This window comes from Micromys minutus, assembly GCF_963924665.1.
Source record: "Micromys minutus genome assembly, chromosome: 14".
Taxonomy (NCBI): domain Eukaryota; kingdom Metazoa; phylum Chordata; class Mammalia; order Rodentia; family Muridae; genus Micromys; species Micromys minutus.
The window spans coordinates 26625102-26769280 of record NC_137983.1 but is presented as its reverse complement, the minus strand read 5'-3'; positions in this window follow the sequence as shown (position 1 = coordinate 26769280).

Genomic DNA, 144179 nt, shown 5'->3' with positions numbered 1-144179 from the left:
CATGACGTTCATATTCTGTCTGAAAAAAGTACCAATTTTATGTCATTTGGTAGCTAAATTAAAAGTACACTAATTTTAGTAAAACAAACTCCAGTTGTTACCTGAACGTTTGGAGAAATGAAGTCTACAATATATACATAAACAATAATTTGTTCTCTATATATAGAAAAGTGTATCAGTCACTCTTATCTTTCTGTCTTTCTCAGGATCTCAGTGTATAGCCCAGGATGACTTTTGAGATCTTGATCCTCCTGCCTCAGCCTCTGGAGTGCTGACTTACAGTTATTTATCACTGCATTCAGTTCATTGAAAGATTTCTTTGGATAGAATTCTAAATATCGCTGTCTCCTGAGAGGCTCTGCCAGAGCCTGACAAATACAGAGGTTGATGCTTGCAGTCAATCATTAGGCTGAGCACAGAGTCCCCAATGGAGGAATTAAGAGAAAGGCCTGAAAAAGCTGAAGGGGTTTGCAACCCCATAAGAAGAACAATATCAACCAACGGGAGCTCTCAGAGCTCACAGGGACTAAACGACCAACCAAAGAGTACACATAGAGAGACCCATGACTCCAGCAGCATACAAAGCAGAGGACGACCGTATTAGGCATAAACGGGAGGACAGGCCTTTGGTCCGCTGAAGCCTCCATCCCCCAGTGTAGGGGAATGCCAGGGCAGGAGAGGCAGAAGTGGGTGGGTGGATGTGGGAGCAGCCTTATAGGAACAAGGGGTAGGAATGATGAGATAGGCTGTTTCCAAAGGGAAAACCTGGGAAGGGGATTTAAAATGTAAATAAATAAAATATTCAAAAAAATTCTAAAGATGTATGGCAGGATCTGAGGTTTTTAGTATCTGACTGTCAATTGTGACCAACATCGTGATTTTGTCAATCAGCACAGTGTGTGCCCTGTGGGAGGTAAGAACAAAATCTCTAGTCTAAAGCAAAAGGATCTGTTCTTGGGAGTCTTCTTCCTTCCCCCTCTATTCATTCACAGGGATGTTTTTACCTTATTGATGGATTTCTTAATGCTTGTATGAGCATTTCAACTGGATTTTCTATTTTTAAACGTTTTTGTGCAGATGCCAACAACTTTAGCACCTGATTCAATGTTTTGTGAAGTTTAAAAAGATGTCTCAAATCTCCCTCTCTAATTTATAATCACCCTTTTCAACTACATTTCACTTAAGTTTTTCTATTTGGTGTTTTATTATATAAAGGTGAGCAGCCAGAATACTCTCTGAGTCACACACACACACACACACACACACACACACACACACACACACACCCTAAAAACCCTAGGAAGAAACTTACTCCCCACAACAAACAAAAACTCTATAGTTTTTAAAATTTTTTTGGAATTTTTTTTACTTTCCAAATGTTATCCCCTTTTCAGGTTTGCCCTCCAGAATCCCCCTATCTCATCCCCCTCCCTCTGTCTCTATGAGAGTGTTCCCCCACCCACTCACTTCCTCCCATCTCTCTGCCCCTCTATTTCCCTACACTGGAGTATTGATCTTTCACAGGAATAAGGACATTCTCTGCTACATACGCACCAGAGCTATGGGTCCCTCCACGTGTACTCATTGGTTGGTGGTTTAGTCTCTGGGAGCTCTAGAGGGTCTGGTTGGTTGATATTGTTGTTCTTCCTATGCTGGTTGTTTAGGTACAGGCTGGTGGGATTTGCTGAAGGAGGCAGAGGCAGGAGGATTATGAGTTCATTGCTACACATTTTTTTTTAAAACTCTATTTTTATAGTTAGAGAATGTTAGAAACTGAAATTGTTGCTGAACTGATCTGCTGATTGATCTTTGGTTAGATTTAGTATTTATTTTTGATACTTCTTTCTCCCTACACATGTTTGCGAATTTGTTTATCCCAGAAACACTATGCTGTCTTGAAGTGACATCAAAGTTCAGACAGAGGACCAAAGATAAGTGCATCTAATGAGTTCCAGTCAAGATGTCCCAACCACCACTGCTAAATACAATACTTACCACTATATGGGCATTAGTATCATTCTGCAATTTGACCTAACAAGTTTTAATAATGTGTGCAATCTCTTTCAGGGAGACAAGTTCTCTCTCTGGTTGGTATCTTTTCTTCCTGGAAGTCAGGTCTGGAGGTTTGGATCTCTCTAGAAGGTGGACAAGGGGAGGAGCATCTGTGCAGTCCACACTTGGTCTTGAAAGAGATTAGTTGGGTTTTTGTGTGTGTGTGTGTGTGTGTGTGTGTGTGTTTTTATAACAGCAGATGATTAAGTAAAGAGGTCATTTTGTTCTTTTCTCAGCAGGAATTCCACAGGTGGGAGGCCCTAAGGCTGAGAGTTTCCCTCCTTGCCCACTAGATAGTAGCTCACAGGAAGAGGAAAAAGGGAGACACTTTAAAAAGGATGTAATCTTTATTTCTTAGAGAAAGTAGAAGGGGTAAAACACTGCCAGACTGTATCCCCTCTATGTGCTCTCTTCATTCCTAAGTAACTCTACTCGGCTGCCTTCTCCCTCTGAATGTTGCTCTCCCTCTGCTCTAATGTGATCATTCCTGGCTTTTTGTACCTTTTGTAGAATAGGTCACATGGCTTTTCCAAGCATCTTCCTCCACCCCCCCCCTTTTTAAACAAAAGTTCACTAAAAGTTCAAACATAAATTCAAATTATAAACTGAATGAGAAGTTGACAACAAAGATGCTTACACATGTTTCCATTAGGACCAGTGATCTAGCTAGACATTCATTATCTATCAGTAGCTCCATAGGTTCATTAAGAGTAAAACTATAATTTTTGTGACTAAGTTAGCATAGAAGTTTTATATAGATAAATCCAGTCAATATCTTTTTTCTATCCTTGCACATACTATGAATCATTAGTTCCCTTTTATGACCTTTGGTTAATTGTATTATAGCCTAAGAAATGTGTCTCCACTTTGTAATTGCCGTCTTTCTATCTTAGAAGCAATTAATTCATGACACATTAAGACTAGCAAAGTTCTAATTGAAGTTTTCATATCAGAGAGGGCTTCAATAGCAGTCTTATTATAAAGGGCTTATTAAGGACTAGTATAATTTTAGGAATTCTTATAGGGTCATCATTAGGAATTAAGAAATCATTTGTTTCTATAGCATCAGTACAAGACAATATATCTTCTTTGCTCTGCAGCAATATGCCCAATAGGGTGGGCAGTGCCCAGGGATTATATGATATTAATGTTATACGAAGAGGAAAGGCAAAGCAGCTTCAGGAATCATTTTCTCAGATTTTGCCCTTTGAGCCTTGGTGCTCAAAGGCTGTTTTATCATTGTCTGGAAAATCATCTGCTAGCTTTTGGCCTTTCCTACATGGCTTCTGGCACTTTTTCTTTCTCCAGAATGAGGTTCCTGCAGAAATTCCCATTTCTTTGGGATTTGTTTTTTCAGATGTCAGATAGTCAGGTTGAGCAACATAAAAGTTTCTGCAGACTATGTTCTTTTCCAGCAGGCCAGTTATACCACCATGAGCTTCCTATTCTTCCCAGTCCACGAGGGAATAAAACACTCTGCAACTGGGAGGTTAAATACACATTCCTTCCTGTAAAGACTTGCTATGTGGTGTTTCGGTCATCGCAATGGTAAACTCACTAAAACATTTTTCCTGATGGTAAGGTCATCAGGAGCTTGCTTTTAAAATTCTGGATTTTGCAAGATGTTAGAAAAATCACAAATTTTGTATAAATTAGCATCCCATTGCAAAACTGTGAATGTGCCTGACCTCATCATACTCCTTCTCCTCTTGCCTTTACCTTCTATATGATGGGCTTGGAGATTTGTCCCAACATGCACAGCTTTAACAATATTTAAAAGTTTATAGAAAGAGCAAATATTTTCAAATTATATTGCACTCAGGTGAAGCCACTCCATGGACCTTGCTATTAGTTCTCTGGCAAAGTTTAGCAATGCTACCAAGTCATGCATTTCTGTGGAGCTACCACTGGATTCAATTTACCCAGAAAAAATATTGCAACACCAAATCAAACCAAACCAAAACAAAACTCAGTGTTTCTCAATATTAATAGTAATAGGCATTATGAAAATTTGTCATATAACTCCACAAAATGCCTTCTTGAAGATTGGCACCTTCTACTTTGTCATCTTCTCATTTCACCAGAGGCCTTGGAGAAGGGTGGTCCTGATTGGTGTCTGGGAAACAATCTCAACTGCAGGTTTATTCAAAAAATAACTTGAGGGAAAAACAGACAATCAACAACTGTCTATAGCCAACCATGCACTCTTAAATGATTTGTGAATTTATCATTTAAAAACTATACTACGCTACCTCTTTTACTGTGATAATGAAATGCCTCACTTAACATCACCACAGACCTTTTAGTTGCAGGCTACAAACCACTGAATACTGAGGGTAGGCCTAGAGATTCTGGCTATCTGGGCTCAACTAATAATTAGACCCTGGAATTCCCATTCGGGATACACCAGGTCTGCATTATGGTAGAACCTTTTATCATCATTTTACAGAGAAACATAATCAGTAGTCAGAAAACCAGGCTGCATTCCACCAGCTGTCCTTCTGAACATTGAAACAAGTTGATTTTTGTTATTGTTTTTTTATTTGCACAAGATTTTAAACTAGTCATTCCACTTTAAACAGCCATCCTGATAACTGTCCTTTAATTTGCTGGGGTTTGATATTTTATTGGCACTTAATAACTGCTTCCATATATTACGTTTATCACCAACTTCCAGAGCTGTGATTACATTTCAATTAGATTTGTGCAAAATGCTGAATTGCAAATTCTTTTCAAACCAAATGAAATAGCCTATCATCCTAGCTCTGCCCACTCAGACAGTTTGATTCATTTGACTTAATATACATGTAAAACAAATTGGTCTAGTAAATTTGCATATAAAACAGCACCAGCCCTAAAAGGCTCTAATGTAAACAATTAATTCCCTGTTTTTATCTTGAAGAAACACTGGTTTCCTACAGAACAAAACCCAGCTCTGCAGTGTTTATATTTTGTCATCATGGCAGGGAGGAAAATATACAGGACGCAAATAGCCTTCTCATGCTGCCTTAACATCTCTTCTGTAAGCCATTGCAAACATTTTCCCAGTGTCTACTTGTGTTAAATATCAAGGGCACAGAGAGGGGGTTTTGTTGTTGTTGTTTGTTTGTTTGTTTGTTTGCTCCCTAAGTTTAACTCATTGTTTGGTTTTCCTAGATTTAACTCATTGATGCACGGGAAGAATGACTGAGTGGGTGACAAGATGCCAAGCCTAATGACCTGAGTTCAGTCCCCTGGACCCACACAATGGAAGGTGAGAACAAACCCACATGTTGTCTTCTGACCTCAACATGGGCACTGTAGCTTACTTAATAAATACAATTAAACAACTAAAAACAAAACATTGTCCAGAAATGTGGTTTGATCAGAAAAGGATGTGCATCATATGCTGGCTGACATAAGTTTAATTTTCAAACCACATAGATCAGAAACTCCTTTCAAAGCAAATAATAAAATTTAATCTTGATGTGCCTAGAAATTCTTAATTCCCAAACATGGCAAATTTCTCAGGCATTAATATGCTTGTTTTTATGTTACTAAATTGTACAGAATACCAAATAAACAAAGGTATTTTATTTGTAATATCAAATAAACAAAAGTATCATACTAATTTTTCACTATGTCAATAACCACAGATACTTATGATTGATCGTAAAATCTGACAAAGAATTTTGTCATACCTATCCTGAATGTAGCTTGCCTTTTAATTTTTGGTCATTATTTTCTTTATTACAGACAGCTTTGGTAAGCTTTAGAGATTCATGCTTGGAAGGAAGCTTCTTTTTTTTTATTAATAATTTTGGACAATGTCACGTGATATAATACATTCTGGTCACAATTGTTTCTCCACTCATCAGCCTCATCTCTCCCCTGACCAAGCCCACATCCCATATTCATGCTTTCTTGTTATTGTTCTTTTTTTGTTGCTTTGTGACCTACTAGATGGAGAACTGTCCACTCCATTATGTGCAACTCACAAACGGCTATGTCACTAAAGACAAATGACTTCCTTTCTCCCAATAGTCCTAGACTGTCCATAGGTCCCCTGCTTGGGCAGCGACACACGAATCCTGTTTCAATCTCTGACTGAATGCTTATGGTCATAGCCACATATAGCCATTGTGCAGACAACCACAATCCATGAATTAATGCTATCATATGATAGCATTTTGTGGACTTCCTGCTAGGTACTTGGATCTTACATTCTTTGCAATTATTCCTTTACAGGTTGATCTGGGTGTCTTTTCCAGGGCTGAAGACTCAACAGTTTTGGTCTCAGAACCTATACAGTTAATAGTCTCTTTTTTAACCTCCAGCAAATAGATCTCTATTCTTCTCCCTGCCTCTATTACCAATTAGTGTAAGTCCCCTAGAGTACTCTTTTACTCTTCTCAGCCTGGATGATGACTAATAAATATTTACTGCACATTTACAAAAATTCTGTTAGACATTAATATTATATAGTATCAACAAACCAAAAGGAAAAACAACCAAAGGCTGTGGTGGGTTAGCCTAATGCTATCTGTATTCTAATATTACTACTGGTTCCTCAAGAGGGGCTGCCCTAGAAGACCAGAACATAAAGCATTTTCCTTATTTTAACTGGTTAATAAAGGCTAGGGCCTCTTACTAGGCAGTAGACGGGAAGGGTGTGACTGGGCGTTTGAGAGTGGTGGCACATAGAAGAAAAAGAAGAGAGAAAGAGGAAGAAGAAACTGGGATGGATCAGAACCACATGGCTGGGTCTTATAGCTGGGGAATAAGTTAGTATAGTACTAACTCGATCTACCAAAGCTAGGCATATTTATTATAATCAAAATATCTGGATTGTGTGTCTTTTATATTAGCTTATTAGAGTTGGAAATCCCAGCAACAAATTGAGTTAAGTTAGGATAAATAATAAAATACTTTCCCTAAATTACCAGATATATTGTACTCACATTGTATGTATATATCATAACTTATAACTTGCATAATTGTTATAATTGTATTTGGTTCATATCTGAGAACAAAAGAGCCTGTTATTGGACTTAAAATCAGAATTCCTGACATTTGTTCTTTTGTTATCTATTGTCATGCTAAGTGCAGGTCCACAAGATCAGGCTGTTCCAGAGACAAGAGAGTCCTCTCTAGTTTATCAAATAAAACAGTGATCACTAAAATAACGTATATTGTCTTCTGCTACAAGTGTAATAGCCAAGAACTCTCATTAGATAGATACTTCATATGTCTTCAGAAATGCTACTGACTTTCAAAACAAAAAGTATTACTGTATATATGTTGTCAGAAAGAACACTGTCAATAGGGCAAAACAGAAGTCTACAGATTGGGAAAAGATCCTCACTACCTTTCATCCTACAGAGGGCTAATATCCAAAATATATTAAGAACTTAAGAAGATAGTCTACCAAAAAAATAAAATAATCCTATCAAAAATGGTGTATAGAGCTAAACAGATGATTGTCAACTAAGGAATCTCAAATGGCTCAGAAGCACTTAAAGAAATGCTCAATATCTTTATGATGTTCAAAGAGAAGGAAGGCCAGAATGTGGATGCATCAGTCTTTCCTAGAAGGAAGAACAAAACATTCATGGGAGGAAAGGGGGACAAAGAAAGGATCAGGGATTAGAGAAAAGATCATTCAAAAACAGGATGTACCTAATCCTATAGAGAATTTATGTGCCCTCTCAGAGGCAAAGTAGAAGGCAAATAGGAAAAGGAATTCTTCAGAAACAGACCTAGAGGGGGCAGCATTTGAGATGTAATTAATTAATTAAAAAAAAACATGGAAAGGACATGTTGGCATTTTGATCAAGCTTCTCAATGGTGAGACATTTAACTATGTGATATAATATTACTGGATAACATATTTAAAGATTTAATTAGTTTAATTTAAAATATAAAGAAATATTCCTTTTAAATTATAGCTGAAGTTAAGCTTAGCATGCATAATGCCCTCCATTCAATTACTAGCATTGTATATAAAAATTTACATTTTTAGATATTGAGCCTTAAAAGCTACTGTTCTCTCTAACATAATTTGAAAACTATAAACATAAAAATTGTATTGTTTCAATTTGATTCTAAACATTTTAATGAAAGTATAAAAATAAAAAAGCCATCATTATATTAATGATGGTTGTCATTGTCATTTTCATAATCATCATCATCATGGTCATCACTGTTATCATCATCATTATGAGCTGTTTTCTGGGACTTTGTTCTGTCCTCGGTGTAAATTTGATCTTGGTTGAGTCAAGCTTTTCATAGAGCATTTTGAAGCACAGCAGGTATTGTTACTTTCCCTGTTGGGTACAGCTTGAGAAGGAGTAGAATTTCTGGTGCTGGTGACCACTAAGTTTCTGAAAATGTACTAGAGGCATGGGTCAGGACAGGCCAACCTTTTGTCTTCTTGTTTGCTCTAATCAAGGCTGGTGGAATGGAAGACTCCCCATTTTACAAACAGAGTTGTTATGAAATTTCAACTCTCAAATTTGCTTCACAGGGCATGAATATCTAAACACCTTCTGTGCAAGAGATGAAATCAAGATTTTCTGTGATGAGGCTGCTTTGAGACAGGAAGCACTGCCACCGAAGAATGTCTATGTGGCTTAATTTATTACTTAATAGTAAACTAAAGTCAAGTATGCACCCGTGTTTTTTTTTTTTTAAAACAAGTTTATGGAATGAATGTCTTTTATGATCTGAAATAAGCCACTTCAAATTCTTCTTATGTAAGCATAGAGAAACTTCTTTAGCATTTATTCACCTCCTAGGTGGCAGGATTTACACATTTTTTTTCTTTTTTCTTTTTTTTGTTTTTACAAAGAGGTGCTTGGGACTATGTGCAATCAGCACATGCATTGCAGTGATGATTCCTAGTAGCACTGTGTGACATCAGATGAAAACCAATTAAGCTCTTCCCAAAGCAGATGTTTTTCCTTGCTAAATTAAACTAAAATTAAGCTAAAAACCCATGATACTCCCCATTGATGCATCCCTTGCTAGATCAGTGTAAACGTTTGAGACACAACATTGCGAACTTAAATATTACTCAAAGATAACAACTGGCAATGAATTCTACATAGTTTAATCCACTTGACTGCCCTTCCTTCAAGGTAAACCATTAAGAATATTTAATGCCAAAATGTGAGATTAAAAAATAATTTCTTTTTTTTTTTTTTACAGACTCATTGACTTACTTGGATTTTTATTAGGATGTATTAAATGTACATTACGTGATTTCTATTCATGTACATAATGGATTTTTATTTTATTTACTCTCTATTACCATTAGTCATCTTCTTTATACACGGGTTGATTATTTTCTCTTCCTAACTAGTTCCTCTTCTACCTTCATGTGTGTGTGTGTGTGTTTTAGGTACGTGCGTGCTTGTTGACTTGAGTTTCATTATGGTTGCTTTCAGGGGGATGGGGCAGGGGTAATTTAGAGTCACATAGAGGCTTTGCTACTAGCTACATAGCAAGAAAATCTTTCCCCCTCTCTTTAGTTACTTTCCTTATTGCTGTGATAAAATATCTGATGGAGAAAATACCCGACAAACACAACTTTATGGACAAATGGTTTATTTTGACTAACAGTTTCAGAGCATAGTCCATCATGGTGAGGAATTTTGCCAGGAGCCATGCAGGATGGACAACTAATGGATTTAAAACTCATGGATTGTGGCCCACTGGTTAACACAGCCTTGATGCGAATGCATGACCTCAAGGACCATGTGTCCTGAGGAATTCAAGCTGTTAATGGTGCTCTGCTCTGCTTGCTGCCCTCACTTCCTCTTAATCTAAGAATTGTATGAAAATGCTAAAGAGCTTTAAGCTCCTCACTGAGCAGTATCTCTGCCATTCATAATAATAGTGTTTGATCTCCATCAGGCATTACTGCTAGAGCAGATTAATTACTCAATCACCACCCTAGAAAAGAACTTAGACATGTAGATTGTCTGCAAGGACTACCATCTATAGAAAGCAGTTGCAAAAATAAAATTGTTAGTGAAGCTGGGTTAAGATGTTTTTGCTACTGGCTCTGACGTTGAAAATCTTAGAGAATAATTTGAAGTTCAGAAAGACCCACTCTTACTACTTAGGCTAGCGACCTTTTATGGTCAGGAAACAGGAACAATGGCAGCACTGGCTGGTGTGACTCTCAGTGAGGCTGGACTGGTGATGATTGATGTCTTACATCCACTTTTGCTCTCAGCTTCCTGGTATGATTTAATAAGAATTGCTGATGGATAGATATACATTCTGAGCATTAAATTTAGATATGACTGAATTTATATAAAAGTTCAGATTTGTGATGCTTTTAAGATTCTTATTAGATTACTTTTAAAGATAAATAATAAAATAATCCTTTCATTGTAACCACAAAATGCAGCCTACCATTAAGCCGCAGCTAACTGAGAAAACTGTCTTGCTTACACTTTGTTAATCTACACTAAGTTGCTTTGTCCCCTGAGAGTCTCTCCTGGAGCCTTACCAATACAGATGCAGATGTATTCACAGCCAAACATCCAAACATCAGACTCAGCACAAGAACTGCAATGGAGAAGCTAGAGCAAGGACTGTAGGAGCTAAAGGGGTTTGCAACCCCACAGGAACAACAATATCAACCAACCAGAGCCCCAGAGCTCCCAGGGACTAAAACACCAACCAAAGAGTACACATAGGGGTACCCATGGCTCCAACTGGATATGTAGCAGAAGACTGCCTTATCTGGCATCACTGGGAGGGGAGCCCCTTGATCTTGTGGAGGCTTGATGACCCAGGATAGCAAAAGGCTAGGGAGCTGAGGCAGGAGTAGGTAGGCAGGTGGGGAAGCACCATCATAGAGGCAGGGAGAGGGAGGAGGGGACAGAGGGCCTGTGGAGGGGAAACTAGGAAGGAGGATAATGTTTGAAATGTACATAAATAAAATAACCAAAAGAAAGAAAGAAAGAAAAAATCCCAAATGTTGGTTCTTGGAAATAATTTGTTTTCTTTACTTGTACTACAAGTTGTTATTTCTTGTACAGATAGATATTGGGGAACATACTGTCTCTTCATAGTCATTCACTAGAAGAAAACTAGAAGGTAATCACATGTAATTTTACACTGCTAAAAAGATTTTTGCTGAGATATATAAACCATGGGAAATAGGATAAAGTTGTTGGAACAGTGTTCCTTTCATCCATCAACTATGAGAATGTGTGTGTATATTGTATATATATATATAACATTTGTGTGAGTGTGTTGAAACTTTGCTCCATTCTTCCACCAGGTATGTGTGTACTTGTGCATATGTGTATATGTACAAATGTATGTGTGTGAAATGCTTGAAGTCTGCTTGCTGAAACTTTTCTCTAGCCATTTTATGTGTGAATATGTATATGTGTATATGTCTGTATGCATGTATGTATGTATTTGGATGTATGAATTATTGGAGTCTGCCTTTTTCTTTATTTATTCAGTGTGTGTGTGTATGTATGTATTTTCTCTCTTTCCTTTTCTTTCTTTCTGGCCCAAGGAGTTAAGAGAGTTCAGAGTTTTTCACTGGCCGTAGGGAATGACAGCCCAGTGAATTAAGCTTTTTTTCCCCTCAGAGACAAGTCTGTTGAGGAATTTCTGTAATCTCTGTCTGTTATAGACAGCAGCTCTGATCAGTATCTGGACCACCCCCCTCAGTAACTCTAAGCACTGATCTCCATCAGCTGCCTACCTCTGTTTATCCACTCAGTGGAGTTCAAAGCTGAATATAGTCAGAATTTAATGGAGTTGAAGCTTAAAACAGGTGGTGATATTACATAAGTCATCAGGAAATAGAAAGATATAAATGTTTGGACTCAGATAATTTTCCCCCATTTTCTAAAGTCAAGGATTTTATAGAGTGGAATGGTGCCTAACAATTGGTAAGTTTCCTACCTCAATTAGACTAATCAACACAACCTTTCAGGAGAATTCCCAGAGACTTATCTCTTAGAAGACAATTTTAGAACTTATCAAGTTGAATATTAACCATCATACCTTTCCAGCAATCATAAACTACCTGCATATCTTACGAGAAGGTGGGGCCTCTGAATTCACTTTCTTTATATTGTTTGGTCCAATCTTGTCCATGTTTTGGTAGGTAATCACATCTGGCTTAAGGTCAAGAATGCAGTGACTGCATCATTCTCCAGAGACATTACTTATATTGCGTTATCTACACCTCTTCTTCTGCCCTGTTTCTATGAGCCTTAGAGGGTGTGAAATTGCTGTGCCACTTGTGGTTGGACATTCAAAAGTCACTTATTCACAAAACTTTGGCTATTTATGAATTTACAAAATTTTCATTGCTCACTGCAGATAGAATCTGCTCTGAAGGAAAAAAAAATCAAACAAAAAGAAAAAATAAGACTAATCTCTAGGCATAGACATAATTATAGAGAAGGCATTTGACAGGCAAACTGTGTCCATTCAGCACAAACAAACAAACAAGCAAAAAACAGAATAGACTTTCCATGAAAGTCTATAATGACCTTCGCAGCCGGGCATTTTTGATTACTTTTTAGTACCAAATGTCAATTTCTTTCTGTGAAGCTTCCTTCACATTAAAGAAGGTGGTTGGTTCTCATATCACAATATAGCCATTATTGCATCAGTGGGCAAATCTCTCACATACAGTCAGTTCTGTCCTATTGCATATAGACAGGGTTCACTTTTACGACCTTTAATGGCAGTTCTTAATCCTAGCAGCTTGAAGATCACTTCAGCTTATATAGTCTGTTAGGAAACTGACTTCTGACATAATAAGGACTATTTCCAGATAGAACCATGTAAGTCTTTGGGGTTAGTTTACCCAACTACTACATTTTTCCACAGGATGCTTTAACAAGTAACTACACATATTTTGTTAAAAAGTATAATCTCCCTCCATGATATTTAAAATTTTTTCTAATTTTTGCCACAGACATCATTTTTGATGAAATTTCTTAGATGGCTACTTTACAGTAATGTGTGTCTAATTTTTATTCATTAACTTGCTAGTTTATAAAAATACTTTTTCCCCTACTTGAATAATTTATATATATAAATCATAAAATATATTATATACGATATATTACATATTATATGAATAATAAGTGATATATAATATATTATAATTATATAATTATTATACATGTGATAATTAGTATATAATATATAATATTATATACAATATAATAGTATGTATAATGTATCAGATAGTACAGCCTCATAGAGCAATTGCTCCTAGTAACTTCTTTTTCCAATAAGCTCCACAAAAGAAAGACATTCCTCAGGGAAAAAATTTTCATAAGAAATATTGGTGTGTGCTTAACCTAGCCATGATATATCACATGATTTAGTTACTCAATTACAATACCTAAAATGTATATTGCCTTTTAATAATTTTCTAGCAGAGTTGCATGCAAAATTTTGTTTCTGTGGAAAAAAATGGCTAGACGACAATGCAGGGATCAGAGGACATCAATTTTGCTCACTTCTAATCATAGCTGACCATTCAAGGTGTTCTGGGTGCTTAGGGTCAAAAAAATGAGGATTCGTGTATCTTCAGTCACAATCATACTGACAGTCAACATTAAAAAAAATATTCTACCAGTGCCTTTGATGCTGCAGGAAATTGATAAAGTAGATAAAAAGAAAACATTTTTTTGCTCATTATATTTGAAGAATGGTTGTGTGGATGGGATCTAAAAATCCATAAGAACTATATCTTCAGCAATTGTCAAAAAAAAAATTCAGGCATGAAGATTTTGGGTATTCTTTTTCCACTGCCTATGTTTTTAAACAGATTTGATTGTAGACTCTAGATGGTATGGAACATGAACATCTGTAGTGTTGACATCCTCAAGCATCAGGTAACTCATCACTGTTACCGGGTTACGATCTCAGTTCTGCTCAGAGCTCATTGCACTCACTAGTATCTATTGACTTCTTCAAGAGAAATATCAGGACGCTTCTTAAAATGCTGTTTAAAGTTCTATCTTCCTCTAAGCCATGCTACATTTGAGACATCAGTCTTTTCTTCCCCATAGTCCCCAGTATACATGAAGTACCAGCATCATAACACATATAGAACTTGGCCTATTTCCTGTATGCTTTGTTCTGATGTCACCTGATTACCAAGATTTGGGCACCCACTCTGAACGTAACAAACTCACAATCTTCTCTCCACAGTAGCTAGTGTTGGGCTTGAGCTAGAGGTCCACCTACCTGCAGTAGGCTCTTTTCCTCTCTACCCTCAGCGCTTACTCTATAATTGTCACTGCTACCAGGGAAAGACAGGCACCCAGTTTGAGAAAGTGTACCTGCAAATCTCTAACTCAAACTTCTGTGAAGGAAATTTGCCTAGGAATTGGGAAGCTACGGGTTGTACATCTTTTAGAAACCCCAACATTCTGTGCTTCTGCAGCATTACTGGTTTTATCAGTAAATCCCTTTCACAAAACACAAACTACATTCGTGTCCCTATCGGATTCCAATTGTGGGATCTAATTGCTAGAACTTACCCAAGGTTTCCAGGGATGAAATAATAATTAGATAAAAGTCAGAATCCTATTAACAACAGAACTTCTTTTCATTTTTATATCTTGATCCAACAAAAAGAGAATAGTAGATGTAGAAAGAATTCAAGTCAATTACTGCTATTCTGGGAACACTTAAATTTGATCAGTTCCTTATGAGAGTTCAGCTGAGAAACTTCTGAAAAGAAACAACATGACCATCCCTGTCAAAAAGGTAAGAAAGACTCTGTAAACTTAGCCAACCAAAATTTGGATATAAGGCATGAGGTTTTTTTTTTTTTTTTACCGTGGTAGACTATTGAAAAGATAGCAAATGCTATGCAGTATGCTTATAATGATTTTTCAAGAGTCTACAGACCACCTTCTGTGACTGTTATCTTTTCTGGAGTAGAAGTCTTTTGTTCTAAGGTAGCTTCCTGGTCGCTTTGAAGCATTCTCTTTGTTTTGAAGACGCATAACTGTTTAAGTGTGGGTCTGCAAGCCCCCACATTTTTCTTACTAAGAAAAAAACAAACCCATCATTAACTTTCTTAAACACAGTTCCATAACTGTTGTGTTTATAATAAAGTGGATAAGGATGTGGAATTTTCTGAAGAATGCCTTCTATGTGATGTCCATTTGAGGCTGTCTTTAATCTTAAGCTAAACAGGGCTGACAAATTGTAGCAGACACTTTTGCTCTTTTCAGCTCGTGAAGAGAGTTAGCTTCAGCAATGGGGCAGAAAGTTCTTTCTTTACCTTTGTAATTTTTAATAAAAGAAAACTAGATTGTCTTGGCATGTGTATTATGAGGTTTTTCTATGTTGCCTAAGAACAAAACAAAACCCTTCATTTACATCTACATTTTAAGGACTGCCTTCCAGTGTTTGCAAATGTTGCTCTGCAAGAATCTGTACAGGGAAAATGTACTGATGTTTATACTTGTGTAACTCCCAAATAATACTTATTGTCATAGTTAGCACAATCATTTTAGTATTTTAATGAAAAACTGAAATATCCAGGCTTTTAGCACAGTGACTTTTGTTTAACTAGTAATTAGCCATTACAATACTCACTGAGTGTAATTTGCAGTCTATCCAGATAGCATCACTCAGGCTTCCAAAGACATGTGAAAATGAAGAGCATTTTTCAAGTACTAACGAAGAACCTAATTTTTTTAATTTCGAAATTCTTAACTAATCTAATAGCAACAATGCCCTGTCCACCATTCAAAGGAATATAGTCACAGGTTCTTGAAACTCAGATATGGGCATTTCGCATGTTCATTAACTAGTCTATCATATATGTTTTCTATAAAACATCTGATAATGGAAGAATCCACCCAGGATGCAGTGTGGGAAGTAATCGAAAGGAAATCATTATATTAGCATCACATGAAGAGCTGAAGAATGGAGGGTCAATTGTTGCCAATTGAGAAAATTATAATAAAATATAGTGCAGATTACTCACAGAGACAGACAGACAGACAGACAGACAGACACACACACACACACACACACACACACACACAAAGATCAATGAAGAGAGAGTTACCTGTATTATAACAGTGATAACATTAGTAACAAAGAGAAGGATTAAAAAAATTACCCAGAATTCTTTGCACAGGAGAAATATTCTAGTAAGCAAATAAATAATCAAGTATAAAAACCAGAGGTCATAATAATAAATAGAAAAAAATTAAAATAATAATCATGAAAAGGAGTACGGAAATAACACAGAGGCTATTTATTTTAGGTTATGTAATATGCAAGGGCTCCCAAAAGGTCCCAGTATATTAAAAATGAAAACAAAGGAATGAGTCATGAATAATGATGTAGGAAGTTGGTTCTAGACAAAGTCACTACTCAAGGACCCTGGTAAGGAAAGAGTTATGGCAGTTTTTGAGGGTAAGGCACCTAAGCTCTCAACGTGAGAGTTGAAAGGAGGGGACGATGACGTGAAGTTGGAAAAAAAAAATAGTCTTGGTGCATACTAAGACCTATAGGCAGTAGTCAGGGTTTTGGATCTATTGTAAGAGAAATAGAAAATAAAAAATGTTTTACTTGCCTGTGATAGACTCCTTTTAGAGATTTTTGCATAATTTTGTTAATCTCACAAGGTTTACACACACACAAAAAAAAGGTTCACATTACGGAGAATGGACAGCAGAAGACAGGCAGTAGAGGACAGAGACATGAAATAAGGCTTAAGAGTAGAAGCATGAACGATGGGCAGATTTGGGGTGCACTGGTCAAGTGCAGTGTACAGGCATTATAAACAAATTCAAGTCACTTCACAGTTTTATTAGTGGATGTGAAGAGTGTTTCCGAGTTTTAACTACTATAAGAAAATTTTGTAAAATGAATAAAATGCAGGTTAAGTTATAACAGTGACCCAATATAATGTTAAGAGCTTGTATAAGAGGCAAGACAAAAGAAAGAGCTGGGAGAAGAGAGAAAGACTTGGAATATAGGTAGCACTTTGAAGGTGGAAGGACTAGCTATGAGCTCTCTGAATCTCTAATTATTACTACATGCATAATATATGTAATCTTAGGTTAAGTTTATTTAGTGTTGCACATATTTATTTAGGAAAAATTACTTAAGATTAGATTATCTACCAGGAGGCTTATCCCTGAGGAAGACTGGTTCTTTTGCTGTAGCCATTGATTTCTTATAGCTTGTTATAGTCTTGGGGATCAAGCCATCTACATTGGCATGTCACATGATGCTTTCTTGTACAGGTCTTGGTTTAGGGACCATATTGTTGAAATTCCATGGGTGCATATTCTCTGTCTTTATGAAAGACATTGTGTTTCAACCGTCTTCCTAGTTTTCTGGCTTTACAATCTTTCTACCCAGTCTTCCCTAGCATTCCCTGATCCTTAGATGTAGAGCTTGTATTGTGTTATAGATAAATTAATTGGAGTTGAGCTCATGCAATTTGTTTTGTGTTGCCCAGCTGGTAAAGGACGTGGGATCTTCCCTGGCATGTGGTTGATATACCCAGTGATATTCCATTGGAGAAAACTGAGTTTTCTTTTCCCTGAACAATTGCAAATAGCTTCTTGGTTAAAGATGGGATTTTTATATCCATCTCTTTCTGTCAATGCTTGGGATTTTCTGGGTTTGAACTTGTGTTAGGTTTGGCTGTGCTGTAACACTTTCTGTGAATTCACATATGTATCATTTTTGTTGTGTCTGGATTACATTGTTCCTGTGGAGTCATCCAGCACCCAGGGCTCTTATAATCTTTCTATACCCTCTTCCACATAAAGTCTTGAGAATAGGAGCTTAAAGACATTTTATTTAGGACTGGATGCTCCAAAGTTTTTCACTGTATGCATATTTTCCAGTTAGAAACATTTACCTGTGTTTATTACCATTTATTGCAAGAAGAAGCTTTCTTGGTAGTGATTAAGTAAGGCAGTGATCAGTGTCCCAGCTTAGTAGGGCTTTTATGAGACTTTGGTTTTAAACATGCACTGGATCTTGCCACACATGTGCCTGTCATGTCCTCTAAAATACAAGACCCATTGGATTGGTGCTACTCACCTTCACCAGGAAATTACAACTTAGGTTTATGAGCAAATGGCACTTAGAAATCAATATCTTATCGTGAGCCCTTTATTTAAAAGATGGATGAATGTGCATAGATGACTACATATGACATAAAGATTTGTTTACTGCTCATAATTAATTTTCCATTTATATTTTCAGAAAAGACTGAGAAAGCCATGGTGACAAAACCTTTATAGAGAACAGTGATATAACTAGGGAAGGGACTGGGATAAAGTAGAACTTCTAGACCTTGTTCCTAACAATGTACTCTTTCAGCTAAGCTCCAATATCTCACCCTTGCAGAATCTCCATAGAACGCTTGCCAGAGGTTAAGTGTTCACTCCATATTCTTGTGAAAGTGTTTCACATTAAGCCCATAACAAAGGCTCAGCATACTCTTGAGGAAGAAGCAAAAGTCCACAGAATATCCATTAATAAGCACATGATGTTGATCCCATACTATGAAACACACATGCTATTTTTCTAATTTTTATCTTGACTACATGCTTATCTAGGTTATTTTATATATATATATATATGGCTGTACACTTTGCCACAGTAATTAATATTTTTTTTTTTTAAATTTAGGTTGACTTCCGTTGTTTACTTATTGAAAGAGCAGCTTGAAACTTTTCTGCTCTAAAATTAGTCTAATAGTGATGTTCTCTGAAAGTTTGTATTCATTAGGAAAATATAGGGACTTCCTTGTGTGTTGAACTGTTAGAACAGCTTTCTCTTTTCTCACTGGATATAGCCATAATACTTTAAGAACTGGAGTTTTTACTCTTTACAAACTCTTGATATTTATACTCTTTAACAGCCCAACATTGCTGACACTCAAAATATGTCGTTTATTGTTATTTTCAAAAGTCATAATAACCTAGATTTTAACAAGACAATACTACTTTTGAGGTATTCTGTTGTGATTTTTCATTCTAAGAATCTAAGGAGTTTTGTGTGTGTGTGTGTGTGTGTGTGTGTGTGTGTGTGTGTGTGTGTGTGTGTGTGTGCATTCTTAAAGAATTAATGATGATGACTGCCACAGTTATTTCTTGGATTCCTGTTCGGAAGGATGCTGAGATAGTAGTATATACACTGGAAGCCATTTTATATACTAAGCAGAAACTTTGGATTCATTTTATGTTGTGCAAATCAAGTATTTAGCTCTTGCAAATCTATTAAAAAAAAAAAACCCAGGACATCAGTGTAGTTTAAGTGTGAAAAGTGTTTGAATACCTGGTTCCCAGCTGGTAGTGCTAAGGGAAGAACCCCTCAGGTAACTCAAACTTTAGACTTTAGGAAAAAACACTATTATTGACAAAATTCACACTCAAGAATCACAAACCGGAGATATATTTTAATGTTTTGCAAAGCAGACTGATACCTCACAGTGATTTGGGAAGTTTATGACTCTATGTTGAACAGGTATCCACAGACACCCAGCTCATGGGCGGCAGGTTGGACATGCCTTCCAACAGGCAGAGCCTAACTGGAAGACATGTGTCACTGCTTGTGGGCCTACCAGTGTTATATAGTTGAAGCCAACTTCCTGTCCATGTTCAGCTTGTGCATGTCATGTCTTGGCTGCCATCAACAGGCATACATGTCTATGTTACTCTGCTTTCCTCACCAGGATAGACTATATTCCTTCTTAAATTAATTTTCCTTTTTTAAGTTCTTTGTCTACTATTTGATCATTGCAGTTAGTAATCATCTAAATTTTAGGAAGTAACAAGGAAAAAATAATATAGTCAAATATGCTGTTTTGAAGGTGCTGAAGGTGCTGTGTATCTCACTGAGAAATACATACAGATATGAGTCCTTATTTAGCATATAAGAATTAAGTACCAATTAAGGGCCAATATTGCTGACATTTACAATTATATTTGATGAAAGAAAATTAACTTTTGAGTAGGATGGATCTGCAAAATGTAGCAACATAAATAGTAGCTGAGTTAGATCTTAGAACATATAGGAAACTATATCATTAAGAGGAGGGATCAAAGAGCAGTCTATGGACAGAACTTTAGGCATTTATATAGGTTAGTAGATGGATAGAAATTACAACATGAAACCGAAAGCATGTGGAGCATAAAGTCAAGCACTACTTTTAGCACTTAAGTTGTTTATCTCATTTAATCATCTTTATGACCTTATTGAAAAGGTACAGTCATTATCCCCTATTTACTGAGTCAAACAGGGCTAAGTAGTTCAATTAACTTCCTTTAGGGTAGTAACCCCAGCATTTTCTGGGCCACAGTTTAACACAGATTTAATAGGCTTTAGTTCCCAAAGCTATTAACCTCTACATTTGTTTTGCTTTAAATGCTCATTGTTTACATTATGTTACTTAAGGTCCTTATAACTAACTGAAGTCAGTGTGACTATGGTTTAACTATGGAAAACATTCAGTGCCCTGTCAGAAGACTCTCATACATTATTGTATAAGGTAGGGACTGCTTGCTGCTTGGAGCAGTAGACTGATGTGTTTCAAAAATGGCATTTTTTATCCCTAATCCCAGTTTTCTTATTTGGGTATAAGAAATTCATGCTTACAAATTAATAAATCTTCCCAAAACACTCCATGCTTCATTTTTTATTAGTTTATATAAAGAAAAGTAACCATTATTATAACAGTGAGGGTAAGACTGTATTAGACAAATCTATCTTTCCTTTTCATTTGTACAAAAAAATCTACATAATAAGGAACCCCAAACCCTAATCCTGAAGTGTATTTGAAAACATTGAACATGATTCCGTGAAACATGCCTGTACTTAGGTTTTTTTTTTTGTCCCACAGATGTGACCCACATACATTGTACATTGAGGAATTAACTAAAAATTGTAAATCATTAGTTTAGCAACATCAATCAAACAACTATACATCCAGGACTTTGTCCTTTTGTTAATTGTTTACAAAGCACCCAAGTGCACCAAAATCCCTTAATTAAAAAATATAAAATTTTAGTCAATAAACCGATCTCTGATAAGCACCCAGCTGTTCTCTTTCCATCTGATACTTACTGTGATCTCCATAATATATCCATCTCAGGGTATACTTACACATCTCTAGAGTCATGACTGCCCTCGAAATGGAGTGAACCAGTGAACAAGCAAAGGGATAAAACTGAGAATGAGCAATGAGTATCACACAAAATGAAGGAGAAATATATCCTCAATCCAACAAATTTCTGATTGATGGTCGGTAATAGCCATCGAACCCCTTGTCACTCACTTGTGAACTTAAATCCTATGTATTTACATTTAGAGCTCTCTGCATTATGTTGTTTTCAGTTTTTGAGATATTCTAAGTATTTGAATTATTCTATAAATGTCACAGAAACAAAAGTTTTCAAAATATAACCCAATTGTCAAACTGCGATTCTAGCTATAGAGGATTGATTCAGTTCAAAGATCTATGTTGACGATTTGGTTTACTTTTAATTGTGTGTGTGTGTGTGTGTGTGTGTGTGTGTGTGTGTGTGTGTGCATTTATGTGTGTCTCGTATGTGTGCTTCGTTTTGAAGCTTGGCATAAAATACTATTTCTGAGTTTTAATTTCCTCATTTGAGAAACCCCTCATAAAATACTATGTGAATCAATAAGCATATATCATTAATATATATTTCTAGAATACTTATATTGTACCTGGAAAAACAGTGTTTCATTAATAAAACTGAACACTCATATAAAATAGACTCTTAACCAATCTTGAGGTTATATATTATCTCTGATTTCTTCGATTAATTCTCTGAATCCTTTGCTTTTCACATAAAGCATTTATCCTCCTGTTCTGTTGTTTTTTCTTCATCTCTCTCTTTTATCCTGGAGACATATTTTCTTGTAGTCCAAGCACCCCCCACTCTCTATGCATTTGAAAATGACTTGAATTTCAGATCCTCCTGCATCGACTGCTAAGTGTCTTGATTATAAGCATGTGCTTTCAGACCCAGCCTGGGAGTTGCATCTTATACTCATCCAGCATCTTATGTAAGGCATTGCTCAAAGGCAAAGCCCCGTCTCAGGGTATGGCTGTTTCTCAGAGCACCGTGAAACAGAATCTTCACAGGAAGCTTAGCCACGTGCCACCTCTGTGATGCTGGAGACTGAAACTTCCTCTCACTTTGTCCAGATCCATCAAATCTGACTTCATGCATACTTTAAGAAAATGATTCTTAAACTGAGAACTTTGAGATATGTAGTAGGAGTTAAGACACCATGCTGCAGATTCCTTCTATTTCCAAGAAATAGTTTAGGCAACTGAAGCATCTAGCTTTTTAAATTACATTCTTATGTTTTGTCTGGATTTGTTAAATAATAAATTCAAATAAATTCAAAGTAATAACTTTGAACAAAATATTTAAGTCTCTTACTTCTCTGATACCTTTAGCACTGGGCAAGAAGAAAAAAATCAAACACTGTTCTCCTGGTGGTTTTAAAATGCTCACAAAGGGCCTTTCAGCACTGCTGTGGATGAGAATGCATGAGGACTAAGTGCCAGGCAAAGGTGGAAGGAAAGGAACGGACCATGGCCACAGACAGAAAATCTCCCTAAGCTTTATTTTCACTGGTGCCCGAGTTTGTATGTGATGGTGAACTGCAGTATCTATTCTTTGACAGGAACAAATCCTCCTTGTGCTCATGCTCTACTCTTTTTCAATCAATAGCAGGAACAAAAGCTACCTCTTGGCCAGAACCCCGCATCCATTGCCCACACCGAATCGTTTCTTCTCGATGTTTGCTAAAAAAAAAAAAAAAAAAAAAAAAAAAAAAACACCATGTAAAATTCAGGAACGTCTGCTCGTTAACAACACCAGACACTTAGAAACCACCTTTCTCTGTTCTCCATGTCCTTCTGAAATTCAGGTTCCCACCACCAGATTTTCTGCCTTATACCTGAAACCTAAAATGTCAGGGCAAAAGAGGAGGGGAGTGTCACAACCTTTCATGTTGTTTTGTTTTGTTTTTTTCCATTTGACTTAACACTGCTGCATCTACTGGATGCTCAGAGAGATGGCCGTAGTTTTGCAGATAATCCAATCACAAAACGAGGGCAAATTATTAACGATGCTGTCACCAAGATTCTTTGTACAAACTTACCAGGCCTGATGTTTCTGTGCAGTGCTCGTTTTCCCTTTGTCTTCTGATTATCTGCCTTTCAGCCCAGGATCTAGTGAATGCTGCCCTTTCAGGTGGTCTCATTTTCCTCACAGTTAACCTTTAAAAAACTGACATTCTTACTTTTTTTTTTTTAAACCTCTCTACAGTTTTGTGACTTTTGAGTCCATAGAAAGCAGGAAATAAAATGGCATTTCCGTTCTCCAAATTAGAAATAAAAGAAGTCCGAAAAGAATGCAAAATGAATTGTTGGGCTGTCAAGATCGCTAACATCGAGACACTGGGTTATGTAGTCAAAACAGATCATCAGCTATAGGTCAACTCCAATTTGCATTGAGGCATTTCTTTGACAAAATGTGCCGTGGAAGGATTTTCTGCAGCCCTCAAATGCCTCTTTTAAAATAATTTTCTACAGCATACTGTCTCTTTTTGGTTGTTTAATAGATAGTGACTGTGCAATTATGAAGGGTCACAAAAATAATAGTGCTTATGACTTTATGTCAAATTTTAAATTTGCTTAGAAATATTAAAAGGGCTTTTTATTTAATTTATTAATCATCTGAGAATATGAGGTTTAGGCATACAACAACGGATCCCTCCCACTAGGACATGTATAAATAACATAGTTGGATATACAGTATGTTGTAGTCTAGAAATGTAAAATGTACTTGAAGTTAGAACTGCCATGGAGAATTGTAGATTCCTAAAACAACCAGTTTTCCATGAATTAGAAAATGCTATGTGTATGCATGCTATTTCAAATGAAGTCATTCACTCTAAAGCCATTCACAGGTTCTCATCCTGGGTGGTGACCCCTTGAGAGGGTCATATATCAGATACCCTGCATATCAGATATTTACATTATGATTCATAACAGCAGCAATCTTACACTTATGAAATAGCAACAAAATGACATTATGTTTGGGTGTCACCACAACCTGAGGAACTGTATTAAAAGGACAGAGCATTAGGGAGATTGAGAAGCAGTGTTACAGGCAGAAGTCCTGTCCCAGCATATGGAAAGGGAGTTAAGGACAAAACCTTTGCTTCAGAGACAGTGTTTGCGAAGATCCTTCCTGCTAACTCTAGTCAATGATAGTGAAGAATTACAATTTGCCTTATTATTTATGATGCTTTTAAGAACTGTCATAAAAAGCTCAAAAATAGATGACATTTAGGACTATCATTCTTGTGAATATTGAAATAATGAAACAGTTCAAAGTTTTTTCCACAGAAAAAGGTATCCATAGGCAGCAACCATGCTCTTGAAGACACTGCTATGTAATGGTAACGGCTATAAGCTCATCTTATCCAGCCACACTTAAGCTACATGGCTCTGCTCTTGTTGATTCAGTTTCAAAAACCAACACGTTAAGTGTTTTGTGTTGACAAAGTGTATTGAGGTAGGGGAAAGGTACTTTCTTTAAGTGCTCTGAATACATGCATTTGCGTGCATAGTTCGCAGTTAACTCAGTCACAGTACAATTCTCATTAGAGTTCAAAATCACTCATTCATGACTGATACTTGCTTGTCAGTGATAAATTATTCCTAGCAAGGTAATGTTGTCTGGTCTTGCTGAATAGACAGGGTGGCTTATCTAAAGAACCTGTATTCACCATATATTTCTTAAAAGTATTTTTTTAAGATAATACAATTATATGACTTTTCACTTCTATTTCCTCCCCTTAAATTCTCCCAAATACACTTGGTTACTCTATTTCAAATTCATAACTAGTTTTTTCATGAACTGTTGTTATATACATATCTACTTGTATATACATAGCAAACCCTAAATGTACACATATAATATGCTCTACAATTATCCCTGCACACATATTTTTCTACTTTTTGTCATGACAAACCACATAGAATTGTAGAACATTCTCATCTGAAGGATATCTGGGGACTAGAGTGAAAATTACATATATATATATATATATAAATTTACATATAAAAATATTTCTCTAGTTGCTTTACCTTCTCATGAGTGAGCCTTTTGGTTCATGGAAAGGTAATTAATGATCTGTCATGGATTTACCACAATGCTACATTCACTTCGATTCAGCATTTGTCTGAGGAAAATGAAGCACAGAGGCCCTGGAGTCTACAAATAGAGAAAGAGTCACATTACTAGTAGAAAATAATTTGTTAGGATAGTATCTTAAGGAAGCATCTGAGATCAATATAACCTCAGGATACACATATTTCTACTGATTTTGCCACTAGAATAACACTCTACTATATAGCAAGAGAGAAATTAAAACCTTTAATCATTCATAAAATGTTTCCTTGGCATCGTTATGAATTTTGTTAATGTCTATTACGATTGGTATTTTGCTAATGGTTTTAATGGAACACTAGATATCAATGCTATTATAATTAGAAATTCAAATTTTCAATGTTCCAAAGAGTTAAAGAAACTTAACATTCATTTTTGGCCAGGCTATTAAAATGACTTATCATGACCTTTTGTCAGTCTATGGGGATATTGAGTTGGGCACATTTAAACACTATTTTTTTAGTCAGGCTTAGCTGAATTTGGAAACAAGTTATGTTTTACAATAGAAATTCTGGCTTGGCAGAGAAATTGCTATTAAAAATAAATTGGTTTCCAAGTGTTTATTATGTTTCATGTTTGTCTCTCAATATAATCCTTTATAACACCTTTAAAACAAATGGTTGCCAAGTTATCTAATCTTCTGAGGCTTGGAAAGAGACCCTGGATAGACTTGAATTGCTGTTCAAATGAGAGGGAGATGAGCATTCTGTTGCTTTTAATTAATTATATCACTTCTATGTTTTTTTCCTGCTCACAATTTAATATAAACAATCAAATGTACTTAGGCATATTAAGCTGCTGCTTTTTATGTACTATGCAGGCAAAAGTTGAGAAGAGAGTTTCAGAAAATGAACTTTGAGCATTTTCTTGGGTATTGGGAAGGAAGTTAGTAGTGATTTTGCAATGTGTTTGTTTCCTAGTCTTCTGTAAAGGGTTTTGACTTATTTCATAGTCATAGTCTTACACCATCTGCCTTCCTCTTATTCATTTTATCTGAAATTCAACTAAGAAAAAATTCTGTTCTACAAGCAAACCCCTGATTTTTACTAATAGAAATAAAACTTTTATTGAGAACTCAGTCTGCCCAGTTGGAATTCACATAATCACCTTTATTAGGTATAACTAATTATCCTCATTTCAAATGAGGAGAATTAACGTTACATATTTAAGGGTTTCTCAGGGTCACAGAGGCAATGTTACAACCTATGCAACCTGACTCAAGAGCAATGACCTTCAACTTCCTAAGGCTGTGACAGTTTAATATAGTTCGTCTTGTTGTGATGACCTCCAACTATAAAAATCATTTCACTGATACTTCATAATTATAATTTTTCTACTGTTATGAATAATGATTTAAATATCTGATATACAGGATATATGATATGCAACCCCAAAAGAGGTTACAACCCACAAGTTTAAAACTACTGCTCTAGCCCTTCTGGTTTCAATCTGTGCCCAGAGCTAGGGCTGCTTCACTGTCATCTGGTCACAAAACTTGCCTGCAAAGAGCAGCACTTTCGGGAATGCTCTCACCCCTAAGCCCACAGGTAAGACCCCACTTTCTCTCCACTGACTGTCCAAAGAGAGACCTGTCAGGAGCTCACAGGGCGAAGGATCACTGAGGCTGCTTGGGCTTGAACACTTTTGATCTACATCTGCACCCAGATCTATGCCCATCCTAATAACATCAGGACCCAAAATTTGCAAGCAGAGAGCTGATCACCCAGGAGCACTCTCACCCCAAGTGCACAGGCTCACAAACCCACAGGAGCTACAAGCTGCATAGAAACAGCAAGACCTATGAACAATACAGATAACAAGATGGGAAGAGGAAATACAAAAATCTAAGCATTGGAAACCAAGAAAACCTGGTAACATTAGAATCCAGTTCTCCCACCACAGCAAATTGGAGATATCCCAAGAGCAAGATTTGGATTTAGAATTTTATCTCATAATGATGGTACAGAACTTTAAGAAGGACATGAATAACCCTATTAAAATACAGGAGAACACAAGTAAACAAGTAAAAGCCCTTAAAGAGAAAACACAAAAATCATTTAAGAAGCTGCAGGAAAACACAACCAAACAGGTGACTGAGTGGAACAAAACCATTTAGGATCTAAAAATGGAAGTAGAAACAATAAAGAAATCATAAAAAGATACAACTGAGGAAATAGGAAACCTAAGAAAGAGAACAGGAGTCATAGATGCAAGCATCATCAACAAAATACAAGAGATAGAAGAGTGAACATCAGATGCAGAAGATACCATTGAAAACATTGACACAATAGCCAAAGAAAATGCAAAAAGCAAGAAATACCTAACCTAAAACATCAAGGAAATCCAGGAATCAATGAGAAGACCAATCCTAAAGGTAATATGTATAGAAAAGAGCGAAGATTTCCTGCTTAAAGGCTCAGTAAATATCTTCAACAAAATTATAGAAGAAAACTTCCCTAACCTTAAGAAAAAAAATGACCATGAACATACAGGAAACCTACAGTACTCCAAATAGATTGGACCAGAAAAGAAATTCCTCCTGAAACATAGTAATCAAAACACCAAATTCACAAAACAAAGACAAAATATTAAGAGCAGTAAGGGAAAAAGGTCTAGTAACATATGAAGGTGGACTTATCAGAATTACACCAGAATTCTCAACAAAGAATACAAAAGCTAGAACATCATGGACAGATGTAATACAGACCCTAAGAGAACACAAATGTCAACCCAGGCTACTATATCCAGTAAAACTCTCAATTTCCATAAATTCAGTAATAAAGATATTCCATGAGAAAAACAAATTTACACAATATCATTCCACAACTCCTGTACTAGAAAGCACAATAGAAGGAAAACTCCAACACAAGGAGTGAAACTACACCTTAGGAAAAGCAAGAAAATAATCATCTTGCAACAAAACCAAAAGTAGATAGCCACACAAACATAATTCTACCTCTAAAAACAAAAAATAACAAAAAACAACAATCACTATTCCTTAATATCTTTTAATATCAATGGGCTCAATTCCCCAATAAAAAGAAAGATTGACAGAGTAGATATGTAAACAGGACTGAAAATTTTGCTGGATACAGGTAACTGATGTCAGCAAAAAAGGAAACACCAACTCTGAGTAAAAGGCTGGAAAAAATTTTTTCAAAAAAAGAATGGTCCCAAGAAAGATGGAGTAGCCATTTTAATATTGAATAAAATTTACTTTCAACCAAAAGCTATCAAATGAGATATGGAAGATACTCCCGTGTATCCTATCAGATCACCATGAACTAAGGCTGGTCTTTAACAACAACAAAGACAACAAAAAGCCCACATACACATGGAAGGTGAACAATGCCCTACTCAATGATAGCTTGGTCAAAGAAGAAATAAAGAAAGAAATTAAGGATTTTCTAGAATTTAATGAAAATGAAAGTACAACATACACAAACCTATGGAATGCAATGAAAGCAGTACTAAGATGAAAACACATAGCTCTGAGTGCCTTCAAAAAGAAACTGCAGAGAGCATACACTAGCAACTTGAAAACACAGCTGACAGCTCTAGAACAAAAAGAAGCAGTTACACCCAAGCTGAGTAGATGGCAGGAAATAATGAAACTCAACCAAGAAGAAACAAAAGAACAATACAAAGAATCAAAAAAACCGGGATCTGGTTCTTTGAGAAAATTAACAAGATAGATAAACCCTTAGCCAAACTAACTAGAGGGTATAGAGAGATTATTCAAATTAACTAAAAAATTCTATCATATTTTCAAAAAAGACCTAATACCAAAACACAGAAATTGTAGTATATTTACATAGTGGAGTACTACTCAGCTATTAGAAACAATGACTTTATGAAATTCCTTGGAAAATGGATGTATCTAGAAAATATCGTCCTGAGTGAGGTAACCCAGTCATAAAAGAACAGACATAATATGCAGCCACTGATAATTGGATACTAGTCTCAGAGAGCTCAGAATACCCAAGAAACAACTCACAGACCATATATACCTCAAAACTGCCCCCCAAAAGTTGGAAGCCTCATTCCTTTGTAGAAAATAATAATAAGTGTATGGCACCCTCTCAGAGTGGGTTACACCTAGACCTTAAATCATTAGTAACTCAAGAACTAAGAAGATAGCCTTCTGGCAATTTTTGAAGTTAAAAATCATGTTTAATCTTTACACACCAAAAAACTTTGACTATTTCCATATTATGTTTTGTTTTACATATACTTTATGATCTTTGTAAATAGTAAGATTTCAATGCATACTATCAAATCTTTAAAAAACCAAGTACTGACAAAAACATATTCATATATATTTATACTAAAATCCTTTTAATAATCTGTACATGTATCTCTGTTTTTTTAAAAATAAAGTTGTTAGAAAAAATAAGATATGGAAGGACACTTTGTACTCATCAAGTGGAAAATCTATCAAGATGAACTCTCCCTTTTGAAGATCTATGCTCTAAATGCAAGGGTACCCATATTCATAAAAGAAACTTTACTACAGCCCAAAGTATACACTACACCACACACAACAATAGGGGGAGACTTCAATATCCCACTCTCATCAGTGGACAGATCATTAAAGCAGAAACTGAACAGAGACATGGTGATACTAACAAAAGTCATGATCCAAATGGATTTAACAGACATCATAGAATATTTCATTCTAAAACAACAACAAAAAAAAACAAAACAAAACAAAACAAAAAAAAAAAAAAACAAAAAAACTCTACAAAGAATCAACAAATCCAGAAGCTGGTTCTTTGAGAAATTTGAGAAAATAAATGAACACTTAGCCAGACTAACCAGAAGTCACAGAGACATTATTAAAATTAACAGAACCAGAATTTAAAAGTAAAACATAACAAGAGAAACTGAGGACATTTAAGAAACGTTATCAAAAAAAAACCCCACTATTAGATCCTACTACAAAAGCCTATACTTGACAGAACTGGAAAATCTGGATGAAACGGACCATTTTCTAGACAGATACTAGATGCCAAACATAAATCAAGATCAGATAAACCATGTAAACTATCCCATAACCCATGAAGAAGCAGTCATTAAAATTCACCCAACTATAGAACGCCCAGGAACAGATGGGTTCATTGCAGAATTCTAACAAACTTTCAACGAAGTCCTTATAACATTCACTACAAACTATATCCCAAATTAGAAAGGAAGGTACACAACCCAATTTGTTTTTTTTTTTTTTTTTTTTTTTACATCATCAATACAAACAGGTTTTTAATTTTGCCGAAGCCAAATTAAGTATATACCTAAACCACACAAAGACCCTACAAAAAAGAGAACTTCATAATAATTTCCTTCTTAAACATCAATGCAAAAATACTAGATAAACTTCCTGCAAACTGAATCCAAGAACACATTGAAATGAACATTGACCATGATCATGATCACCATGATGCAGGGATGTTTAAATATATGGAAATTCATCAAAATAATACACTATATAAATAAATTCAAAGGTAAAGAAACACATGATCATGTCATTAGATGCTGAGAAATCATTTGACTAAATTCAATATCCCTTCATAATAAAAGTCTTGGAAAGATTAGAAATTCAATGCCCACACCTCAACAGATCAAGAGCAATGTACAGCAAACCAGTAGCCAACATCAAACTAAATGGTGAGAACCTTGAAACAATAACAAATAATATAAAATACATTAGTATGACACTAATCAAGCAAGTTAAAGATCTATATGACAAGAACTTCAAGTCTCTGAAGAAAAAAATTGAAGATCTCAGAAGATGGAAAGAGCTCTCATGCTCATAGATTGGAAAGATTAATAATATAGAAAAAACTGACCATCTTACCAAAAGCAATCTACAGATTCAATGCAATTCCCATCAAAATTTCAATTCAATTCTTCATAGAGTTAGAAAGAACAATTTGCAAATTTATTTGCAATATCAAAACCGCAGGATAGTGAAAACTATCCTTAATAATTAAAAAAACTTCCGTGGATCAATGGAATAGAATAGAAGATCCAGAAATGACCCCTCACGTATATGGTCAACTGATTTTTGACAAAGGATCTGTAAACATGCAATGGAAAAAGTACAGCCTATTCAATGAATGGCATTGGTCCAACTGGCACTCAGCATATACTCCAGAGACACCTTAGTACACAGCAAAGATATATGCACCACAATGTTCACAGCAGCTCTATTTATAATAGCCAGAAGTTGGAAAGCACCCAGATGTCCTTCAGAAGATTACACAATGGAGTACTACTCAGCTATCAGAAACAATGACTTAACGAAATTCTTAAGAAAATGGATACATCTAGAGAATATTATCCTGAGTGAGATAACCCAGTCACAAATGAACAGACGTAATATGCAGTCACTGATAATGAAATACTAACCCCAGAAAGCTCTGAACACCCCAGAAACAACTCACAGACTGTGTGAAGCACAACAGAAAAAAAAAGAATATATTTTAATTAAAATAGAACTGTATCACATCCCCCTTTCCTCCCTACAGCCCTTGCTAGTTTCTCTCCTATCCTCTCAAATTAATAGCCTCTTTTCCTATATTATTGTGTATTCCTATATTATATATGTATGTATACGTACCCACAAATACTTAATTACAATCTTAAAAAATGTATCTGAGTGCTCACTTCGGCAGCACATATACTAAAATTGGAACAATACAGAGAAGATTAGCATGGCCCTTGCGCAAAAATGACACGGAAATTCGTGAAGCGTTCCATATTTTTAAGGATAATAGGAATAGAAGAGGGAGAAGAGTATCAACAAAGAGGCACAGTAAATATCTTCAACAAAATCATAGAAGAAAACTTCCCTACCCCCAAGAATGAGATGACCACGAGCATAAAAGAAGCCTTCAGAACTCCAAATAGGTTGGACCAGAAAAGAAATACCTCCCGACAAATAATAGTCAAAACACCAAGTGCCCAAAGTAAAGAAAGAATACTAAAAGCAGTAAGGGAAAAAGGTCAGGTAACATATACAGGCAGGCCAATCAGAATCACACCCGATTTCTCAACAGAGACTGTGAAAGCTAGAAGAGCTTAGACAGACATCATGCACACCCTAAGAGAGCACAAGTGCCAGCCCAAGCTGCTATACCCAGCAAAACTATCAATCACCATAGATGGAGAGATGATGATATTTCAAGACAAATCAAAATTGACACAATATCTGACAACAAACCCAGCACTACAAAGTATTATAGGTGGAAAACCCAATACAATGAGAAAAAAAAAACAGCCTAGTGAAAACAAGAAAACTCCTAAACAAGAAAACTAAAAGAAGAAAAAAACACAGACACAAATCAAACCACAAAGGCAATAATGGCAGGAAAGAGAAACAACTATTCCTTGATATCTATTAACATAAATGGATTCAATTCCCAATAAAGACACATAGGCTATCAGACTGGATACATAAACAAAATCCAGCCTTTTGCTGCATACAGGAAACTCATCTCAGAGACAGAGACAGACACTATCTCAGAGTAAAAGGGTGGGAAAAAAACTTCCAAGCAAACAGCCCCAAGAAGCAAGCTGGAGTGGCTATTCTAATATCGAATAAAGTAAATTTCCAACCAAAAGTTATCAAAAAAGATAAGGAAGGACACTTTTTACTCATTACCGGGAAAATCTGTCAGGAGAAACTCTCAATCCTTAACATATAAGCTCTAAATAAAAAAGCACCCACATTCATAAAAGAAACCCTACTAAAGCTCAAAATATACATTTCACCCCACACAATAATAGTGGGAGACTTTAATACCCCACTCTCACCAATGGACTGATCATGGAAACAGAAACTGAACAAGGACACTGCAAAACTAGCAGAGACTTTGAACCAACTAGAATTAATAGATATATACAGAACATATTATCCTAAAGTAAAAGAATACAGCTTCTTCTCTCTACCCCATGGCACCTTCTCGAAAATTGACCACATAATTGGACACAGAGCGAGCCTCAATCGATATAAGAAGATTGACATACTCCCATGCATCCTCTCAGATCACCATGGTCTACGGCTGGTCTTAAACAACAACAAAGACAACAAAAAGCCCACATACACATGGAAACTAAACAACGCTCTGTTAAACAATAGCAGGGTCAAAGAAGAAATAAAAAAAGGAATTAAGGATTTTCTAGAATTCAACAAAAACGAAATCACAACATACCCAAACTTATGGGATGCAATGAAAGCAGTACTGAGAGGAAAAATCATAGCCCTAAGTGCTTCTAAAAAGAAACTGGAGAGAGCTTGTATCAGCAACCTGACAGCACAGCAATAAGCCCTAGAACAAAAGTAAGCAGATATACCCAAAAAGAGTAGATGGCAAGAAATAATCAAAATTAGGGCAGAAATAGACTAAATAGAAACAAAAATAACCATTGAAAAAAATCAACAAAACCAAGAGTTGGTTCTTTGAGAAAATCAACAAGATTGATAAACCCCTAGCCAGACTAACTAGAGGGCAAGAAGAGAGTATACAAATTAACAAAATCAGAAAGGAAAGTGGGGACATAATAACTGAAACTGAGGAAATTCAAGAAATCATCAGATCTTACTACAAAAACTTATACTCCATAAAATTGGAAAATCTGGAGAAAATGGACAAATTCCTAGACAGATACAAGATGCTAAAGTTAAACCAGGACCAAGTAAACCATCTAAATAACCCTATAACATCTAAAGAAATAGAAGAAGGCATCAAAAGCCTCCCAACCAAAAAAAGCCCAGGTCCATACGGGTTCAGTGCAGAATTTTATCAGACATTTATTGCGGATATAAAACCAATACTCTCCAAACTATTCCAAAAAATAGAATCAGATGGAATACTACCTAACTCATTTTTTGAGGCTACAATAACCCTCGTACCTAAACCACACAAAGATCCTACAAGGAAAGAGAACTTCAGACCATTCTCACTTATGAACATTGATGCAAAAATACTCAACAAAATCCTTGCAAACCGAATCCAAGAACACAACAAAACGATCATTCATCATGACCAAGTAGGCTTCAACCCTGGGATGCAGGGATGGTTTTATATAAGGAAATCCATCAACATAATCCAGCATATAACCAAACTCAAAGATCAAAATCACATGGTCATCTCACTAGATGCTGAGAAAGCATTTGACAAAATCCAAAACCCCTTCATGTTTAAAGTCCTGGAAAGAACAGGAATTCATGGTCCATACCTAAACATAATAAAAGCAATATACAGCAAACCAACAGCCAACATCAAACTTAATGGCGAGAAACTTGAAGCAATCCCACTAAAATCAGGGACTCGACAAGGCTGCCCACTCTCCTCCTACCTATTCAACATAGTACTGGAAGTCCTGGCTGGAGCAACTAGAGAGGAAAAGGAGATCAAGGGGATACAAATTGGAAAGGAAGAGATAAAAACATCACTCTTTGCCGATGACATGATAGTGTACTTGAGTGACCCCAAAAATTCCACCAGAGAACTCCTACAACTGATAAACAAGTTCAGCACAGTGGCTGGATACAAAATTAACTCAAACAAATCAGTAGCCTTCCTATACTCAAAGGACAAACATGTGGGGATAGAATTTAGGGAAAAGGTACCCTTCACAATCATCACAAAAACTATGAAATACCTTGGTGTGACTCTAACTAAGCAAGTGAAGGACCTGTATGACAAGAACTTCAAACCTCCAAAGAAAGAAATAGAGGAGGATCTCAGAAAATGGAAAGATCTCCCATGCTCATGGATTGGAAAGATCAACATCTTAAAAATTGCCATCCTACCAAAAGCAATCTACAGATTCAATGCAATCCCCATCAAAATTCCAACCCAGTTCTTCAAGGAATTGGAAAGAGCAATGTGCAATTTCATATGGAATAACAAAAGACCTAGAATAGCGAAATCCATCCTCAACAACGAAAAAACATCTGCGGGAATCACTAATCCTGACCTCAGGCTATATTACAAGGCAATTGTGTTGAAAACTGCATGGTACTGGTACAGAAATAGGCATGTGTATCAATGGAATAGATTAGAAGATCCAGAAATGAGCCCTCATGTATATGGTCACCTGATTTTTGACAAAGGAGCCATAAATGGAAAAAGGACAGCCTATTCAACAAATGGTGCTGGTCCAACTGGCACTCAGCTTGCAAAAGAATGAAAATAGACCCTTTCTTATCTCCTTGTACAAAGCTCAAGTGTAAGTGGATCAAAGATCTCCACATTAAACCAGATACACTGAAACTATTAGATGAGAAATTAGGGAAAACCTTAGAACACATAGGCACAGGAGAAAATTTCCTGAACAAAACACCAATGGCTCAAGCTCTAAGGTCAAAGATTAACAAATGGGACTTAATGAGATTGCAAAGTTTCTGTAAGACTAAGGACATTGTCAAGAAAACAAAACGGCAACCAACAGAATGGGAAAAGATCTTTACCAACACCACATCAGATAGAGGCCTAATATCCAAGGTATACAAGGAACTCAAAAAGCTAGACACCAGAGAATCAAACAACCCTATTAAAAATGGGGTACAGAGCTAAACATAACATTTTCAGTTAAGGAACACCGAATGGCCGAGAAACATCTGAGGAAGTGCTTGACATCCTTAGCCATCAGGGAAGTGCAAATCAAAACAACCCTGAGATTCCACCTCACACCAGTCAGATTGGCAAAGATTCAAAATTCAGATGGCAGCAGATGCTGGTGAGGCTGCGGAGAAAGAGGAACACTTCTCCACTTTTTTTTGGGGTTGCAAACTAATACAACCACTCTGGAAATCAGTCTGGCGATACCTCAGAAAACTGGACATAATACCACCTGAAGACCCAGCTATTCCACTTCTGGGCATATACCCCAGAGATACTTTAATACACAGCAAAGATACATGCACCACAATGTTCATAGCAGCTATTTATAATAGCCAGAAGCTGGAAGGAACCCAGATGTCTTTCAGAAGATCAATGGATACAAAAATTGTGGTACATTTACACAATGGAATACTACTCAGCCACCAGAAACAATGACTTAACCAAATTCTTAAGAAAATGGCTTCATCTAGAGAATATCATCCTGAGTGAGATAACCCAGTCACAAATGAACAGACATAATATGCAGTCACTGATATTGGGATGCTAACCCCAGAGGCTTGCACTCCCCCAGAAACAACTCACAGACTGTATGAAGTCCAAGAAATAAAGAAAACAAAACAAAAAAAATATTTACAAAACAAGAAGATTGACTATTTCCATGTTGCATTTTGTTTTGCATGTACTTTATGCTCATTCTAACTATTAGGTTTTCGGTGAATGCTGTCAAACCTTTAAAGATATCAAGTACAGACTAAAATGCAGTTTTATGTAAAAATTATTTTAAAATTTGGAAAAAAGTACTGACAGAAATGTATTGTATAATTTTATGCAAAAATGCTTAAAATCTGTACATTTATCTTTGTTTTGTAAAATAAAGTTGTTAAAAAAATGTATCTGAAATAAGTAAAGAAAAAAAAGAAAAAAATTCTGTGGTAATCATTATCCCTGGCCTCAACCTGCATCACAGAGCAATCATGTTAAAAACTGCATTGTCCTGGTACAGAGACAGACAGGTAGAGCATTGAAATTAAATCAAAGACCCAGTAATGAACTCACACATCTATGGTTAAGTAATTTTGGTAAAGAAGCTAAATCCATCTTGTTAAAAAGGACAGAATTTCCAACAAATGTTTCTGGTTCAACTGACAGCATGTAGAAGACTGCAAATTGACCCATTCCTATCTGTTGTAGAAAGTTCAATCCCAGTCGATCAAAGGCCTCCACATAATACCAGATACACTCAAACTAATGAAAAAGAAACTGAAGAAGAGCCTCAAACACATGGGTACTGGAGAAAATTTTCTAAACAAAACACCAATGGCTTATGCTCTAAGATGAAAAATCAACAAATGGGACCTCATGAAATTTTAAATCTTCTGTAAGGCAAAGGATACTGTTTATAGGACAAAATGGCAACAAACAGATCAAGAAAATTTCTTTATCAAACCCACATCTAATAGAGGGCTAATATCCAGTGCATACAAAGAACTGAAGAAGTTATACTCTAGACAGTCAAATAATCCCATTAATATTGGGTACAGAGATAAACAAAGAATTCTCAACTGAGTAATACCAAATGGCTGAGTAGCACCTAAGGAAATGTTTAGCATCCTTAGTCATCAGGAAAATGCAAATCAAAACAACCCCAAGATTCCACCTCACACCAGTCAGAATGGCTAAGATCAAAATCAGGTGACAGCAGATGCTGGGGAGGATGTGGATAAAGAGAAACACTCCTCCACTGTTGGTTGGATTGCAAGCTGGTCCAACTACTATGGAAATCAGATTGGTGGTTCCTCAGAAAGGTATATATAGCATTACCTGAGGACACAGCTGTACCACTCTTAGTCATATACCACAACCACTCCAACATATAACAAGACCACTATGTTCATAGCAGCCTTATTTATAATAGCCAGAATCTGGACAGAGCCCAGATGTCCTTCAATGAAGCAATGGACCCAAAAATGCGATACATTCATAAACAATGGAATATTACTCAGCTATTAAAAACAATGTCTTCATGAAATTCTTAGGCGAATGAATGGAACTAGAAGCTATCATCCTGAGCGTGGTAACTCAATCACAAAAGAACACACATGGTATGCATTCACTGATAAGCAGATACTAGTCCAAAAGCTCAGATCATCAAAGAAAGGATTTACTATTTATGAAGCTCATAAAGAAGAAAGTCCAAAATATGAATGCTTCAGTCCTTCTTAGAAGGGAGAACAAATTACTCACAGGAAGATATTCAGGGACATATAGTGGAATAGGGAATGAATAAAAAATTCCAGAGATTTCCTTACCTGGGGATTCATCCCACATGCAGCCACCAAACCCAACCACTATTGGTGATACCAAAAAAAGGCTTAGTGGCAGGAGCCTGATATGGATGCCTCCTCAAAGGCTCTGCTAAAGTCATAATGATTCAGATGAGAATGCTTGCAGCTAACCATCTGACTGACAGGACCCCAATGGAGGAGCTAGAGAAAAAACTGAAGGAGCTGAAAAGTTTTGCAACCCCATGGGAACAACATCAATATCAACTAATCAAACCATCCAGTGTTCCCAGGGACTAAATACCAGCCAATGTGTACACATGGAGAAACCCATACTTCCAGCTGCATATATAGCAGAGAATGGCATTGTCTGTCATCAGTGGGAGGAGAGGCCTTTTGTCCAGTGAAGGCTTATTTTCCCAGTGTGGGTTCATGCCAAGGTGATGAGATGGTAGTGGGTTGTTGGGAGTGGGAACATCTTCATAGATGCAAGGGGAAGGTGGGTGGGTATGAGGGGTAGGGTATAACATCTGAAATGTAAATACATAGAACATAAAATTAAAAATGATAAAAAGTAACAACTGCTCACTAGACGACTCATTCATCTGCCTACCTGTCTACCTATGTATCATTTTTATTATTTACCTCTATCTATGTATCTAGGTAGTTATGCATCTCTCCATGTATCTGCATACTTATGTATGTATGTATGTATGTATGTATGCATGTATCTATCTATCTATCTATCATATGTATCTATATACCTATATATGTATTTATATATGCATGTATCTATCTAAATATTTATCACCTATGTATAACATATTTGTCATCTATCTGTTACTTTTTGAATCAGTTCATGTCTACACATCTGTTTTTTTTATATGTGATTGTTCAGCTTGTAGGGTATGAAGAACTTGTTTTTTATTTTATGTGTAAAAGGCTCTGTTTAAACCCTTAGAGTGATTTTTAATTCTTTGAGTCACTATTTAAACTTCAAGAGTTATATACTATAAAATTGGATATATTCTTTGTATTCAGGGTCTGCTATTCCTCACTATACAGTAGTTAGGAGAGTAAGATCTTTTATTAATGTAAATTCATTAATATAAATGTTCAATCCAATACTCATAATTCATTCATTCTGGACCATACCCTTTCTTAGGCCGTCCCACAAGAATATCTCATATTGGACATTATTACACAATATTGTCATCTGCAAAATATATGACTGAAATCCATGCAATAAAATTATAGAAAGGATATGAGTAAATGTGTGTGTATATATATATTGGGAGGGTGGATGTGTGTGGGTGTATGTGAGCTGGTGTCCAAGGAGATCAAAAAAGAGTATTATATCACATGGATCTTAAGTAAGTTACTCATCTCAGTGAATGTGCTGATATAACTATCAGGAAGTATTTTAGCTAGGGTATACACTAACAATCATAAGCAGACACCATGACCAAAGCTACCCTTATAAAGGTCAACACTTAAATTGGGGCTGGCTTATAGGTTCAGCGGTTCAGTCCATTATTATCAAGGCAGAAACATGGCAGCATCTGGGCAGGCATGATACAGGGGGAGCTCAGAGTTCCCCAATTTGTTCCAAAGGCAAATAGGAAAATACTAGCTTATAGGCAGCTAAGAGAGGGGTCTGAAAGCCCACTTCCACAGTGATACACTTTCTCCAACAAGACCACACCTACTTTCAGTGAAGCCACACCTCCTAATAGTTCTACTTACAGGGTTAAGCATATTCAAACCACCACAGGAACAAGACTTGGATCCTCTGGAAGACCAGCGAATATCTATCCATAGTTTTGCTTCATAACTACTTAAAAGTAAAGAATAAGCAAAATATGTCTGTGACACTTTTAAGTGTATACAGTATACAATGCATATATCAAAGATAATTTTGCAGTCACCTTGCCAGTGACAGACTGACATATCTGATTTGCTCCAATTGAGGCTAAAACTTGAAGACATGAATGATTTCTTCAATGACTATGCTTTGTATTTTACATAACATAAATGCTTTGTGCTACATACACCATAGAAGACACAAAGACTTTGACTGATAGTTTATTTTCATTTTCCCCCAGCAATCCCATGTAATTCTTTAGTATCCTTTGGTGAGTAGTGAAATATTAGGAGTTATAAGGAATAGTTAAGTATCTACACAAAATTTCAAGGCCTTACTGAAACCAAATTATTTTCTTTTAATTTATTATTTGCCATTTTAAATCTCATTATTCTTTGAGTGTTCGTTAGAGTTTTAGAAAAATTATATAACAAATAACATTATTATCAGAAAATTTGTGATGTGTGCTTGAATAGGCTTGTGTTTTACAACTATATGCAAGATTTACAAATGCCCAAGAAATAGTGCTTGGCTCCAGAAATTTAATCATCTACCAAGGAATTAGTGAAGCTATGGATTATAAAAAATAATCTACTACTACCACTATATTAGAACAGCACAATTCCTAAGTTCATAAAAAATGCCCCCAGATTATTGTCGCTATCAGCCCTCTTCAAAGAAACATACATCTATACAGCAAATTGAGACCACCACTGAAAACCATAACTGAGCAAAGTGCAAAGTCAGTGGGTTTGAAGATGCCCAGCACCAGTAGCTACATCTGCAGCACAGTTCTTGCTTCTATCTGTGGTTCAGCAATCATTGTGGGAGAGGAGCAGAAATACTGTAAGAGCTGGAATATCAGGAAGTCTGCTGGTGAATGTCTCTTTTAGAAATGGCTGTAAAAACAAGACTTGAATAATGACAATATCAATCAAAATCATACATCTTAGGCAATGAGCTACAGGCAATTAATGACTGCTGAGAGGTTCAGAATTAGCCTTTAACCTTTGGCATGGATGATTTAAGTAATAGTAAGCAGTCAGCTATGAAACCATACACATGCAAACAATGGCTGTATTTACATTTTTGTCCACAGGATTCTCTCTTTCTCTCTCTCTCTCTCTCTCTCTCTCTCTCTCTCTCTCTCTCTCTCTCTTTCTCTCTCTCTCTGTGTGTGTGTGTGTGTTTGTGTGTTTATATGTGCAACAATAATAATCAACAAATATAAAGTAAGAGTTTTAGTTTGAGAATTGGTAGGGGAGATGGGGGATTGAAAGGAAGGGACATGAGAGTGTAGAATAAGTAATAGTAATGGGAAAGGTAATGTAAAGGTATTTATTATAAATATAAAATTAGATAAATAAAAATATTAAGACAACAAAGTATACAAATTTTTATTTTCAGCAAGGTGTATATTGAGACATCTCACGTACACAAAGTCTCTTTGGACCCCTCAATAATAGTGTGAAAGTGTCCTGAAATAGAACTATTTGAGGAGCAGTCTTATTGTGCAGGATGATATTGCTGGATGATATTGACTGAGCACTGTTTGAGTAGCATTCTTCTGCTGGGTGATATCGATTGAGCATGTTTTGAGGAACACTCTTGTGATGGTTGATATTGATTCAGCACTGTTTAAAGAGTACTCCTGTTATTTTTGATATTGACTGAGCACTGTTTGAGGAGCACTCATGTTCTGGTTGGTATTGAGCAGGCACTGTTGGAGGAGCACTCTTGTGATGTTGATGTTGACTGTCCACTGTTAGAGGAACATTCTTGTGCTGCTTGACATTAGTTGCCAGCCTGACAGCATCGAGGAGATCAAGAAGATCTAGAAACCCAACTGGAAGACAAGGGTGCAAGAACATCTGGAAGATTTCTCTTGATCATGTAGCTCAGAAGACTTGGCACCACCATCCCATTGTCTGGGTTCTTTGAAAAAAGCAAGCTGAGGAAAAGAGTTCACCATGTTCTTACTCCTGATTGTGAACACAGTATGACATGTATCTCAAGCTTCTTGTGTTGTGATTTCCTCACCATGACAGACTGAACTAGTACTATGAGCCAGAAAATAACCTTTCTCTTTTCACAGTTGCTTTTGTCATGGTATTTATCACAAAACAGGTAAAACAACTATTAAAACTGTTTAAAATAAACCTACTCCTCAGCTCTACAAAGATGACAATTCAGTCATAGAAATTAACTTGTCAATTGCGATATCGCTTCATCTCCTTGCACACTGTGCGTCTGCTATACAGCCTATCTCTAAATAACATGAATCTTTACAATTTCACAGTGACCCAACACTCATGAAAGATAGCACATATGTTACATTCAAATTATTTTTATTTATCTGAATTTACAAGTTCTTTTTCTTTCTCAACGATTTATAGATTTTTTTTCCACAAGGAGACATAGTTGTACTATCACAGCAACACACCTGGAATCCAATTTTGTTTGGTAGTATTTGATTTTGTTAAATCTTCACAGTGTAGTCAGAAAGGATGTCTGTGCAACACACCTTGCTTTGAGGTCTCCTGTTTGTAGTTTAATTTTTCTGAACAAAGCAGCTTCTCTGAAAGTTAATCTCTTTGATTTTTGCGACACAGAAACAAATCAAAATTTCTTAGCAGATAGTCTTTGAAAAAGCAAGATGTAAGGATACTGAGTCTTTCTCTGTGGCGCCTGACTCTGGTTCCTGGACAACAATCTAGAAAATGTGCCAAACTTGACACATTTGTGTATGATTTGTGAGAGGTAATATTTTACAGATTTCTTTTTCCCTACAGAATGTAAACTTTGATCTACAATTCTGTGAACTAGACTATGCACTCCCTGGTATTTAGGCTTGATTTTCTCAAATCATATGATATAGTTATTACTTCCAGGTTTAAACATTGTCTTATACAAGAAGACTCATAATAAATTCTTTGTGATGTTTTCAAACAATGATCACTGAGACATTTTAAAGAAAATGACTGTAATGCTAAATTATGTTCTCGTTACTTTTAACTTCAAATGTTGGAAAAAATTAAATAAAAGTCAATAATGTTTCATAGTATCTTAAATCAAACATCTGACTAGTGAAACAGTCCAAAATCTAAGCCATTTTGTTTACACCAAATTTTCAAAACTTCACAAATAACTGTGGTTGCTGTGGTTAAACTGGCTGTAGAAGAGTCCACATTGATCTGTAAGATAGTTGGAACAAGGAAGTCAGTCACAGGACTGTAGTACATTTATTTCATGTGTTTAGGCAGGCCTTGAATACCTTACATAGAACTCTCAGAGTAATATTCCTAAATACAAATACACACACACACACACACACACACACACACACACACACACACACACACACACAGACAGACACACAATTACTATGCAGTAAATGGTCACTTTCACCCTTGCTGTAGGGAGCAAGGGCTTGGGGACACGGTGTTAGCATACCGACACTGCAATTCATCTTTATACTTTATTCTCTACCCTGAGAGGCAGAAAGTAGACTTTGATGAATCTACTTGGGAAAATGATCTGCAGGTGTTTTACAGTGAGGTGTGAGTCAACCGTAGTTACTCAAGTGGGAAGACATTGCCCCTGAGTGTCACAATTTTAATGTTCCTGAGATTCTTGCAATCTAATCATTTTAAGGCTGTTTCCAAGCAAGATATGGATTGTACAAAAGAATGACAGTTCTCAACAAAATATCTCAACAAGTCTCACAGACTCCTGGATGAGTGAGAAGTCTGGATGTTCGTAGCAGCTCTAACTAGGTGCTGGCAGCTAAATTTGAGTCTGCAGGAAGAGTAGCAAGCGCTCCTGACCACCAAGGTGTTGTCCACACCAACAGAAAGCAATTTTTTTTTTTTGAGAAAAGCAATAGGATTCAATAACACAAAAGATTTTAGACATGAACAATGGGGTTTCTAGAAATAAAATTTAAGTTTGATTGTTAAGTGCAGGTAATTTGAACCAAAATAATACTTTTTTATTGTAGATATGCTACACTATATAGAAATCCAAAAGGCTAGATAATCATTGTCTTTTTTTCTCTAAACTAACTAGAAATGAGACACACACACACACACACACACACACACACACACACACACACACACAGAGAGAGAGAGAGAGAGAGAGAGAGAGAGAGAGAGAGAGAGAGAGAGAGAGAGAGAGAGATCATGCTTTGATTGTTCTTTCTAAGATAGTATTTGTTTATACTGTCTCCAGTCCAGAAAGGATCCCTATTACTTTTCCCATTGACTGTTATAGTCTATGTCTTTCTTTTATTTTAGCAAGAAGGAAAACACTGGGATTAATAATACCAGTAACTGATGAATACTCACTTTTTACTGTTGATTTCCAGATGCACCATCAAATCCCACAAGAAAACAGTCTCTTTCTAGAAATTTATGCTCAAATACTTATTATATTCTCAGATATGCCAAGAGTTCTTTAAAGTGTCTTGGATATGATTCACCATCTGTATAAAGATTACACCATGAACTCAGGACACTGTATTAGGACATCCTTGCTTTTATGTGATTGTAGATTGTGTGAGTCTATCTGAGCAAAACCAAAATAATAAATAAATAGATATTCAAAAAATGGAGTTTTATTGTTTGTTTTTGTTTTAGTTTTAGCTTTTGTTCTTTTGAGAGATACATGTGATTTTGTCTTCTGGCTGTCTGATCTTTGTTTAAATTTTTACTTTTGCAAACTGGTAGTTAATACCTGTAATTAACTCTTAAGTTGGTTCTGATATAATAAATATTATGATGTGTGAAATTATTTTAAGCTATGCCTTGTGACTGTCTACAGTAAATACACTAATAGAAACATATTCCTCTGGTGTTTATTTGAATTGGACTCCACTACAATGCACTTTGATTGGCCCATTCTTACAGCAAACTTATCCCTGGAAATCTGCAGTTTCTTTGTTTGTAATCTCCAAGGCTGAAAACTGGGCTGAGTCTTGAAATCCCAAGCAGTAAATTTCTGTAAATATAGGTTAAAAACTGAGTGATGCCACTGAGTTAGCAAAATACAGAAGGCTCAAGGTAAAGATGGCATGGCTACCTTGGCAAAGGTCAAACTAACATAAGGCATATCAAGGGAAAAAAGCAGACAGCAAGCAAAATAGATAAATAAAACACCTTGAACATGAAGCTAGAAGGGTTTAAGGGAAAGACATGTTGAAATATGCTTTAAACATTCCAGGCAGGGAAGCAGACAGGACTCCTGCAATGAGGCAAAAGCATCTTGGGCTTTAGAACTGCCCAGAAGACAAGAGACAGCTTTGTTTACAAACCTCTTGCAGAAAGACATTAAAATTAATGCTGTAAAATAATAAATACGTTTTCTTATCTGGCTGAAGTACAAAAGTGAGAAGAAATTTTATGCCAGGAGGTATTATTATTGTTGTTATCATTATTAATTATCATTAATATTTCATATTCTGTTTTGAATACCTTGGCATAGCATGCATATGAGTGAATTGTTAGGTTGAGTATGAAACTATAAACCATGTCACTCTCCCTAAAATGTTTGACCCTCTTGACCAATTGTGCTTCAAAACAATAGCTTTATGACTTGGAAACTAAATCAGAGAACTCAGTTTCACATATTCACTCTTTTAAATTAGATTAGTGCATCCAGTCCCAGGAACAACTGTTCAGGCAGTATCTCTGCAGGTGGTTTCTATTTTATGATCAAAGACTGTGGCTCTAATGTTGGATTATAGGAAATCCCAGAAAGCTCCTAGTCTGCCCTGGATGCCAGATGAACTTGGGTCCTAATCTGCTCTCTGCTTTCTACGATCCTGGCAAGTTATTTAAATTCTACAAACTTTATATCACTTTTACATAGGAATAATGTATTGACTCACATGAGAATTCTCAGACTGGGCAAACATACAAAGTTCACTATCTAACATTGTATATTATTCTGCACACACATTTATGTGGTATTCATGTGTGAGTGTATGTGTGTGGGAACACAAGTGTGCAGTTAGAGGTTAGAAGTCAATGTTGGTTGTCTTTCTGGTGCCGGGCCTCCTGCTGAACAGAGAGTCTAACTATCCAGCTTTTCTAAAAGAGTCCTCTGTCTCAGCTTCCTTATTGCTAGAATTATAAAAAAGATTATGTTATGCCCATTTGACATACATTTTTCTCTGGAGATCCCAACTCTGATCGTCATGTTCCTTCTTTAGTCAGGAAGCCATTTCCCCAACCTTAATTATATTAAAAACAACAGACTAATCACTGATGTTTAACTACTGTTTCACATGGCCAATGGAATGCTAGACCTCTGTCGGTAGAATCTTCCTACCCACAATGCTTTGGGAGCCTGGCTAGGTTTAAGGTGATAACGTTGTCAAGAAAGTGGAGTAGTGAGGCAGGAAGCTGTTCTTGGATCAACAGCATGTAGTGCATGTCTGGAACTTCATCCAGCATGTCACTCAGGAAACACAGGTTTGGCTTAGTCTCTGCCTCTTTGGGATGAAGAGATACTTTGTAAACTGCTGTAGCTTTGTTTTAGCTTCTGCTTGAGCCTGCCTACCCTATTGACTCATATCCTCTAGGAAACAGTGCCAGAAACACCAGCCTTTATTAACCCTCTTACCTGATTACAAACTGTATGTATTTATTATTTTCCCCATAATCCATTATAGCATTTTGAATCTTTCATAAAAATAGGCATTTTATCCTATTGGTTGCTGCAAAATCTGTCTCTAATATATACATATATATTCTAATATATATTAATATACATTAATTATTATATTAATCATTAAGTATTTTTGCTTATGTGTTTTCATCCATTATTTGTAAAGGCTTGAAAAACCCCGAAAGACAAGCATTCTTCACAAGTAAGGAAACCAAACATTACAGCTAATTTCACTGTGAAATCTACTTAAAGCTTGGGCACTTCCCATTGAGAGAACCTAGAGAGTCACAGCTTTAGCACTAATTTACCTAAAGGCCATGGGCACATATTTTCTTCTGTAATGTTTAGTTTCCTTACCTGTCAAGAATGCCTTTCTTTTGGGGGTTTTCAGGCATTGACAAATAATGAAAGCACATAAGTGTTCAACAAGTTTGGGGTACAGTTATACTCAAAAATACATTCCCACAGTAAACAGAGGAACATTATTCAGTACATTTTTCTAAATCGTATTTCTTTACCACAACAATGAAATATTTAACATGTTTTCTCTGGAGCCCTAGAATAATTAGTTTATGGAGACTGATAATTGAATAGAATGACCCTAGTGTTGGGCAGATGCCTGGAAGCCAAATGTTATAATTAACATAAGAGGAATTCAAATTAAGGAATTAGAATTCCAGAGATGCTTCATAGTTCTCCCTTCCAAGAAGTGGTTCCAATCCCAAGCATGCTTAACCCCAAGGGAACAAGGAAGTTACAATACAATTAAATTACTTTGCCTAAAATAGCTTGAGTTGTTATAACAGTATAATAGATGGAGCAGTGTAAGCTTCAGACATTTATTTTCATATAGTTCTAGAGGCTGAAAGCTACAGTCTTGTACACCAGTGTAATGAGTGCTTCTTGGACTGCAGGCAGCGACTGTCTTTGCTCTTTTTGCTTTGACTCTATTTGTTTTGATTTTTCCTAGGAATCTTAATGCATCCTTCCCCCTTTTCTCTTCTCCCTTTTTTATATATCAGTTCCATCATGAGTACCATATTCTTATGCTTTACCATCAAAATTGCATCTTATAAACCCTACCTCTAACTGTCATTAAACTGAAGGCCAGATCTCTTTGTTGTTATAATGGTGTCAGTGCTTAGCTCAAGCTAGCCTTGAACTTGAACTCTTTCTACTACAGCTCCCCAGATGCAGGTTTTACGGGCATGTTCCTAGCCTGAAAGTCAAATCTCTACCATATGATTTTGTGACTATTCCACTCATGGCAAAGTTTCCATGAACAGTGAACCACAGGATAGTGAAATGTGATTCATAACTTTATCTTCTTATAAAAATAGCAAAATTCTTTTCTTCGGGCTCTGATGTGATCAACTATGTCATAACAGGCATTTTGCTTCATATTGATTTTGAGTTTTGATGGATGTATGATTTATAGAAATGAAAATATTGGTAAAATGGACTTTAATAAACAAAATTTTCAGATATAGTGTCTTGGTGGTAGAGTAAAATAAGAGACTAATTTTAGGTTGATAAGAAAAAAGTATTGCTAAGCTCAGCCTAGAGCACATATCCTGCAGCACAGCCTTCCAGTACTTGATAACCAAGTTTTCCCAATGAAGAATTCTCAGAGGAGTCAAGGTTATGTAACTATCAGGTTTATGGTAAAAGAGCCTAAGTGCTGTGATAGGGCATTTGTATAGAGTTAGGTGAGAAATCAATTAATAGGTCCCAGAGTACCCAGCTTTTTCTACAGAAGTGAGCAATAGAAAGAAGAAATAAACCTAGTGTTGTTAAGTAGAGCAGGGCAGGAGTGAGTGAGGGGCCATTTCGAGCACAGCCATTTAGGAAACACTACATAAGGTATGCTTTATGTAACACTAACCATAATACAGTAATGTTCCCTAGCATGGTGCAGTGTAAGATGAAGGTAAGGCTTAAACCCAGAACAGATGGCTGAGATGCTTATTAGTATATCTAAGCGGATACTGGTCAACAGGTACTCCCAGCATTCCTCAGTTCCTACCTGTTACAGGGTCCTTCTGGCCATACTCTGGTCCCTCCCCTGATCTCTCTAGTTCAGTGACTGGTTGCCTTTTCCCTAATTCTTCTTCCCTATATAATCTAGCCATTTTTGGCTGAGTGGTCATTTTTACCCATTTGGCCTCTGGCTCTCCCCTCTCCCTTCTTCCTCTTCTAATGGCCTGCTTCAATATGGTGGGCATGTTTGCTTTGGACTCTCCCAGATGTCTCTCTGCCCCTGCATGTACTATCACTTATATCTATAAGAAAAATTTCGACCCCTTAGAAGCAGTCGTGTCTTCCTTGTATTTATTGATATTTTCATAGCCACATCCTAATAATATTCGTAGAGCTGGTATTTGAATGCTAGCAATGTCAAGTCAATGCAAAACGAGCATCTGAGCTGCCATCTAAATATACAAATGAAACAATGGACCCTCCAAGTAAGGTAGTTCTAGAGGTATAGCAATTGTTACTCCTACACTTAGACAAGATTCAACATGACTTCTTGCTCCAGCAAGAGGGACTTCTGACCTATGTCTTGGGATTTAGAAACAAAAAATTGCCACTAATTCCCACACTCGAGAACAGCTTCATTTGTTTATTCCTTAGAGTTTACAAGGGTTTTTATTCAATCCTTTTAAGCTTTACTTTTATAGATACTGGGTGTGGAGCAAGATGCACACACACACACACACACACACACACACACACACACACACACTCCAGTAACATAGAAGCAACAGTAGGCTCTGTGAAATATGGTCAAGCAGCAGAGATTAAGGACTCAACCAGGGACTTCTTATTCCTAAGTCTTTATGCTACATTGTGCCATTTCTAGAAAAGTAGTCAAAAAACAGTCTATTCTAATCTAAATATTTCATAATATAGAAAATTAATGTTTTAGCTATAAGAAAATTAGGATGAATATATTGCAGACTGTCATCTAAGATAGTTATTAAATCACCTCATTTTTTTCTTTTAGAAAAACATACAATTATCCAATATAATTGTGTTAGCCCTTTGCTTTGGTTATATTTTCTAACTTGTAGCAATACCTAGTTAAAAACTTAAATTGTTACCAGCAGCAGTAGTGTTCCTTGCTATAGCTACCAATCCCAACGTTCTGGGTTTCTGAATGAAACACACACACACACACACACACACACACACACACACACACACACACACAGCCTTTATATTTCAATATGCCTAAAACAGCTCAATGGTTGGGTCACTTCCTAACCTCCATGTGGGTTTTCCACCTCCCTCCAATACTGCCAAGTATTACTCAGTAAAATCTATAATTAACCTTTTCTGTCCAGGGTCCAGTTGGCAGTCCTCTTAGCGCAGCTCTACCCAGGGTTCCTACACGGTGACTCAGCTCTTTGTCCTGCACCTTCTTTGGCATAGTGGATCTCTGTTTCCCTCTCTCCCTCCATCCCTCACCTGGAAATCCTAAAGTTCCCATCTCTGTCTACTCTGCCCAGCCGTTGCCTGCCAGCAACTTTATTTAACAATTAAAGCCAACTCAGGACAGTGTTCTTGGGTGTCTTATGTATAGAAGGCAGATTCTTGTGCAAACAATTTTGGGGACCCAAATTAACATAATACAAGCAGCATTACACCAAACCTACTACACTAATTTGCTAATCATTTGGGGCCAATCTAATTTCCTGTCTAACTAGTGAAATCTGTGATAAGCTCTGAGATAGAAGTAGTTTATTGTTTCTCAAAAAACAATACTTTGTCTTTTACAATATGATAGGTATGTCTAGAAAATGAATAGTTGAAGGCATAACAGTATATCACCTCACAAATGAATGACCTAAACACTTCTGTCAAAAACATCATCAAAACTGTGGCAAGGATTTAGGTTACCACGAAAATTGTGCTAAAATATAAACTGGCCATTAATGGTCTTAAGAGGTGTTATTCTTTTAATAGCCAAATGGTTTAAAATTATATTTCTTAGTTACAAATGTCAATATTGGAAATTTTGTAGACCATGAACATATATTTAAACTGTCATTCCCATTAAATCATTTTCATGGTGAAACAATGAAAATAGAAACAATGCACATAGAATAGCAATTGCACAATTGAGACATGGTATGTCCTTCCATAGGCATGTAATTGGTATTTGTTTGCTTGTCTTACAACATAGGTGTTGTTACCTATAATGGGCAGTAAAATATATGAGGTTTGCTTAACATTGAGTAGACACCTGCAAATGCTGTCGTCACATAAAAGACCCCATCTTGTCATTTTATATTTTGAACTTGTTCCATTGATTCCCATTTACTTCACATGGTCCATGCAGCAGTTTCTTCCCATCCACTTAAGCTAAAAATGGAGCTGACATTCAATTTTAAAAGTTTTAGTCCCTTTTGTCTCCCCTACACTGACAGAATGTGCAGCATGTTCTTGCTATATGAAGTTTGACTTCTCTCACGTAGTAGAGTAATAAAATTTCCATATATTAACCCTCATACTCCACATAACTTTATTGACTTTTATTCTTTCTGAAAGTAATACCATTGGTTGTCTTTATTAGGTGCTGAGCCACCTTTGCCCAGAGCATTGATTTCTGACAATACACAGAAAGGAAGTTTCCTTATCTACGTAAAACTCTGGTGCCATTCAAACATGCAATGCAGGCCTGGTTAGAGAGGCTTCAAGAGCTTGCAATGGAAGGAAAGCTCATATCCTGAAGCTTGCTGCTTTTCTAGACCTTGAACTGAGGAAGGTTGTTTTTAAAGAGGAAGGATGACATAAGCACTTTGAAGATTGAGATTCATCAAGTGTGGATTTGAGTTTCATCTCTACCATTCCCTTCGTTGTAGCCAAACAACTTAACTGCTTCAAAAATAAGTTCTCTTAGATACAACATGGGACCAATAATTATGCTAGCGATCTCTTAGAAAATTATAAATAATACAGAGAAGGTAGATACAGCACGCTTAATGCACAGCTTATATTAATAAATAAAGGTTGTTACAATTAACTTTTTTTTGAATGGGGTTACTTTCTTTTTCCATTTAAATTGTTTATGTTAATAAATAAATTTACATGCTGAATGCTGCCCTCCCTCCCAGTCTCCCGTTGTTCCCCCATTCCCTTCACCTTTCAGAGGGTGGGGCTCCCCTGGGTATTCTCCCAACTTGGTGCATCAAGTATCAACAGCATAAGGCACATACTCTCCTACTGAGTCAGGAAAAGGCAGCCCTCTGCTACATATGTGGCCAAGGTCTCAGTCCAGACTCTGTGTTCTTTTTGGTTAGTGGCTCAATCTCTGAGAGCGCCCATACATCCAATTTTTTTTTTTTTTTTTTTTTTTTTTTTTTTTTTTTTTTTAAGTTTCTTTGGGGGAGAAGATTGCTCATTAAAGAAGAATCACTCATTAAAGGCCCAGTATAATTAATGGTGCCTAATTGCCTGAATTAGAAATAATTCTTCTATTTGTGTTTATTTTTTAAGAATTGAATGGGTTCAGAGCTTACACTTTCTTTAAGGAAATCCTGAATTATGTTTGGTTTGCAGATAAGACTTTTGGCATCTAAACTTTAAGAAAATGACTTAAACATTCTGCATCTTTATAGATAAAATGGAAATAGTTCTTATTTCAGTTTTTATAGCTCAGTAATAGTCTGTCACATGTCTGTACCATATTTCATTATCAATTCTTCAGTTAATGAACGTCTAGGTTAATTCAGTTTCATTGTCATTGTGAGCAGAACAGAAATGAACATGGATATTCAAGTAAAGGATTATTGTGGTGATAACAGCAGGGAGATCTACAGCAACTGCAGAAGAACAACACCCATCGTGAGCAAGCATTATGTGATGGTTAGTTATCAACACTGTTGATCAGCAGTGTTTTTCTATTTCTCACAAGGTAGCCTGGGCTGGCCTGACATTTGCACTCCTCAAGCACCCAAGTGCAGTGGTTGCTGATGTGTAACACCACATGCTGCTTTGGCTCCTTTTAAAATAATATTTACCTCATTCTTTCTAAAAACTTCTTTTTCCCAATCTTTATGTTTTACATATCAACCAACTGTATCTGCTTTATACAGAAAAAGATTTCTTTACTTTTTAGGGTACGGACAATGATTCTTGTGCTATAGACATCTCGTGTTGAGTTTTCTCACCAATACTACTGACATGCAATGACTCTCACTTCTCCTAGCCATTGGGAAATTAGAATCTATCTGTTGAACCCTATTAGGTTATTTAGATCTTTTGAATTTCCTGGGAATTCTAAACTTTACTGATAAAACAATTTAAGACATTTTTTTAGATTATAAGTATATCATTTCTCCCTTCTTATCTCTACCCCCAAACCCTCCCCTGCACCCCACTCTTGTTGTCTTTCCGATTCATGACATCATTTTCTCTGTTGATATAGTGTATATCATAAATTTTATGAGTGTAGCTTTTAACATTTCTAGAGACACAGTCTCACGTGCATTCTGGTCCCCTTTTTCTTCCAAAAATTTCCACCCCCTCTTCTGCAATGATACCCAAGATTTAGGTGCAGGATGTGGGCTGCACATGGGTCCATTTTGAGGGACTGGGGTCCTCTATTCTTCATTTCCATCAGTTGTGAATTTTCTGTTACAGTATCTATTTGCTGTCGAGAGAGGTTTCTTTGATAAAGATGAAGGAGTATACTTACCTGCAAATTTCCCAGTTATAGGGTGTTGCAGTAAATATTAAATAATAATATATCTTATCTTTTTATCAGCCATGAGGTCTCACTCAGTGGGCCAGCTTCTAGTGTGGAGCCACTTGCAAGGACTCTGTTGCCCAGTCTGAGCTGCCACCATGGTCTCACTCAGTCCGAACGACTCCCTTCCCTGGTGGTTTTACTCCGCTATGGTTACTGCCTTCATTTTGGGATGTTTCTTTACCCCAAATCCCAACACAAGTACAACTCTATTGCCCAATATCTTTGTATACATATTTATATATCAAACTCTCAATCCACAAACTCTCTACACAATAAGATTATATCAAATATACAAAGATACAAACTACCATTCTATATGAGATACAAGACCTATAAAATACTTAGATGTTCATAGCTACTTAATGCCAATAAAGCACACCTGGATCCAATTCATCCTTCTCAATCTCCATCTTGGAACTTCTCCCTCGATCCTCTCCCATCCTCTGACCTCTGACCCCCTCTCTCTCCACCTCCTTTCCCTGCCCAATCACTGGCTCTTGTCTCTATTTTACTAATTAAAATGGGAAGGTTCAGATGAAGTCACTTCATGAGTATATGACTAGGCATCCCTTTGTGGGGTAGTGAATTAGCCTCAAAATAGAAACAGCTTCAGGATTATCTACAGTTGGGGAATGAAGAGGTAGCTCAGCAGGAATGAGCTTGTGTTGCCCTTCCAGAGGCCACTAGTTCAGTAACCAGTACTAATGCAGCTGTGCTCTAAACTCCCTGTCTAGCTTCTGCACTCATGCATACAAATGTACTGTAGTAGTTTGAATGAAAATGCCCCCAATAGGCTCATAGAAAGTATTACTATTAAGGGGGTGTGACCCTGTTGGGGTAGATGTGGACTTGTTGGAGGAAGTATGTTACTCGTGCTGTGCTTCAAGGTTTCAGATGCTCCTGTTTCTCCCCCTCTCTTTTCTGCCTTCTGATATAGATGTAGATGTCTATCGTACTTCTCTAGTTAGCATGCAGCCATGCTTCCAGACATGATGATAATGGACTAAATCTCTGAAGCTGTCAGCCAGTCCCTGTGAACTGTTTTCCTTTATAAGGGTTGCTGTGGTCATGATATCCTTTCACGCCACCAAAAACCCAAACTCTGACACCCATATGATCAAAAATAAAATAGTTATCTAAAAAAATCCCAATGGTGTGCCTGTAACCATATTTAATGTTAAAAGAGAGTATTTTATGAAGTGATTATCTATGCAAATAGGCCTGTTGGAAGGTGATGCATATTCACAGGATCTTAACTGCTTAAGATTGGTTATGACCTGAGGCCACTGAGAGAGGAAGAATAGAGGATGAAGGCAAAAATCTGGTCATAGGAAAACCATTCAAGGTGCTGATTCCTGTGCCCACGGTAGCCATAAGTGCCTGTAGTTGTTTGTCTAGGGGTTAGACCTAATGATTTTTAATTTTTACCTTTTTGTGCTACTACTAAAAGACAGTTAGTGTGTCTACTAACACAGTCATTGTTCAGGTCTGAATACAAAATCGTCAACCCTGATAATGACTCAGCAGATCATAGTAATGTATTTTCCATATATATGTAATAGATAGTATGTGTGTGTGCAGGTGTGTGTGTGTGTGTGTGTGTGTGTGTGTGTGTGTGTGTGTGTGTGTGCAGGCATGCATATGTGTGTAAAATAATGAAAATCAAAGAAAAAGAGACTATCAGTTTGAGATAGAAGGAGAGAAACATAGGACCGGCTAGAGGAATGGAAAGGAAAGGAGGTGATATAACTATGCTTTAACTGAAAATGTATATTTTTTAAAAAGTGGAAAAAAATAAATCTATGCGTCATTTCCATAAGACCAGGCCTACACAAATCCCATGGAGTCACACAAAGGAGAATGGGATATCATGGTTATATTTGGTAAAATAACTTCTACTGAACTATCACTGGGCATTTCTAATTTTGAGACTAAACTGTTGTCTAGTATTGCAGTTTTCCCTGATTTATACAAACCCCACACCTTCTCCCACACGAGCTTACCTCACAGTCCCCAGCAGAGCACCACACGTGTTCAGTTTTCAATTCTGAATCTGACAGATTGTCCATGACTGCACTCTCCTGTAGCTCCCAGTCTCTAATCAATTGTCAAGCACTATCGATTGTTCTAAGTATCTTTCAAATCACTTCTCTCCGTCACAGCTGCCACTACTCTCCTCAGGACATTGGGATGTTGTACCCGGGTCTTAGGAACAGCTCTTATTTGTCTTTCGAAAGCCAGTCAAAAGTGACATTACTGTAATAGAGAAGCTATCACTCTTTGTATTAATGCAATGCTGTGGCTGTGGCACAGAGTTGAGAGGGTTAAATACCAGCTCTTCTCCCAGCTGCAGAGGATTCACAGTAACACCGAACATGGCCTCTGTGGGCTCCTCCAGTGACGAGCAGGGAGCATCTTTCCATGGCAGAATCAGTAGAGCCAAACATATTTGGATTTCTCTCTACACACCTTTGATGGCTTCCTGGAGGTTTCTAGTTAGATATACAGGGGTGCAATGAGAATATTTGAGTAACACCTCATTCTGGCTAATAGAGGTCATTGAGAGATGAGTAATAAATAGTTTAATTTGAATTTACCAACTAGAGGCAAATGAGTTATGCACAAGCAGTTGTGTGTTCTTCAATGGTGATCCATGATTTAGTCAACATGAGATAGACTCACTTACATGGCATAGATTTCTGTTTCTCTACAGACCTGCTATTTTGAACACTTTCCCACTTTCCTAGGATTTGTTTATTTATATAAACAGGGTTTCACCATATAGTGCAGGCTGGGCTTACCTGATCTTTCTGCTCAACCTATCATTGCAAAGGCATATGCCACTATTCTTGGCTTAGTTATATATAAACAGTTTATCTGGTGAGATTTTCATGACCCTACCGTCAGATGTAGGGACTCTCTTTCCAGAACATTCAGTCTGAACCTCAGTAGTGAGACTGGATCATAAAACATTACTTCATGAGTTCTCAGTCTTCATATATTTGTCACAGTTGTTCATCCCTGACCCTCTGGGGACCACTAGCTGTCCTAGGACAGCCACTGAGGATTTGAAAAAAAAAAAAAAGAAATCCAGATAGTTTACTCCAGTTGAATGAAAAATAATAAGAAAAAGATTTGTGGTCTTCCCTAAACATGGTAATACTGTGGCAGAGCTATGAGTGAAAGCCTGTTTCTGTCCATCATGCACTTACCAGGCCAGACCTGGGAAGTGGCTGTACGCTATATGTTATCCGCATGCAGAAGTTCAATTACAATCCCAGGGCTGCCTCATTCAATATGCTGTCTTACTGTTATTCTCCATTCAACTTCCGTTCCTCTTGAAGCTTCTAATCTAAGCATCTTACCTATCTATGAAAAATGAAGAAACAACAGCTCATGAAGTAAACGAACTTTTCCAATTAAAATAGCACCAAAGTGCCAGTCGGCCAGGTGTGTTTATCTGATCAGTGTTCTGTCTCGATATTTTGCTTTTTTTGAAAAATTGATTTGTAATCTGTGTGTTTGTGGGCCGGTGCAAGAAGCAGTTTCAGGTTGTTTATCTGTGTCTTCAAACGTAACAAAGTACCTGGCACGTGGGCAGGAGTAAAAGCCTTTGAAGATTAAGTCAATCAAAGGAAGAAAAGACTGAGACAGTGCAATATCCACAGATCAGCAGCAAAGGGAGTTGTTTGCTGGGGATAGATCTTGTCCCTGGGGTAGAGTTAAGTATTGATCCTGCTCTATTTCACCAGCTCTGTTTTACAGTGGTACAAGTGGCCTCAACTAGCAAGCACAGGTGTCCATGCTCCCGTACCACCTACTTCAGCACCAGGGAGAGAGAACTTTCTACTTGCTCACTGTCTCTCCCTCTAAGTACCATGATAAAATGCAGATTTCGAGAGAGATTAGTGGAACTCAGTAGAAAAAAAGAAATCAAAACAAACAGAAAAACATGGCAGAAGCCTGTTTTCAGACACGAGAAAGGTTGGCTGTGAGATACATTTGCAATGATTATGTATCATTAGAGAAAAATGAACGTTCGAGGTAATTGCAGCGACACTCTCTGCTTGATGGCAAATTTGCATTGGTTCAGCTCTCTCTGATTATCCAAGCAATATCTGCACCTATGCGTTCTCTCTTCTACTCACATTGCACTGAGTATTTAATACACAAGATAAAGCAATCGGTAAGCCAAGTACCCATTGCTCTTACATTGTCTACTCAACATGAGTTAGCCTCCTTCGCCTCTAGTTTGCATAAAACCTGTATTTTCATTTTCAGAATAAAAGATAGGAATATTAGTTCATGATATTTCAACTCAGTGGCCCAATGAAGATCTTTCTATTATTAGATTTTTAATTATCTTTTCCCTGTGTTCCAGGAAAGTCTTACTTTGAAGGAAATCTGTCTTTACTTGGGCATTTTGGCAAACTAGAAATTTGAGGCTTCCAAGTTTATTTAAGGAGACATTGTCTCATAAACATATCTAAGGACCAGAGCCAAGCTAGGAAGATTGCTACAAACTGAAACTTGTGTAAGCTACCTAGGTTTATACAGAGTTTTAGGTTAGCTAGAATTACCAGGTATGACTGTCTCAAAGACCACCACTAAACATCTTTTGGAAAAAAAGCTTTAAAAAGTATTTATATATGTTTATACATATATATATATATATATATATATATATATATAAGCATGTATGTATAAATATTTACAGAAACAGACAAAAGTATATTCACATTTTTATATTAAATATTTTAATGCATAAACACATGGTATATATGATATATAGGATATATATTTATATTTAATGTTTATATATGATATAAATGATTATACGTAATATTTATATATATGATATATATATATATATATTTTCTTATGAAAATTTAAAGGTGTAAATATTGTGATCTGTGACTCCTAAAGTTCATGTGCTAAAATCTAGATCCAACAGCAAACTGTTACAGTTAATACACATGCTTGGTTCTTTCTGTATGTATTCAGTTTCCTATGTATGTCTCTTCCATGTCATGACCCAACAGGGTCTCCACATTAGGACATCAGGGACATATTGATCATGGCTTCCAATTATATGTATCATATTTTCTTTGCATATCACCCATTGTCAGGCCAACTAATGTAGCTCAAGATGCCAGATGAACAAAATAAAGAAAGAACTGCTTGCCAACCATGTACTTCCCAGGAAACCTTGGGACTTTAAAAAATATTTTTAAAATCACAGGTGTTGTCACATATATGTACAGAATGTTATCATATTATATCAGAGTTTTAAACTACATTCCCCAGTTATCCCTATAACATACAGAAAGCTTTACACAATAGAATTTTCAGTTACAAGTTTATATTGTATTGGGAAAATGGAAACATTCAACATGCCTCTGTTAAGCAGAATTTGTTTTGTCATGAATAGCAGTCTTTGTCTGTTCTCCTGGATATTTGCTTTTGTTATATATATTCAAACAACCAAAAGTACCTTCAACAACTGTTTAATTTTTCATTTAAGAATTAAAGAGAAATATGTTGAGCGCTGACCATTCAAGAAGAAACAAAATTGAAGTTACATGGAAAATAGAGCAATCAGTCACAAATTATAAACAGACATAAAAGTGCCTTGTACAGAGGGTGTTGTCATGCAGATGAGTCTACCTTCTGACACATATTTTCAAGGCTACTGAGAACAAAACTGGACACTGTGTTTATCTCATGAATGATATAGGGAGTTTTACAGTGCTACTTTGCAGAAAGAAAGGGAAAGACAAAAGAAGACATTGAAGAGAAAATGTTGGATAGTTGAACAAATAGTGTCCTTCATGCATCCATAATCAATTTAAGATACAGAGAAATGCACACGGTTTGCATAGACAGGCAAAAATGTACAAATCCACTCTCTCCTGTTAGGCTAGCTTCCAAGTCATGTTCAAATGTCACTGAGGACATCTTTTGTAGATGAAAGCAAGGGTCTTAAGACAAGGGTGGCATGGGTACTAGGATATTGTAGAACAGGTTGTTTTGCCTAAACTCTTTTAGGGGATCTTCAAGTGATGCAGTCATTCAGACTAATAGGTCAATAGTACTGTGAGAAAAAGAAACTCCAGAGCCGCTGCTTTGCTCCTGACATCTGTGCACTTCCAAGGTTTCATCTTTCTACTTTTACATTTTGGATCAGTCTTCATTAATTTCTTTTTCCTCCAGAACAATTTCTAAGGCTCATTTTATTCATCCCATTTTTACCAACAGAAAACATTCCTGGGAAAAGTTGGGATGCCCAACTTAGAATTAGCCTTAAGGTCTAAGCTACCAAGGATATTCTTGTCTGAAGTTTGCAGACCAAGAGGCAAGAACCAGCAATGCTCATTTTCAAAGAGTGAAGTCTACTTTTTGATTAGCATCCATATGCCCAAATAAAAGTGAGCACAGGACCACCATGTTTGTTTCTTTCCCCACCAGGCACAACTTACTCTGGAATGTAGAAAGTTAAGAATCCTATAAAGTAACTTTTTCCTTTCTTCTAAAACAAATTTGTCAAAAGCTTCATGAATGATAAGAACAGGAATGGTGATAAAGTCACTAGCTATCTCAGTAAGAAAGACAATTTTAATTGCATATACTTACTGTCCTGTTTTATATTTCTACAACCTATGCTGGTTTATTAATTTCACAAGAAACTATATGAATATATGACTTTAAGAATATTTGCACCCTCCTGATAAGAACCTATATAGCTGTCTCTTGAGAGGCTCTGCCAGATAAAAACAAATACAGAGGTGGATGCTTAGAGCCAATCATTGAACTAAGAACATGGTTCCCAGTTGAATAGTTAGAGAAACAATTAAAGGGGCTGAAGGGGTTTGCAACCCCACAAAAACAACAATACTGACCAACCAGAGCTCCCAGGGATGAAACCACTATCAAAAGAGTACACATGGACAGACCCATGGCTCTAGCTGCATATGTAGCAGAGGATAGCCTTTTTGAACATTAAGGGGAGAAAAAGCCCTTGTTCCTGCCAAGGCTACATGCTCCAGTGTAGGGGAGTGTCAAGATGGGGAGGACAGAGGAGGTGTTTGAGTGGGGTAAAACCCTCATAGAAGCAGGGGGAGGGAGAATGGGATAGGAAGTTTATGGATGGGAAACCAAGAAAGGGGATAACATTTGAAATGTAAATGAAATATATCCAGTAAAATTATTTTTTAATAGAATTAAAAAAAATATTTTAACAGCAAAGAGGCACAGTCGAGGCATAGGAAAGCTTTCTGCTTCTCAAAGTCTTCCTAAAAACTTAGTTTATTAAAGAATAATGAATCAGGCTGGAGAGATGGGTCAGCAGTTAAGAGCACTGAATGCCTTTCCAAAGGTCCTGAGTTCAATTCCCAGCAACCCACATGGTGGGTCACAACCATCTGTAATAGGATCAGTCTGGTCTGTTTGAAAAAAAGCTAAAATGCACTCACATAAAATACGTAAATAAATCTTTAAAAAAAAGATTGTAGAGCTCTAGAGGCTAGCAAACTGTAAAAGAAAAATGAATCAAGATTGAGAAATGTAAGGTATGGAAAGTAAAATAACTCTTCTCAATGATTCGTAATGTGAGTTTCAGAACTCTATAATTTCAGAAAAGAAGCCACACAGATATGTGCCATTAGATTTAGCTACTTTAAAGGAAATTGAGAAGTGATAAAATTTTATTCATAGCACCTTTTTCTTTTAGAACACCAATAGATGCCCCATGAGTCTGTGTTGGCTATAAATTATACCAACAAATTCCCTTATGCATTCTTTCTTTTTCACAAACTCCTGAGAAGATAGAAATCATTGACTTATTTGATTAAAGATGTAACTGAATCTATGATTGCAGAAGAGATAATGGAAACTCTGATTATACATCGCTCATGAAACTCTCTGGACCTTAAAGCCCACAGTACTTCCCCTTTCTCTTGATATCTGAGGCTACTGTAAGTCATTGCTTAACAAAAGGTCAAGATAAGTTATAGCTGTAGCCCCCTTTCCCCTCAAAGTAAGTCAACTGAATGGAAACTAATGTATCATCTAATGACATATTAAATGATAAAACACATTCTCTAATGATAGTCTAAAACAAATGAGTGACTTTGAGAATAAATTGAATGCTGGAAGTAGACATGGGGCCTTAAAAATGAACTACCTTTTAGCATGGTTATGTCCTTTTGAGCAGATAGAAGTAACTATGATATAGAAAATTTGGATCCCATTACTTTTGAGTCTTACTTAACTTGCCCTTCAACACTCTTGTTTAGCAGATCTTCTGTGCTAATGTTCTTTCTAGAGACTCATTAATGAATGTCTCTCTGGAGTGAAAGAGGAAACCACATGTCAAAGAAAGAGCAGCCCTGGAAATTTTTTACCCCTTTAAAGGCACATCCTGTCAGGCAGTTTCCAAGTTATCTTCCCACTTGCTCTTGAACATCGACAACAAAATAAAATGTTCTCATATTAAACACTTGACATTTTCCAAGAGCTATGAATGAATAGACATGGATTCTTAATTTGGCTAAAATGTGTTTTTTTTTTACAAAAATGTTTATTTTCCGTTTTTAGTTTTAAAATTTTTGAGACAGTGTCTCATGTGTCTCAGGGTGGCTGCAAACTTGTTATCTAGCCAAGGCTCTCTTAAGTGCTTGTTCCTCCTCCCTTCACATACTAACTGTTGGAACCATAGGCATGGGCCAATTTGCCTGATATCACAGGAGTTTAGATGCCTTCTTTTAAAAAAATTCAGACAGATTTTTAGGTTGGATATCTCTTTTTAACATACTGAATACCCATAACAAAGATAACTAACTTGGAAAGCATTTTTTCCAGTATCCCCAGGTAATGGGACAATGATTAAATGAGCTCATGTCTGGTACCCATTTTCTACGGTAGAATTCCATGAAATGTCTTGGCTGGCATTGCAGACAGAATGTGTAGCCATTTGCCAGTGGAAATGAATGCTGAGAAAGTTTGAGAGTTCTTAACTCTTATCTGTGTGTTCCAAATATGAGATCACCTGATAAGTTCTTTGTAGCATCAGACTAGCAGCCAACTTGTCTGTTTTCTCTCTCAGAAAACAACAAAGACTGCCCTGTTTCTTTTATTATTTGCAAGTGAAACATCATCAGAAGATCTATCACAGCCTTCTGCTGGGATGCCTAACACTCCAAGCTTAAATGCCACATCATGCATGTGTGAACAAGCTTCAAAGAAAACTTCCAACTTTAATGTCCTCGTAGGATTACAGCTCAGAGAGCCTCAAGAGTCTTGGTGACTCCTTTTGAGAAAAGCTGGGCCACTCTCTAAATGTGAATGGTGTACAAAAGAGACACTTAAGAAGACAGGTGTGTGAAGTTGGGACTGAGCTTGTTTGAGCCCTTTTCAGACTGATCACAGTGTAACCTATTTTGTTTGATGTCACCAGAGTTGGACATTACAATAATGTTATTTACTTCCTAGTGCTTGTTGGGCTTCACAAATAGGATTTTTCTGAGTCTCAGATTTAGTGGATGTGCTAAAGGTTACAGCATGAGGTTTAGACCACATTCCCATACAGTGGGTTCTCAACTATCCAGCTTTAAGCTTGTCTTGCCACTGTCTCATCAGAATACAAAGACCCTTAAGTGTTTGAAGTTTCAGTATCCTTTACTGGATTAGAGATGATTTCATTTTCAGTTATCTGAGAACAAAATGTTATACCAATACCATACATATTTGGTTACCTATTTGTAATTAACATAGTAATATTATTTCAAAGCATTTAGTACTAATCAGCTTTAATTTTCTAATCAGTTTTCATATTCCATGACACACAATACTGTGAACAGTTGTATGACATTTTTTTGAGGACACATGAACAAACATCTAGTCAGCTAGATAGGGCACCAAAAAGTAATGATTCTACCCAAACCAAATTTAGTGAACCTGTGAGTTTCCTGGGTTTATACACAGGAGTGTGTAAGGGTGATTTTTGCTGTATTTTGGTGAACCAAAGGAAACTGTGTCATTAAAATCCTTATACCAGCATATATGATAAATCATGAAGGCTATGTCCCTGTAGCTCACTACATGACATAAATGCAGCATGGGTCAGTGGAGAGTTGCCCTCTATCCACCCCAGCCTGACCAGTGGTACTGTTTATATGACTGTGGAGAAGTGCTTAGTGAATCTTGTAAATTTTAAGACCTTGAGATTTGTGAGTTGCTTATGTCTTAACATTGCAAATGCTTTTTAAAGAAAGTCTTTGTCCAGGATGGAATGTTTCAATTGGGAGAAAATCATATCACAATAGTCTTTTTGAAATTCTTTTCTCTTAAAAAGGCCAAGAAAACACACACACACACACACACACACACACACACACACACACACACACACACAAACACACACACACACAGAGGTAGACATGGTGTGGAGAACTATGTCGTATATCATGTGAAAAAAATTTGGCATAACTTACTAAGAACAAGAAGTTTAAATATAACAACATTGTCAGCCACATTTTGGACATATTTACTTTTTATCAGAAAAATCTAGAAGGTGAAATTAAATATTCCTTTAGGGTCAAGTCAAAATCAAGTTGATATTTAGATTTGGATAGCTTTGTGAGGCTGTGCCTTCCCCTAGGTCTCTGTTATGATAATTGTATTTACTTACTTATCAGATGTGGTTTACAGTACAAGGTCCACTTATGTGAGGCTAGGAAAGGTGATATACTCATAAATAGAATTAAAAGATTTTGGAAATATAAACAAAATGACAAAGTACTTGCATTTGGTTATCTGTTATGGGCAGTACATAATATTTCCAATGGCCTGTGGGTCACCACTAAAGAAACTCTAGCCAACCTGAGCATCATAAACATGGCTCTGACAGGCCTCTCCCCCTCCAGCCCCATTATTTCTTACTTGCTAAAAAACCATTATATTGAATTCCTAGAGCCAGTGACCAAGATCGATGCCCTTATCTGGCTACTTCCTCTCCTTAAGACTGCCTAATAAGTTCAGCTATCCAAGTATTGAAGTCCAACAATCAAAAGTCCCTTTCACTCACCTAATTAACATGCCCTATCAAAATTAACCAATTCTTCCTAACACAAGGTTTCCCCTTTTACATCTATAAACTGTCATTTGTACATAGGCCATATTTGTCTCCCCTCTATCCAGAGGCAGTCCTTTGTCCCTCTGGGGCAAATGTCCCTTCCCTTTCTTCTTATTTCCTCTCCCTTCTGTCTAAGTTTTCTATCTTTTACATTGGTCTCTTGTTCCCTGCCCTTTTCCCCCTTTGGGTAAGTAAATCTCTTTGTGATGAGAACTTGGTCTTGAAAGGAGTAAATTGGCCTGAGCAAGGCTGACTCCATGACAGGATGAAAGCTAGCAGTTCATGAGACCAAGCCTTAGTTTCAACTTCCCAGAACTGGGTAAGTCAGGTATTGGAAAAGGACAGTCAGCCAATCTTGCAGCCAAGAAGTTAAGAGCTACTCCTCCTTGGCATGAAGCAAGAATAGTTACACTTAATCTTTACCCAGAACCCTAGGGATAGAACCAACCAATCAAGATATAGATCACCTATACCTCCCCAATGTTTCTCTTTTTGGCCTTAAAATGGAATCTTCAAACTCAGTTAGGGTCCTTTCATCCTGATGGAATTGAGCCCCTGCATTCTAGAATAACTGTTTTTTTTTCTTTTGCATACTATTTGAGTCTGGGATATCATTCACCCTACCAGTCTTAGAGATCCTTTAAAAAACCAGAATAACTAGCCCATGGTAATCTCTATAGTGCTGAAACCTTTCAGAGACAGATCCTAATGGAAGACAGAAGGTCAAAGAGGGGATGAATTTGCAAGGAACACTAGGGCCTCAGCTTCTGCCTTTATAGCTTTTACAGGATATTAGGATGTGGGTAAATTCTCCCACCACATGATCTGGTCACATTGAACAAGCTTAAAATTATGAGACAGACTAACAAGACGCTGAAAACTCCAAAATGTGAGCCAAGCAATTCTTTCCCGTTTTAAAGTTGAAGCTGCTTTATCACAGTGGCCAACAGCTGCCTTACATTATGTTTCATGTGGGAGACCTGAATACATTTCATGACAGGAACATGATTAAACCAGTTCCTTTCCTGCACACTATCACCTTTCCCCCCTTTCCTATGTGTTTCATTTTATTAATTCTTTATCTGGGGAAGAATGTTTCGAAGCACTTTTCAAAAGCATCTGCTGACTTCCACTGTGAGTGGAAATCAAAGCCAGAGATAACCAAAAGCGATCAACAATGAATTGCATTTAACTTAATTATGTCAGCCTGAACCATAAAAGATAATTAGGGTTATTTTGCCAAGTGCAATTGTCTGCTCTGGTTTTGTCTTCTTGTGGCTTTTTTCCTTTACAGACCTGAAATGATATCTTGGTTCTCCTGTAAGTATTTGTTTCACTCTCTCCATTTTCTGTGGTATTGTAAGCTATCATTATGAGTACAGGAACAGATGAAACAAATCCCCTCACTGTGGGCATATAATCTCTACCCAAAGAGATAATTATCAGATCTCATGGGAATTTTCGCTTTTAAACTCAAATTCATAATAATGGCTCTTTTCTCAGAAGATGCTTCATCACATTTAATAGAATGTAATCACAAACCATGGTGTGATTTGAAGTTGTTTAAAATCCATCTCCTATGAGAAAAAGAATGGGGGAAGTTAATTATGTCTAATGGTCCTTGATCTCTCTAGAGGATCGCCCTTCCCACCTGACGGAAAGCGGCAGTTGTAGAAGTGGTGAGTTATGATGAACAGCCTAAGTGTTCTACTGAAGCCGAGTGGCCATTTGTGTGCTCATTCAGAGCTGTGGTCTAAATGAGAAGCAAGTAGAGGCACTCTGCCATAAAAGCAGAGTAAGGGTCAAAAACTAACACCATAACATAAATGAGGTAGAAAACATTTTGAATTTCTAATCACAAGACACACTGTAAATATAAAACTTTTGTTTAATTATCACAACCATCCTAAAGCTTTTACATATTGGTAAATATAGAAAATACTGAACTCTTGATCCAAAAGAAGATTAAGAAACCCATTGAGCTTGTCTAAGTTGCTTACTTCCCTTTCAAAAGCATTTTGGTGTAGTTGGAGAAGGGATGGGGGCAGGCCATCTATTGATCTACTACAAATGTCTCTGTTTCACAAGCATAAAAGAAAAGAACCAGAAACAATTTATTAAAGCCAAGTTTACAACTAAGAAATAATCCTGTAAAAATAAAATTACTGAGTTCTCTCTCCTCATATCTGAAGCCATTACCATGAGGTTTTTACCTTGTGATACATTGTTAATTTACTAGTACTAAACATAAAATGTAATGGTACAACTATCATTTAGAAGCAGACTGGATATAACGCTCAGTGGTGTTCAAGGGATTTTATCTTGGTGAGTATCGGAGTACTGACAACCTTTCCTAAGACATCTTTTCTCTTCATTTCTGAGTAAAACAGATGAGTTGGGGCTGGGTTGGAGTAGACAGTTTTTGCTTCTGATGAGATGGCCTATCTTGTGTAGCCAATTTCTCTGAACAGAAAAATTCCCTCCTAGAAAGAAGATGCACATAAGCCCCAGGAAGCTGATGAGCCCTACTCAAGGGGTTCAGAAAGCTACAAGACCTGTTAAGTCACTCCAAAAGAATATATAAGCTGTGAAAACTGCTGCAGGAGAAGAGATAATTCAGTGGGGTCTCTTACAAGTCACACATGGGGCACCAGGGATATAGCTCTGTGAGTTTTCATCCCTGCTCACTTGAGTATTTTGATGAAGCAATTGCCTTTGTATAACCTCATCTCCTCTAAGTGCCTGTTTTCTTTATCTCTGCAATAAACAAATTGATGTACTAGTCAAACAATCTATAGTTATGTAAAGTAATTTCTTTATATCTGTTCTTAGTGCCCCCCTCTCTGTGATAAATTGAGGCTTTTCCTACTGTCCCAGAAAAAGTCATCAAGCAGAGTGCTTTGTTTCCAGTACACCAGCCATTTTTATACTACTGTTATGGTTCCCAGAAGTCAGCCACAATAAGAAATACTGGAGTGAGCTGACAAAGAGAAGTTCATTATCTTCATGACGTAGATCTCAGTTGAGCATGCCTGTCTACTGAACAAATATCCACAGTGTGTTCATTAGCTATCAGACAGAGTGTCACACAATCAATGTAGAATTGAAAGATGAATTTGACATGGTTTAATTACCAGGGTGAAATAAGCAAGCTAATTACATTCCCACCAAAGGCAATAAGCCCAGCAACAATTGCACATGCACACTGCTTAGGAATAATGATACAGGGAGTCTAACTCATGAAGACAACTCACTCAGATCTGAGTAGGTATTAGCTCAATAAATCAGAACAATAGATCATGCCTCAGGCATCCAGGTGGCATGTGTCAGGGCAAGATCTGCATTGCTCACTGGAGGGGCTCAAATTACAAGAGACTGTCTGTGGCAGGAATTGAAAATGTTGAAAGTACTTGGGACAAGTTTAGACAAATAGAATGGTCTCAGTTGGCGAAGAGACCTGGATGTCAATCAAAAGATTTTGCATTTTGTAAAGGTATCTTTTTAGAACACTTGAAAGAAGCTAAAATAGATCATTGATACAGCCAGCTACGTGTTTAAAATAGAATTCTGACTGCTCTATGCTGATGCCAAGAAGCACATGCTAACAGGAGCCTGTCCCACAAGGGGCTCTCCTAGCTCCTGACTAAAACAGATGCAGATACTCACAGCTACCCATCGGACTGAGCCTGTAGACACTGATGAAAGAGTTAGGGGAAGGAATGAAGGAGCTGAAAGGGATTGCAACCCCACAGGAGGAACAACAATATTAACTAACCAGACTTCCCAGAGATTCCAGTGACTAAACCACCAACCAACGTGTATACATAGAAGGATCCCTGACTTCAGCTACATATGTAACAGAGGATTGCCTTATCTGGCATCAATGGGAGAGGAGGCCCTTGATACTGCAGAGGCTTGATATTCCAGCATAAGGGGATGCTATAGCAGTGAGGCAGGAGTGGGTGGGTGGAGAAACACCCTCACAGAGGCAAAGGGGATTGGGGATGGGATGGGGGGTTTGTGGAGGGGAGACTGGAAAAGGAGACAACATATGAAATGTAAATAAATGAAAAAAGAAGAGGAGGAGGAAGAGGAAGAAGATAAAACAAGGGAAGAGCTGGAAGAAATGCATTGTCCTTAAAGCAAAACTAACAGAAAAATGTGAAGTAAGAGAGGGTTGCATCCTGCATAATAATCATTGGTGTAACTATGTTACAGACCACATACTTCAGAGAAGTTAAGTAACAATGAGGGCCCAAGGAGGAACACTTGAATCTCACCGAGAAAGGGAAATAAATTAGATATTGGGAATGGATAGAAGGAGGAGACATGGTGGACTGGGAATTGGGAACAGGAGTGATGATATGGAGGGAACATAGAAGGAGAGACTACTTAGAGATATAACTATATTTGGCAAGGACAAGCTGAATAATGGAAACTCCCAAACTCCCAGAAATCTGTGAGGCTAACCTTATCTAAAACCCCTTGCAATGAAGAACCGGCCATCTCCTGTACCCAGGCAAGACTTCCAATGGAGGGATTGGGATACCAACCAAGGCACAAAACCTTAAACACCAAATTATTCTTGCGTGCAGGGGTAAAACATGAAGCAAAATTTGATGGAAGTGTCAACCAATAACTGCAAACGCATGTCATGAGAGAGAGCCTACCCTTGTCCTATTATTGATATTCTGCTATACTTGTAGATCAGAGCCTAGCATAACCTTTATTAGAGAGGCTTCACACAGAAACTTATGAAAAAAGATGCAAAGACCCACAGCCAAACATTAGATGAGCTTGGGAGAATCCTGTGGAAGGAGGGAAGAAGGACTTAAGGAACTAAAGAGGTCAAGTACACCACAAGAAAACCTGTAAAATCAACTAACTTGGGCCGTAGGGGCTCAAAGAATGAACTGCCACCCAGAGAGTACACATGGGACAGATCTAGTCCCTTTGAACATATGCACTAGTTGTGCAGCTGGGCTTATATGTAGGACTCCTGTCTCTGACTACACTGTCTATCTTTGGATCCTTTCCCCTACCTCTGCTGAATAATCTCTACTCAGTATAAAACAATGAGTCTAGTCTTACCGCAACAAGGTATGTCAAGGTTTGTTGTTATCCATGGGAGCCCCCCTCCCCCTTTCTGAGGACAAGAGGAGGGGGCAGGGGAGGGGGAGCTACAAGTGGTCTGTAAAGTAAATAATAAATAATGTAATCAATAAAAAGATCAACAAAAATGTTAACCTGTGATGGTTAAAAGTGTTAGCAGTATGTTAAATATTTAAAACTATGATTCCATTTAATCCTATGGAATAGGTGCATAGACTCATTTCAAACATAAAGAAACTGAGGATTCTGAAAATTCAGATCTCTTAATTAAGATTTTTAAGGTGTCGATAAATTGGGACATGAATTCAGAATGCATTCAGTTCAGATTTTGTGTATCAGCCACTCCCTGGTTTATTTCCAAGGTCACAGGCAAATGTCTCCAACTGCTACTCCCCCATTCATGAACAAGCATGCACCTCAGACTGAGAATTTGGGAGAAAAGAAAATGAGGATTATTTTTATCACTGCTAGGTCAGGGCTACCTTAAAAGTAATTCAATAAGATATGAGAAAGAATTGGGTTTAAGTGGTTAGATCAAAACCTATAATATAATCTAAAAGAAATAAAGCCCAAGAATTTGATTACATTATGACAGAAGCCTCAAAATTCCCCTTTCAACTAAGAAGTCACAACATTCTGTTAAAATAAAAACCTTACACTTTCAAAAATTATAGTAGTATCAGAAAACATTTGTGTTGTTGTTGTAAAAATAATGTTTAAAACATATCAACTGTCAATAAGCACCACATGTAGCAGTTCCTGGTGTATTTCTCCATAGAGGTGAGCACACAGGCCTACAGTAGGAATTTCAACTGAGATAACAGTAAGTTGTCATGTCTTCATGGCTCTTGTTTAATAATTGGTTTTATGTGCTTTAGTCAACATTCTTTTTGTTATTTGTTATTTATTTAATTTTAAGACAGCATTATTTATATTTAACTTTATTTCAAAATATACTTTTAAGAGTTTAAGGAGTTTAAGGAGAAAAGTATAAAAGAAATGAACTTAAGAATAAACAAGACTCAATATTGTGATATTTTTATTTACTGTATATGAAATACAACCATCCTAAGATTCCTTCTTCTAGAAAGACACTGCATATCGAAGGCTCCGTGGCATTCATCCAGCCTTTCTTCCTTAGAAGACATTAATTTTATCTGACAGCCATCACTGAGTACTGTAACGGTTGCTCAGACTTGATGTAGCATTATATCCATAATGATAAAGGGAGTAAGGACCAACTAATGTGGAAGGAAACTCGAATGCCCTTCACTGTGTGCTCATAGTGGTACATGCAGAAAGACAAAGTGAAGTGAACCAAAAGTAAGTTCCCTGTAGGCAGTAAAGGAAAAGGACCCATGGTGAGCACATAAATGTTAGCATAAAGAACCATCCACCACCAAGGCCCTAGCCAAGGTCTGGGACTAGCAACATGGACAGGGCTAGCTGCCTATAAATGTCAAAGTCAACAGCTTTGAGTAGTAATAAACGGTGAAAAGGGAGTGGCCAACCTGTCACCACCCTTCTAACTTGAGAACAGAGAATGATCATCTCCGCTGTTGGGCCTGGGAAGCACTGACTGGGCATACCATACCTCCAACCGATTGGCTCAGGGAATTGACCGAGCATTATAATGCCTTATCCCTTGCCTATCCAGATCCTGAGTCTCATAAAAAGCCTGTAAATTGGATTGCATATGGCAACCTCATCAGTACCCCTCTATTACTGGGTAGGGTCAGGAGGCAGGACAGCCTCTTAGTCTTCCATGTTGGTCTAGCCTTTTGCTTACTTCTAATGCATCTGCAAATTGCCCAGCACCAGAGTCCTTAAGTCACACATGTGTGGACTATTGAGAAAGGCTCTGTTACTAGAAAAGATCTTCATCACAAGCAATAAAGAAGTAAACAGATTTAATTAAATCATACTTATAAAATACAATTTTTCTTATACTTCACTTTATGCTTTTGGTTTTGTCGATCTTTAAAAAATTAAATGGTCTTTGATAATGGGGAAAAAAAGAAAGAAATAGCAGTCTGAGAGCCTAGAGCTGCCATTTTATTTATGGCTGTCCATGAAGACATTCACTGACAAGGTCTCATCCTGTAGGTACCAGAATAAGAACAGAAATTTGTGTAGAGCAAAATGTTCATCAAGGTTCCAATAACCATCATATATTCAAGAGCTGCCTTTGTCCCAACAAGTGAATTTAACAGGCTCTTGTTGATGTGAAAAAGAAGGTAGGACATTATCAACCAAAGTGGTTGATAACATATCAATTGACCCGTGAAGCAACATTTTATAACAGTTCATTTCTAAATCCTACCACTAATATAAAGTTAAACCTTTTTTTGTTGTTGTTAAGGAGAGGAAGAAGTTATCAAAATGATTCTAAAGCCTACCTTACCCTGGTTATTTTCATAAAATGTTAGTTCATGTGCAGAAGTTTTTAACCGTCAGAAATGACAGACTTGTTTACTTTGAAGGGGGATCTGTTGAGTCTGAATTCCTTAGGAATGAGTAAGGTTGGGGTTTGTTTTCTCTGTACCTGACCACATCGCTCTGGTACTCTTAAGGGTCTCCCAGTTATCATCATAATCATATTGCTTATTTAAAAATAACTTTAAAAATAATTATCTACATTTAAATAAATTAAATTTAAAAATAAATAAAAATTTTTACTTTTTAATTGTTATATCTCCAGTCTCTTTCATATCTGAGTTGAACTTCTTTGTTCAGCCTGGAATCTGCCCAAGACAGCATTCTTTTTGGATATGTGTCTTTTCACAAAACAAAACCATGTTTTATCTTCACCTCCTATTAGGTGTTATATTTTTCCTTGACATTTCCATTTACTCTTCTTAGTTTAGACCCCACTAAGTTGGAAACCAAATTTTATACATTTGTGCAACTTGTCTAAGTAAGAAATGTAGATGCTATTTTTGACAACTCAGTGGGAACTTGATTCCTAGTTCTTTTTTTTTTTTAAAGACATCTTGTTAGCATGTCTGTTTACAAAATACAGGGGGGAAATGTGTAGAAGATATTAAGAAAGAGAATCCTGAGCACATTGCTAGTGACAATGTAAGAAATCACAGCCATTACTGAACACTAAAGATTCTTCTAATACAGAATTAAATCACCAAATAATACACTCTTCACTATTTACCAAAAGGCTTAAGTCAGTTTGTCCAAGATTCTTAAGCCAAAGTCTTCATTTTGATACTATTCACAGTCATCACATTTTGAAATAAATTAAGTGTCCATCAACATGATAAATGGAAAAAATCATATGTCTGTGGGAAAAATTGAAAAATTGACCTTCAAAAGAAAGATTTATCATTTGTGACACATTGGGTAAAACTAAAAAACATTGTTTTAAATAAGTAAAGCAAAGTTGATTCCTAGTTCTGATGCACACATATGCATATTTCTATACTTCTTTCCTCTAACTACTTTGTCAGTAAGCAAGTAGATAGATATCATATTGTTCTGCCTTCTGAAGGCCATGCAGGGGAAAATATTGTAATTCCACAGCATTAGTAGAAAACAACTCTGTATGGCCTTATTCTAAGATTCACATATCATTTTAATAACTGAGCCTCCAGTGATCTCTGTAAAGTCATTGGGTGTACTGAACTACTTGCTTAGAGTATATTGAGTTCGTGGGATGACCAAAAGAAGGCTGAAAATGTATCATAAGGAAATTGCACAGATTATATGAAGGTAGTTATTCCAACACCGAACTGAGCAGTAAGAAAACTGTAACTAGATGATCAGAGCAGTGTTTTAAATGGGACAGCCATGTCCCTTATCACCTGTACCACTGCCAAAGCCAAGCATCTCCCCTATTCCTCTATTCCTCTTAATTCAGATTAGTAGCTGTCAGTCCTCTCCCTACAGGATGATGAGGCTAATGTGACCATTTGCTGGCACTTTGCTACTTGCAGAGATTCTCATATATCATCTCTTTAATGTCCCAGATATAGTGAGGTTGGCATGATTATGCTTATTTTATGTATGAGGAAAATTAGCTCATGAAAGCTACTCAACGTAGTTGAGTGTAAATGGTCTTCATCCCAATAAAAGGACTGTTCCTTGTTTTGTTTGACTGCCTTGTCATTAGTGGTGAAGTGTTTGCTTAGCCGGTAAGACTCCCTGGGTATAATCCTTAGCACATCAAAGTGGGAAACAAAGGAAAGAAAAATATGGTTTATACTATGCATGCTCATTTAAAGTCTGTTTTAGTAACTTAACTATTATTTCATAAGCACACACATTCATATCAATATCACTAGATATTCTGATAACATCTTAAAGTGGGTGAGTAGTTATTGAATATTATGAAATAACTTAACCTAGTACTTTGTTTTTGACAGGCTGGTTACCTTAAATTTTAAAACTAAGAAATATCACTTACAAGTATATTTGAAGTGGAAATATATAATCTTAATTTTCAGGGGACTTTATATAATCTTAATTTTCATATTAAGGAAAATACTAATTATATGCTTATACAAAGTATAATATTTGAATATTACCAAAACATGATAATCTGTTCAGAGAGTAAATATGCACTGGGAAGCACTCATCCAATGTGGAGTTTGATTAGCTACTAAAGTGGGATTAAAACCAAGTGCTCTGCTGATTCTTTGTGTTAGATTGGTTTTCATACACAGCACAACTCAACAAAACCTTTGAACAAATCTGGAGGGAAAGAAATATATTTTACACTTATATACTTGTGTGTGTGTGTGTGTGTGTGTGTGTGTGTTCACACACATATGGAGCCCAGAAATCAGGTTGTCTGGCTTGCAGGCACATGTATTTTCCTGTTGGATCACCTCTCTAGCCCTGAGAATTCAGTTCACGTCATTTCAGAAATAAAGCCTTCCAGAAATTTGGAGAATTGGAAAATTTGGCTTCTGTATGCTGTGCATACAACTGAATTAATGCTCTGAGAAGCTGGGCCTGGTCCCACAGTGTCTTACAACTTTTATAGACTGGACAGTGTGACGTTAGCCTTTCCTATTATTGGAGGATTTGAAGTTTTAGCTATGTGGATCCTTGGGTAGGAGATACCTGCAACAAACATGTCTCTGAAAATGAAAGAAAAAAGGTTAAATCAGCTATTTTGAAAGCGATCCTTTTTAAAGATAAGGAGGAAGGATTTGGGTACTAATGCTGGAAGCCATCACAGTGACGGAGGCCGAGCACAGCACACGGGACACTGAGCTGTAAGTGCAAATATCCTGAAAACTCCAAATCTTTCTAATTCTTCGCAGCAGAGACTGACCCATTCACTTCACACAGCTGTTTCTAGATCAAGCCACAAATTATAGAATTATCTACGCCCAAAGGATATTTCAGTTTCTTTGAATATATTCAGAGTTGTGTCAGCATCATTAATGACTTTAGATCTCTCTAACAACACCCAGTGAGGTGCTCATTCAGCACTTCTTAACCTGTTTCCTTGTTCTTTTTTCAGTTATTTAGTTCACTTTTTTCTATTAAATATTTTCTACTTTGAACACTTAACATAAATAAGATACTAAAATATGTAATGTTTTGGGGTTTTTTTCCAAAGAATAATCTCAAGATTAATGATGTTCTAATATTGGCTAATACTTTTCTCCTTTTATTGCTAAATAGTATTCCATTTTTACTTCATAGATTGTTTCAAAATTTAACAAAATTAGTATTTGAGTCATCTCTTATTTGGCTTAAAAACTATAATTTAGACAAGAGTATTTCTGTTCATTGTTACTGTTAATATACTGATGATTAAAAAGAACATCCAGTCAATAATTAGATAATTATTGCTTGAAATACTATTGCTTATTAATTTTTTTAAATGTAGAAAGGATTTTGAATATGTTCTCTCTAAAGAAATAATAAAATTTGAAGAGACAGAAATGATCAGTGTAATTTACATATATACAATATGCATGTGTATCAAAGCCACATATAGTATATTGTTAATATGTACATTTTTACATTTCATATATTCACCAGAATAAATTTTTTAAATTAGATAATTTAACTCATTCTTTGACATATACTTTTCAAAAATTTATAAAATTATTTTATTTTCCACTAGATAATATAACTATTATTTTGTTGTAGTATAAATTTAGATATTTTTATATGGATATAGTTTTGATTTATGACTTTATCAAGAATAACTACTAATCTTTGAACATTTGCTAGTAACAAAGAGGTATTATATACTCCAATTAAGGAAAATGCTATTTCTGGTAGGAAAGAAGATTAAATTTACATTTTAATTTGAACACCATAATGTAGAAACTCCATAAAAGACTCATTATAAAGATTTGTTGAAAATTTTGATTGTGTATTTCAAATAAAATGATAATTCCTAAAGCAGTTTTTGAAAATATAATACTATGAACTTTAATATGGTAATTTAAAAATGTAAAAACTGAAAATATTAGAAATGTAGAGCTTTGCTGTTAATATTATGCAGCATAAAAAACCATCTCTTATATGAAGTGATAATTACATAATTTTAAATACATACAGTATAACAAGCAATTGATTTTCAGAGAAGGTTAAAACCCCTTGTAGAGGAAATAATTCAAACTTGTTGCACTTATAGAGAACCTGGGTTCTGATCCCAGTACCCACATGGTGGTTTACACCCATCTATAACTCCAGTTTCAGAGAATCCAACACCCTCTTGTTACCTCTGTGAGCACCAGACACACATTTGATGCACATGCATAATGTAGGCAAAACATTCATACATATAAAATAAAATAAATGGCATTTAATAAAGGCAGAGACTTTGAGGGTGACTGAAGACAGTATGGTAAAAGACAAACTGTTTTTAATATGAAATCTACACACACTGAAGTGCTTGCATGAACTTGACCGAACTATGTTTCTAAATTGATAAAAACAAAAGTCTTTGAAAACACACACACACACACACACACACACACACACACACTTACTTAGTTTTTTTTTTTTTTCCCAAAGAGCTGCAGATGAGTTGTCCATTAGTTGCAACAGGAATTTCATCAGCAAACTCAGAGATAGTCTACAGGGCTTGTGGAAGAATGCAACTTCGTCCTGACAAATGTTCTGAGAATGGACTTTGGAATAAAGACTTCTGTTCCAAGAGCATCAAGTTTAGAGCTGTCTAGGTTCAGTTCTTATCTATTAACTTCAGGAGAAGAGACAATAACTGGTGGATGAGAATAAATCTGAAAAAAAGACACAAGAGATGCTCCTAGGACTGGCCTCTGTATCATGCATGACTCCGCTTCACTAGTAAATCTGCCTGGCTATGTGATGTTGAGGCATAAACTACCTTCTCTGGTCCGGACTATCCTCACATACATGAAGGCAGTACCTGCATCACAAGCTCCATCACATATGAGGTTCTCTTGCTGTTGTTCTCAACCTGAGGCCTGTGATTCCTTTAGGGGGATCAAATGACACTTTCACAGGGATCAAATATCACATATACTGCATATCAGATATTTATATTAGGATTCATAATGAGCAAAATTACAATTATGAAGTAGCATCTAAAAATTGTATGGTTGGATGTCACCACAACATGATGAACTGTAGTATATGATTCTATTTTTAGAAAGACTGTAAACCAGTGCTCTATTAGAGTAATAAATATATTCACCACTGTTCACAAAAGGTCTTCTCACTGTCTCTGATATAAATGACCTCAAAAGAATAGTGACATGAAAGTTTCACTCTGCCAAGTGCTACTAAAATGCCTTATGCCTATTGACTCATATGCTCTTCAAACTAATACTCAAAGGATGTAGTAGTCCAGTTTATGTTTGATGTCATTTATTAGTGTAGGTACTTTCTCTGTCAGTTAAAGAAAAGGCACAAAAGAAGCATTACCAGAAACCCGACGAAGTCTCAGCAGCACCATCAAATGAAACTTAGCAAATGAAGTTTCCTCTTTAGGGGTTCTAAAGGTCATTAATTAAAAAATAAAAACTGAAGAAACACAAACAGAAGCTTCAGGACCATTCGAGTTTAAAAGAAAATCCCCAGACAGGTAAATGATGAATCTTAAAACTGCCTAGAAGAGCTTGAGAGAATGAAAAACAAACAAAACAAAAACAAAAATCATTCTGCTTGGGTAAGAAGGTATGGAGGTCAGCCACCTGGCTGCAGGCAGGCAGACACATCAAGGGACTGGAGCTTTAAAAAAAACCAAGAAAGACAGAAACATCAATTATGGTTTTGAAAAGCATCCTTAAACTCTGGCCAACATCTGAGGGGAAGAAAAAGAAAAATAGTTATACCTTATGAGTCAGATCTTAGAAGGGCACAGAGACCCAGCTGATCCTTAAGTTGTCTGAGCTCACAGAGATTTCGCTAAAGAAGGAGAAATTCTGGCACAAAAAGTAAGTTGTGAACCCTACTTTCTAAACATTTTCCCCTAGCAAGGTCTCTGACCTGTTCCACAGATAAAACTGTAAGGGAACAGACAAAGACATGACTCTGCCTGAGAAAAAATTCCATTCTCTACACACAATTAACTAAAATTCAGAAACCTCTATAGCCTAGAATACAAAAAGATAGCTATTAGTTTTGAGCACAGTTACCACTGATACTCAAATATATTCCAATAAATATGGCTTTAGAGTCATAACACAAGATCTAGTGTATTTGTTTCATTTGTTTTGTACACAGAGTTATAGCTTCTAAATCAAGTTTGTAAATCTTAACAAATAGTCGTCATACACTTTAAACAACACCTAATTTGTTTCACAAGTTTTGTGAGCACCCAGATATAACTTAATGTAAGGCCCTAACTTTCTTTCCAACATCCTTATTTTTCCCATTAAGTCATATCACATGGTTGGCATAGTGCTTGATATAGTCATAAAATCACTTGAAGTCTAATTCTCTGTTACTGCAAAGACATGTTTCTTCATGATTCACAGGATATCATCCCCAAGATCTACCTTTGCTATGATTGGGTCTAGATTGGATCACTAGATTTTTCATTTTTCCATGAATATGTTAGTAATTGTGGCACTGCAGCTCATTCTCTGCAAAAAGGGTCTTCTATGTGTCTATACACCCTAGACCTACATGTGTCAGTGCTTCAGGGAGTTTAGGGGTAGAGGGAATGGAATGGGTGATTCAGCCTAGGAAGAGAAATCATGGACATAATCAGGTATTCTGCAGGTCACTCTTGGACACTCCAAATTTGCTTCCTTATATACTACCAAAGGCAGTACCCAGAATTCCTTTGGGTGTCCTTGGAAGAATTTATAGTCCTCATACTGCTGTTGGTCCCAAAGGTGAAGGTAAATTTCAAGGTTTCTTTGCTCTGGATTGCTAATTACTTCAGTCATGACCTCCTCGCTTATGAAGCTCATCTAGTGTTATGAAGCAGTGGGCACTACAACTTTCTCGTGCTGTGGCTGCTACACACACCCATTTACTAATGTAATCAGTCAGACATGTTCCAAAAGTTGAACACATAAGGGGTGTCTGTCCACAGTGGCACACTGCAAGATAGGAAATATAGAAAACCGACGACAAAACCATGGTCAAAATGTGGACCCCTTTTCCTTTGTTATTCATTTCCTACGATAAGCAGTTTAATGACCACTTAAAGTTCAATGAGAATGGGGGTGTGCACATATCACTTTTCTTCCTTTAGGAACCAGGGTCTGTAAGCTCAGAGTTTTACAGCTACAGGAACAAAAAGAATACATATTATGTATAGGCCATTTGGAACATTGATGCATTGCTTTTGTGTTTCTCACAGATGTCTTTTATTTTCAGGTAGGACAAAACTAGTGATGCTCATTGATTGCAGACCACGGTAGTCCAGAGGTTGCCACTTTACTCTCACAAGGAACATATCTGAGCTCATGCCACTACTGTCTTTCCATGGGATGTTACATTACTCTTCCAAGTCAACATGATCTGAGAGTCTGTAATGTAGACACAACTGTGAGTCTTATGGCCGTGTTTCTAGAATGAGTTCCCTTGATCTAAAATCGTGATAAGTAATATATATATTTGCACATGTCACTCAGAAAGTGGTGTTGACTGAGACCATGTGGCCAGGAAATGCAAATCCATTTCAAAAATAGATGTCTCTTCCTGTCAAATGAAATCAGTAACTCTTCCAAGATGGAAGGAACATACTGCTGTCAATACTTGCCACCAAGCCACTTGGGTAGTCTTCCAAGGAATAATGAATGTTTAATTGCTAATTTGTAGTCTGTTCCCACTGAGGCTGGTAGCACCTGGAGCTAGAGAGTTTTGATGAATGGGAACATGTGCTATAAAGTCCATGCATAGCCTCTGCCTCTAAGTTTGAAGCTCCGTTTTTCCATATTTTTGTTTTGTTAGCCTGAGAATTGCCAGTGACAAAACCTGGCTCACATCACCTAGCCCAGTCATTCTGTCGCCCTGGTTGTCCAATTCTCCTTTACAATAAATGTTGTACATTGGACATGAAGATGTCAAAGAACAATTTTCAAGTCTTCCCATGTAGTGCTGACTTCCACACTTCTATCTTCATGACATCACTCCTGATGTCCCTGTCAATGACAATCCAGTAATCTTATGGGTTTCTATCTTCCTTAACTACTTATCCTCTGTGTGTGTGGGGGGGTGGGTGTGTGGGTGTGTGTGTTGAGTGTGCAGCAACCTTTATGGTAATAAATATCTAATGATGAGAATTGCACTACACTGCCATGTTAAAAGTGTCAGCTAGTAGGTGAATCTATGGCATTTCCTATACTGGGAAACTGAAAAATTGGGAATATTTAGTCTTGGTAAATTGATACCACTTCTCGGTTCTCATCGTTTTTACTTCCTGGCACTTGAGTATATTTTTGTCTTTTCTGAATGTGTCAGATGGAAATGATTGCTTGGCACTGAATGACAGAAAAAAGTGTAAAGAAATGTGTTCAAGAGCAGAATGAAGTAGCACAGAATTGCAAACCAGGGTGTTGGGGCATCTTCAAGGCCTGAACCCTTGGTGAAATAACTAGTCGAATGAAGATACTGCTTCTAGGCATTATATTCCATGCTCTGCTATATCTGCACTGTGACTTCCTGTAGATTCATGACATATCTTTGCCTCCTGGGCTGCCATTAGCCAGCTCTGCCTTAAGAGAGCTAAACATCCCTCCTACAGCCTGAAGGCATTACTGCCCCTACAGAAAAATCTTCCCCACTTCATAGTACCTGTGACCTATGTCTTTTTCCTTAAAAGACCTCCATGATGGCTATTTTTTAGGTTTATGCCATCTATGGATCCATCAATTTAAACAATCATTCCTAATGATTCAAAGAGAGTACAGCTATGAATGAAAACATGCAATGTTTGATTTAAATATTTATGTACATTGCAGTGTGTGTGTGTGTGTGTGTGTGTGTGTGTGTACTTGTGTGTTTGTGTCTGTGTCTCTCTGTGTGTTTTGTTGGCCCTTCTTCATTTGTACAGGCCGACCAAAAATTCAAAATATCTAAAAAGCAAACTTTGTCTATATTGAAAATGACTATATTGTTCATATCATTCCTAAGCAACATAAATCTATTTATTTAATATACTATATTTGGTTGGTTTGATACATGATCATAAGCATGAAACAGATTATATGCAAATTCTGCATCATTGTATAAAAAGGCATTGAGCATATAGTAAGTTTAGTATCCCTGAACCAATTTCTGAGGGATGATTATGCTTATAATTGTTATATATTCTAAATGAATTTACCTCTTTTTATTATAGAATTACCTCCTTTTTCTCTGGTAGTTGGGTGTGACTTATATTCTATATTGTATGATGGAAACATAATTACCTCCTCATTTATATTTGTATGGGATATGTTTTTCATCTTCTACTTTTGTCTAGTGAGTTATGAATAAAACTTTCTGAGTCTTTTGTAAGCAATATATATAGCCGAATGGATGTATCACTTCAGTGTTCCAGGTTCTACTGTTCACAGAGAAGCCTTTCAGAACATGAATGTATTAATTCACTGAGTTTTTTCTATAACAATGAACCGAAAGCATAACATGAAGTGCCTTTTGAGAATCCCTAGTTCTTGGGTTGTTTATAGAAACACTGTTGGCAAGCCAAATTTCTTTTATGTCATACTATTTAAGGTATATACTTATCCCTAAGCTAAACTTTGATAATATAGCAAGCACTTACACATGTACAATTCAACAAGTGTAAGGAAGGCTTTAGATAACGCATTAAAAAAAAACAGAACAATTGAAAACTGGAGTTCTTTTCACTCATACTTTGAGATTATAAAATTCTAACTATATTCACTTTTAATATCTAGTGACATGATCTTACATTACCATTTTTAAAGGAAAAAATTTAAAAACATTTTTAATATCACTTTTTATTTTATTATTATGAAAACCAGTGCCAAACAAATTTTAATAATGAGAATTATAGAAAACTTTAAGTGTTTCCACACAAGGTAAATATACACACAGTCTTTTGTATACCTAGCTAACATCAGGTCCCATGTTAGCATCTGATCAATCAAGTAACAATGGATTTTCACTAGCAAGATGCTATTCTCCAACAAACCAAATAACACGATCAAAAAATGGTACACAGAACTAAATAAGCAATTCTCAACAGAGGAATCTCAAATGCTTGAAAAGCACTTAAAGAAATGCTCAACATTCTTGGTAATCAGAGATATGCAAATAAAAACAACCCTAAGAGTTTATTTTGCACCAATCAGAATGGCTAAGATAAAAAACTCAAAGGACAGCACAGGTTGGTAAGAATGTGGAGAAAGGGGGACACTCTTCTATTGCTGGTGAGGCTGCAAACTTGTACAACCACTCTGGAAATCAATTTGCTCGTTCCTCAGAAAACTGGAAATAGTTTTACCTGAAAAGTTGGATGAACTGCTCCTTCCAGGGCATACACCCAAAAGATGCTCTTCTGTGCTCCAAGAACACATGACCCAATATGTTCCTAGCAGCTTTATTTGTATTAGCCAGAAATAAAAAGAACCTAAATGTCCCTCACCTGAAAAATGGATACAGAAACTGTGGTTCATTTACACAATGGAATTCTATTCAGCTATTAAAAAGAAGGACATCATGGATTTAGCAGGCAAATGGATGGAACTGGAAAATATGATCCTGAGTAAGGTAACCCAGACACAAGAGGCCAGGCATGGAACACACTCATTGATAAAGTGGACGTTAGCCATGATAAAGTGGATGTTAGCCATAAAGTATAGAATACCCACAATATACCCTGCAGACCCAAAAAGTTAAGGAATAAGGAAGGCCAAAAAAGAATGCATAAATCACACCTAGAGGAGGACACCAAATAATCATAGGAGGCAGAGGAAGGTGGAAAACTGGGGGTGGGGTAAGGACAAGAAGTCAGGGTCTTGGGAAGAGACAGGAGAATGAATGGAAATCTTCATCTGTCTGGGTTGTGGGTGGGGAAGAGTGTCTAGGAAGTCCCAGAGACCTTAAATAAGGGAGGGTCCCAGGCATCATTGTGGATGACCCTAGCCGAAATACTCAACAATGGGAAACTCAAACCTGAACAGGTCACTTCCAGGAGCCAGACAGGACCTCCAGTGAAAGGATAGGAACACCAACCCACCCCAAAAATTTTCAACCACAAATTTGTCCCCTCTAATAGAAATTCAGTGATGGCACAGAGACTAATATATAATAGTCAGCCTAATTTGAAACACATCCCATGGTCAAGAATCAATCCTTGACATTATTAATGATAATCTGTTATGCTTGCAAACAGTAACCCTACCATAACAGTCCTCTGAGAGACAGCAGCAGACTGAATGAAACAGAAGCAGATACACACAGGGAATGATTGGATGGAGGTCAGAAACACAGAAGAGTTGGAGAAGGACTGAAGGTCCAGAAGTAGATGGGAACCCCAACAGAAAGACCAACATAATTTACAAACCTGGACTGCTAGATGCTCTCAGAATCTGAGCCACCAACCAAGGAAATGCATGGGCTGGAAAGAGGTCTGTACCCCACATATGTATCAGTCAAGCAGCTCAGGCTTCATGGCTGCCCAGTCTGGACTTATTTAAAGAGGATGTGCCTAATCTTGCAGATATTTGATGTGTGTGGGTGGTGGATTACTCAGGAAGTCACCATCTCAAAGGAGAAGAATAGTGGGGATGTTGGGGAGGACTTAGTAAGGAGGCACAATGAGGGGGAGCAGTGTTTGGGATATAAATAAATCAAGGCAGGAAGAAAGGAAGGAAAGAGGGAAGGAAGGAAGGAACGAAGGAAGGAAGGAAGGAAGGAAAGAGAAAGAAAGAAAGAAAGAAAGGAAGGAAGGAAGGAAGGAAGGAAGGAAAGAAGGATGGAAAAAAGAAAGAAACACAGTATTGTCCAGATGTATTCACCAAAAACAGGGAAAAAGGAATGAATGGAAACTTATCTGAGTCTGCCTACAACTCTCCCTTGTTAGTTTGGAAGCTCCTCTTATTGACTGATGATGGGCAATTTTGTGGCCTTTCTGGGAATTAAGGAAATATTGAATTAATGGAAAGTGATAGGTTATAAACATTTGGGTAAAAAAAGATATTTCTTGAGAAAATAATAAATATAGTTCAGAGAACATTTTAAAGTCTATTAAAATCATTGTATAGTTGTACACATTATGTGGAATACCATATGGTATTTCAATGCAAGGAAATATTGAACATGGCTTAAATCAAGCTAAGCAGTTCTTTAAATATTTATTAATCTCTTGGGTGAGAACACTTAACACCCTTTCTTTTATGTTTGTGTGTGTTTGCATAGATGTGTATGGACCAGAGGGTGATGCTGCATGTCTTTTTCAGTTGCTCTCCATTAGATTGATTGATTGATTGATTGATTGATTGATTTTTGATTCAAGGTTTCTACTGAACCTGCAGCTCCCCAACTTGGTTAGGCTGGCTGAGCAGTGAGTGCCTCTGTCTCCTCAGCAGAGGAAATGCTGACCAATGCTGCTGTACTTAGCTTTTCCAGGTGATTGCTGAGGCTTGAACTCAGATCCTTATGCTTTCCACAGCCAGCCTGTTATCAAGCATGCCTCCTTCCAGTTCCTAATGTTTTTGTCTTCTGGAAGACATAGCACAGAGTTTTCTAAGTTTTCCATCACTGCATGTGACAGAATAAATGAAGCACTTTCTTCTACCTAATTCTTTCCGAGTGCCTGTTGATGAAGGCAGGTTTCTGGCCTCCACCTCTTACATTGTTTTGCTTTTGGTTATCACTCCTCTATTCCAAAATAATACAAGGTCACTTTTTTTCACATGAGCATAGGGGGATGGGTTGTTTTTCTTTCTTTCATTACCACTTAATCTGGGAAGAATACATTCATATCACAGCTGACATAACTTTATGTTTTTTGTAGCTCAATAGTATCAAAAGAAAGGAGGCAAGAGTAGAGAGATTATCTACGTCGTGGCTATTTTGAGTAGCACTGCAATAGCATTGAAGCATTTTTTCCTGGGTTAACTCTTGATAGTTTTGTAGTTTTAAATATTTACATGTCTTCAATATAGTGTGGGTTGATTTTTATGTGTACCAAGAAGTAGAGATACAGTTTTATCTTCTGTGTGTATATTTAAATTTATTAGCAGCACTTATATGACACACTACCCACTCGGATAACGTGTGTTCTTAGCAGAGTCTGAACATACATGTAAACAAAGATTGATATGTTGGAGTGAAATGAGAGTCAATTGAGTGTACAGTACTCAGATAATATTTTAATCATGAGAATACTAAAGGGGAGGTCAGAGTTCCCAAAAATACTGATATAGAAAGAGCAAAAGATAGGTGGAGAGAATCATAAACAAGAAAAATAAAAACAATACAAAATTGGCATGTACAGATAAGCAGGAATCTTATCGAATTAATCAGGAGATAAACAGGAACTGATATAAATACCTTCACTAGTGAATTATCTATTGAATGGCTAAATATCCAAGATAAAACGGCACTTGAGTTGTTAAGTACAACTAACTCATTCACATAGAACAACGATAAGATAATCAACAGCAACCGATGTCGCAATTTTGATATTTGAGTTTAAAATACATTTGCCTCAAAGGAGGAAAGATAGCAAGTGAGAGGTAGCTAATTGGTATTGCTATTCATACGAATATTTGGTAAGCAAGTTCCATGAGGGAAAATAATGGTTTGAATTCAAAACAGTTAAACACAGAGACATACACACACAAACAAAACTAAGCCACAAACAATAAGTCCACTTGGATATGATGACTGTTAATTCAAGGAATGCCTTAGAGGAAAGAAGCTCATTGCATAAAGACAGCAATGCCGCTGCTCTACAATTCTGTCACAGGAAAGCACTGTATCCAGTTTATCCAAAAGTTAGAATGCTCCATCAGAGGCTTGGGATCATTTGTTTGGGACTATAAATTAAATGGTGGGGAGTGAATTTGCTAGTAAGCGGGAGTCTCCATGAGGATACTCTCCGTTGACATAGACTGATGGCAACTACACAGTCCCTACAATGCATCCAGCTGTTGGTGGGGGTAGAGTTAGATGATTCTTCAATTTATTAATCTTAATGATTCTCATGCTTCATGAAGAGCTAGACAGTGAGGGCTGGTGATTGAAAGTAATCCTACACCAAAATTGTTAGGCTCTGTGAACAATGCAGGTGAAATATTACATATAATTGTTTTTTGGAAAAATCTGTAATACAGATACGTTTACAGAACTTCAGTATCGTCTGATGAATAAGCTTCCGGGTACAATTTATACAAGTGCAAAATTTAAACATAAATAACTAAAAGGCTACAAAGGGTATTTCTTTCTTCTTCTCTACCTATTGGATGAAAGTTACTGGCATCAAAGCTCATTCAGTTCAATTTTGTACTCAACTTTCTTGTTCTGTTTGTCTTTAAGGAAACCTTCACAGGCTACTTTACTAAATATTCATCAAGTTCTTTGTCTATTTGAAAACTTGAACTGAAAGAATTTAAATGCCTTTGTTTTTTAGTAAGTAGCATAAAACCCATTTCACATATTCATGTATTTAATAGTCTCATAGATATTTTTGTTTTGGTTTTATTCTACTTCTTTTCCTTTTCTCCTGACTTTGAGGCAGTATTGTTTGGGTTTATCATTGCTGTGACTGGATGGCCAACTGAAACAACATAGGGGAAGATTTATGTTGCTCCTAGTTTTAATTCATCGTGTCAGAGAAATGTTGTTAGCAAAGCTAGTATTATAGTGGGGAGGAAGCACATTGTAGCAGTAATAGGAAGTGACAGAGGGAACATATAGCCCCCAATAACACGCCCCTAGTGATCTACTTTCTCTCACCCTGGCCATACTTCAATAGCGGTGTTACTTCCCAATTGTCTACTAAAATCTTGCATTTTAGTAAATCCACTGTAAGCCTAAAATGTCTTATATAAAACTGTGTCAGTGAGACTGACCTTCTCAAACATTATAACTTTTCCCACTGTCTTAAGTGCTCATTGTTGCTGTATAAAATGTCATGAATACATGCAAGTTATGGAAGAAAGTTTAATTTGGTTTATGGTCCCAGACAGGAAGTTCATAATGATGGGAAGGTACTGTAGCAGATGGGCAGAAGAGGAAGCTGGGACATGACATTTCTACAAATGTACAGGAAACAGAGCTGGTAAGTTGTAAGTGGGTCAAGCTATATATTCTTATAGCCTACATCCAATAATGCACTTGCTCAACAAAGACTTGTGTTTCAAAGGTTCTATAAATTAGCCTAAACAATGCTACCAACTGGAGACAAAATTTTCAAAGTCTCGAGTATATGGGGAAGAGTTCTCATTCAAACTATCATATCCGAGGAAACTCAAAGAAATGCCACATTCAACCATCAATCCAGAATAAAAGATACAATTATGACCACAATGTCTAAGAACATCAGGACACTGTGAAATGGCCTAACATGTCAGGTCACATATTTTCTCCCCCCTTTTTTTCTTACAACTTTATTTAAAAAAAAAAAAGCAGAGATACATGTATAGAAGTTTTTTATTGGTATAGTAAAACACGATGGCTCAAAGCAAAACACTATTGTAGAAACAAGGCTGTAATTCATCCTGAAACTCTATTACTGATGGATATGAGGGCAGAACCAGAACCAGAACGCAGAGACTGCATCAGAAGCCATCTAACAACACTGCTTACTGATGCCCCTTGTGGTCTTTTCTGCCTACTCTCTTTACAGTGCAAGGTCACCTAATCAAGACTGACATCATCCACAAGAAGTTAAGCCCTCATACATCAATCATTAATCACAAAAGTCCTATAGATTTCTTAGAGGTAATCTGATGAAAGCATTTTGTAAACTGAGGTTCCTCTTCCCCAATATGTCTAAGCTTATATCATGTTGACAAGAACACCTACCTAGAAAATTGATCCCCAGGCAGCTTGACACAGGGTTGCAACATTATTAAACAATGGCCTTTTTCTTATTTATTATGAAGGCTTCATGCTAATTCAATAACACAAAATAAAATTATTCCAACATTTAAAACTTCTAAGTCTAAAAAAAATTCGAATATTGAAAAAAATCCCATCTGTTAAAAACTCCAAGTCTTTCAACCAAGGGCTTTTGTAAGTCAAAATAAGTTGCATGACTTTTTACTCTGAGGCAAGAACAAAGACACAGTTATGTTCATATCAATATAAAACCAAAGTCAAACAGTATAAATCTCAGTGTCAGAGGTTTGGGGCTCATGATCTTCTGGATTTTAAAAGATTTGTATAACTCTATCTTTCTGAATATGCCATCTGCAACACATATTGCAAATTTTACAGGCTCAGATTGGCTGGTCACTCCATGATGCTGATATTTCCAAAATGCTGAGACTGAGTTGTAAAGTAAATAAAAAATATAAATAAATTATTGAGAAAAATAAATAAGTTCAAAACCAAATAATGTTCTGATTACAAAATGTTGAGGTATATATTATGCACTTAAATGGAAAATAAATGTATGTAACTTAAAAATATATATCTCTTTTGCAAAGACACTCAAATGTAAATGAACACACGGGGATATCAAATTAAGCAACAGAAGTCAAAACTACATTGGCATATCTATTCTAATATAAAATGAAGTAAACTTTCTCCAAAATTAGCTACAATAGAAGTCAAAGGCTATTATCTGTTAAAACAGACCACTTAATCAAGAAGATACAACAACTGTGAATATATTGCCATTGAATATATTAGTTCTGAATTTCACAATACAAAACACTGTTGAGTATAAAATGTCAGATAGGTCCTGACAGAATAATAGTGGGTAACTTCAGTGTCTCACCATCTTCTTTAGATAGGCCATCCACACTAAAAATATACAAACCAAACAAGCAAAACAATTTTACTAGGTTCTAAGAAATTAAGCCTAACTATAGCATAGATCATCCCATATATATGATATATGTTTTTCTCAGCAGTCCATGGAAGCTTATGTATAAAATTCTAGGCTGTAAAAGAAATCTTAACAAGTACAGAAATATCAGAATAGTCCCTAGCATCTTTCCTGATTTAGATGGAAGTAAAGCTGAAATGTCTATCAAGAAAAAATTAACAATTACTTGGGAGATTGAACTGTACAGTATAAAGCAGTGGTTCTCAACCTGTGGGTCATAATCCCTTTGGAGCATATATCCTTTGGGGTTACACACCAGATATGTTGTATATTAGATATTTTCATTACAATTCATAAAGTAGCAATAATACAATTATGAAGTAATAATGAAATAATATTATGAATGAGTTCACCACAATATGAGGAACTCTCTTAAAGGGTCACAGCATTAGGAAACTGGAGATTTATGACTAAGAGCAATGAGAGACTGAAGAAGTCAGAGAATAAGTTTAAAATTTCCAAGAAAGAAATAAAAATAAAAATGAAGTTGCAACTCACCAGAAGTCTGGAAGCCAAGGCAGTTCTAAAGTAAAGTTCATAAATATGAGAGTTTAACTTAAAATAGCTGAGAACTCAAATAAATAACCTAATTATGCACCTAAAATTACAGGGAAATAGGCAAGCCAAATTGAAAGTAAGTATGGGGCATGAAATAATGTACATCAAAATACCTACAAATGTTTGCCAATCTCACTGAAAATCAGAGGAACATATCAATTAATAAAATCAGAGAAAAATTCAGAGGTCATTAGAAAATGTCTTGAAACTTATATTCCAGAAAATTAGAAAATCTAAAATAGATAAATTTCCAACCAAGACTAAACAAGAGAATTTGAGCAAAAATTTTGAGACAGGAATAAAGATAGGCAACCCCTTCTTTCAAATCTACAAACTGAATGAATTACTCTTAATTCTATTAGACCTTTCAAGATGATATAATGCCAATGCTTCTTCAGCTAGTTCATGAAATAAAAAGAAAGGAACATTATCAAACTCCAGTTATGATCTCAGTACAATTTTTATACAAAGACTCGATATAGATACAACTAAAAAAATTTTGAATAATTATTCTGTTGAACATTGACACTGAAAATCTCACTATGGATATTTCACATCAAATTCAAGAATGTATTCTAAAGAACATACTCCATTGTGGGGAGCATAGCATGAAGGTTCCTGCACCCTCAGTTCTCCAGAGAAACCAGGAATTTTAAGCACACAGGATTGCCCTCACAAAGATATGGATATATATCTTTTTCCAGAAGGCTGAGATTTGGAGCTGATTAACATCTTAGTGATCTGTGTTATCTGTTGAGCCAGGCTATATCAAGTTCCTACAACTAGGCCCAGAAGTGACTAGTAATCTAAATGACCCTCAAAGTCCGAGAGTCCCCGTAAGCAAGAGCACAGGGTGGATAATAGCTCAAATGGCTTCTGTGTTATCTGTATGCCTGATACCAGACTCTTAGACTCACATCTCAAACCCTTATCTTTGGAAGAAATGAAATCCTGAGCGTAATTACTCTTCTTTGTGCAATGGGGAATGCATCACTACAGGAAAGTGTTTCCCAAATTATACTGGAAAATATATTGGGAATAAACCACATATTATTAGACATTCCAAAGTCAGTTCTACTGTTGAAAAAGTCGATAAACAAAATGTTTCTATTTGTATCTCTTTGCTTTCCTGCTTAATACCTTCAGGGAGACCCTCACTTCATTTTTTAAAATAAAGTTTTTAAAAATATAGTTGTTTAATTTAAAAAAATAAAATAAAATTATATCACTTGAAACATAAAAAAAAAGAAAAACCTCTGAGATTTTGAGCTTTGTTTAGATGTCCTAGGGGTTGTGTCTATTGTTGAGATAAAGCAATGTTTCAATACATGAAAAGAAGCAAATGTATATAGTAAATAAACAAACTTTCTTCTTAAGAGTAACAACTGATCTTTGTCAACCTTCTTTCCTCCTAAAGTACCCCCACATAAAAACTAGAAAGAGAAGCTTTTTTGATGATAAAATCCCAAGAAAATAGAAGAAATTTAGATGACCATAATAAATCAATATATGACAAACCTATAATTATCTTAAATACAAGAGAAAAAAGCCAAACATCTCCTTTAAAACTAGTACTCGGCACAAGTGCTCACTCACCACTGAATAAGGTACTTGAAGTCAGCTAGAGAATGGAGACAAAATAAAAATAAAGGGCATACAAACCAAAAGCAAGGAGTCCTATTATTTCTATTTGTATATGACATGAAACTCTAGTTAAAAGACCCTAAATACTTCACCGGAGAAGTCTTAAAACCGATAAGCAATCTTGCCTCGTAGGACATCAAAGCTATGCTCAAAACCTCAGTGGGTTTTCTATATAGCAAAAACAAATTCAGTGAAAAGGAAAATGTAAGCAAGGGCACAGTGAGACCACCACAGTAAACCAGTGGAGAGAAAGAAAGCTTATTGTACATTGAACTTCCAAGACTGTCTCTTGGAGGGAGAGAACAAAATGGCAGAAAAGCGAGTGGATTTCAGATGATAGCCAGCAGGGTAAGGGTCTTTTAACAAATGGAGACTGACTGGGGAGAAAAATGCCCTTGCCAGAGGTAACTGACCTTGGGATGGATTAGGGAATTTCCCTAGAAAGCAGAGACATATCTTTTGAGATCTTTTCTTGTAAAGAGTAATACACCATATGAGATTCCTGAATCCAGAATGCTGAATTTAGGTTTCAGTTTACCCAATAACAATCTTTCTATTTATCTGGTCAGAGTCCTTCTGTTTAGGACATTGTCACCCGTACTGACATTTTTTTTTTTTTTTTAAAGAACAGAGCTTATTTAGGACACCTGGCATGTGTTTGGGCACAGGAGCATTGATGGGAGTGTGGATAGATTTTATGGGAAAAGGATGAAATCTTGAAGGAATGCTCCCTGTTTCTCCCAGCAGCCATCATTGGCAGTAGCTCTTTAGCTAGAGTAGGCAATGCGTGACCACTTTGCCTCCTCTGTTCTGGAATTTTATCCTGCCCCATCTCACACAGGTCTTGTGGATGCTGTCACAACTGTTGTGAGCTCGTTAGTACAACTGCCCTGCTATGTGAAGAAATGTTTCACTGTAGTCAACCAGCCCCTCTTTATCTTACATTCTTTCTCCCCACTTGTCTGCAATTGATCCCTGAGCTTTGGGCGTATGGGTGGCATTTTTTTTTTAAAGAAATACAACAAGCAAGAAATAGGACACAACTCCTGCCACGAAAAAAAAAACACTCAAAACCAATGTAGTGGAATTTATTATATTCCACATTTTCAATTCATGTGGAATTAGGAAAGCATTTTAACATGCAAATATAGGAAAGCTTCATAAAGCAGTAGGCACAGTCCTGTCATAGATATTTGTAATCTATCCCTGCATACTATGTGCAAAATTAACATGAACTAACATAAAATCATGTTTCAAATCATATAGAATTTACCATACCATTTTCCAGTTGGCTATGTAGGGTCTAGGAAGTAAAGAGTATTTGTCATAACAACAGATCTATATGAGTTGATTGTTCACCAAGATGCCCTCATGAGATATGATTTTGAACAGCAGGTAACCATTGTTAATATAAATTTAATAATATAACCTTTGATGTCATAAATCTAGCAGTTTAAATATCAGTACCAATCACGTCGCTAGGCAACTAAAATGTTAAGCTTTAAATAGCAAATAATTTTCTAAAAAAAAATGCTTTAACTATTTTGTGATAGAGACAGGGGATGGTATCTAATCAAGATTACTATGTAGGCTGTGAAGAATTTCTGATTCCTGGCACTTCCTCATAGTTTTAAAAGTCATTATTGTCTTTAAACCTCTAAAGTCCTTAACTTGATTACCAATCAAATCTTTGTTATTATAATTTTTTAATATTCTAAGGCTCATTTTATACAGTTAAAATATTGCACTTCTATTTTACCAAATAAATGCTGCTACTTTAATAAAATAGTAGACCATATAAATTAATTACCAAAGAAATTTAAACATAATGTTTGGAAATATAGTAATGAACAGTCATCATTCACAGTAAAACATTTAATCAGAAACTTAGAAATTTATACAAATGAAGAAAAATTTCCCTACCTGGCTGACATGTTTTGTTTGGTTTTGATTTTGGTTTGTTTATTTGTTTTGCTTTGCTTTTTGTTTTAAAAATCGAGTTGAAACAGGTATGTGGTTATCTGGGAAGAAGGGAATCTCATCTGAGAAATCACATCTGTAATGAGCTGGATGCAGATCTGTAATGACCCGGATCTGTAGAGCTTTCCCCATACCCTGCCCTGAGTTCCTTTCACAAAGAACTGTAAAGCTGAAGACACCCCCTTTTCCCATAACTCCTTCATGTTACCATCCCATCCCTAATAACCACAGCTAGCTTTTAGTCATACTGTTCTATCTCAGCAACCAAAAGCACACTAGAACAAAGTCTGTTTCTAGATTTTATTGGGTTTCACTGGTGCCAATTAACTGGTTAAAAACATTACCCAGTATCAATGAGCAACCAAATTTGAGGTTTCTTTTGATAGAATTAGACATCTTTAAGTTTGTTTCTTGAATAAATAAATGTCAGTAAAATTATGAAGCTTAAAATCTTTAACCTAGAGTTATTTCAAATTATAAAATTCAGATGGTCCTTAGCGAATATTAATAAGGTACAAAAATATACAAAGTTATGAGTGTTCCAGCATCCAAGACATCAAAAACATTTGGATTCATAGAAGGAAATCAAAGTGTTAGGACTTCAATAAACTTGTCTCAAATGATTTTCTAGTTTCAAGGGGGAAAAATGCAAGAACACATTGCAACTTCTTGTCTTATCCCACATGTGCTGAGAAGCTTAAGATCAGAGAAGTTGAAGATTTCATCTCTTCGGTGGGTGTTGCCACACATTCTCCTTCCTTACATGCAAACAAGGAAACATAGATTTGCATGATTTCCCTGTTATTCCTCAGCTACTAGATAAGATAGGGCTTCTACGAACAAGCGTCTGTTGATCGCCTGAGTCAGAATTTGCTGTCAGGATTGGATGAAGTATATGCACTGCTGCGGCTCTACATATCCACATGTTAGTGCAGAAACTCTCACCAATTTCAGCTGAAAAAGAGGACCCCTCGTTATGCTCTATTTTTGATGTGTATTGTCAGTTTTCTCACCCAGCACGGAGAAGGGCCTGGTATAACCGTCTTCCTGTAAGCCAGGTTGCAGACACTGGGTTTGAAGTCAATGATCTGAGCTGACTGGGGGAGGGTCGCAGCTGTCCAGAGTGACGGTGACAACATTTAACAAGAGTGAGGTGCCGGCTACACTGGAGGTCTCCTGGGTTCGTTTTGCTTCTCAGCGAGTCTTCCCTCGGCCAGGCAAGTTGTTTAATCTGACAGTAGGTGAGCAATCTGTGATTCATAGCTGGGCACACGAGAGAGGATGTAATTTTCTGGTCTTCATTACTGAGATCAATAAGCAAATTATGTAGGAGGCCAGGCATGTCTGAAATAATGAAGCCAAGTTGCCAGACCCCGCTTTGTCTGTTCTTCCTCCCTCCCTCACAAAGGGCACAGCGAAAGCTGGATTTAAAAATAAATAAATAAAAACAAGGCAGCTCTGCTAGTTATTTATCTTACTGAAGGGCAGTGCATTCTGCCTCGCACAATAAGAAACCGTTGCTTGGAGAGGGTAGAAGTAATGAACACAGAGGAGAGGAGACAGCGGAGAGGTGCAAGGAAGCCAGCGGGCCGAGGAAAGTCACACACTCCATTCAAACATGGCATCAGCTAGACGCTGCATTAGAACACCTAACCTTCTCTTGCAAATCAAGTCACCGTCTGTGGACTGTATTCCACACTTTGTCTCATAAATTATTTAAAAAAGTATTCACTTTGCACATAAATCACATTTTGTGAAACCCAACTAACTTTGAGCATGACCAGGTAACTATTTCTAAGTCCAGTCTCAAGCACTGTTTTGTTTTGCTTTTTAATTGTTTTTCATGTATGCATATAATTTATTTATATGAATAAACTGTAGCTGTTTTCAGACACACCAGAAGAGGGCATCAGATCTTACTACAAATGATTACGAGCCCCCTTGTTGTTTCTGGGAAGTGAACTTAGGACCTCTGGAAGAGCGGTCAGTGTTCTTAACTGTGGAGCCATCTCTCCAGCCCCCAAAAGAGATGTATTTATATTTATGCACATGAGTGTTCTATCTGCATGTACACTTGCAAGCCAGAAAAGGACATCAGATCTCACAAGTGGTTGTGAGCCATCGTGTGGGTGCTGGGGAATCGAACTCAGGACCTCTAGAAGAGCATCCAGTACTTCTAATCACTGAACCATCTCTCCAGCCACACTTCCTTTTTCTTTTTTCTTTTTCTTTTTTCTTTTTCTTTTTAATTATATAAAATTTGGGAGGTTTATTTCCTTCTCAGTATGGATTCTTCCATTTTACCGCAATCTATTTCTCCCTGTTTTAATTTTATGTTGTCATTTCTAATTTCCTTCAGTGTTTTCATAAAAATTATTATGGAAACAAAAATTATTCTGTATTTAATATATGTTAAATAACCAGTACTCAACTGAGAGAGGCTTTTGAAAATGATTATATTACTCCATATGTGGGGCGCCGCCCACACATTCCCACGCATTCGCCATTACAAGATGGCGCTGATATCCGGCTGGAGTTAGCAGTAAACAAGCCATGTGCGCACAGGCTGGGTAACTTTTCCTCTTCATGAGTTCCGCCTCTTCCGTGGTGTCATAGGGCCTGGTGAGTTTCAACCAATCAGGGGGCTCCGCGTCCAAGGCAAGGACTGATCCCTTTATAAGGGGGCGGGCTGGATAGCTCCTTCTCTTCTCTTCCCCTCTCTTCCCCTCTCTTCCCCGCTCGTTGGTCCCGCTCCCGTGTGTTTCCGTTCGTGGTCTGGTTCGTGGGCTCGTCCGTCTTGTTCATCGTGTTCGTCTTTTGGTTTTCTCCGCCTTCTTCGTCTTTTCCTCACGTGAAGCAAGTACTGGTTTTCCAGAGCAATAAAGTTTACCGCAGAAGGATTCTATTTCGTGTGCCGCGTCGTTCTTGCAGGCGAGACGGTTGCGCGGGACACTCCATACAATGTGCTGATGTTGAATGGATATAGAATTTTAAAGTAATTATTACTACTGCTTATTTTAACCAAAGTTTATCCTGACGTTCCAATATTTGCAATATTTGTTTACAAAATAAAATGTGACTTTGCTGAATGCATTCACATCAGATTCTGAGGTAATCTTCTTCTGATCTTATTACAAGGATATAGTAGGAAGATACTGATAGGTTTGTTGTTTGTTTGTGTTTTGATTTCAAAAGAAAGCAAGTCCCTGAGGCCAAAATGCAAGAGTAAACATGTCTGAATTTTTCTTTAATTTGGAAATGATCTCACGATAAGCACAAACTAGACACATTACAACCACAGCCCCGTATGTTACATTCACATTTAAAACTGAATGAGATATTTGACATGGCTGCCTGAACACACTTTCTGTTTATTGCTAAAGAAATGAAGATCTAGAAAGAGAGTTGCTCTGGTTCCAAGACTTGTTCCAGAGCTCTGGCTTCCTATATGGCTTTTGTTGATGGAAATGGAAGAGCCTCAGGAATCAGACAGAACTGGATTTGGATGCTGTGGGCATGATTTGAGATAGACTCTTCTGAGCCAGTCAACCCTGAGGAAGGAATGCCCTATGGTTCAGTTTTCCTGTGAGGATGAGATATACACTTACAATGCCCAGCACAGACATGGTAGTTCAACAGGAGTTAGGCTTGGCTTAAGATGGAAGCTTCATTACTAGAAAAGCATTTCCTGAGTTTTTTCTTAGTGACTTGTTTATACTAATATGGGTGGCCAGAGGGGTCTCAGTTTATAGATGGGCACAACAGATAAGTAAAAAGAAACTCACTTTCCAGAGCTTGAGACACTGACTTGCTTGATATGCTTTCAGCAGAGGAAAATCAACCAAAGAGGGGACTGAGTTAGAGTTCAGAGGGAAAGGGAGGCATGTTTGTGGGTGAAAGCAAAACAAACCAAAGTTCAAAGAAACACAAAACAGACATGTGTCTGTGGACATGTGGTAAAACACAAAAAAGGGAAAGAAAGACAGACAGACAAAGAAAGAAACAGAAAGGAGAGAAGGATGAAAGGAAGGGAAAAAAAAGAAAGACCAGAAAAAACATCTGGGAGCTGGGAGACCTTTTATTAAAAAAGGCACAATAAATAAAATAATATACTAAAAATTTCCCAAGACTATATAATAGCCTAATTATTCCATAGAGAATATGTCACATCATTTTAATATGGTTTATTTATTTATTTATTTATTTATTTATTTATTTATTTATTTAAAGTTCTTTACTACTCTTTACTTTTTCCTATTCTATCATGGATCCATTTTCTATTGTCACATTCTCATATTTATCATAAACCAGGCAGCTCCAATGACATAAATTTACTATGTTACAGTTTAACTGATGAGAAAATCTAGTTCAAATGTTACCAAACTAAAAGGAAATGTCAGAGCTCTGTGCCCCTTTATGGAGGATCTCCAGGACAATGTAATCTAGATGTTCAGGGAACTGAGTTTTTGCTAGCTTTAGCAAAGGCTATTGGAAGTGTGTAGACAACATATCGCATGACTTCTTACTCCTCTTTCAATTTTCAAAGATGAAAATAAAGAATTAAGTTATTCTCAGGTGGAAACTTTCAGATCTGTCTTTATTTTTCTGAGGAATTATCTAATAACATAAGATACACCAAGATAATTTGGGATAGCCTCCCTGTGCCAAAGTCTGCACTCTGAACCACATTTGCCAACTTCTTTTCCAGAAGCCCCATGAGGTAGCATGGCAGAAGTTTAGTGAATGACCTAGAACACATCTTAAGAAGCGTGATTACTATGTCCAGAGTTTATTATGAGTACAGTTCCTGAAGTAAGAATCAGTTTATGAAGTTTTTCACCCATGAGTCAAACCAATTTTAGAATTTATTTTATACCCACCCAAAATTTTCATTATGTAGACCAAGCTTCCCTGAAACTCATAGAGTACTCAATAACTCTACCTCCTGAACGATGGGGTTAAAGGTGTTTGCTCTTTTTTCAGGTAACATGATCTGTAGGTGGCCACTGATTTTCTCTCAGTATTTATACATTTCCTTTGTCAGCAAACTTAGTACTAATAAATCATAGAATATCTACTCTTCTGTACCTGTAATATGTATTTTGACATTAACTCAGAGCAATGGTTTTTGGAGCTCCTCTGTAGTGGTATAGAATGTATTAGTAATTTCTTCTGTTACCATTTTCCATTTCTTTCATTTTGTCTTTCTTTCATTTTTCTTGTTTCTTGTTTCTTTCTTTTCTCTTTTTCTCGTTCTTTCTTTCTTTTCTTTCTTCATTCCTTCCTTCCTTCTTTTTCTTCCTTCCTTCCTTCCTTTCTTCCTTCCTTCCTTCCTTCCTCTCTTTCCTTCCTTTCTCCCTCTGTCCCTCCCTCCTTCCTTCCTTCCCTCTTTTTTTTTTGTCCTTTCTGTCTTTTTCTTCCTTGAAACCTGTATTCGGGGCTGGCCTGGAACTCACTGTGTAAAGCCCCTGGCCTTGGACTATGATGCCCCATTTAATGTGTTCTGAATTCTAAAATGGCATTGCTATGCCACAGGCCCATCTTTCACTGCCATCTTTTTATTGTCCACTAGTCAGCAGATAGATGGCCCCTAAAACACAAACTGCTTTCCCACATATCCTTTTAGACACACCAATTCCAAAAGGAGACTTTGAGTTTCTTAAGATCATCAAGGACACCACAGGATCTAAATATACCCATTGTTCCAAATGTAAAAAAGCCGCTTCCCCCACAGCAAAAATTGATATATCACGACTTACCCCAGCATGGGAGATAATATTGAAGCTGAAGCCACAATGACCTTGCTTTTTACCCTCACCAGAAGTCCTTGTATTTATAGAATCTATGTCTTGAGAGTTTCTAAGGTATGGCTCAATTTTTAGGATATTGTAACTAATGATTTTACACACAAACACAAACACACATACATATATATTAATTTGTAAATTGATTCCTTTTGAGTTTCCAGATCATACTTAGTAATATGCAAATATCTCAACTCCATTTTTAAACATTTAAAAGAAAATTAAATATGATGCTAAAAAAAGAGCCTAAAATTCAATCTTGAATTTATTATGGCATTGCCTATTTGGTAAATGCTTATAAGCCATGTCAAATTGACCCATTATATGTGGGGATGTAAGAGCACACAAGGCACAGGTGTTGCAACTTCATTCATTTGTAGGATTGATAATAATTGGAGTTAATGATGTTGCCAAATCACCAGGTAGCTGACAGGGACAGAAACACATTATATAAGTATAAACAGTTTATTGAATTGATGAACAGAAATCAAAGAACAAGCTATGGGCTGCAAAAAATTCCAAAGTACCATGTTTCTTTTTAATGAAAAACTTGTAGTCAAGGCATTGTCTCTGGTAAGAAATAAATAAGTGTACCAGTGATGCTGAACTCTTGAGTGCCACAGTTGCCAAGATGAATATGGCCTCGAGATGGTACATTTATCTACACTGTTGCCGTGACTAAATTCCTTCAGAGTTAATATTACTGCCACTCTCTTCTGACAACTTCCATAGGAGCCACAGACAGAAGATTGACGGCTTCTCCAAGTCTACAAAGTGTAGGTCTGATCTACACAGTCCATCTTCCGTTACCATATGTCCCCATGCCTGTTTTGTGACCTACTTATAACTCACATTAGCTTGTTGTCAACTGTGCAATACTAACCTGCCCATGCATTTCTTTAAAAAAGGGAATTGCATTATCTGCTTAACATGGCCTTTCTTATTTATACAAAGCATTCTTTTCTGTGGATTCTCCTAATCCCACAGTCCTTAAATAATCCCAAGGGGCCAATTTACTTCAAGTCTGCAATACTGATGTTCTTTTCTAAGGGAATAAACTGAACCTATCATCAAAGTTTAAGTGCTTTGTCGAGCTATCAAAACTTTCATGTCCCAAATTTCCTTAAAGAAATGTGAAAAGGGGGTCTGATAGAGGATTTCCTTTCAGTCTACCTCCTCTAATTTCCTTTTCTTAATAAAATCCGTACATATTGGGCACTATCTGAATCAAAGACAAAGCTACAAGATCTCAGTCATGTAGTTCATGCTGGACTCAAACTGGTTGTTTAACGCTGGTCATAAACTCTTGATTCTGCTGCTTCTACCTCCTAAATCCTACTATTCAGGAGCCCAGGACTCATAGTTCATGTGGTTCTGCGGAGCTAAACTAGCACTTCTACCAACTGAGAGAAGTAGAGGGGGAGGGGAGAGGGGAGGTGGGAAGGGAATAATATTTGAAGTGTAAATACAGTGTGTATACAATAAAAAACCAAAAGTGAACCTATACATTTGTAAGAATCATCCAATCCTCCATCCAAAACAAGAAAGTTTTTACAACAGATACAAAGATGCAATGAGTTTTATATAGGATAAAAAGGTTGTGTTTTACTTCTACAAGTAATATTAGTATTGTGCCTAGTAAATTTCTACTTGTTTCAGTCAACAAAAAATAATCCACATCACCTAAATTAAATATCATACTTTTGCCTTACCAGTTCCAATTTTTATGAGGACATGAACTAAAATCATGGGGTAAATTGTTACAAGTCTGAATTGTATAGTTTTGATCTATTATGTGTTTGTAATAAATTTAAAGTATATTGTGTTCAGCTTTTATATTTTTGTGCTTTGTTAGCTTTCAAGTTTAGTTTTAATCCTTAAACACAGGATTTAACAGTAAAGTACTTTGTTAAATGTGCATTTTAACTGAAACCCAAGGAAGGTGATTCACCTTCCAAGTGTTTGGACAAAACATGAATTGTTTAGAGAAACATTAATTCTCAGAGAAGATAACTTCTTTAACGAATACTTCAAAACCCCTAACCATTGAAATTCTACCATTCTTTGAGAAATTTTGTTGGAAAGAACTTTTCAAATCTACAATACGATTGTTAAAATCTTATTTAAATCCACACACTTCTTTTCCACGGCAACTTTTTGTCTCTTCTTATCTGCCAGAATTTTGCAAATTAAATTCGCCAAATTCAACAGAATTTCCTAATTGCTTGAATTCTTGACACCTTCCCCAATTCAAACTGCAAGCATTTTTTATTATCTCTTTCTTAGCCAAGAGGAAAGGTGAGCAGATGCTTTTGTGGAAGATCTTAATGTTGTAGCCAAGGAGAATGTTAAAATCCAAAAGTCTTTCTTCCACTCCAACACCTGTCATCCCTACTTTCTTCCATGAGGGGTATGTTGTGCCACCTGCCCCAGTGAACATACAGCCAACTTCTAACTTTCTTTACAAAATGAGGTCCCTGGCTGTCTTGTGACCACTTATTTACAATATCTAAGAGCCAACTGCTAAGAGAACATACCTCTTCTTCTGAATCCAGTTTGAAACATTTTAATTATTCATTGACTTTTAAGAATTTCAAAGTATGAATATAATAAGATTTCCACCTTATTTTCCACACTTACATCTGTTAGAGATTAGTCTACCAAGAAATCATGGCTCAGATTCACCTTATGAAGAAAACTTAATTTTCTAGTAATTTATCTGTCTTTGCCAATGGACCCACCAGATGTCCTTGGACAAATTATTTAAATGTTCTCCCATGATTTCTAAAGTGAAAAAATAGAGATGGAATAGAATATATACATGAATACATAGAAACATCAGAAGCCTCATTAACATCACCCTTAAACCACATACAAAAACAAATACGCAGGAGTCAAATTTTGTAATTGTAATAAGTTTCCTTTCTGAACCTGAGCACTCACAGTACTTGCAGTCTCTTTTCCATGCCTGTACTTTTTTGTCTTTTGTTTTGAAAGCTTATATCCTTTTAAAATTTACAATTTTTCTAATGTGAATAAATTTTTATCTCTATGGGACACCACCAGTTATTTAATTAAGTCAAATACCCTTTGATATAAGTTCAATTTTGTTCAAATGCAAAAGAGAGGGGTCTCATTTGGTACAGAGAAAGATAGCATTTGGCAAAAAATCAAATTTTTAATGGCTTCTTATCCAAATAGCTTTTGAATGAGAGAGAGTGGTACAGAACACCATAGGCTCACTACAGGCACAGGAGGGAAGAATAGACCAATACCTGGGGCTATATTTTAGAAAGAACCATAGGGGTTGGAAATCAATTCTTGTTTTAGAATAGTGGAGTAAGTTCTTAAGGATTATTAAAGGAAAAGCAAATATTCTTTTTTTCTCTTTTTTTTCCTTTTTTTTTTTTGAGACTAAGTTTCACTAACTGATTTGAAATTTGCTCTGTAGGCTGGGATAGATTTGAACTCACAGAGATCCACCTGCCTCTTGTGCATTGTCATGAAAGGAGGGCTCCCGCATACTGACCTTATGTAGCAAATATATAAGAAGGATACTTATTCCTTGACAGTCTGACCATATCATGTCATTGAGATGAAGCTTTTCACTAGATTTGAGTGACGCCATCAAATTTGAAGAGGTACTAGCAAACTAGAGAAACTGAGAGCCAATTGTTTTTCTGTCTATTTTTGATATCACAGCAGAGTTGGCAGGGAGAGAAGAACCACTAGGAATGAGAACAGCCATCCTTGATTCTCTGTGGTTAGACACTAAGCTTAAGTTTATTTTGCCATTAACCAGTCTCTGTCCAGTAAGAGACACAATTTAGTGCCAGTGGGAGCAGCAGCTGGAGACCCAGATCCATGCTGTCAGCTGTGGGATCATGAGATGTTTTCTCTTCAGAGATCTTTATTCGAGGGAACCTTGGATTGTTGGCTGTGCTGCATAAGTGTATTTCAGGATCCACCATCATGAAGCAGATTTTGAGATGTATTGGGAGGAGATTTGGCATACATTTAAACATTAATAGAAAAAAGACACATAAAAGAGGCAACATAGCCAAGCATAGGTATAAGCATTTCAGTAAAACTGTTTGTAGAGTAACTACATAAATGACTTGAGTAGCTTCTGAAGTAACATTCTCAAAGGCTTGCTGAAGAATTTTTGTCATTGAATAAATGACAAGGTGGAGATATTTTTGAGCTGCACTGAGTAGAGATATAGCTGAGAAGGCAAATTATAGACCATGTGCATTATACACAAGAAATCAAATATAATTGTCCTGTAAATGAACTTTTATAGTCCTATTGTGAAATTTCCAGAAATTGCAAGTTTATAGCTGAAATAGAGAAAAGGCCATCTGTGTCTAGGCCTAAAGCATGGTTCACTGCTATTTTAAGATTATGTGACGCATGCTTGTATGAAATGAATACTGTCTCCTTCTAGGCAAACAGCAGAGAAGATAATAATTGTGCTGGAGTTTTTTACTCTAAGCTGGTATGCTGGTTGATTTTTGTCAACAACCCTAGACATACCTAGGAATAGGGAATCTCTACTGAGAAACTGTCTGCATTAGATTGGTCTGTTGAAAAGTTTGTGGGATTTTCTTAATGATTGATGTATGAGGACCCTGTCCTCCATGGGAGGCATCAGCCAAATATAGTTAGCCTTACAGTACACAAAAAAGCAAACTCAGCAAACTGTGAAGAGCAAGACACTAAGCAGCATTCCTTTCTAACTCCTGCTTTGGTACCTGCACTGACTTTCCTTCATGATGAACCATAAGCTGTAAAGTGAAATAAAACCTTTCTGACCCAAATGTTTTTTGTCATAGTCCTTTAGTATAGTACTAGAAGCATAATGGTAGGCAGTGAGGGATCCCCCAACTAGAGTTTAGAAGCACACACTGTCCCTATGTCCTCTTCATTCCTGTCTTTCCTCCTTTCCCAGATTTACCTCAGTTTTTAAGAAGTTAGTTCTAAACTTACATCATTGAAAGTGAGGGGATGGGAGACAGCATCCTTTTGTCTTAAATGTGAGAGTATAGTAGAAGGACAAAATACATAAACTTTAAGAGAGCAGTTTAAACTCACCATCACAACGAGTAGGGCATGAAACGCACTCTCTAAGCAAGGGTTGTTTTTTCTTTATTGTTGTCATTTGATGTTTGTTACCAAGGATACTTTTCCTCAATCATTTCGACTTGGTTAACTCTTTCCTTTTGTGCTTACAGAAATTATGCTTGCTTAGGTTTGTTTCTGTGTCTTCAGTCCTATCACCAAAGAAGTCTTCACTGAACAGGTCTTCTAGGTAGATAGCTGTACCAAGTATTTAAAATTACAGTTTTAATCTGCATTTTATTTTGTACCCTGCTAATAAGCCAGGGTACATAAAAGACATTGAAGTACATTGCAGTGAGAATTTGCACTGTTTTATAGCTGTTTGGTAGAGAGATATTAACAGACTTAAAAGACACAGTACCTGATATGTTATTCATAATCCACAGCATATGGAAGAGCAAAAAGAGTTCTAGTTACCATACAAAATATGGGACCTAAGTTATATCCCTGATACCAGGAGGAGACGTGAAATTTTGACCTTCCCAAATGGTCATTTAATTGTTAGCTTTCTAGTCCTGGTTTCAGAACCCTTAAAGCTTATGAAATGAACAATCTAGCAGGAGTCATTACATGACATTGACATGTCCACAAGAGTCAATGGGCCTGTCAATCACCTGTACAGAAAGAATGCATGGAAAATCTTTCTACTCCAGAATATTTAGAAAGAGCATACAAACCCCGCCTAACTAGCAAGTAGGCCAATGGTCTCCTCAGCAACTATCCACTCTCATCTCATCTAGTCCATTATGAACTCTGCCAATCTATGTCTATCCAAATTCTGTTTTTGAAAACTGTCAGAACCAGAGCTTCAGGGAGTCTGGAGGGAGATTTCTATGACAAACCTCTTGGTTCAGTTTCCTAATTTTATTGTCTGTAAAGAGCAGAGGAAATCTTGTATTGGAGAGATGCACTGCATATTTTTAAAAATAACCAAAGATGAGTAGTTACCATGGCAACAACTGATTTGACCTGGTAAACAACTCTCTCAACCGTACAAAGATCCAAAGTGGCCTGAACTCCACTGATCTTTTACAAAGGTGAAAAAAATTTAAACTCAGAAAATACATGAGTATTACTCGCAGGGATAAGAAATTAAAAATTACCAAACAAAACAAACAAAAAAAAAGGAAGAGAATAATGGTCCATATGAGACCAGCTGGAATCTGTTAACTAGTAATTTCCTATCTTCCCACAGGTGTTGAATGACAGGTACTGTCTGTAATAAAGAATACGCAGAATTTCAAACAGAAACTTCTTATGGCAGCCTTGAGCTTTCTCAGTTAGGCATTTGAAAAAGGATAGTGTCAAGCTAGGCATAAAGACTGAGCTGCTAGACATTATAAGAGATGTGGTTTTAGTCTTTGGAGACAAAGGGTGGAGCCTGATAGAGAAAAAGCTCAGAAAAGGCTAACTAGAATTATTTCCAGGAAAATATCTTTGCTCACAGTTATTAAAGTGTTTTGCTACATCTAATATTCTATGACTTGATAAAAACTTTAAAACGTGTTTGGATTGGGTTTTTATTAATCTATAATTGTGGTAAACAAACTACTCAGCCAGACATATTATGGATACTGACATCTATATTAATACTCAGAAGAGGAACTTTTCTAAAATGTTTAGTTAGCATTTGCATTTCAGAATTATTTCAAGCTCAGATAAAACACAGCAATGGAGGTGAATGGCAGCATCCAGGCAGCCCTGAGCAGAGATTTTCGATTGCAGTCACAAGGTGGGCAGAGACGGCATAGCAACCACATTCACAGAAAAGGAAAAAGACTGAGTAGAACTGTTTGGAACTGTTTGAAACATCTTCATCCAAAGAAATACTGAGAGTGGCAGAAATGCTTGTTAGAGTTCTAATGATTAGTTCCATGGCATTTTGCAGTGGGTTACCACATTGGCAAAGTAGATCTCTCTCTCTCTCTCTCTCTCTCTCTCTCTCTCTCTCTCTCTCTCTCTCTCTCTCTCTCTCTCTCTCTCTCTCTCTCTCTCCCTCTCTCTCTCTCTCTCTCTCTCTGGATTAATAGGTTTCTCAAAGTGCACACAAAGGTTGGCATTTTACTCCATGGGAGTTTTGGAGGGTTTGGTTGGTTGATAATGATAATCTTCCCACGAGGTTGCAACCCCTCAATCCCTTTCAGCACCTCAGATCCCTTCTCTAGCAACCTTATTGGGATCCCCGAGTTCAGACCTATGGTTAGTTGCAAGCATGCTCAGCTGTATCTATTATGACTCTAGCTTAGTCCCAGAGGGGGCATCTTTGTCTGGTTCCTACCAGTAAGTACTTTTGGGGATCAGCTATAGGGCTCGGATTTGGTGACTGCATATGTGGTAGATCCCCAAGTGAGGTGGCTTCTGAGTGATCTTTCCTTCAATCCCTGCTCCTTTATTTGACCTTGAATTTCTTCCCATGAGAGTTTTGTTTGCTTTTCCAAGAAGAACTGAGGCATTAACCGTTTTAGCTTTCCTTCTTTTTGAGCTCTTTACTCCCCTCCCCATGCCATGAATAAACTCTATTTTATACTTAAAATCATCACATGTACTGGACTTGCTCTTAGAAGGAACTGAGTTTAGTTGTCAGAACCCATGTCTGGTAGCTCACAGGCACCTGCAACTCTAGTTCCAGAGTATCAGGTGCTTCTTCACACAGGTATGAACACACACATGCATGCACACACACTCAACTGGGCTGACATCATTAATCCACAGCCATAAATTGGGCACTACTCAGTTCCACAAGCAAGAGAGAATGTATTGTATATATTGAAACCAAGACTCATGCAGAAGTTTTAAAATATCATATAGGGAATTGCTTAAAAATAACATAGTTTGAAATTCTACATTAGGGAAAACATAAACTAAAATTAGCAGGGATTGTTTTGCTTTGTTTTTTGTTTTGCCATGAATTTAGGCCCAGGGCCATGTGGAGGCTAGGCATGCATTCTACCATTGAGCTACAATATCCACAAAGGCATCCTTTAGATTGCTTTGAACTGTTTCATAACTTATAAGTCACATGTGCATTGCCATTGCTAATAGTTACTAAAATTGTTTTCTCAAAAAAATGTTGCATATGCCTTGAGACTGTAATTTTTCTCTACTGTCCAAATGATAAGCTGCAAAATTATTAATGCTATGTGATTTATTTTAGACTTGTAAATTGAAATTCATGAAACTCAAAAGACCGAATATCTAGCTACCCCAAATAATGCATTTACTTCTAAACTTTGTATTATATCTGGGCAACAGAAGTGAGTTCATCCAAATTCATGTGTAAGGTACTCATTTTCAAACTAGCAACTTGTCATTAAGGGTATATTCATACATTTTCCTACACCAGCACTTTGTGTAGAAGGGTTCTACAAATAGGGACCACATAGGACCATTTTAAGAAAAGATTTGGGGCCATTTAAAGGCAATGGTATGCCACAGAGTTTTGTGAATTCCTGTGGGAACCCACCTTCCAGCAGCAAAGTCTGTGGGTTTTTCTAATTCTAGAAATAAACATTGGTCCTTTGGTAATTTTAGGCACTCTATCCCACAAAGCAATAACTGTTGACATATTACTTAATCACTGTAACGAGTGCAGAACTGCTCATAATCCTTTTTACTAAAAACATCTAGGAAAAGTAAGTTTTCTGCTTGTGAACATACAGCTCATTGGAATCATCTATCATCAGAGTCACTTTTAAATTGAGGATGAGGCAAATTCTAAGTCATTGACTTGTGAAATCTCTTCAATAGCAAGTGCAGCATCAAGAACTTCAAAGTCTCCCTTTTCATCCTCAAATATTTGGCAAAGTTTAACTGCAAAGGCACATAGAATTTTAAGCATGATTTGCTGGGAGATATACCGAAGACAGCAAGATTGCAATCTTGTGGAAGGAAGTGCTTCTGTGACTAAGGAGCAGAAAGGCTTAGTCCACAGGGAGCAGGTAGGAACAGGGTAGCAGAAGAATGCAGTTATTAGCCCTAGCAGAGAGCTAAGGTTTCCATGGCTTAGTGAGAAACATGATATGAACAGGTAAAGATCAGAAGTGTGCCAATGTGTTGACTTTGAATATTACTATGTGCACCTAGCTTAAGTGTGTAGCTTTCTCACAAAAGGACTACCAACCCTTTGCCTCCCTCTTTTGCCTGAAATCTCTGTTGCATGAACAGATTGTAGTGTGCTCATACATGATACCCAGGCAGACTCTGAATGCTTCCTTTAGTGTTTTTTGCAACACCATTACCCATTATAATTTCCTTCAGCCCAATATTATCTCCTTTGCTCTGATCTCATGAGGAATCCTCGAGTGAGGAGAAATGACATATTTCCTGTTTTTCAGTTGTGAGCACTTCTTTAAAAAAAGGAAGGAAAGAAAAAAAAAAAACTATTGTAAGACCTTTGTAGAAAAAAATTAAGTAAATCAATGCAAACAACAGAATTTTTTCTGATATAAAATATGTTGTTCAGTAACAACCTGTTTAATGGACATTACATAATTTTACAATTTTACTTTCTCATAAGCTCCACAATTTCTTTTTCTTGTTGTTTTTTGCTTTTTATTTAGTTGTTTTCTAAGTCCACATTCAGTTCTAAGAATTATGTCACACTTGGTTCCAAGTATGAAGACTAGTTCATTGGGACAGTCTTAAATGTCAATTGGATGTGGTTTATAGACATGACACATACACATTTCTGTGCATGTTTGTGAGGAGTTTTCAAGATTACATTAATTAAAGTGGGAAGACCTGTGCTCACTGTGATTGGCATCAAGCCATGGGTTGAGGTCCCAGACTAAATAAAACACCAGAAAGCTGGTGAGTACTAGAATTCATATCTATCTATTTCCTGGTTGTGGAGACAACTTGACCAACAACCACTGTGCCTTCACTTTCCCTGTCAAGGGCTGTACCCTCAGTGTGAGCCAATTCTATCTTTAGCTATTTTAGTTAGGCATTTTATCCTAACACCAAGAAAAATAACCAATATACACTTGGTTGTGGATACATAAAGAATTCTAATTTAATAGTTAAAGTATTGAATGAGAACTTGTGTGTTTTATTGGTTTATTTAAATTAGCCCATATCTAAGTTAAGGGAAATGTTGAAAGGAATAACTTATTCTTTTTAAGCAGATATCAGAAATTTCAAAATCTGTTTCATAGTAGAGCATTCTCCTCTCTTAAAAATATTATTTATTATTGCCACTGAAGAAATTCACTCTTACTGAATACTATAGTTAGAAAATAAAATGCCCATGGTATGATCTGACTAAATTGTTTCCTTTGTTTTGAAAAAAATTGGATGTTGTTTATTTTCTAATTGACAAATCTAGTATTGACCAGTTGCTGCTCTGGTAGACAAATTAACATTTTTTCATTTCTAAGACATTTGAACACTTTAAAAAATCTTATTCTGTTTCAGTACAGTAATTACACTAACACAATACAAAATAAGAACCAAAATACTTCATCACGTTTAAGAAGACTTTGTGAATAGGCGTTTGTGCTTACAGATCCCTAACACAAATTCTAAGATATATGTGAATTATTCAGATACATCTTATAGTCCCCATTGACTATATGTAAGTCAATTACAAATAATTTAGAATGTAAATAATTCTACATTCATCCAAGAAAGAAGCAGAATTAAGTAAATAATCTTTTAAAAGTCAAGATTAATTTCTCTGCTTATTCTTTCATTAAATTTATTGATTATAATTTTTTTGTCTCTATTAAGGGAACCAATGTGGCTCTTCGTTTTATTGAGTTGATCATCCGTAGAAGTGATAGATTTTAATTCATTAGCAAAAAGATGGTTTAAGATGCAGTGTGTCTTGGGAAGCAAGAGGTATGAGAAGTGATGAAGGTAATGACGTTGATTGAAAATAGCTAAAATAAGTCTCTCTGAAGAGTTTGGTTTAAGGTTAGATCTAGTGATTAACAATTACTATGATTAAAACAGGTGGGACTGAGATTATAGAAGAGCAGAGTAGTGAGTGTGCTAGGGAGAGGGCACATGTGAGAAGTCTAGAGAACAGAATCTCTTTGGAGTTTGTCTGCATCTTTATCTGTGTGCTCAGCTGCTGAGTACCATCCATGGCTAGAAGAAAACATTAAATCCTCTAGAACTGGATTTAGCCACCACCTGGCTGCTGGGAATTGAAGCCAGGTCCTCTCTAAGAGCAGTAATTTCTTTTACATCTGAACCATTCTTCCAGTCCATAACATCCCAGAGAAGTGAGATGTATACATAAAATTCATATTAAATAATTCATAGTTTGCCCAAACTGACTTGATTTTTTTTTTTTTTCATTTAACGTACTGCTCCATATTCCTACTACGGACCACACTTTAGCATGAGTTGAATTGACTTTAGTTATATTTTAGATGCAATTTTTCTTGCACTATTTTGTAATAGGGCAACATTCAACACAAACTGGCCCTCTTATATTTTAATGTGCACATGTGAGAACTCACTCACTAAAACTTTGAGTGTTCTAACCATATGCATTCTTCTTTAGGTAATTGCTCAGAGCGATTTCACTCCTTGAAAATTTCCCTGGACTGCATCTGCCCAGTACCTCCTCCACTCCTTTCCTGGAACACTGCTGTTTTGCTGTTGGTGTATATTTTTCTATTACAAACACCATGTAATTATAATCAAATAGTACACAGCTTGCTAGACTGGCTTCTTTCACTGGGCAACATCCTTTTATTTACTCAGTTTTAAACAACTCTTTAAGTGGTTGAAGTTAATGAACTCATGCAGAGGAGTTTTTGTTTTCGGCTCATAGTTGAAGGTTTACTATGAGTTGATGCCGTGTTTGTAAGGATGTGGTAAGGCAGCACACTACTGAGTGGTTGTGGGAGACCATGGTTACACCTTCTGGTAACAGAGAGGAAGAGGCTGGGGTGTCTGTAGTCCCTCCAAGGGGTCACCCTCATTAAGTTAACTTGTTCTACTAGCTTATAGCATTTAGATATTTCTTCACTTTTAATAGCCTCCCGGGCTGGTGAGGAAGCCTGCAAACAGAAGAAGCTTTGGCACCATAATCAAAACTGGGGTAGTGTGTGTTTTCTTTGTCTCTGTAATTGGTTGCCTTCATTTGTATTTGTAACTGACTAACAGTCCACTGTGTGGGTCTCCTGTCATTTGGTTATCCATTCACCAATGGGAGGGTTTCTGGCTTGCTTCTAGGTTTGACAGTTATAAATAAACCTCTCATAAATATTTACTTCCTGTTTCTGTATTGATGTGTGTTTTCCAATTTGATGCGTGTATATCTGATAGTGTGACACATGCTGAAGTTGTATTTAGTGTGTCAGCTGTATTTAGTATTTGTATTTAGTTTGAAAGCTAACATGAAGAAGCTTTCTGATTCCCAGTGAATATGAATGAAAGCCACGAGTTCACATGCTCACGAGCACTGTACTACTTGCTGCTTAGTAGGTGTCACCCCAATGTGTATGGGCATGCAGTGGCAGTGGCATTTCAGTGACATTTTCATTGATGCATCATAATGAGCATCACTTCTTGTGCCTCTTAGATGCTTTGTTTTTGTTTCGGAATACCTCTGTTCACAATTGCCTTTTTTTTTCTTGCCAATATTTACAATAGTATTATTCTTTTACCCTTGAGGTTTAAATGCCCTTAGAAATTCCCGTAGGTTGTGTTTTATGTGACCTCTATTAGATTTTTTTAAAAATATTTTTTCCTAGCCTATTGGTTTATTCTTTTGATTCTCTTGAAAATATCCTTTGAAGAGAAGAATCCTTAAATTTTAATTAAACTAACATCAAAATGTTCTTTGATTTTACACTTAGACCTTTGTTGATGTAGTCAAAGACTTAACAGGTTTTTTTGTTTTGTGCTTTAAAATAAAGTTTTATATCATTTTAAATTGACCTTTAATTAGAAAACTTGTTCAAAGTTAAATTTTGAAAAGACACATGCATTTATAACATTTTAAAACTCTTAAAGTTATTAAATATTTTATGATTGATCTAAATTGAACCAGATATAAACTCTAGGCAATTTCTCAGTGTTAGCATTTCCTCTGGGCTCTGACCAATAGTTACCTAGCAACAGCCAGGGACAAGCATAATTCTATATTAAGATTTTTTTCAATATCCAATTAGCAGTAGTTCATAGCTTAGTGGTCCAAATATTACATTTGTTTACTCAATAGTGTCTATATATTACTAAAGTACTTTAACAAATGTACTTGCTATTACTGAAAGAAAAATTAAGCAAAGAGACCATAACTTTTAAATTACAAAATTAAAAATCTTAGATTGAACACACTAAATAAGCTTGAGTTAGAAATAGCTGCTCATTCATCAAATCACTTTTAGGAGAAAAATACCAATTACACTTGAAAATAAATTATTACTACATAGGTGAAAACTCTAAGTGGAATATCTGAACACTGTTTTAAAATGTTCTAATTTAATGGCTGGGTACAGTGCCAAAACTGTAGAAAGGATTCAGTGATTCATGACAAAAGAGAAATAATGAATTACCATTCAAATTAAATATTTTGTTTCCTTTCTAGGGGCATTTGGATTTTGCAAATAAAATCAAATTGGCATAATGCACTTATATATCCTGAAAGGTCTCACCAATCTCTTACCATAAATTTCAGCCTTTTAAAAATTTTATATCAACTCCTGTCTCTGATAGACAAGACAGTGTGCAACCCCAGTTCCTTTGAATAACTGTGCTTAAATTATAGTTCAAATTAGAACAGTAGGAAGCCCTTTGCTCTCACTGGATTTCTTACATTGTTTAAATGAGTTCCAGGCTATCAAGCGCCACACATTCTTCTCAAATGTTCTTTCTCACACAGGGCATCAAGTGAGAGATGGGGTTGCTATCCCACAGTCAAAAACTCTGACCAATAATTGTTCCTGTTTGAAAGAACAAAAATGGAGAAAAGCCTGAGGAAAGGAAGGTCCATCAACAGGCCAAAAAGGGGATCCATCTCATGGGGGAAGCCCCAAGGCTTGAAACCATTACTGAGGCTATAGAGAGCTCTCAAAAAGGGATCTATCAGGACTGCCCTCCAAAAGTCCCAACATGCAGCTGAAAGAGTCAAATGCAGATATTTGCACTCAGCCAACAGACAGAAGCTGCTGACCCCTGTGGTTGAATTAGGCAAATGTTCAAAGTGCTGAGGAGGAAGGCAACCTTGTAGGAGGACCAGAAATCTCAATTAACCTAGGCCCCCAAGATCTCTCAGACACTGGACCACCAACTAGGCAGAATACATCAGCTGATGTGAGGTTCCCAACATATATAGTAGAGAACTGCCATGTTTGTACTCAGTCAAGGAGATGCTTCTAACCCTCAAGAGACTGGAGACCCCAAAGAGTAGAGAGGTGGGGTTGGGTATAGAGATATTCTTGTGAAGATGAGAGGGAGAGGTATGGGATGTGGAACAGTCAGATAGTAAACCAGAAGGGGAATAATATCTGGACTGTAAAACAAAAAGATTAATTAAAAAAAAGTCCCTTCTCTGTGGTCTCTCAGACTATCATCCAGTCTTTTTTAAGTTCATTTTTATTGGATATTCTCTGTACTTACACTTCAAATGTTATACTCGTTCCCTCAACTACCATTCCCACTTCCCACTTCCCTTGCTTCCACAAAGATGATCTGACTCCCAACCACCCACTCTCACCTCAGCACCTCAGCATTCCCCTACAGTGGGAAAATGAGCCTTGACTGCACCAAAGTCCTCTCCTCCTATTGATGCCAGATAATGCTATTCTCTGGTGCATATGCAACTGAAGCCATGGGTCTCTCCATGTGTACTTATTGGTTCATATTTTAGTCCCTGGGAGCCCTGGAGGCTTTGGTTGGTTGATAATGTTGTTGTTTCCATATGGTTGCAAACCTTTGAGCTTCTTTAGTCCTTTCTCTAGCTCCTCATACTGCGGTCCTTGTGCTCAGTCTGATGGTTAGCTGAAAGCTTACTCCTCTATATCAGGATTGGCTCGGGCAGAGCCTCTGAGGAGGCAATCATATCAGGTTTCTGCTAGTAAGTACTTCTTGGCATCAGCAAGAGTGACTAGATTTAGGAGCTACATGTGGGATAGTTCAAAGAGTATTGATAGTAGGATAGAATTCTGCACTAAATACATCTGGTTCTCGACTTTTTTGGAGTTGGGAGGCTTTTGGTGACTTTCTTTTGGGGTTATGAGACTGTTTAAAGGGTTTACCAGATCCTGATTTAACTTTGGTACCTGGTATCTGTCTAGCAAATGGTCCATTTTATCTAGATTTTCAAGTTTTGTTGAGCTTAGGCTTTTGTAGTAGGATGAGATGAATTCTTGAATTTACTCAGTTTCTGTTGTTATGTCTACCTTTTCATTTCTGATTTTTTAAAATTTGAATACTGTCTTTGTGTCCTTTAGTTAGTCTGGCTAAGGGTTTATTTATCATGTTGATTTTTTCAAAGAACCATTTTCTGGTTTTGTTGGTTTTTTGTATAGTTCTTTTTGTTTCTACTTGGTTGATTTCAGCTCTAAGTTTGATTATTTCCTGCTGTTGACTCCTCTTGGGTGTACCTGCTTCTTTTTGTTCTTGAGCTTTCAGGTGTCTTGTCAAGCTGTTCGTGTATGCTCTTTCCAGTTTCTTTTTTGGAGGTATTCATTTTATACTTAGCACTGCTTTCATTGTATCCACTAAGTTTGGGTATGTTGTGCTTTTATGTTTACTAAATTCTAAAATATCTTTAATGTCTTTCTTTATTTCTTTCTTGACCAAACTATCATTGAGTAGAGCATTGTTCAGCTTCCATGTGTATGTGGGCTTTTTGTTGTTATTGAAGGCCAGCCTTAGTTTGTGATTATAGAATGCATGGGATTACTTCAATCTTCTTGTATCTGCTGAGGCCTGTTTTGTTACAAGTTATATGGTCAATTTTGGAGAAAGTACCATGAGGTGTTGAGAAGAAAATACATTCTTTTGTTTTAGGATGAAATGTTCAGTAGATGTCTATTAAATTCATTTGATTCAAAACTTCTGTTAGTTTCACTATGTTTTTGTTCAGTTTCTCTTTCCATGATCTATTCATTAATGAGAGTGGGGTAGTGAAGTCTCCCACTATTATTGTGGGTAGTGTGATATATGCTTTGAGCTTTAGTAGAGTTTCTTTTATGAATGAGGGTGCCCTTGCATTTGGAACATAGATGTTCAGGATTTGGGTACATTGTCATAGATTTTCTTCCTTTGATGAATAAAAAGTGTCCTTCCTTATCTTTTTTGATAACTTTTGGTGGAAAATCTATTTATTTACTATTAGGATGGTGATTCCTGCTTGTTTCTTGGGACCATTTTATTGGAAAGTTTTTCCCAGCCTTTCCTCTGAGGTAGTGTCTGTCTTTGCTGCTGAGATGAGTTTCCTGTATGCTGCAAAATGCTGGATCCTGTTTACATATCCAGTCTGATAGTCTATGTCTTTTTATTGGGGAATCGAGTCCATTTATGTTAACAGATGTTAAGGAACAGTGATTGCTGTTTTCTGTTAATTTTGTTGTTAGAGGTTGAATTATGTTTATGTGCTTTTTTTTCTTTTGGATTTGCTGCAAGAATATTATTATATTGAGTTATCTAGGGTGTGTTGGAGTTTTTCATCTATTATCTTTTGTAGGGCTGGATTTGTGGACACATATTGTATAAATTTGGTTTTATTCTGGAATATCTTGTTCTCTCCATCTACAGTAATTGAAAGTTTTTCTGGATATAGTAACCTGGGCTGGCATTTGTGCTCTGTTATGGTCTGTATGACATATGTCCAGGATCTTCTAGCTTTCATAGTCTCTGTTGAGAAATCTGATGTAATTATGATAGGTCTAATTTTATATGTTGCCTGTCCTTTTTCCCTTACTGCCTTTAGTATTCTTTCTTTGTTTTGTGCATTTGGCATTTTAACTATTACGTCATGGGAGAAATTTCTTTTCTGGTCCATTCTAGTTGGAGTTCTGCAGGGTTCTTGTATGTTCATAGTCATTTTTTTTTCTTTAGGTTAGGAAAACTTTCTTCTATAATTTTGTTGAAGATGTTTACTGTGTCCTTAAGTTGGGAATCTTTGCTCTCTTCTACACCTATTATCCTTAGCTTTTGTTTTCTTATTGTTTCTTAGATTTCCTGGGAATTTTGGGTTACAAGATTTTTGCTGTTTACTTTTTCTCTGATTATTGTGTCAATGTTTTCTGTGGTATCTGCTGCACCTGAGGTTCTCCCTTTTTGTTTCTTTGTTTCTCTCTCTCTCTCTCTCTCTCTCTCTCTCCATATATATATATATATATATATATATATCCCTACCACCAGCAGCACTAAGTAGTTTATTAACCATTCAAGTAAATTAGCATCTGGTGAGATTGGGACATTATTGGGATTGCAAAGTGAACAGATATTCAGCTTCTAAGGAGTTAGAAGTCTAGAAGTCACTACATACTCTTCACAAATGCCTTCCACAGTCGATACAGTTCTAATCATTAACCCAGCATACCCAGTGTGCTCTATTGGAAAAGGTGCAAGGAGAAAAATAGCTATGTTAAGTATCTCTTGTATTATGTTGGTCATGCTAGTATCTACAACTCCGGATCTCTTTCTTAGGTAGTCTATCTCCAGGGTTGTGCCTTTTTGTGATTTCTTTATTGTTTCTATTTCGATTTTTAATCACCAGATGATTTTGTTCAATTCCTTCACCTGTTTACTTGTGTTTTCCTGTAGATCGTTCAATGTTTTCTTATGTATCCTCTTTAAGGTCTTCTACTTGTTTATGTGTGTTTTACTATATTTCTTTAAGGAAGTTATTCATGTATTTCTTGAAGCTCTCTATCATTATCATGAGGTATGATTTTAAGTCCAAATCTTGTTTATCTGGTGTGTTGCCATATCCACTACTTTCTGTGTGTGGTGGGAGAACTAGGTATCGATGTTGCCAGTTTGTCTTGGTTTATGTTTCTTAGATTCTTGTGCTTGCCTCTTGTCATCTTGTTAACTGTGATGCAAGTTGATCTTGTCTCTGACTGGAACTTGTCTCTCCTGTGGGCCTGTGAGTTTAGGAGTGAGAATGCTCCTGGATGCTCAGCTCTCTGGGCAGGCTGTGAGTCCTGATAGCAGTGGAATGTCTATAGCTCTGGGCAAAAATGGAGGTCAGAAGGGTCTGGTCCTAGGCAGAACCAAGATACCTACACCCTGAGGGTTCCCAGTGGTATCTCTCTGGATCTTTACATTTCATATTATTTTACTACTATCTCTTAGTTTATTAAGTGTATTTCATAACCACTGTTTGCATGTGAAGATATTTGACCAAAGAAAAGTAAATAAACATCTCTTAAAATGAGGAATGGTAATAAGCTAGGCTTTTTGGCACAGGACTTAATTTCCTGCTTCTCTAGAGACTGGGACATAAAGATTGCAAGTTTAAAACCAGCCTAGGCTGCACAGTGAATTCAAGTCAGCATGCTCAACTTTTTAAGATCTCTAAATAAACAGACTGATGTGGCAGAGTATATATATTGAAGTAAGAAAGGATTCAAGACTGAGTCTTCTTGCCACAAAAAGGGGAAAATTAGTGAAAGGTAAAAAAAACAAAACTTTTTAAAAAGAGATCTGGCAAGCATTTATGTTGTCATGATTTTCCTTTATTTTTTCCTCCAATCAGTGTCACAAGTAACTTCTCCAAAGGCATGCCTGTTGCCTGTGGGATGTTAGCTTTTCACAGCCACAATAAAGCATCTCTGAAAAGCACCTGAACCAAGGTGTATGTTTTGACTCACAGAGGAAGAATTTTGTCCATGGCACTGTGATTTCATTGCTGTGGACAGGCGCCAAAATAAGAAATCAATGAAGGCTCAAAGACACTCATTTAATTGATCAGTGACTTACTTCTGCCATCTAAGATCACATTTAACTGTGAATTTACTACTGACTTAATCCATACAAAGGTTTGCATGTTCATGATCCAATCACCTCTTTAAATTGCTGACAGCTAGGGGATAAATGTCCACTATGAGAGCTTCCAGGAGATCTTTCCTATCTAAACTACCCAAACATATACCCCTTACGTTACCGAGCCTCAGCTTAACAGATATTTGTAATTTCTTTCCATAATACACTCAGTAGAATTTCCAAGCTTAAAATCATCCTTTTCTAATGATATGTACAATCTGGTTTTAAATATGGAAAATATATTTCCAGTTATACACCAATTTTATATAAACAAATGTATGTTGTTCTGAATACTAATAGATTAAGTTACAGTCTTTGTTTTATTGTAAGAAAGAAACAACTAAAGTCCAATGATTCATACTAGGAACAAAGAAAGCAGTGTTTTGAGTACAGGAACTGTTTATTTATTTATTTGATCAATTTTATTTTTTCATTTTTATTGGATATTCTCTGTATTTATACTTCAAATGTTATCCCCTTTCCCCCTATTCACATCTCCCCTTTTCCTTCCCTTGCTTCCAAGAAGATGCTCCCACTTCCAAACACTCACTCCTACCTCAGCACCTTGGCATTCTTCTACACTAGGAAACTGAGTCTTCACTGGACCAAAGGCCTCTCCTCCTATTGATGCCAGAGAATGCTATCTTGTGCTACATACGGATACACTAGTTTTATAATGGCTAGCCCTTTAAGTCAGTGGTTCTCAATCTGTGAGTCATGATCCTTTGGGTAGAGGTCAAATGACTCTCTCACAGAGGTCATAGCAGACCATCTGAAAACACAGATATACATTATAATTCAAAACAGTATCACAATTACAGTTATAAAGTAGTAACAATAATAATTTTATGGATGGGGGCGTTACCTCAACATGGAAAACTGTACTGAGGGATATTGCATCAGGAACATTGAGAACCACTCCTTTAAATTATTCACTCTACATTTTGCCTGGCTGGATCTTATTTTTTAAAGTTAGATTTATTTATATCTTTATGTGTATAAGTGTTTTCTTTGCACATGTGAATACTTACTGTGTTTCTCTCTCTCTCTCTCTCTCTGTGTGTGTGTGTGTGAGTGAGTGTGTGTGTGTGTCTGTGTGTGTGTGTGTGTGTGTGTGAGTGTGTGTGTGTGCGCAATACACACAGAGGGCATAAGAGGGCATGGGTGCCCTGGAAGTGGAGTTTCAGACAGTTGTCAGTGACCATGTGGTTGCTGGAAACTGAACCATGTCCTGTGGAAGAGCAGCCAGCTGCACCCTCTCTCCAACACCTTCACATGTCTGTTTCAGTGTCATGATTTACAGATATTTACGTTTTGGAATCCCAGTTTTATAATTGCCGGTACTATCCAAGTCTCCTGAAATTGAGTGATCTCTAAGTTTCATGCTCTGCTTTTCCAAACAATTAATTAAGAAAATACCTAGTGAATAGGGCCTTGGACAAATAATTTTGAATAAAATCTATATCTCTTCATCTCAACTCGGTAATTACACTTTACCATCTCACAAGCCCCGGGTCACCTTTTAATACCTGTCTGCCCACATTAAAAAGGCCTTTAAGGGTGTCAATAACTTAGAGGAGTGAAATACTTATTTTTGTTTTGTAATTGCAGTGTGTGTGCAATGTTGTGTAAATGTGTTGTGTGGTTGTGAGTTCTTAATTACTCATCCATGTGTATTTAACTTTCAGACAAGATAGCTGGCAAACAGGCTTCAGGCTTGTCAGACGGGATTTCAGGTGTACGTTGGTATGCCCGGCCTTTTATGTGGGTTGCTGAGCTCAGGGCTCCTACAGGCAGAACAGACTATTATCATTTTACCATCACTTGTTTTTATGTGTCAAATGTTCATGGATTACACTCTGCCTGCAAGATCTATATTGAAATTTCATCAGAGGAACATTTATCCTTTAATGTTTTTCTTTTACCTTTAATTTATCACCATTGCAAGCTCATTTGAAATGTATTCTGCAGGACATCATATATTTAGATGTTCTTCCTTTGTAACTGGAAGACATGGTTAGATGATCTAATCAAGTTTCACTTAAAAAAATGAGGCAGAGAGATATACATTAATGTCACTGTAAATCTAATTATGAATTTCATTCAATGCAGTCCTTAACCATTTGCCAAGGACAGTCTTAATTCACTTGAAGAAGTTAACTTCCGAGTTGAAGACACCCTCAGAGTTTTCCAGATATGACTTTCTTTCATTATGAGGTAGAGTATTTTTCAGAACTACAGTCAAGGGAGCTGATGATTAGCTTAGATCCATCTATTCTACGTACTTACATTAATAAGAATTATCATTAGAAGAGGAAGGCATCAATTGAATACAAGCATTACATTAAGTATAATATGCTAAACTGTTGACCTTACAACCAATTACTGAAGGACAGATCACAGAGAAGCCTGCGGGGTTTATCACAGAAGTTGAAGAGCAGACCCAGAATTACTGATGTTTCTGAGGTACTTCTTAATAGAAAGTTTAACATTTAACTGAGAAATAATTTGGAGTTTGAAAGCCTGGAAATTTGCCGAGACCCCAAGTCAGTGTTAACTCTCATCTTTATAATAACAAAAGTAATAACCTATGACAGAATGATTTTGCTTTTCTCTTACGTAAATTACATTTATGGCAGCTACATAGATATTAACATGATTCACTTAAAAGTAATAACAAAGCATGGATAAATAAACTGGAAAATATACAACCCTTAAAATGTTAATTTCCACCATGCCCTTTCGTGATGAATAAACAGTGCCCTTTGCAAATACCAAGTTCTATGGTACTTGGTGCAAGTGTATCCAAGTAGAGTGAAATGGAGGTTTTACTTCAATCCAAACAGTTATTTCTGGTCACTAGGAAAGTTTCTAAGGTTCCCTTTATGCTCTGGTTATATCAAAATAGTCAATGATGTGTTAAACTTTTGGATTATATTATGATTTTCAGAGAAGTAGATACTTAGTGTCTAAAAGCAAAAGATTAATACAAATTTCAAGACTTGTAATCATTTATATAATATTATCAATTATTTATTAGATGTTTGTATATGACAGGCAATTATTTTTAATTTAAAGTATTCAAATTAAAAAAGTGCACACACTTTTATTTAGCCCTGGCTAGCCTGGAGTTGCATTGTAGAAGAGTTTAGTCTCATACTCATAGAGATCTTCCTGCATCAGCCTCCTGAGTGGTAGAACTAAAGGCATCTACTACCATACTGTAAACAAATTGGTACTTAATTTGAATTTCCTTGATTTCTATTTTTTTCATTTTTATTGGTTATTTTATTTATTTACATTTCAAATGTTATCCCCCTTCTCAGTTTCCTTTCCATAAGCCTCCTATTCTTCTCCTTTCCCCTGTCTCTATGAGGGTGTTCCTTAACCCATCTACCTACTCCTGCCTCAGTGTCCTAGCACTCCCCTATCCTGGGTCATCAAGCCTCCACAGGACCAAGGGTCTTCCCTCTCAGTGATGCCAGATAAGGTAATCATCTGCTACATATCCAACTGGTGCCATTACCTCCCCCCAACCCCTAGTGTGACCTTTGTTTGGTGGTTTAGTCCCTGGAAGCTTTCGGGGGATCTGGTTGGTTGATATTGTTGTTCTTCTTATGGGGTTGCAAACTCCTTCAGCTCCTATGGTCCTTGCCTTCACTTCTCAATTGGGGTCCCCATTATTACTCCAATGTTTTTGGCTGCTTACGACTGCATCTGTATTAGTCAGGCTCTGGCAGAGTATCTCAGGGAACAGATAATTATACCAGGCTCTTAACAGCAAGCACTTCCTGGCATCAGCAATAGTACCTGAGTTTGGTATCTGCAGATGGAATGAATCCTTAAGTGGGGCAGGTTCTGAATGACCTTTCTTTCAGTTTCTGCTCCACTCCTTGTCCCTGCATTTCCCTTGAAAGGAAATACACTGAATTAATATTTTTGAGATTAATGGGTGGCCCCATTGCAGAACTGGGGAATGTGCCTATCTACTGCATATGGTTTCTAAAAGTTCTTTTTTCCCTTTCTTGGGTTTTTCAGTTAATGTCATCCCTGTTGGGTCCTGGGAACCTCTTAAATCTCTGGCATCTGGGACTTTCTAGTAGCCACCCTCAGTTCCTCCTCCCCTATTGCTATATACATGCTGTTAGAATCCTCACCCTCTGTACTCCTCCCCCATTTCCATTTATATCTGAACTGTCCCTCCTTTTTACCTCCCCCTTCCCTCTGTCTCCCAGATACCTCTCTCCTCTACTTCCCTGAGATTATTTTGTTCTTCATTCTGAGTAGAACTGAACCACCCACACTTTGGTCTTTTGTCTTCTTCCGTTTCATATGGTCTGTGAAATGTAACATAGGTGTTCTGAGTGCTTGACTAATATCCACTTATCAGTGAGTACATACCATGTGTGTTCTTTTGTGACTGGGTTACCTCAGTCAGGATATCTTCTAGTTCCATCCATCTTCTAAGAATTTCATGTTTTTAATAGCTAAGCAGTACTGCATTGTGTAAATGTATCACATTTTCTATATCCATTCCTCTGCTGTGTCCCCTACTTAATGAAACGTGATAGAAGACATTTCTGCATCTTAGCAGGTAAACCCCAGGCCAGTTACAGCCTCTATGGTTGCATCCTAGTGGTTCAGAACCATGAGCCTGTCTAAGAATTAAGAATACAGTTAGTGAGGATTGCTCATTACAAACCAGACATGTTCTGGAATTGCTATTTCTGGTCTTTGTTATTTGTTGAAACTAAGTCAATCAGAAGCTGCCAATCACAGAAGCTAAATTTTATCCGAGGCCAGTTTGGCAGCTGCCATGCAGATAGAATTGTAAGAGTCATTTGGTTAAAAACATATCATTAACTGAGAGTAAAACGCTTGGTAAATATCACGAGTTTTGATTGCATGTTTCCTGCTTCATGATCTCAATATCAATGGAATGTTTATTCTGCTTGGATGTTATCATGATGAGCCTTTCTAATCACTTATGAATCATTATCTTCTCACTTCCCAGTGTTTTACAGGTTTTTAATCTGTGAGTTCCTGAATATTACACTTTGAACATTTCCAAAATGTACTGGCTGGTTTTCTATGTCAACTTGACACAAGTTGGAATTATCATAGAGACAGGAGCCTCAGTTCAGTAAATGCCTCCATGAGATCCATCTATAAGGCTTTTTCCCAATTAGTGGTCAAAGGCCCATGCCATTGTGAGTGGTGCCATTCCTAGGATGGTTATTCTGGGTTCTATAAGAAGACAGCAAAAATTTTGCTAGCAAATGGATGGGACTTGCAAATATCATCCTGAGTGATGTAACCTAGTCCCAAAATGACATGGATTGTATGAACTCATGTATAAGTAGATATTAGCCATAAAACAAATGTACCATGTCTGTCATCTCCACAGACCCAAATAAACAAGAAGGAAGGCATAAGCAATAAAGCTTGAATCTTTCTTAGAACTCAAAATAAAATTGTCCTAAGATGAAGAAAGAGGAAGGGAATTGGGAGGGAGGGGGATGGAGAAAGAAATAGGGGATTCAGAATAAAGCATGGGGAAGGACAGGAGACATGTCTAGATGACCATGAAAATGAATGGAAATCTGCAGCTGACAGGGGTGAGGAGGCAGGGGGGCACCTCCAGGATGAGACATGGCCTGCGACAAGGGAGGCACCCAAGTATCAATGTGCATGACTTTAGCTGTGACTCACTTCATTGGGGATATGGAATCTGAAGAGGTCAGACAAGAACCCCAATGGAGACATAAAGACAGCAATGAACCAACAAAACTTTCAATTGTAAATTTATTCTGTCTAAAAGTAATGCAGGCACAGTGGAAATAGCAGAGACTAAGGAAATGGCCAACCAATAATGGGCTCAACTTGAGATTCATTCCATGGGCATCAGTCTCAAATACTGTTGATGATACCTTGTTGTGTTTGCAGACTGAAGCGAGTTGTCCTCTGATAGGCTCCTCCCAGTGGCTGACTCAGACAGATACAGACACCTGTAGCTAGATAGAGAATAGAGCTTGGGGATTCTTAAGAAAAAATAGGAGAAAAGATTTTGGGTCCCTAAGGGTATGAGAATGCCACAAAAAGACCAACTAAACTGAACACCTGGGGCTTTCAGAGTCTGGACCACCAACGAATAAACAAACATTGGCTGGACTTAGGTCTCCCACTTATAAGTAGCAGATGTGTAGCTTGGCCTTCATGTGGGTTTCAAAAATCTAGAGTCGGGCTATGCCAAAATATTTTGCCTGTACTTGGGATATGTTCTTCTAGCTGGCTTACCTTGTCTGGCCACAGTGGGAGAGGAAGTACTTAGCCTTGAAGAGCCATTAAATGCCAGGGTCTGGATCTTGGGGGATATCCAGGGATGGATATCCAGGGATGGCTCCAACTTCACAGAGAAGAAAGAGAGGGGTGAGACAGGATAAGGGTAGTGAATGGGATGGAAAGTGAATAAATAAATAAATAAATAAATAAATAAATAAATAAATAAATAAATAAAATGAGGAAAAAGGAGGAGGAAGAGAGAGAGAAGAAGAAAAAGAAGAAGAAGAAGAAGAAGAAGAAGAAGAAGAAGAAGAACAACAACAACAACAACAACAACAACAACAACAACAACAACATCAAGAATTAAAACAAGAACAAGAAGAAGAACAAGAAAGAAGAAGAAGAAAAGAAGAAAAAGGCAGGCTGAACAAGACAAGAGAAGCAATCCACTAAGTAACACCCCTCCGTGACCTTTGCATCAGCTCCTACCTCCAGGTTCCTGGCTTGTGTGAGTTCCAGTCCTGACTTTCTTTGGTAATGAACAGAAATGTGGAAGTATAAGCCAAATAAACTGTTTCCTCTCCAGTTTGCTTCTTGGTCATAGTATTTCATTGCAACAATAAAAACCCTGACTATGTCAAATAGTTTTTATAAATTATCTTCAGTTAGATTAAAAAATAGAATTCTTTAGGAGACAATGTAGGATTGTTTAATAATACAAAACAAATTATTTTCATTTATTTGAGACTTATTGATTTACAGTTTCTCTCTTTCATTGTTACTACTTACTTGTTTATCTATTTGAAATAGTATCAGTCTTTGGAGAGAAACACTTGTTATTTCTCAAAGAAGTTTAAAACCTGGGCTCATGTCTACCTTGTGGTTTTCTGCCTTCCAGCATCTAGGAATACAGCCCACAAATCCCACCATTGTGATTAAGAAGGCCATTATTACTCTTTGTCTTTTTTGTTCTTGTTTTCTTTTTCTCAGCAGCATTTTATGTTAATTAAGAAACCATTCAGCATTATACTTGGATTCTTTACAAGTGGAAAATAACTTTTAATCCTGATATTGATAAAATTTATCAGATGTGCTTTGCTGAAAATATGGAAATTTTTTTTTGTTGTTGTTTTCTTCATCCCTATAGTAACTAAAGTTGTGGGATGGGAAAATGGAAAATTCCTGCTTTTTTTTTTTTGGTAATTTTTAAAAATTGGATATTTCCTTTATTGACATATCAATTGTTAAACCCTTTCCTGGTTTCCCATCTGGGACCCCTCTATCTCATCACTGCTTCCCCTGCTTCTGTGAGGGTACTGGCCTACCCACCCACCTACTCCTTCCTGCCTCCCCACCCTGGCATTCTCCAACAATGGGACATCTAGATCTCATAGAACCAAGGGCCTCTCCTCCCACAGATGCTTGACAAGGACATACATATAGGGCTGGAGCCATGGGTCTGTCCATGTGTACTCTTTGGTTGGTGGTTTAGTCCCTGGGAGCTCTGGGGGTTCTGGTTGGTTGATATTGTTGTTCTTCCTATGGATTGCAAACCCCTTCAGCTCCTCCAGTCCTTTTTCTAACTCCTCCATTGGGGACCCCATTCTTAGTCCATTGGTTGGCTGCAAGCACCTGTCTCTGTACTTGTCAGGCTCTAGCAGAGCCTCTCAGGAGAGAGCTACATCCTGTAAGCAAGCGCTTCTTCACATCAGCAATACTGTACGGGTTTGGTGTTTGTATATGGGATGGATATTCAGGTAAGGAAGTCTCTGGATGGCCTTTTATTCAGTCTCTGCTCCACACATTGTCTCTGCATTTCTTCCTGTGAGTATTTTGTTCCCCCTTCTAAGAAGGACTAAAGCATCCACACTTTGGTCTTCCTTCTTCTTGAGCTTCACCTAGTCTGTGAATTTGGTTGTCCTGAGCTTTTGGTCTAGTATCCACTTATCAATGGATATCATATGTGTTCTTTTGTGACTGAGTTACCCCACTGAAATGATATTTTCAAGTTCCATCCATTTGCCTGTGAATTTCATGTTTTTAAAATTAACTTTTAACTTAGCATAAAAGTAATGAGTTTCCTTGAGACAAATGAAATTAGTAATGCATGTCTTACAAAAGAAATGAGATGAATTTATTTCACAGGAAGGTCTTCTTAAGAGTTTCTTTGTCTTTACCCTGGAGTACTCATTAAAGTCAAAAGTAACAAGAAACCTGGATAACAGCACTGTACTATATACTCACTCTTCCTTCTAACACATTGTTCCTTTCTTTTTGTACAAAAGCAAGTTGGAATTCTTAGATGATCCATAGATATCCTGAGATCAGAAGGACAAAATCAAAACAGGCAAATCAACCAAACAACAACAACAAAACAACACAAAACAAAAACAATAACAAACACTGTGATAAGGTGGCAATAATGGGAAAATAGTTTATGTGAGAATAATCTGTACTAATAAGATTTGGTTTAACGGTTAGGTATCATCTTAGGTCTTTGAAGTTTCCAGTTCAATGATGCTAAATAACCTTTGAAATACACAAATGCTGACACAATACATGTAAAAGAAGAGGTGGCACAATGCCCAAAAAAGAACTGCAATGCACATTAAGTGCAACAGTAACAAACTGTGGCCCATATACTCCAGTGATAGGTATTTTTTGCATATAAATGAACCTAAAGTATAAAATATCCACTACATAAAATTATAATCTGTATCAGATTATACAGTATAAACAGATAAATCAGTATCTGTTTATTATAACGATACAGTTGAAAAAAATCTTTAGAATGTTCATAGATTTTTTTTTTCTCTGTTTAGTAAATGATGGATCCTTCTTAAAATCCTCAGCAGTCTTCCTTGCAAGAATCTATGTGAAGAAAACACATTAACAGTACACAAGTGGTCTGCTGGGTATCCTCTTTTACTAGAAAAGCAAGAGGCACAGTATGCAGGCAGGCATCATCGACCCCCTGCCTCCTCATTTCTTGTAGAAACATACAGTAAAGCTTATGTGATTCACCTTTGATGACAGTTGGCTCAGCTCTCACAATTCTCCTATTCATTCTTACAAAATGAAAGGCTCAAGCCAGGCATGGTGGTGTACACCTATAGTCCCACAATCTGGCAGTGTGAAATCAGAAGTTCTGGATGGTTAGGCCAGCCTGAGTCATTGGAAGAGGCTCTGATCCAAGAGAAGAGTGAGAAAATAAACAGGAGTAAAATCCTCCTGATATTGCTATTCAGAATAATAAGACAATAGTAATTTCAGCTTCATAGTTATCTGAAATTATTCTACATTTCCCAATATTAATCATGTATACTTTCCTTTTCTCTCTCCTGTACTTTCTATCCACTGCTTCCATTCCTCACACGTTACACATTTTCTCCTTAGACAAAAAAACTGTACTTGACTGCCAATGTTAAGAGAAGATTCAGTGATTCTGAACATTATTGAGTGACCCTCTTTGAAGACCCACTTATATCTAGATGCTTTCAACCTTTTACTATTCATGGAGCATCTTTATACCTGGGTTTTAGTAGTTTTGCTGGCCTTTGAGACTTCTGGAAGTCTTTCTTTCTTGATTTCCAGTAGACAGAATTTAAGATATTCCTCATACATCTTCTGTTCAGCAATGCACTGACCTTTTCTGGCTGGTCCACAGTCACTTTTCATGTTTTAGATTTCTCCTGTCTTAGTCAGAAGAGGATGCAGAGCCCCAAGGTGCTTGAGCCTTGTCACATGCTCTTAGAACTTCTTTTTATCATTTGGGATGAGGAAAATAATCCGTGGGAGCAGAAGTGTGTCCTACTTTATTGGCAGCTTTTTCTAAAACACGGCTTCTCCATTCAATACTTCAGCTATATATTTCTTAATTTTTTTTGAGTTTTGCTTTGGAACACAGTAACTAACTATTAGGAAATTAGTGAAAGAGAATCTAAAATAATACTATTTACATTATTTGTTATAATAATAAAGATACAATTAAAATATTAAAAAAACAGAAAGTGATTAATTTATTGTTTAAATAAAATGCTGTGCAGTCACTTAACACACAATGGACTAACATCTAGAGAAGTGTTAAAAATATAGTGATAGATGTATATTAAGTGGGAAAACCTTGAATAGACTCTATGAATATAATTATACAGAATACTGTTTTAGTAATATTGAGATTCTTAAGTAATATTTTAATTTTCTTATAGGAAAGGAAATTATCACCAGGAAGACTAGTCTTTGAAAGAGTAATTCTTTGTAAGATGTTATTAAGCTCATTTTGTCTGAAAATTTATATGACAGCTATAGAAATATTTTACATTAAGATTTGATGCTGAGAGATATCTCCCATGCTCATGTACTGGTAGAATTAACATAGCAAAATGGCCATCCTACTAAAAGCAATCTACAGATTCAGTGCAATCCCCATCAAAATCCCAACACAATTCTTTAAAGACAAGGAAAGAACAATTCTCAAATTCATCTGGAAAAACAAAAAATAGTGAAAATAATTCTTAACAACAAAAGAACTTTTGTGGAAATCACCATCCTTGACCTCAAGCTATATTACAGAGCAACAGTGATAAAACATTATACTAGTGATACATATACAGATAGGTTGATTAATTGAGAATTGAAGACCCAGAAATAAAACCATACACTTACAGAAACTGGATCTTTGACAAAAAAGACAAAAATATACAATAGAAAAAAAGAAAGCATCTGCAATAAATGGTGCTGTTCTAACTGACAGAAAAATGAAAATAGATACATATTTGTCACCTTTCACAAAGTTCAAGTCCAAATAGATCAAGGACCTTAATATAAAACCAGGTACACTGAATCTAATGGAAGAGAAAGTATGAAAGAGCCTTGAACTTATTGCCACAGGAGGAATTTCCTAAGCAGAAGTCCAGTGGCTCAGATTCTAAGATCAAGAATTGTTAAATGGGACGTCATGGAAGTGGAATACTTCTGTGAGGCAAAGAACGTATTCAGTAGGATAAACCAACAAGCTACAGATTGGGAAAAAACACCTTGGCTAACCCTACATTCCATAGAGGGATAATATCCAAAATATACAAAAACCTTAAAGGCTAACCATAGAAAAACAATTAAAATGGGGGTACATATCAGAACAGAGAATTCACAGCAGAGGAATCTAGAATGGGTGAGAAGCACTTAATGAAGTGTTCAAAGTCCTTAGTTATTAGGGAAATGCAAATCAAAACAACTCTGAGATTCCACATTACACCAATGAGAATGGCTAAGATCAAAAACTCAGATGACAGCACATGCTGGTGAGGATGAGAAGGAAAAACACTCCTCCACTCTTGGTGGGATTACAAACTCGTGTAACCGCTCTGGAAATCAATATGGAGGTTCCTCAGAAAATTGGAAAGAGATCTACCTGATGATCCAGCTTTACCACTCTTGGTCATATACTCAAAAGATACTCCACCATGCCACAGGGTCATGTGTTTCACTATGCTCATAGTAGCCTTAGGTGTGATAGCCAGAACCTTGAAACAACCCACAGAAATCTTAGTACTCCTTCTGCAAGATGGAGTCTGGAGACAGGAACATCAACTCTGGTGTCTGTGGGCCAGCTGGCCACAGGAAACAAGAAAGGAGAGTCTTCCTCAATATGGCAGAAGGCAAGAACTGTTTATTGAAACTGGCTCTCTACCCATACCATGTATGTGCTCGGGCTCTCACATGTATATCTCTCTCTCTCTCTCTCACACACACACACACACACACACACACACACAGATATCCCACAACAAAAGAATGGATACAGAAAATTTACATATTTACATAATGGAATACTTTTCAGCTATTAAGAATGAGGACATCATGATTTGCAGGCAAATGGATGGAACTAGAAAATATCATCCTAAATTAAATAAATCAGATATAAAAGGACATGCATGGTATGTACTCACTAATATGTAAATATTAACCAAAAAAGTAAAGAATACCCAGGATACAATCTACAGAATTTAAGAAACTTAACAAGCTAAAGGGCCCAAGTGAGGACACCTCAATCCTATTTGGGAGGGAAATGAAAGCAATCAGAAGGGGCAGAGAGAGTATATGATCTGGGTGAGAGAAGGGACAAGGAGAGGAAGGGGAGAGCATGATCATATATTGTGTTGGGGGAGGAACAGGACTGAAGCCCGGCAGCCAGCAGAAAGAAAGGAAACAGGTAACTTATGGAGGTAGGTAGGAGATGGGGGAACCCTCTAGAATATACCAGAGAACTAGGATGTGAGAGACTCTCAGGAATCAAAGGGGAGACCTTGGATAAAGTGCTCTACAATGGGGAGAGGCAATTTGTAGAGTCTACCTCTAGTCAGGGACAGGATATCAAGTGGAAGAATGAGGTTGCCATCCCTCAGTCAAAAGACCTGATACAGAATTATTCTTGTCTGAAGGGACTACAAGGACAAAAATGGAGAAGAGCATGAAAAAAAGAAAGTCCACTGACAGACTCAAATTGAGATACAGGTCAAGGGGAGGCTCCCGGGCCTAACATTTTTACTAATGCTGTTGTGTGGTTTCAGACAGGAGTCTTGCATAGCTGCCCTCTGGGAGTCCCAACAATCATCTGAAAGAGACCATTGTAGATACTAGCACCCATCCAATGGACAGAAACCATGGACCCTTATGGTTGAAAAGCTAGAAGAAGCTAAGGAAGAGGGAGACCCTATAGAAAGGCCAGCATTCTCAACTGTCCTAGACCCCAAGATCTCTCCAACACGGAGCCACCAACCAGGCAGCATACACCAGCTGATATGAGGCAACATATACAGCAGAGTACTGTTTGGTCTGGCCTTAGTGAGAGAAGATGCAACTAACCTGGGAGAGACTTGAGGACCCAGGGAGCAGTGAGTTCTGGTGAGGTGGGGATGGAGGTGTAGGCCCTCCTTGGAGACAGGGGCCAGCTATGAGATGGAAATCATTGGGGAGGGTGCAAAAACAGACTGCGAGGGGGATGAAGTCTGAACTGTGAAAAAGAAGTGAAGAATGAAAAAATTATATTTAAAAAGACTTTATGCTGAAAATATGTGGGTTTTGTATTTTTAATAAAGTCTGAGTTATTTTTATTTTATGTGTATGAGCTTTTGTCTGCTTATATGTGTGTGCACCATACAATATCTATAAGGCACTGGGCCCCATGAAACTAGATTTATAGATGGTTGTGGGTTACCATGTGGGTACTAGGAACTGAATCTGCATTCTCTACATTACAGTAAGTGTTTGTACCTTTGAGCTACAACTGCAGCCCTGTATGTTTGGTTCTTCAACTGTTTTAGAATATTGCATGATTTTTGGCAAAGGCATTTTAGTATTGGAAGCCGGGTGTATGGTTCATCAGAAAAATTACTCAGTGGTACAAGGTGATGCTTTGTCAGGTCAGAGATATCTATTCATTGATTTGTGTTATTACATTTGCTACTTTTTATATTTCCAATTTTTTCATACTAAAAAATTAAAGATATATTCAATAAATATATATATAACACACTGATACTTAAAGTAGAAACAATATATATATATATGTATAATTAATATAATATATGTATACATATATATATAATTTATGGTATTAAGAACATTATTTATCTATATAAGCATTTAAGAATTGAGGATGGGTACTAGTTAAAGTTATTGTACCTTTGTTTGTTAACACTCATTTTTCTCCAGTTATTTATTATAATCCTCAACTTGTATCAAAGCAAACTATTTATCCCATTAGAACTTCCAGAGTTGATAGTAAATTTAAATCTGAGAATTTAATTTTTATCTTAATTAAATTATAAACAGTATATTTCAATGTCCACTGTGTAATTTTGAATACTGAATGGTTCCCTTGGTTTGTTTGATTTTGTCTTGGTAACTAACTAACTAACTTGTGTAGCTTCAGAGAATTATCTTTGTGATTATCTTCCAGTATTACATGTCAAGAAGAAGCCTCATTAATGAATATAGTTTACAACTGTTGGAACATCACAGACTTCACTTGTATTATGTCATCTAATGTGGCATCATGGATTTATATTGTTCAGGAAACCAAAGATCAATGAAGTAACCAGTTCATGTTCCTTTGTTAAGTGAGAGTCATGTATGAACCTTGTTTATGTTGCCTTGAAATGTCTAAGTGTTAAATAGAACTGATGTGGTTATTATTCAAATTGGCCTCTGCCTCGGTATACCACAAAGAAAATCACTGGGTGAACTTAATCTTGCAGTTGCTTTCCATGTTACACAACCCATGATTATTTCCAATAGGGTTTACTAATTTGGGACATGTGTTTTCCAGGTTAATGTGACAGTTTTGAGAACCTCTGAATACCAGAACATACACACAGATTATCAGCCTCTAAAAAGAACCACTATTTTCTCTGGTTGCCCTAGAAATGATGTAGGCCATAGTGCTCAGAACCAGTGTTTCTGAAAGGTTTATAGGGTGCCTACAGCAGAACTAGGCCCAACAGTAAAAGCATAAATAACAAAACTACATAGGAGGTCCAGGGACATTGGATGCTATCTTATGTCTATCAATACCTAGAGCCAGATGAGGCAGACTACTCAGTGTAGTATCCTTAGAGCTCACCTAAGCATGAGCAATGCAAACTGTTCTTGTGAAAACATCCCTCGTTTATACTTTATATCTGTTGGCCTATATTTCATAGCAATCTTCACTTTTTAGTAATATTACAAGTAGTTATGTGAGAGAAACAAAAGTGTATTATAGATTAGAAGGAGACCTTTAAAGGACTTTTTTAAAAATTCAAATGCATTTCTGTATTAGGTATAAAATTAACTAACAGTATAATTAGAGTAAATCAAAATATTTTGTGTCAGGTTTAATTTTAAGAAATGTTAATTGCATATTGCTTTATGCTCTGTCTGGATGACGGATGTCCCCATTTAGATTAGGGGTTGGAGTTTGAAGGTCCAGCTTCAGGGTAATTAAGACACAGGATAATTAACCATATTCCTTAAAACTTACACTCTAAAAATATTTTTGTAGCTGTCTCATCATATTTAACTATTTTCCATGAATATAGACTTTTTTTTTAATCTTTTCTCTTCTGTTAATATTGTGTGCTTTCTTTGGATTTTATACTACCTTCAAACCAAACCAGTAAAGTAGCTGACGCTGCTCATAAGTCATTATCCTGTGTCTCCCTCCTGAGTTCTGAGCTCATGGACATGAGGTGCCATTATGATTGCATATTTTCTTCTTTATAAAATAGTAGTTTGGGTGATTGTTGTTGGCCAGATGCTATTCCAGAAGAAATGTGAATTGTGACTTGGAGAATCATGTTTCTTTCTCATCAAAGGACAAGCTGGCAGGAGCTGGTCACAGATCCATTCTCTCTCTGCTACCCTGAGCTTGAACGATATGTGCCCTTACTTATGCCAAGAAGTAAGAGACTAATGATTGACCTATTTCTGACAAAATTGTCAAATCCTGGGGGGGAGTTCTAAAGCAATATCTTAGACCTATAAATCACTTAGTCATATGAATTACATACAGTTAAGACTTATGAAAAGAAAGAGATGAAGAAAAGTAAACAGCAGCTAACTGCAAATAAAAAAGAATAGAAATCCTTATAGTCTAATTTGACATAAAAGCAAAGGAAAAGAGTAAGATGATAGACACCAGTGTAATATCAAATGTAAACAAAAGTGTGTTATGACAGTGCCGCCTAAAAGGGAGGAAGGGACTGAAGAGTTTATTTCTTTGAAGACAAACGTGATTCCTTGATATGAATACTTGGATTACAGAAAATGGATCTAAAACACATATGCACAGGAGAAAATTTCCTGAACAAAACACTAATGGCTTATGCTCTAAGATCAAGAACAGACAAATGGGACTTAATGAAATTTCAAAGCTTCTGTAAGGCCGAGGACACTGTCAAGAGGACACAGCAGCAACCAACAGACTGGGAAAAATATTTACCAATTCTATAACTGATAGAGGGCTAATATCCAATATATACATAGAACTCAAGAAGTTATACTCCAGAGAGCCCTATGAGAAATGGGGTACAGAGTTAAAAAAGAATTCTGAAAAGTACTGAATGGCTGAGAAGCACCTAAAGAAATACTCAACATCCCTAGTCATCAGGGAAATGAAAATCAAAACAATTCTGAGATTCCACTTCACACCAGTCAGAATGGCTAAGACCAAAAACTCAGATGACAGCAGATGCTGGAAAGAATGCAAGAAAAGAGAAACACTACTCCACTGTTGGTGGGATTGCACGCTCATTGTTGCTGGGTACAACCACTGTGGAAATTAGTCTGGCGGTTCCTCAGAAGACTGGACATAGTACTACCCGAACACCCAGCTATACTACTTCTAGGCATATACCCAAAAATGCTTTAACATATAACAAGAACACATGCTCCACCATGTTTATAGCAGTCTTGATATATGTAATAACCAGAAGCTGGAAAGAACTCAGTTGTCCTTCAAAGGAGGAATGGATACAGAAAATATGGTACATTTAGTACATTTACACAGTGGAGTACTTACTACTCACCTATTAAAAACCAGGACTTCATGAAATATTTCGGCAAATGGATGGAAGTAGAAGCTATCATCCTGAGTGCTATAACCCAGTCACAAAAGAACACACATGATATGTACTCACTGGTAAGTGGATACTCTCCCAAAAAAGCTCTGAATACCCAAGAAATAATTAACAGTCCTTATGAAGCTCAAAAGGAAGGAAGACCAGGATGTGTGACTGTGCTAACACTCCCTTTCCCTTCCCATTTGATATTATACCAGTGTCCTGGGCTGACTAGCTAGGGACTGTATGTTGACAGTGTTTTCAGATAATGGCTGTTGTCCATTCTCAGTTTTGTCAGTGTTTGTTCACACTTGTTCCTTTCACAGGCTGTGAGTCTCATCTTAATAACTGTTCCTCACCTCTTTCTTAGCAGATCTAAACTCTATATCTATCCTTTGTCTTGGTATCATTTCTAGTCAATTTACTTCTGACATCTTTTTTATTTGTTTGTTATATTTTAGTTGCCTCTTTCTCCCAACAAATGGCTTTGTGGGATAAAAGTTTCAAGTTAATAGGTATTTGGTATTTTTATTTTAATTTGTCTTATATAATTCTATATATTTATACAGTATAATGCTCAGTATACATAAAGTTGGCTGATTATCTCCATTCGCAATCTTATTTCATTTCTCACCCCAAATATTTACACATGTCATATTAGCAGTCTGCTTTCTTTGTTTCTCAAGTATGAAGTACCAGACACATCTATTGACATACATTTCTCAGTTTTGTTTGTTTTCCTGTTGACATAATTGAAACCAAGTAAGTTGTGATTGGGTACTTCTCTTTGGTCCTTATTCTATCAGTTTCCTCAGAGTCATATTAGAGTTTATTCAGCTATATTTATTAACTTGTTCTCTGGTCACAAATGTTATATAGCTTAAAGTCATGTCCTTTAAACATAATTTGATGAAGGCCTAGTTTTGTTTCTAAATTGATTTTTTTATGGAAAACTCGTTTCCAGATAGAGCAAAGGAATTTGGTAAGATTATCAATGACAAGACAGAAAGCATCACTGTCTTTTTAAGTTGCACACTTCAAGAGCTACAACATTCCTACATCAGCTTGCTAGCCAGATTTTACACTTGTGTATTTACCACAAATAGTAACATTTTGAAGACCCTCATGGTCTGTGCACCGGCCAGTGGGTTGACTGTTATAGTCATCATGACACTTGCTCTTTACAAAGCCCAAAATGCTGAATTAATAGAGGAATTCTAAACCATGCAGATGTCCATATCCTTATGATCTAATGATTAGAATCTCAGGGAATGCTGCCAGGGTGTGGGCATTTCAAACATGCTGTAAAATTGATTCTGATGCTCAGCCAGGACTGAGGACTATTGGTTGTGGTTAACAAAGTATAAAATTACAAATCCCTATATCCTAGTCCCAACTTATCTTTCCCTCATTTATCCCTTATTCCATTCAGTTGGGATATTAGCTATCTGTGGGGATTTGCTCTTTCTCTTTTGATCTTTAGTTCCTGTCTTTCTTCTAGTCCTAAAAGTATTAAGCCCTCTTCCTGTCCACCAATATCCAACAGATTCCTTCAAGGTCCTTGGACTAAATACGTTAATTTTGAAACTGTCACATATTAACTGCAAGAGTGGCTATTTTTCTCATCTGATTACATTTAGTGTTTTGATGCTTATGATGCTTGTCAAAGTTTACTTAGCTGTTGAACCTTTATGATTGGGAGAAGACTTTTGTTAAAGAGAACTGCATTTTAATCTAGATTTTATCATCTTGGTAACCAAAACAGAATTTTGAAAAAAAAAATTCCCAATCTTAATCCCAAGATAGATGTTATAATCTATAAATTGCATTTATATTAAAGCAATATCAATACAAGAGACTATTTAACTTGTTTAAATAACTTAGAAAAACCCTTGAGAAAAATTATAAAAAATATTCCTAAAATTTTTCACAACTAGCAAAATATTTGATCAATGGATAAGTCAATTACTTTTATAGTAAAATATTTAGAATTGTTCCAAATAGTCCAGCCAGTTCAAAACTACTTCATGCGACATATCTGAAGTTGATGGCTGAAATTTCAGCACTGCAAATTTTCTTCTTCAGATTAACATTATATTACCAAAAATATACCAGAAACTCAGTCTTAGTTATGTTTTATTTAAATCTCATCCAACTATTTGCTTCTCTAACAAATGAAGCCACCTGACCAATGCCACAGAACATAAAGAGAAGCTAATGCAAACATGGGGAACTGACTTTGAAACTATCAACGTTAATCTATCTCACTGCATATTCCACGGGGCTTGATCCCTGGTTCTCCTGACAGTGCCTCTACAATGCTGATCTATATCATCCCATTGTGGTTCTCCTTCTGTCATTGGTTTTAATGAAAATATCCTGAGCTCAAATTATAATTACTAATTGTTAGAAGTAATGACAATTGATTCTTTATGGATAGTTTGTTTTGTAGTCATAATTAATAATATAAATTGATAACTTCCTTCACTAGACAGGTGTTTTAGTGCTTTGCATTAGTTTTTGTTGGGCCAGCAGTGCTGGGTAAGACTTTGTTCCCACAATAAAAAACCTGAGCTTTTCCTACATGATAAAGGGAAAGAAGTTATATTCTAAGGTGTGCTCTGATCTCTATATGAATGTGCAGACATCTGTTCTCATGGCAATACAGACACATAGACACATACACACTCAATGTCTCAAGACTTTTTTCATTAACTACATTTAGTCACATTTGAGAAGCTTAGAAAAAAGTCTTACCAAGATTTGCACCATAGTAATTTAACTGCAAGGAATGGAGGAGCAACTTTAGGTGAAATTTAACACTAAACCTTAAGATCTTGATTGAAGAATTCAAATGCACAGTAGAGCACAGTTCAGTAAAGTCAAAAGAATGGTTCCATTTAATTAGCATTACTCAAACCAACTAGGGTCAGCGCTGGACATGAAAATATGCATGATCACAACCTTGGACTCCAAAGACCACAAATTCTCAGGAAGAAAATACCAAGTAAATTTTGCTTTAAAATGTCTAACCAGATTGTAACAAAAAGCTTCTTCAGCACGAGCATGTAAGTGACAGGAAAAGTGAGTGCAAATGAAAGGAACAGAACATTCCAAACCAAGAGCATCTGCAATGATTTAAACACAATGCACTGTGTTAACTCCCTGCAGATATTTATTGTGTGGTTTTAGTTGAAGGTTAGGTAAGCAATGTAAGACACAGAAGATGTAAGCAACGATAAGGGAAGGTGCAAGGAAACCTAAATGTTACTTGATATTTACATAGGAAAGCAGAAGACTCAAATCCAAAATCTTTTTAAGACTGGTTTTTGCACAAAACGATGTGTTTACTGTTTGATTTCCTATTTCCATTTCAGAGCAACAAAATATATACATGTTATTTAAAAAATATAAACAAAAACATGTCTTTTGTTCTATCTATATATTTCTCTATTAATATGTTTTCACAATTGCTTCCACCGAAAGCAACCTAATAAGATCGATGCTAACACCAAAAATTGGGGCCCTAAAGGCACAAAAATTTTCTCAAGTAAAATTCTAAAATGGAATAAAAAGGAAGTAGAAAAGAAGTATGAAAGGAAGGAGAAAAGGGAGGAGGAAAGAAAGGGCATAAGTGGAAGGATAATGTAGGGAAACAAGGGAGGCTAAGGACGGTTATGGTAGGGGAGGACAGAGGATGGAAGGGAGAAAGGCTGAAGGAAGGAAAGCAGGGAGAAGGGAAGCCTACATTTTTTTTGTCTGACTCTGGGGCTTTTTTGAATTGATATGGGTTATAGAAGTATCTTTTCTTGAGGTGGAATATGGCTGGAAGAAATTTTTAAGAGAAGAATAGGTTGTAGTTGCACATATGAGAGAAAACGCATTGTTTGCTTTACTCAGTGTCTGTCTGATTTCACTTAACATAATTTCCTATAGTACAATTCACTTGGTTGCAAGTGGCAAGAATTTATTTTGATAAATGAAAACTTTAAAAATATCTTGAATGCCACCAACCAGACAGCATACATAGCTGGTCCAAGGCCCACAACACAGAGACAGCAGAGGACTGCCTGGTCTGTTCTCAGTGAGAGATGATGCACTTAATCTTTGAGACACTTGAGGCCCCAGGGAGTGGGGAGGTTCAGTGGTGTGTGGTGGGGAGAGTGGGATGTCCTCTTGGAAACAGAGAGGAGGAGGAATGGGATGAGGAACTGTTGGAGGGCAAACAGAGAGGGGGTTAAGAACTGTAGTGCTTAGAAAAATAAAAGTTTGAATGAAGAATAATGCTCACAAGATGGGGATAAGATGAGGGTGATAAATAATGGCTACCAAAAAAAAAAAAAACTTAATAGAACTACATTGGAGAAGTTCAGGGTTCATCTCTTGAGCCATGTTCAAGATTTGTAACCTAAAGCTATAGCATGGGTGGCCACAGATCTTCCTGGAAGAGAAGGTTTTTTTTTTTTTTTTTTTTTTTTTTTTTTTTTTTCCAGTTGTTGTTGCTGTTGTAATTGTTATTGTTGTTTGTTTTGTTCTTACATTGTGACTTCCTGCCCTTCTAAGACATTTCCTTCTTTGATATCTCACCATTCTGTACATCAGTCGATTAAGATCTACAAAAATTTTCACTCTCACTAGAGCTCTGATACAAGGCTTATGTTAGTGCCTGGTCCTTCAAAAATGGGCTTGTGATGTTTTCCTTGCACATTTCAGATTCTCTGGAGTCAGGGATCTGGATGTTTTCTCAAATTGTCATCTTTCCCCTTGAAAGCACCAGAGATAGACACAGGTCATGGCTCATATAATAACTGGGAGCTTATAGGATAAAAGAAAAGCGATGGGGAAAAAATTAATGCTGCATACTCAGTAAACGAGAACTGTTACAACAGGCAGATTGAGGATTTTAAAATATGAATGACATTGTTACAATAATAAGCTGAGACATGAATAGTGTGAAACAAAAACAAACCCCATGAAATACCATGGAAAGACATGTGAACCAAGAAAATGGAATGGCAGACCTACATAGTGTAATAGTATAAATATTTTGGCAAGTACAACTAAGAGCAAATGAATGAGTATAAATCTTAAAGCAAGGAATTCTTTGAGGAGGAGTTAATAGTGGAAGATAGAAATGAAAACAAATGTTAGAATGCAGAGAATATCCTAAATATTATCTGAACATAGCAACATCTGAACAAGGCCAAGGAAAGGAGAAAATCTGAAGAATTCATGAACATTTTTCAGAATTAAAGAAGTTCCAACAGCTTTGAATGAATAGATTATAGGGAACCAAATGGAGGAATGATGAAAAATTCACATTTGGCAATTTTAATTGGAGCTAAGACTTCAAAGGGGAGGGGAAATTGAAAGAATTTCAGCAGGAAAGGTAGGTATAATGGCTAGACCCTGCAGGAAGACTGCAATGGGTTTGATGTCACCCAGACTACCTTAGTTAGATTGTACTATTAAGTAAGATACTACCTCAATGGCACAAAAGCAGAGTTCCAAAAATGAAGATTATTAGCAAACAACCTGTGAAGAATTGTGAATCCTATTAGCATGTAAACTATTCAATATCAAACTAATAAAAGCGGGCCTTTAGTATTTATCTGAGTTAGAATTTCCATTGCTGTAAAAGAATGAACAAGCCAACTCTCTTTTTTTTTATATGTTTTTATTTACATTTCAAATGTCAATCCCTTTCCTGGTATCCCCTCCACAAACGCTTTAATCTATCCCCTCCCCCTGATTCTATGAGGGTGCTCCCCCACCCACCCACTCCCAACTCACTGCCCTGGCATTTCCATACACTGGAGCACTGGGCCTTCACAGGACTAAGGGCTTCTCCGCTGCTCATTGATGCCAGATAAGCTCAGAAGGAACAACATTTAGTTGGGGCAGACTTACAGGTACAGAGGTCCAGTCCATTGTCATCACAGCTCCACAGCAGGGTAGCATCCAGGCTGACTTGAGTCTTGGGGAGCTGCGTGTTCTATATCTTCGTCCAAAGGAATACAGGATAGACTGACTTCCAAAAAGCTAAGAGGAAGGTCTCAAAGCCCACCTACAGTGATGCACTTCTAACAAGGTCACATCTTCCCCCAAAGGCCATGCCACTAGGCCAAGCATATTGAAACCACCACAGTATTGCTTTTAAAGTAATATGAACAGACAATTTAACCTTTTGGAACTGAGCAGATTAATAGTTTTTCTTCCAGGTACTGAAGGTTGATCTGAGGCAAGCATTGAGTTAAATCTCCAGTGAGATTTCTATTTTTTATTTTGAGACTAGGTCTCACTACATTGCCCAATTTAGCTTCAAACTCATTCTGTAGCAATAGATAGGCATTGAACTTGCTATCTTCCAGCCTAAAACCTAAGTAGCTGGGATTACGGATCTTTATCAATAGGCTTGACAAGAGGAGGACATACTGAAATTATTTTAAACATAAAAGGTATTGGGAGTTTTTTCATAAAATGGTCCTAATTGAGAATTCCCATTTAAGACCTAAGTCAGAACATGGTATAAATGAAGAAATATGTAGTACTACTTATTATTATGTTAAGCAAGTAAAGGTGCCTATGAATGAAAAGAACATGGATAAGAAGTACCTTGTCCTAAGCAATCTAAAACAAAGATAAAAACAGTAAGGCATGTTTGAGGCAAGATAAACTATTTAGGAAGCATCCAGTAATACTGTGTTAAAAGAAAGTTAAAATACTTATGAATTTGCACAAGCAATAAAGACAGAATAAAAGGATATAGATATTAAAATTAGTACTGTAGTCATCATAATAAAAGTAAATTATCTCATTATGTATGTGTACCATATTTTCATTATCCAGTCATCTGCTAAGGGACATTTTGGTAATTTCCATTTCCTAGTTGTTATGAATAGGAAGGAAATAATTATTCACAAGCAAGCATCTTTATCAATATCTGTGCATATGATACAGAGTGGTATAGACAGATCATATGGAAAATTTAGTTTTAGTTTCTTAGGAGGAAATTGAAAGTTGGTAACCTCTTTTTTTTAAAAAAAAACAAAAAGCATCATTAATTCTCTCTCTCTCTCTCTCTCTCTCTCTCTCTCTCTCTCTTTCTCTCTCTCTCTCTCTCTCTCTCTGTGTGTGTGTGTGTGTGTGTGTGTGTGTGCAAAATCTGCTGAGTCTGTTTTTGCTGTTTCAGAGATGATCAGTCTTATTCAAATTCTAATTTTATGTCTCTGTAGTGAATTCCGGAGTCCTGTACCAGTTTGCCTTCCCACCAACAAGGAATGAGTGCTCCTGTTTTTCTATAACCTCACTCATTTTTTTCAGCCATTTCTGGGAGAGACTGAATCACAGTGAACATCCTGGTATTCTGAAACGAGGAAGTATAGGAAAGAAAGTAAGGTATTTTTTAATCTAAAATCATATTTTATTAAAAGAAACCTGTAGCATAAACAAGACTAGAACTAAGGCAATATTAATGAACATTTTAACATGAAAGGGGAAAATATCTCACAGGGTTGGGCCCCTAGATAAAAAGGCAGTTAATGATTGTTAGCAGAAAGATAATTAGACTCTCCCAGAGATGAGATTAGCTCCTTTCTTAGTTGTCCAATACAGAATTGTCATCTCTGAAACAGTTTATATTAAAATGGCAAAAACAGACTCAGCATATTCTACACACATACACACAGACACACACACAACTATTAGTGATGATTTTTTAAAATGAAGAGTACTTGAACGTAGAGGGCATAGTATAGGCAAGGTTGATGGGAGAGTACCCAAAAAGAGGCTGTAGAGAACGGAGGAGAGGAAACAACACACTACTAGTATCATTAAAAACTTCTTTTTTAAAATGTAAAATTACTAAGCAAATTGATTAAATTGAAGACTATCATCCTGAGTGAGGGAATTCTGTCACAAAAGAACAGACATAATATGCAGTCACTGATAAGCAAATACTAGCCCCAGAAAGCTCTAAATACCCCAGAAACAATTTACAAACATTATGAAGCTCAAAAAAATTTCTGTAAGGCTAAGGACATTGGCAAGAAAACAAAACAGCAGCCAACAGACTGGGAAAGTATCGTTACCAATTCCACATATGATAGAGGTCTAATACCCAATATATACAAAAATATTCAAGAAGTTAGACTCTAGAGACTCAAATAATCCTATTAAAAATTAGGGTACAGAGCTAAACAAAGAATTCTCAACTGAGGAATACTGAATGACCTAGAAGCACCTAAAGAAATGCTCAACATTCCTAGGCATTGGGGGATATGCAAATCAAAACAATCCTGAAATTCCACCTCACACCAGTCAGAATGGCTAAAGTCAAAAACTCAAAGGACAGCAGATGCTGAGGAAAATGTGGAGAAAGAGGAACACTACTCCACTGTTGATGGGGTTGTAAGCTGGTACAACCACTCTGGAAATCAGTCCGATGGTTCCTCAGAAAATTGGACATAGTACTTACTACCTCAAGACCCAGTTATTCCACTTCTGTGCAAATACCCCAAAGATGGTCCAACATATAATAAGGGCACATGCTTCACCATGTTCATAGCAGCCTTATTTATAATAGCCAGAAGCTGGAATAACCCAATTGTCATTCAACAGAGGTATGGATACAGAAATTGTGGTACATTTACACAATGGAGTACAACTCAGCTATTATAAACAATAACCTTACAAAATTCCTACACAAGTGGATGGAACTAGAGAATATCATCCTGAGTGAGGTAACCCAGTCACAAAAGAACACACATGGTATGCAGTCACTGATAAGTGGATACTAGCTTTAGAAAGCCTTGATTATGCAAGAATCAACTCACAGACCTTATGAAGTTCAAAAAGAAAGAAGACCAAGATGTTGAAGCCTCAGTTCTTCTTAGAAAAAAAAAAGGAAAAAGAAAAAGAATCGTGTGTTCATCATTTATTATTATGTAACAGATTTTGTGAACTAAAATAATATTTTATAAAATAAATTAGTTTTAAAAAAAGAAGGAA